This window comes from Amphibalanus amphitrite, unplaced genomic scaffold, assembly GCF_019059575.1.
Source record: "Amphibalanus amphitrite isolate SeventyFive unplaced genomic scaffold, NRLGWU_Aamphi_draft 000872F_arrow, whole genome shotgun sequence".
Classification (NCBI taxonomy): domain Eukaryota; kingdom Metazoa; phylum Arthropoda; class Thecostraca; order Balanomorpha; family Balanidae; genus Amphibalanus; species Amphibalanus amphitrite.
Window position 1 is genome coordinate 77,909 of NW_024882366.1, and position 115,429 is coordinate 193,337.

The 115,429-nt window shown below is 49.7% G+C and overlaps 5 protein-coding genes and 1 long non-coding RNA gene across 13 annotated transcripts; 3 read left to right on the forward strand and 3 right to left on the reverse strand.

Moving 5' to 3' along the window:
* The first annotated feature begins 11,134 nt into the window (after positions 1–11,134).
* On the forward strand, positions 11,135–20,132 carry LOC122367475 (RUN domain-containing protein 1-like). Of its 6 annotated transcripts, none has more exons than XM_043340576.1 (15): positions 11,138–11,477; positions 11,813–12,241; positions 12,536–12,726; positions 13,128–13,236; positions 13,973–14,116; positions 14,741–14,906; positions 15,139–15,233; positions 15,568–15,658; positions 16,466–16,632; positions 17,079–17,224; positions 17,609–17,819; positions 18,212–18,415; positions 18,712–18,809; positions 19,103–19,197; positions 19,613–20,132. In XM_043340576.1, exons 1-15 carry the CDS (start codon positions 11,403–11,405, stop codon positions 19,717–19,719), a joined length of 2,328 nt encoding a protein of 775 aa, XP_043196511.1. In that variant the 5' UTR covers positions 11,138–11,402; the 3' UTR covers positions 19,720–20,132. The 6 variants fall into 6 exon arrangements, with proteins under 6 accessions (XP_043196514.1, XP_043196511.1, XP_043196509.1 ...); XM_043340578.1 differs by having other exon boundaries at positions 11,140–11,477; positions 13,131–13,236; XM_043340579.1 differs by lacking the exon at positions 11,813–12,241 and having other exon boundaries at positions 11,135–11,477.
* On the reverse strand, positions 20,065–26,393 carry LOC122367476 (peptidyl-prolyl cis-trans isomerase FKBP4-like). 2 transcript variants are annotated; one of them, XM_043340582.1, is made up of 8 exons: positions 26,135–26,393; positions 24,766–25,045; positions 24,147–24,410; positions 22,682–22,929; positions 21,857–22,007; positions 21,310–21,479; positions 20,848–21,036; positions 20,065–20,579 (listed from the first exon to the last, which is right to left on the reverse strand). In XM_043340582.1, exons 2-8 carry the CDS (start codon positions 25,013–25,015, stop codon positions 20,442–20,444), a joined length of 1,410 nt encoding a protein of 469 aa, XP_043196517.1. In that variant the 5' UTR covers positions 25,016–25,045; positions 26,135–26,393; the 3' UTR covers positions 20,065–20,441. The 2 variants fall into 2 exon arrangements, with proteins under 2 accessions (XP_043196517.1, XP_043196516.1); XM_043340581.1 differs by having other exon boundaries at positions 26,147–26,177.
* Positions 26,394–27,744: 1,351 nt separating this feature from the next.
* Positions 27,745–29,253, reverse strand: LOC122367480 (potassium/sodium hyperpolarization-activated cyclic nucleotide-gated channel 4-like). The gene is made up of 3 exons (XM_043340588.1): positions 28,521–29,253; positions 28,052–28,107; positions 27,745–27,939 (listed from the first exon to the last, which is right to left on the reverse strand). Exons 1-3 carry the CDS (start codon positions 29,002–29,004, stop codon positions 27,811–27,813), a joined length of 669 nt encoding a protein of 222 aa, XP_043196523.1. The 5' UTR covers positions 29,005–29,253; the 3' UTR covers positions 27,745–27,810.
* Positions 29,254–29,871: 618 nt separating this feature from the next.
* On the reverse strand, positions 29,872–33,347 carry LOC122367481. Of its 2 annotated transcripts, XR_006254066.1 has the most exons (5): positions 33,166–33,347; positions 32,517–32,674; positions 30,866–31,165; positions 30,371–30,510; positions 29,872–30,022 (listed from the first exon to the last, which is right to left on the reverse strand). It is a non-coding gene; the product is annotated as an uncharacterized LOC122367481 (long non-coding RNA). The 2 variants fall into 2 exon arrangements; XR_006254067.1 differs by lacking the exons at positions 32,517–32,674; positions 33,166–33,347 and adding an exon at positions 31,863–31,899.
* Positions 33,348–34,384: 1,037 nt separating this feature from the next.
* LOC122367486 lies at positions 34,385–97,016 on the forward strand. Its single transcript, XM_043340595.1, has 20 exons — positions 34,385–34,422; positions 36,602–36,894; positions 39,961–40,072; positions 40,367–40,489; positions 40,799–40,987; positions 41,463–41,621; positions 42,035–42,203; positions 42,567–42,761; positions 43,131–43,295; positions 43,700–43,804; positions 44,333–44,495; positions 45,510–45,708; positions 46,197–46,254; positions 48,318–48,390; positions 51,217–51,266; positions 56,848–56,917; positions 77,453–77,544; positions 81,435–81,543; positions 93,090–93,123; positions 96,911–97,016. The coding sequence occupies exons 2-18, from the start codon at positions 36,615–36,617 to the stop codon at positions 81,501–81,503; spliced, it is 2,271 nt and encodes a 756-aa protein (XP_043196530.1). The 5' UTR covers positions 34,385–34,422; positions 36,602–36,614; the 3' UTR covers positions 81,504–81,543; positions 93,090–93,123; positions 96,911–97,016.
* Positions 97,017–104,431: 7,415 nt separating this feature from the next.
* Positions 104,432–113,847, forward strand: LOC122367477 (electron transfer flavoprotein-ubiquinone oxidoreductase, mitochondrial-like). Its single transcript, XM_043340583.1, has 11 exons — positions 104,432–104,676; positions 105,139–105,249; positions 106,099–106,251; positions 106,545–106,900; positions 107,224–107,439; positions 107,756–107,931; positions 108,341–108,546; positions 110,211–110,393; positions 110,712–110,819; positions 112,391–112,504; positions 112,860–113,847. Exons 1-11 carry the CDS (start codon positions 104,643–104,645, stop codon positions 113,021–113,023), a joined length of 1,821 nt encoding a protein of 606 aa, XP_043196518.1. The 5' UTR covers positions 104,432–104,642; the 3' UTR covers positions 113,024–113,847.
* The last annotated feature ends 1,582 nt before the right edge of the window (positions 113,848–115,429 follow it).

Here is a 115,429-nt window from a genome sequence, read left to right on the forward strand (position 1 = left end):
TCTCCTGTATTGTAAGACGGCGCACGGAGACGTCTGATAGGTATATGCAAAAAGCCGTAAACGTCGCCATTGGTCACAAACAACTGAAATAAGCGAACCGTATACTGCGAAGGCAGCAGCTTAATAGCAGCTAATAGTTAATCATCTCTCCTGTCGACCCACATAGCCCTATAATTATCTGCAAAGTGCCCATCACGAAACGGGAGGTAAACAGTAGCGATGAGAGGCGCAGACCTGTCGACCTTCGTCAAAGCACACCAAGCCTCTGTCTCACAAGCATTCAAAGTGAGTGAGTGAGAGGAGAGAGAGAGAGAGAGAGAGAGAGAGAGAGAGAGAGAGAGAGAGAGAGAGAGAGAGAGAGAGAGAGAGAGAGAGACGTGCCATGCCCTCCACCCATCCATCGCCTCGCCACCGTATACCGCCCTATCGCAACAGCCACCGCCGCTACCACCGGCGTCACAACCACAGAGTTCACAGAGGATGGGCGGGGATGCCTTGAATGACGTCGTAATTTGTATGAACGGCTTGAATGGAAGTGACGGCAGCTGCGGGCTGCGGCGGCGGTTGTGGTATAGCTTTGACGGTGGGCGGCGGCGCAGACGGGTGAACGCAATGGTGGGAATGTGTCTGCCCGCGGCGTTAGCCCCGTTATAATGGCAGGTCGCACCGTGCGAAGGTCAGAGGTCAAGAGATGTAGCTCAGCCGAGTTCGTGACAGTTGGCCCACTGAGAGCGGCAGGGCACACGCCGCGGCGCCGGGCGTGCTTCGTCACCGGCCGTCTCGTAACTGCGCCATTGCAGGCCGGCCAGGGACGTCTAATTGCGTACAGAAACGCGTCTCGCAATGGCTGTTATGGCCGGGCCGGAATGTGCATCGGATCGTTCGCAGGACCTTTACATTTAATTTGACTTTTGTGGAACCACACCTGATGTGCGTAAAATGAATAAAGATTCATGCCTGATCCGATGAAATTATATAGATGTGGTCGAATTATTGCAACTGCCTTTTTTAAATGGCTAAAGTGAGTATAACCTTAATTAGGTATATCATTATTTGATAATGTAGCGTAGCAATTCATTGAATCGAAAGTTTAGAAATATTTAATTCCTGACGTTTTATTTGATAATGATTAGCTCATATTCGGGCATTGAGACGGTCTTTTATGTTTGGACCATTGGGTATTTAATTAATAATTGCCAGCTCTTTTGCCGGCTGAGCTGCGATATTATTTAAGCGTTGATGCACACACAACACACCTATGTATGGACATAGATCTTTGGTGCATGCATATATACCTACTTAGGTATATGTGCACATGAGTGCTTCCATGCACTAATGTAGGTATCTATGCATATTGCATGCATGTCTTATGTTCCTGTCATAAACGGGTTCTATATCTCGGACAATTATATTTGCAGGGCGTTATATAAATGTTGCTTGTAATTGATTACTTCTAGCATTCGTAATTCGTATAATGCTCAAAAACTATAAACGATGTTCTAGACATGCTATTACAAAATGATACATATGCAAAGCTTCACTCACCTATAACTTCTCCCAGCTTGAACCGCAGTCCTGAGACGAAGCAGACGCTGAGCTCATTCGGGTTCTGTCCCAGAGCCTGGAAACTTCTGAAGTCCTCTTCTGCTTTCTTGTCTTCAATACGGCGGCCCGGTCGACGCAAATTTCTCTCGGTCTTCTTCGCACCGATTCCTCGGTACTCACCGAGCCGGTTTCGACTCGACTTCAGGTCGTCTTCGCGATTTAGATCGGGATCACGATGGTCTCGGGAGTGAGGATGGGAACGATGATGTCCGTGATGTCCGTGATCGTGCCTCTCGTCGCCAGGGAGGAGTGAGCGTCGAAGACGGTTAGCTCGCCAGTTCTCTCCTTCTTCAGCTTGTTCATCTCGCTCGATTCGTCTTCCTCTACATTTCGCCCCAGACCCACCGGTGTCTCTTCTCTCTTGTTCGACGTCTTTTTGCGAATCTGATTTTGACGTTTCGCGCCTCAGGCGGCGACCAAACTCCGGAAACTCGTACTCTGTGAGGTCGATACTGTCGTCCTCCAGATCGTAGTCAAAGCTGACCACAGGAGCCGCCAGGGGTACCGCTGCTGGCACCGCGAGGAGCGGAGGCCCTTGCTCGAGTGGAGTAGCACTGTCGGACGTACTAGCGCTGGCTTCTTGGAATGTAGGGAAACTGGAGCGATCTGTGTTGCCTAGACTGGAGGGGGAGATGACGTCAAAGTTAGAAGGGGAGAAAGAGGAAAGACGACCTTGCGGAGATGTCGAGGGAAATCGAGAGCGGGGTCGAGGGATGGGGCTCGAGGAACTGAGAGACTGGAAGGCGGATAGCGGTCTCACCCGTCGTCGAAAAGAGGAGAACGTGGAAGCCTCCGGCTTGATTGTCGTGAGGTCGGGTTCACGCGAGCGCAGATCTTCGGAGCTTCTACCGGTGTCCGGTCTGACCGTAGACGGGAACAGCCTCTGCAGGCGATGTCTTGTAGTGGACAGGGTCTTCAGCTGTCGACGACTGGGACGAGATCCTAGTCTGCGAGGATCGGTGACGGGGACTGAGACCGTCTCCGGCTCGGCCGTGGTTTGCACCAGTTTGCTGGGCTCGGCGAGGGACAGAGGACGGATGCGGGGTCTCAGGATGGGGTGGTGGGTGGTTCGGAGAGGCTCAGAGTCAGGCTGATGGAACGAAGGCCGGGTGGTTTCCTCATCGTCATCTTCCTCCGATCGTAGCCTCTCCCGGACAGCCAAGAGCAAATTCGGCCGCTTCGGGAACCGGAGCCGAGGCTTTGAATTCGGTCTAGCTGAACCCTTCTCTCGGAATAACGAAGAACTGCGCACGGTCGTTTGTGATGTGGTCCATGGCCTGGTTCGCGGTGTTGTTCGCGTTGTCCAGGTAGTGTCCCTTGATGATGTACTCGACTGGGTTCTTCCCAACGCCTTTGTGGAGGTCCAACGGTCTGTACGTTGCGTGGCCTGCGTTTCCTCTCGCTCGGCTGGTGAAACTGTGTGTGGCCTGGAAATTCGGAACGGCCTCCGCGACCCCGGACGATAGCTCGTTCTTCCGAATGTCCTCTGCGTGTTCCGGACTGTACTCCTCTCAGACGTTCTTTCTGAAGTCTCTTCATCGGACAGTCCTTCCCAGGGCTTGGGAGAGCTGAAGTGAAGTCGGTCGTCCTCTGCTGAATCTCCTTGTCGCTCTGGCTGACGACTCGGTGAGCGTGGACCCTCACCGCGGCTCAACGCAGCGCTGAAGTTCATCGGCGCCGACGAAAACTCGTTGAAGTAGGTGGGTCCCGTGCCTGGCTCATCCGTCTCGGACTGACGCCCCTCCGGTGAGGGCGAGAGAGACGGCAGAGGTGGCGGCAGCAGGGAGAACTGCGTTGTCAGAGGCGAGTCCGAGGACGGCGTAGACGAGGTTAGAGCTGGAAAGTACGGACCGAGGGTGGTCGATGACGTGGAACTCTCAGAAGAACTGGATGAGCTTGTGTTGTCGTTATCTTCGGGCAGGGCTGAAAGAACATGATGTCTTACTACAAAGAATGCAACTGATAAGTAAGTGTCACTTTAAAGTAGCATCGTCTTGCTTTTGCATGCGAGCTTGCTATTGAGCTTCCATGACATACATTGCAAAACCCCGCCAGGTCCAATTGAACCCTCAGAATGAAGCACGTGTATAATTTACAGATAATAAATAGCACCATTAACTTTGCTGACGATTACCATAAGCGATTACCAAACACACGGACTATAAATCATCCCGGGAGCGTCTCAGCTGACTTACGACACACGTAGACGGTCTGGTTGCACGCGTTGTCCGTCTCCAGGGTGCGGCAGCCGGGCGGCGGAGGGCCGCAGTGCTTCCACACGCACTCCAGCCGGCCGCCGTGACAGTGGCACAGGTGACAGGGGTCCGATTTGGCCATCCGCGCCCCGTCCGGGACGGAGCGACCCTCGAACATGCAGCTGCCCGGCAGGTGGTCTGAGGGATGGCAGAGGCTTGAAGTCGGATGGCGGGGAGATTTTTGTAGATCCTTGTGATTCCAATTAACAATAAGGTATGTCTGATCCTTCAAAGTTGTCACATTTTATTGAAGCATACATAGGCATTATAATTGTGACTGCAGACCTACGTATTAAAAAAGCAATCAACTTAAAATTGGCAAAAATAAGCCACAGATAAAAATATCATAATTATTTCCAGCTTCCATGCGCACCGAACAATTAGCAGTAGCACGAAACAATGCAACATCACTTGCTAAATGAAAATAAGTCACAACGCATGCTGCAGCCGTTTCTCTCACCCTGTGAAGCCAGTGTGGCGACCGACAGCAGGGTCGCCAGTCTGGTGACGGTCCACATCGCTTCACCTTCCGGCGGCTCCCCGGTGTAACGCACCAGGCACAGGCCAGCCGAGTCTACACACTGTGTATGACTGGCGATCCGACCGCTCCTCTCACTGAAGAGGCTGGCACAAGACTGGCGGAACGTGCCCGCCCCGGGCTCCACGGAGAGGGGCTGTGAAGAGGAGAGGAGGGGCGGGGCTGACACGAGGGGGAGAGGCTCCCAGGCTCTGCACCAGATTCAACCGTCGGGGTCGTCCCGCCCACGGCCCTGGTGCAATCGGTCACACCGCGAATGTTGCACCCCTGAACGGGAGCCGAACGGTGGGAAAAACAGCGGCGATGTTCCTGATGCATGTACCCGTGCGGTGAAAGGATGGGCAGATTGCAAGCTAAGCTAATAAGATAAGTTTAAAGGTAGTGTGCCAGCTTTCCTGGACCGTATGGAGTTAATGGCCCAGATAAGGAGAACCGGATTTTTAGAACTTATCCATACCTTTAAAACTCATGGAAACGTCTTAAATTCTTCAAATTTTGAGTACCCCAGTGCGAAATTCGCCCCGACGGGTTGTCGGTCGTACCCCAACCACATTTCACACCACTATGAACAATAAATGCACACACTGAAATCGCTATTACCGATATGCTCATCCAATCAAGTTTCGATAAACCCGTTCATCATCAGCTCCTGCGGTTTCGAACACGCCTGTTAGGTGGTGCGGTAGACCACGCCCGAAGCCAGGGCCCCGGTAACGTGAGGTAGCCGAGTCAGGGCAGCGTGCGCTGACCCAAGCCGGAGCCGCGCGTCCTCCCGGTGTCATGTGATAGCCCGGGGCTGCCCGCGGGGATGCGGTAGACCGCGCCCAAAGCTGCGGCCCCGGCTTGGGTCAGCGCACGCTGCCCCAATATACCCTGCGCTGCCCCGACTCGGCTACCTCACGTTACCGGGGCCTTGGCTTTGGGCGCGGCTTCTGCTCATACTTTGTGGTGCAGCCTCTGACTTCGGCCAAGAAAAATGCGTCAGCTGATCATTGTCATTTCTGCCACTTGCGTGTGGTGAAATGGGGTCATAACTTATAAGACGGCTTTTTCATATCAATTATTTTACATAAAATCATATTTCAAACCATAAATAATGTTCGACAGCCAAATAAAAGAAACAATACCAATTCGGGCTTACAGTTTAAGGCTCGACATTGTGTTGTCTACGATTAGACAGCTGATAACTCATTCCCGTACGTCGTATGGTCGTAACACTATAATGACCTTTGCTTATTGTCACAAGTGCGCCGCATTCGCGATTGTTGCCCGACGCCTGTTTGCAGGTGAGCCCACTACAGTTGTTATACATATCTAAAAACCGATAAACTTTTAGGCGAAAAAGGCACTATTCCAGGCCCATTTTTGATTTTTTTGCGATATTAGGTAAAAACAGAAGCTTCTTATCCTAGGAAAAATAAAATGGGAAATCTTTCAAAGGTGGCACACTACCTTTAAATGAGCCGGACTGCCTATGGTATATAGCCTCTACCTAATGAACGTTTCGTTATATGAGGGCGTTCGTAAGATTCAATGTATGACGTAGGTAGTTCGTATGGTACCTACAGCTAGAAAAATACACGCAATGAATTTTCAGAACGGCTCCACGCCCTCATAACCACGGGTCAATCACCAGCCAAAAAATAGGTAAACAGGTTTGGAACAGCACCTTACCTAGACTTACAGATGACACATGTGTGTAGACCAATCTATGTAGGCATGCACCTAATAATTAGACCTCTTCATATAAATGAAAGATATGTATGTGGAACAATGCATTCTGATATTGCTGAGTTACAACGAACATCGAATTTTTATTTTCATGGCGTCATTCGTCTTGGAGTATAGTTATTACGAATGTGAACCATTGCCGAACCTATTCGTTTTTCGTATTTGTAGGTACCCACAAGCGCCCTTGCCAAGGAAAGGGGGGAAGTGCGGGCGGGTACGACCCCTTTGCCGTTTCGCCCCCTAATCAATCTTGTCTCTAGAGCCTCGCGATTCGCAAAAAAACGAGTGTGTGCGTGCGCCTTTACAAGACGCAGCGACTGGTATCTGATTTCAAGATCTCATATCATTTGGTGACCTCTGAGGTCAGGTCAAGTGCTTCGAGGTGCAAGCTCGGTTTTTGGTAAATAATTTCGCCAACATTGCAGCAGAGCCCGGATATTTTGGCATCGTTGTGTTCGTCGCGCTCAGGCGTGTTGAATGACATGCATTTTGTTCTGGTTATAACCCAAGGTGCGTTAAGGTTAAGGTCAGGTGAGTAGGTCACGGAAGGTCAGGTCACCTTGCGTTAAGTTCAGGTCACGGAGCTGGTCAAAGGAGGTCAAATCGTATATACCTATCATTCGATTTGGCATGTACCTATCCAGTCTTGCCAAGTCCAATGGTGGCTTTCCCGATTCGCGAGCTCAATTTATCGATGGATATAGCCGAACAACTCCCATGACCTAGGTGCCGTCATAAATGACGTCACCCAAGGTCAAAGATGCAAAAGTTAGCCCTCGAGTCGGAACTTGCAAAGAATGCATTAAATCGTTAGTCCATGTACGGAACCCTAATTTGAGGTATTTTTAGATCATTTCCAGTGTCAAAACATTCCGTGCATATTTCCCCTTTGACTTAGGCACTAGGTATAAGGTTGGGGTGAGCGTGAGGTCACGTGACCTACTTGACCTCAGGTGACCCTTAGGAAAAATTCGAGATATAGATACACAAGCAGTGAGACCTCGATAGGTTACTAAGGAGTCCTGTAAGTTTCATTACCTTGTGAAAGCTCGACTCTGGCACTGAGGGTGTTGCAAAGTTGCGATCTTTTTGAGCGTGCAATGGTTCACTTAGGTATAACGTCATCGGTCATAGCCTCATAGGTCAGTGACCCGACCTGACCTGGAAATACAATCGGTATTCGGTGTCACTCAAAAGATCCGGCTTGAATCAAAGGTCATTTGTGTCAGCTTTCAGTGCTCTCTATCGCCAGCGTGTTCCGAACAATCGCGAAAAACCGTCAAGGGGGGGGGATGGCGTCATCTCTACCTACTCTCTTGGACGGTCGGCGAGGTCAGCTGGAGCCTGGATTCAAACGAATCCAAAAAGCCAAGTAGAAAGCTATCTGAAGATTAAATGAAGATGGCGTGACAGTTTTCCAGTTGCAAGCTATTCAGCTGATCAGATCGAAAAGCAGCCCCTTAACCCGCGCGGGGCTGGGGTCTCCAGCCGAACGCGCGGGGCTGGGGGGGGGGGGTAAATTTTACCCCCCTGTTATCTCCCGAACTAACGGTCCGATTTGGAAAATTCAAACGCCAATCGAAAGCTCTCATCACGAACTACTAAAAACATGTACTTAACTTAAAGTTTGAGGTCAAGGTCAAGGTCAGGTCAAGGGTACAAATTGCAAGTTCCTACAGTATCGGCCTTGCACCGTAGTTGCCGAAGAATGGAGTCATGGACTGAGACTGATCGCCCAAAACGTGTTCTTAGGCTACCAAGACAATATTCGTTGCATACAATATCATTCAGAGGTCAAGGTCAAGGTCAGGTCAGGTCAGGTCAGGTCACCAAAAAACAAAATATAGAAAAGGGCATGTGCGACACATGTTTTATGGGTCACTTTACTCATAGAATTCAATAGGCACACTCAATAAGTGATATGGACCACCTCTGGATGAATTTCAGGTCGAGGTCAGGTCAAGGTCACGTCAAGTGAGGTCAAATTTTGAAGTTGGTTGTTAAGGCCTAAAAAGGTGTCTATCTGATGCAGTTTTTCATGGCGAATCGAATGGTGCTATTTTTGTTTCCGTACGAGGTCTAGAACTTCCAAAAAAGTCATTTTTCAAAAATTTTGTGTGTCGTGACGTCATAAAATTTTGAATAACTCCCACATTTTTGAACCGATTCTTCTAAAATTTGGTATGTAGGTGCACATAGACCACTTCTCTGACATATATTCCGGTTTTTTCGATAGACTCAAAATTTTGGATTTTATAATGATTTTCCCAAAAAAGTAAGTTTTTTGAAAAAAATTAGGCCAAAATCCAAAATTTTCAAAAACCGAGATAGCCATTTGATAGACAAAGTAAAATTACGTATAACCTTTTTGTTACGTCTTGATTCCTTTAAAAATGAAGATGTTAGCAGCGTTTGAACTTTTGCCGTTTTTGAGGCGAAAATGACGAACATGACGTCACTAAAACGTCAATTTCTCAAAAATTTTCCGACGGATTTCGCTCAAATTTTCAGGGAACGTGTCAAATTGATGTAAGAAAAGGTACTGAAAGTTTGGCGGCGCTGCGCGCCGCCGTTTTTGAGATATCGCAAAAATTCGCGAGGGGGGGGTAAAATTTACCCCCCCCAGCCCCGCGCGGGTTAATAAGTCGGGCAAAGAAAATAGGACCAATAGATGGTTGCGTTGGTCTCCGACCAACGAGGGCCCGTGGCCCTGTGACCGGGTCAAGCCCCTAGGAGCTGCTCCTAACTTCCGCTGTCTCGACGGCCTATGACATCTTCCTCTTCAGTCTTCCGTTGTCCCTCACCGACTGACTACACCTTTTTACGGCCAAATATAGAAATAGTGCACACAGTTCAGAAATAGTGCAACCATTTCGACAGTTCGGCATAGTGCACCGCTTCTTAGGCCGAGTGCATGAAATTCAGTAATAGTGCACACGGCTCCGAAACAGTGCAAGCAATTTAAAAGAGAATGCATTCATTTTCAGTAGTTGCGATTTCAGTTTCGCCAGAGTGCATTGCTTCGTCATATACATTGGTATTCGGCGTACCGCAAAGCAATTTAGTTAACCTTCAAGCGAATTCGGTGCCCCATCTAGAAAATATTTTTGACAACGCTCTTGCTGTTCATCAAGTGTAGCGTGGTGCCGTTCAAACAAGCTGCTAATGAAATTTTACTAAATTATTGAAATTTTACTGCTAATAAAAATTAACGAGATTTTAATGAATGTAATGAAAAGGCCCAATTTAGGCGGCAGTGCACACATTTCAAAAATAGTGCAGGCGATTTCGACAGCACGGCATAGTGCATTGATATATTGAATCGCGGCACGATATTCGCCATATTGCAGCCATTTCGTCATAATGCAGGTTTAAAGTGACCCAGGTTCAGGCATATTAGACATATCGCACATTATTCGTCAGATCGTTTCAATTTCGGGGTCCCGCATGTAATTTAGGCACTGTTCAGTAACACGGCATTGCATAAATAAGTAATAACAATTTTTATTTGACATTTCACGCTACCTGAGCCTCCAATGACACTCGTAGTCAGTCAGCAACGCAAAAAATTCAAGTAGCCAGCTGCACTGCTCTGGATGCAAAAGGTAGAGGGTATTTAATGTTTCATCTGGGTGCCTTAGCTTCAATCATATAAGACATAGTGCACATAATTCGTCGGGTGCTTATATATTCGGCATGAGCAATATTTTTTCGGCTTTGTTCAATCAAATTCGCCATGATGCTGAAAGGCGATAACAAGAATCCATAGCATTTCTGATCTTTTTGAACCAGCAACGAAGTTATATGCACCCGATTCAGAAGCCCTGAATGCCACATGACCGCCACTCGACCGTGTCACCGAGTTCTTAGAGCGAGACTAATGATAAGTTAATTCCTGAGAGCTGAAACTGCATTTGAGCAGGTTTTTGACCAAGATTCACGCTACTCTTGACAGGCAGATAGGGGCTTTCAAAAATATTTTCCCAATCCAGCAGCGAATTCATTTGAGCATCGCCTAAATCGTTTTGCTGGACGCCGACTATCAGGCCACATGACAAAACCGTGCACTATGACGAAATTGAACCTACGGCTCATTGAATTTGAACGCACCATCTTCTAAATTGATTGCTCTTCATTTGAAACGTGTGCACTATTACCGAATATCATGCACTTGGCCGAACTAGAGGTGCACTATGCCGAACTGTCGAAATCGGTTGCACTATTATACTGAACTGTGTGCACTATTTCTATATTTGGCCGTAAAAAGGTGTAGCGCATTTCACGTTCACGTGACATCCCACATTCTTCATTAGCTCCAGAGCTTTGCTGAGGGCTTAAGTTGCGTAGGAAGTTGAGATTTGTTTACATAATCGCTTATTTATACCGTGCTGGATTTATTTGAACGTTGCCGTAAGCACATGCCGTATGTCGAAATTGAATTAACCTGACGAATTATTATTTGCACTAAGTCCAATATGTCTGAACCTGGGCCACTTTTAACTGCACTATGACGGAGTGTGGTGCACAATGACGAATATCGTGCCGCAATTCAATATATGAAGGCACTATGCCGAACCATCGAAATCACCTGCACTATTAATGAAATGTGTGCACTTCCGCCTAAATTGGGCGTAAAAAGGTGTAGACCTGTGCGAACTTGACTGGGCCTATACAATTGTATTGTAGGTACTTGTCATAAAAAGAACGAAGGACATTTTTAGTGATAACTCATAGCTTTGGTGTAAAATATGTTTATCTGCATGTTAGACGCGTTTACATAGGGTTTGTTGCAAGCCTATTTCTCCGTCCGTGATGTTGCAAAAGATGCCAATGGTGCTTAACAATTTACAAAATGATCCCCTCTAAATATTTGAAGATCACTGCATCGAAATTATCGCCAAATTAACAAGCTAGAGCCTCGTCAAAAATGCTATGTAAACCGGGTTCTTATCGTTCTTGAATGCCATACATTTGCTGCGCAGCTGCGGCGCCTTCGGCGCATGCAACTTTGCGTGGGAGTTTGCGTGGGAGTTGTGGGTCTGCGCATGTGTGGGGTGGGTCTCCTACATCAATACAAATTAAATTGGAATAGGTTCAGAAGGCTGATCATTTTTACTTATTCTTCGTATCAGTATTGGGGCAATCTCGATGCCCGCATCCATATTGTTTTGAACTGAAGTGCAACAGGAACCTTTCGATCGTGTCTTGTGACGATCATTGTCATTGTCGAAGGTCGAAGGGACAAGGGCGTGTAAATTTCCATTTTCCAGCATATGGCTGCAAATTCCGAGCTCAACGACAATGAAGGATGGGCGTTCAAGACGGAGGACCATGTTCCAACATCAGGGGTGAGCCTTGGAGCTCTATGGATGCATTTGTTCATGTAAACAAAGCCATCATATAAGTTGTAGCCTTTGTGACTGGACTGTGAACCCTTATAAATGTTTTGGGTGTTTTTATGTAGTCCAAGTTAATTGACATTTACATAGCATGATAGCCAAGCACATGTCTGATGGTAAATTTGAAATCCTTTGGCTACCCTCAGAGCGTTATTTCAGGCTACAGTGATGTAAAAAGTAAAAGTGATGTAAAGGCAAAACACAGATTCAAACTTTCCTGTCTTATGCTTCCCATAATCTGTGCTTTTGGTGAAATTCACAACTGGATGATTTATTCCTCACAGGAATCAGCTGAAACAGCTTGTGAACCCAACAGTCAGCTTGACTCCAGACCAGCTGGAAATCGCAGCTCTCCAAGGGCACGGGTCAACCCCTTCCTGGCACGACAGCACTCCGGGGACATCCAGCAAGGAATGGCCACATCACAAGGATTCTGTATGCCTGGTATACAGCCTGAGGTGGTCAGCACACAGCAGGTGACTGGAGATCAGCAGCAGCTCGCCCATACTGTAAATAACAAGCCGGTGATGCCTGCAATGCAGTCTGCTATGGGGCCAGTCTCCAAGTCCAGTGGCCAAGATTCCACCCTTGATTGTTCTGCAGTGGACTCAACATCCACAGACACACAGCAACCAGTCAGCTCAGTTCATCTTTCCACCATAGCTGGAACTGCGGGCGAAGAGCCCAGCACTGTTGAAGCTATATCTGACTTGGTCAGTATTTCCCTTTCATCTTCTGCTGCTACTACCTCTGTGGCCTCATCTTCCACTCCAGCTGCAGCCTCCTCAACATCTACCTCTGCTCTGATCCTCTCTACCGCCGCTGACACGGCTCAGTCCGCTGACCCATACAGCCCTCATTCCTCCGTCAACACCAGTGCCATTCCGGCCATTCCCCCACCTCCCACCACAACTGCCGCCTTCAGCCTATCCTCGCCGCCCACCCCGTCCTCTCCGTCCTCCTACGCTCGGCCGTCCTCCCCTCATTACTCGTCCTCTCCTCACCAGCTGTCGGCGCTGCACTCGGAGCTCGGTGCGGACGGCGGCTGGCCGCACGGAGCCGTCTCCTCGGGAGACGAGGACTGGGAGCGCCGACCCCCCGCCGAGCGCTGGGCGCCGCTCGGGGAGCGCTGGGCGCCGCTCGGGGCCAACGACGCAGACGACGAGCAGGACGACAGGGACTTCTGTCTGGAGGACAGGTGGGTGGACGCTTCTGTGAGAGGAAGGGTTTTGTATCGATGGCTTGGGAAGAGAATGTGTTTTTTTTTCTGGAGTAATGAACCCCAGTAAACAAAAATAAATTATTTTGCCTTATTCTTCATTCAATACATTTTCAGCTTATACTACATTTTATGTCGTATTTGTAATTATTGTACTTATTAATACTTATTAATTGGTAATGGGTTGATGCTTATTTTGATTTATTGATATCGAATGCATCTAAGGCCTAAGCCATCAAAGTCTACCGATTTGAAAGTCAAAGTCTACCGATCTGAGCTTCAAATAATGAACGTTTCAATTTAGCTGCTAAAATTGTGCAATGCCCAACACTAGCTGATTATCGCCGTTGTCCATCCGCTGATCGTCCGCCCGTCCTCAGCAGGCGGTCCTCCCTCGGCTCGGCGGACCTCGGCCGGCTCCGGAAACTGGAGGAGGAACAGGAGCACCTCAACAACTCGCTGATGGCACTCACCACACACTTTGCCCAGGTAGGCGGCTCATCGTCGCTAGGAAGTTTCGGATTTATGATTTTATGAACTGTGAAGTTAGACAGTCAAGACCGTGAAAAGGGTCCATGAAGTCATGACCGTTCACCCCATTATTTGCCAGCTACTTCCGGTTATGGTGTATAAGATATCACGTATGTTTATCTGCCACCGTTCTAGTTTCTTCGCATTTCCCTTTCGTAGCCGATTTTTAGGGGAGGGCAGTCTATGCCGATGTAACTGCGCGAGTTTGCTACTAGCGTCATCTATACCCGATGCTCGATAGAGTAGTGCGGTACAGCATACCTTCAGGCGTAGACCACTGGCGCCATCTATTGTCAGTAATATAAGCTAACCATTAGCGCCAGATATGTAGTAAACGGTACGAAGCAACAGCTCTTCCCGAGTAATGAACGTTTTATGGGTGTTCAGAATTAATCACCGTACGTTTTTTTTTTTTTTAGCGAAGGCATTGTTTTTTTTTGTGACGTCGATATGGGTCAGTTTGACGAATGCTAAAATGCGCGTGTGTCAATGCTCATGCGATCTCGAAATCCTCTTATTCCGAGGAGTCATTCCGACGTTCCGCATATTTTGAGCCATCAAATGGTTTGTTTGTTAAATGTTTTACATTTTCCACTATCACATGACCATCATGGTTCAGTTTTACTTCTCTGATATGTTATCCAATGTGTTCTGTGCACACGTTCACACTCTCGTTTCCCCACTTCTACCGCAGGTCCAGTTTCGGCTGCGTCAGATCGTGGAGGCGCCCGGCGAGGAAAAGGAGCAGCTGCTGCGCGAGCTCGAGACGTTCGCCTTCCGCGGCATCCCGGACGTGCGTCAGTACAAGCTGGACGAGGATGACGAACAGGAACTGACTGTGAGTGACCAGGGCTGGGAGGACGGGACTGCCCGGGGCTGAATGTAACTTTTTTTGCTATGTTCTGTGATAAGTCTTGGATGGTATCCAAGGTTGGCTTGGTTTGTTGGCCCTTATCTTTGGTCTAATAAAATCGGGGGAGGGTTTCATTGGGGATCATTGGGGAGGGTTTCTTAGATGGGATAAAAGGATAAGGACGAGACTAGGGGAGACGGTCGTCAGTGATGCACTGTGACGATTCAGTTCGTTCGACCGGAAATCCAGTTTGTACTGCTTGGTAGTCATAATTTGGCGACCTGGCTAATTGATTATTATCATCTATTAGCACTAGAGATGTCAATCGGATACAAACCTTTTGGTATACCGATACCAAACCGATACCAACTTGGTATTTGGTATTTCAGTCCTAATATATTTGGTATTTTGTTGGTATTATGAACCCTCACTTATGTATAAGAGGCTGAAAAATTGGTATAAATTTGGTATTTGCCTCATGTTCCAAGGTTGGTTCGGTTTCGGTATTTCCTCACGGTTTTGGTTGGTATTTGGTTTGGTATAGGTATTCCAATTTTCTGTAATTGACATCACTAATTAGCACTGTGTCATTACGCTGTTGGCCCCCAGAACGAATGGAAGCATCAGGAGCTGGTGGAGACGCAGCGGATCAAGCAGCGGGATCTGATGCAGCAGCTGAAGACACAGCTGGAGGACCTCGAACACTACGCCTACGAGACTGGCGAGGCCGGACTGCCATCTAGCGTCGTACTCGAGAAACAGCGCGTCATCATTGGTATGTCCCGACAGTTTGAGCCATCTTGCTAACAGCTAAGGACGTTGTGTATAATGATTCGTCTGGTCATCTAGTGTGTTGTAGGCATCACATGAAAGATATGTTTATATTCATTCATATCTCTACTCTGAAAAACTTAATATTGCCCATCCAGCCTCCCGTGTGACGATTTTTCATGCATTTCGATGAACGGTTGTCAACTTGTCACTGATGGTTTGGCGACTATTTGCAGACGAGCTGAAGGGGAAGCTGAACATCGACCTGAACAACCTGGACCGTATGACCTCCGAGGACCTGAAGAGCCTGGTGGACTGCGCCGTGGGACAGGTGTGTGGAAAGCATCAATGGGTAATCAGGAGTATACTATCCATTTTCTAATGCGATCAACGATCACTGACTTCTTCGAATCCGGACCCTCGCTTTTAACTGACGTTTATCGTAACTTACTGTACATTTGGTGTGTCTCAGTGATGAAAAACACTTCACGATGCTACTGAGAATCATGTGACTAACATTTCTAACTAACACGACCCAAAGCCCAAATCCCTTCTTAATAAATTAACACGTCCGTAACACATCTGGTATGGTGATGTAGGTTTACTTGCTCGCTCTGCTCTGGTTCTTAACCCACTAACCCACTCAAATGCCTCGCGCCGTTCAGCTGATCAATCCGCTCAAAATGAAGGAGCAGCTGGTGAATCAGCTGAAAACACAGGTTCAGGATCTGGAGAGGTTCATATCGTTTCTGCAAGGTAACGCTGTTGAATGCTGTTCCCGTTTGCCGTTCCATTTTTGCAGCTTTTGGCGTTGTCACTAGCCCAAGTTTCATGGCTAGAGCGTTTCCTGCTTTTGTTTCGTTGTTTGTGACTATTGGCAGGCATGGAAATTCCAAAGATGATTTCGTGCGTTTTGTTGCTTTTTAGTGGGCCAGCAATGACTTTTGCTATTTTTTGTTTAAGTTGTGACACTGCTTGGTAAGTTGGTTGTCTGCTGTTGGCTTTGTGCATGTGTGATTCTGCCGCAGATATATTAAAGATGGGCGTTTCAAGTCGTTTTCTTCTTTTTGCTGTTTTTTTATCGTTAGCTACCTTCAGTGGCTATCGTATTTGGTTGCGCCACATCGACTATACGTAAACGTTTCGCGTGATGCGTCTTTCTATTCGATGATTTGTGTCTGGCTTTGAGGTGAGCTGCATCACTGATTTTGAGTCTTTCTCAGTGGTGTGATGAATTTTCTCTTTTATACTTTTTATCACGGCCTTGGCATGTCTACTTTAAATAGCTCTTTGCAACTGACCAATTTTGTCAGGATGCCGCTATGTGCACTGTGCAGCCTGTTTCGGTTTTCCAACTTGGCTCGTATGAAATACTTTTCACGAAGTTGTACACATTTTCGTTCTCCATTTGCTGCTGTTTGGCTCATAACGTTTTCTGCGTTGATGATGGTACCTACCTATTTGGTTTGTATACCCTACTTTTTGTAGTATTACCTCATCAATTTCCTAAATTCCCTATTTATCGGGACATAAACCATCTAACAGTAACCATCTTTTCTCCAGGCGAGACTGAGGATGGCGGCTGTGACGGCAGCTGTCGGCGCAGCGTCGGCGTTGGCGGCGCAGTGTCCACCTCTGGAGACGATAGTGGCGCGGCAGGAGACTCGTCCAGTCAGCGCCCCCGGCTGAGGAGGCGCTCGTCTCGACACCACAGGAGCGGAAAATTCCAGGTCAGAGGCGAGGAAGACCTATCAAATACCACGACAAATACGGGACATTGGCGAATACTTGCAGGTCGGAGACGGGACACTGGCAAACACCGCACTGGTTAGAGACGGTACCTTGTCAAACATTAGGTCAGACTAGGACGTGAGGTACTGTCAAATATTAGGTCAGAGGTGGGACTTGGCGAAGCGAGAACAGAGAGACTGCGAAACACTGACGGGACTCTTGCTTGTTTACAAAGCGGTCTAAATGACCAGTAATGTTCATTATGTCATATGTGCCTATGTGATGTAAAACATATTGTACCTTTAATCGTGTAATGCTCGTGATCGTGGTAATATTTGTAATGACACTGCTTCCCGAAACTCACACATGCGTCCTTTGGCATAAGTTTTTGTTCGCCCCTGTGTAACCGACCTCTGGACCTCATCCTGAGCGTGTCTCCCCTCAGAGCGTTCACGAGGAGACGAGCTCGATGATGAGGCGGGCGCTGACGCTGCTGCAGCTGATGACGCTGACGCAGTTTGGCTGCGGTGGACACTCGCACCGCTTCTCCAGCAACGAGCTCAAGAAGACGCCGCGAGGCAACCACTGGGGGTGCGTGTTTACAGGACTGACGGGATCGTGTATTCACCGGTATCCTCATTGGATCAACCAAAGGAATTATGGCCCTGCATTTTGTATGACAAAGAACATCAGTGGTCACTTGCTTGTTGAACATTTGATTTTTAGCAAGCTGTCAAAGTATTTCTTCGAATATTGAGGCGTTTTTTCGCGGTTGTCTGCGCTCTTTATACATGGTGTGTCGTATTAGTAGTTCTCTTCTGTCGAATATTTTATATCGCAATCAGCAATCGCTACCAACTGAGTCCCGGTCTTTACTCTGCCCAACCCCTAACCCGCTCTCTAACCGCCGTCTGATCCACACCCTGCCTTCCAACTCTGATGTGCTGTAACCTGCTCCTACCCCGCCCCCACCAGTGACTTGCGGGCGCGCCTGGAGCTGGCCGTGTCGGCCGTCTCGGAGCTGGCGCGCGAGTCCCTCCGTCAGCAGCAGGAGATATCGGACAGAGGCACAGACGACTCGGACGCCGCGGGACCTCCGGCCGCCTCCGGGGACCGTCTGACCCTGGCCGTGAGGAGAGAGCTGGCCATGGCACTCCGGGATCTGATGCAGCACGGACTCCTTCAGGTAAGTACGGAGGGTCAGGGAAGAGAGGGAGAGAGTCTGAGAGATACGATGGGCTTACGATGAGATAGAGCGAAGATGGACTGGTGTTACGTCGCACGGTAATACTTGATTGAATAGGGCACGAATAGGGGTTCTGTCAATTGTTGACTGAGGATAAATAATTTCGGGTCACATATTTCGAGGCATTGATACGAGTCTTGAGCATGATGTGTTCATTCCGACGATTCCACGCTCAGCTTGATGCTATGCTCACTGCTCACCTGAATACCTAAGCCTCGACTGTGTTGCATCAACCTTGCAAGCTGATCAATAGCCAGCAGCAGGCAGCAGCGGTAACACCTTGCTATCTTGTGCTGCCACGTCATTTACCCCATCTCCTCCCACCACTTCAGCTGAGCAAGAGCCGTTCGGTGGTTCCGTTCGCCGGCTGCCTGCCGTCCCGTCAGTCGGCACCGCGTCTGCTGCACGCCTGGGACCTGATACTGGTCTACTACCGCCTCAAACGGGGTCACCAGTACAACGCCACGCCGCAGCGTCGGCTCTCTGAGAGCTTCGGCCTGTCGGTGGTCGGCGGCACGGCCATCACCAGCAAACACGTACGTACAAAACGGGTAGAGGACGGTTTTCACGCTCAAATGAGACTCAATTATGGCCGATACGAAATATGATTACTTTGTTCGCAGACGACTTGTGGAGCCCTTGATTCTTCGGTGTTCTCCCTACGCCTTGGCAGCCAACCCTTTGTAGTCGTCTCTGACGTAGATGTTAATTTTTTCCAGACATGATACCAAATTGCTATCTCTTATAGTTCTTCTTTTTCTATCTGTTGTCCGTGCTCAGAGGTGTTGTATGATACATATATGCTCCGACCTGGTATGCGCCACTCTTTCAGACGCTGCTGAGCGCCATTGGTAACATTATCGCCAGTCACACGCCGCTCAAAAGGTCGGCTGACGCCCACTTCAAGGCCTTCGTCTGCGCCGGGCTCAAGTTAGTGTCGCTAGGAGACATATTATGTCGTGACTTATCGTGGTGTGGATAGCACTGGTCTCGAATATTCAATGGTCTCGAATACTCGTAATAGCTATTCTCGTAATGAAATTCAATGGTTTCGAATACTCGTAATAGCTATCGCCATATGCCAACGTGCCATGGCTAGAATGTGAAAAAAAACGTAACCACCAACTGTTTCTTACGTGGCGAACGGCAAACGTCTTCTCGCTCTGTGACAGCACGTGTCCGAACACCCGGTAAGCACTGACGCCCTCCTGCTTCCCCTGCAGCGCCCGTAAGCTGAGCTCGTGGCTGCGTCTGATCCTGACCACACAGGCCATCACGGAGGAGTACTACCAGCCCTGGAGCTACGTCGTCAGCACAGGTGAGGTCGGCTAGCCGTACAAAGTGTAGTTCGGGTGGCTCGATGATTTGTAAACTAGCACAGTTTCACAATCGTAGTTGATTTATTCTCAGTAGTAGTTCGGAAACCAGTTAGAACCATAGTTCGGAAATGCTGCTTTTCTGTCGTTAGGTGACAGGAGTGATAATTGCTAACGAAGAGCATCTTGCAGACTTGCAAGCTTTCAGCATTCACAGACGAGGAATCTGTGGATCCCTCGCTACATTTCAACAGCTTTACTGGATCAGATGACAATACCCGTAGTTCACTGTTCTGCTACCCTTCTGCCTAGGTAAATCGGGAGCTACCCAGGGCCAGAACCCGGCCACTGTAGCCGTTTTGTAGTTTTGGCGCATGCCTGCCCCTATAATATCTTATGCACTCCCGTCTGCCACAGGCTTTGACGACGGGCTGCAGTGCCTGGCCCGGTTGGAGAAGTTGCGGTTCGCGCTGCCGGAGGACCTGGCCGTACGGCAACTGAAGAACATCAGAGACGCATTCTGAGGACACTTCTCCGAAAGAGAGTGGGAACTGAGCACACCCGGGGAGACTGGGATTACATATCGCTGTCGTCCGGGTGGTGCGCTGGAATGATCTACTTCTATAACCTGTCGTTCAAGCCACAGATGTTTATCCTTATCGTTGTTGGTGGTCGAGCTTGTGACGCGGCGAAGTCTCCGAGCTTTCTGTCATGAATCACGATCTATTTACTGGCGCGACGGACGGGGTTTCGTCCGATGAAAGTGACTGAGGCGACGAGGGAATGCGCCGGGCGATTCGGGGTTGGACAATAACCGGAGGTGACGGGCGGATTGGTCAATTGTATCTCAGTCACAATCGGACACGGGCCATGCGAACCGGAATGTATTTATTTAATCGTACGCTTCACACACATGGACAAGAAACAAAAGGCCGACTCCGAGTCTTTCTGCCTCACTATGAGTGATTTGCCGAGACCGCCGCCGCGCCGGCGGCGTTAGTCGATCTGCGCAACCAACGGGCAAGACGAGAGCAAGCGGAAGGCGGAACAGGGGCGGCAGCTGGGGCGGGCGGGGAGGGGAGGCGCGCCGCCGGCCGGAGCGGGTCAGACGCGGGGCTGGAGCAGCCCGGCGGCGGGCCGGGTCCCGGCCGCCGGATGGTCCGCCGCCCTGGCAGGCGGGCGGGCGGCGGCGGCGGCCGGCGCGCGGCGACTAGTGGTAGGGCGGGGACGGCCGCGCAGGGCGAGATCACGAGGCGGGGGCCTCCTCCGTGTCGGCCGGCGGTGCCGCGGGCGCCGCGTCTCCGGCGTCACCGGCCGGCGCCGACTCGCCGCTCTTCTCAAAGTGGCCGATCTGGAAGTCCTCGTTCTTTTTGGCGGGCGACTCCTGTGACGGAAACCGGTTGGAGTTAGCGCGAGGGAAACAACTCACAAATATACCTACCAGATTACCAGATTGATGAGCAGGATGAGGAGAGGGAGGACAAATGTTGAGGCGAACGAATATTGGGTATTCGGGAGCCTCAGCGTCATCATTCTAAGTTTTAAGTACTAGCATATTCACATCAAGCGCCACCGGAACCCATTAAATCGATTTGCCTATCCTATGAGCGTACAATCCAGTCACCTCAATTTACCCTTCCCGGTCCACTCACACGCTCCTCCATTTTCGAGAGCCGCTCGAACATGTTTGCATAGATTTTCTTCTCGTGTGCCTTAGCGGCGCGGATCTGCTGTGCGCAGATCTGCGCCTGGTGGGCGGCCGCCTTGTTCTGCGGGTCCAGCTGTATCACGCGCTGGAAGTCGGCCCGTGCCAGCTCCGGCTCGTTCATCTTAGCCAGCGCCTGGGGAGCGGGACACGGTGTCGGTTAAACTTCTCAGGCACAAGGGCGAGAGAAAGTGAAAAAAACACCGATAGGGCCGAGCATGTCGCAGAATTAAAGTATGTAGCCGTTGTTTGACCGGCGGTGACAGACAATCCATTTTTGAATCATTAACTGTTCCATCGATTGGCAGGCTCGGCGTTCAACTGGACAAGAAAGATAACACATTACACAATTACTGAATAAACCAATACTCCTTTACTTTCGCCGAAGCACATCTTTCCCTGAACCCACCTGTCCCCTCCTGAAGAGTCCCTTGACGTTGTTGGCGTCGATCTCCAGCGCCTTGTCGCAGTGAGCGCGCGCCTGGACGTAGTCGGTCAGCTTGATGTAGCACATGGCCAGGTTGAGGTGGCCGGCCAGTTCCACCTCCTTGGCCAACGGCTTCTCCTCCTCCGACCAGCCTGGCGGGACGCGCACGGACGGGTTGGGTGAGCGATGGGTGGCGGTGGGGAGTAGGAAAGTAATTTTGGTGGGTAGCTCCGAGCGGAGGTCGGACTTCAGTGGAGCTGGGTCACACTGCTTGAAGTTGAACGCCAATATCTCTCTGACAGTGTTATCCAAAGTTTTCGATACATACGGAACGAAAGAGGGTGATGAGTATAATGGATAAGACACGGTTCTGTCCCAGGAACACCAAAACATAAGTTGCTTGATTTTGAACATGCAAAGCGTCCCTGTCAGATCTCCCAAACCCGACAAACGTCCTGATTCCTGCTCCCACTACCTACTCGCCCCCAAACTCAAACATTCCTGGTGACCGTCGCGACATTTTACTCACTGGTCTCGAACTCGAGGAACTCGACGCAGCGTTTGTAGTTTTTCTCGGCCAGCTGGAACTTGCCGGCCTTGAAATAGTTGGTGCCCTTCTCTTTGTACAGCTTGGCCTGTTCCAGCTTGCCAGCGGCGTCAAACTCCCAGCGCTCCTTGGCCTGGGGACATCCGGGGAACGGCAGAGAGTCAACAGAGTTCATGTAGATTGGCACTGGAGCTGCTCCCGACATTGAGCACGATATGTCGACAACTTTCACTGCGGAGGGAAGCGAATCGAAGGACGGGTTTCCATTCTATCGACGATCTATCAGCGGATCCTTTGGTTCGGCGCCCAAAAACCATATCATGATCTTAGCACTGTCTGAATTTAAGACTGCAAACGGATTGCGCAGCAGAAACCCCACAGGCACGTTTAGCGGTCCTCGCCCGGTCGTTGGTCCATCATCACGTCTGAATCGGTGATGAATATGGATGAGATGACCGGTTATCGGAGGGTCCGTCAGGACGGCACCAGCTCACCAGTCAGAGCCGGTTAGCAAACAAGGGTGAACCAGTTTACAAACAAACAGACGGCTTCTGAGAAAGGTCGGCTACGGGGAATAACCAGAGTGACGCCCTTTGTATTGGATATCAGAGCAGAGACTTGAGCAGATCGATGAAATTTCACTTATTGTGCATGGCGAGAAGACGTGCCGCACCATATTGAGAATGTAGCATGCATAACCAGTGTATCCAGTGTAGTGTAGCTGTGTAATTACGAACGGAACCATCAACGATGGATGATCAGTGCCATCACTCTTTCGCTCCAGCGTGAGCTCTGCTGCAGTCTCACCTTTTCAAAGCTCTTCAGTTTGACCTCGTACTGAACAGTGGCACCGGGCAGCACGCCGTACTCTGTATGACCGTCGTCGCCGAACGCATACGGGGCAGTCAGTGTCAGACGCGAGCGCTCTCCCGTCTTGAACTTCTCGAGCGCCTCCTCGACGCCGGGGCAGATGCCGTGTTCACTGCCCTCGCCCAGAACGAACGTCACCTCACGCTCGTCGAACACGCGGCCGTCTAGGCTGCCGCTCAGCGACACTGAAAACGGTGGAAGGCAGAGACATCAGCTCGGCTGAATTCACAAACGCAAAACAAATGTGTAAAACGCACAGGATACGACATTAAAAGCGATGTTTATAAGATAAGTTAAAATAATGTTAAACATTCCTAAGCAGTGGAGGTGATGCACTTTGTGGAGGAGGTGAGGGAATATCGCCTGTAAACTTGTCACAATTGACGGCCGCGTACAGTGACTAGCATGCTGCTCATTATTTAAGTTATCGCCATGCCCCTGGAGGGAAAGGAAAAAGTGCGGTGCTGAGGTTCACGCACGGGCAATACAGGCCGTTGCTATTCGACGACTGAGCCGGATATGGTGGCCGGAAGGCAGAATCAGTTGTGGGAGCGGAGTGATGATTATTTTATTTCCGCATCCACATCCTCCAAGAAAGGAAAGGGAGGTGAGGTGATTGAAAAGCGACGCCCCTAATACTATCTACACCGACAGTGGTTTGCAGAAGGCGAGCACGGAGTGTCAAAACGATTTCGCCCTGCTAGACTGTCAGCACAGGGGGAGTATCAAGTCCACCGGTGTCATCATCCAGCGAACTCGCCGGGAATTACCGAAAACAGCCCGCGTGTTGTGGCAAAAGCAAATGCATTATCGCAATGTCCCAAAATTTGTCGATTTGGGTGGGAAACGACATCCAAATGAAATTCATTTTCCACTCTTACCACCAATTTTTAAGAACAATTTTCCACTCCCAACCAAGAAAACCTATATTTTTACCTAAAGAAAGAGCAATTGTGTGGATGCCCGGTTTAGCATCAAGCATCCTACACCTTAGAATAAAATGCATGTTTTTTGTCGTTTTTCACTCTTGTTTGGATCTAATCGAATCAGCAGTTTTTCACTCTCTCCCCTCTTTTTGATGGGTAATTTTCCCCTCTGACACCCAAGACAAAACTCAATTTTGGGACACTGCATTATCGCATTCTCATGCAAGGTTGCAGTTAATAGCAAAACGGCAATGACCATCATGTTCTAGACATGGCGACCCAATCTGAGATAGTAAAAGCGGTTTAGGGGAAAAACGAATAATGTTTCTTTTCCATTTTGCTCATGCCTTGTCCTATAACAAACTACTTTCTTCCGAAAGTCTGAAAGAGAGTCCCTGCGGCATTTCAAATCTCCGTCTACTGTCCACTGCCTCACACCACGGTCCTCCAACGCCCCTCTCTCCCCAGCCACTCACCCTCGACTGTGGCGCCGTCGTTGGGCGTGTCGAAGCCGGCGCCCTTCTCCACCTGTCTGCGCACGATGCCGCCGTCCTTCTTGCGGCTGAGGTCCTCTCCGCGCCAATCGAACAGCTCCACCTCGAAGCAGAGGGTGGCGTTGGGCGGGATGCGCGGCGGACTGCCGCTGGCGCCGTACGCGTACTCGGCCTGGCAGGTCAGCATCGCCAGCTCGCCCCGACGCATCGTGGCCACGCCCAGGTCCCAGGCCTTGATCACCTGGCCTGTTGAACAAGAAGACGTAAAAATTAGACGGGGCTACAGGAGTACGTGGACAAGAGTCTAATCATGCTATATTTAAAGGTCGTAAAATGATAAAAAGAAAACCGTTAAGTTATGCAATAAACTTAATGAGGGCATATATTATCAACCACGCATTTAATTTAGTCAGTTTATTAAATTGGTACATGGCAAAACATTTGCTGGACTCTGTAGACGTACATTTTGTAGGATCAAAGTTATGAAGACTGTTAACTCGCTTTTCCTAGATGATTTCAAGCCCATGACAGTTATAACAACAAAACGATTGTTACATGCGACTATTATTGCAAAACAACACAACACCCACAATCTACATACCTTCGCCGAGTGTGAAGTCAAACTTGTCGCCGCGGTCTCGGCTAGAGTCGAACTTTGATCCGTCGCTGGCCAGGGTGCCCACATAGTGTACGAACACCTTGTCTCCAGACTGGGGCTGGTCGTCGCCGGTGCCGGCGCGCAGAACCTCCTTCATGACACCGCCATCTCCGGAGATGTCGATGGCATTGGGGCCGGGCACGTAGCCGGCCGCGGCCGGAGCCGGAGCTTCGCTGTCTGTCTGCTCACCCATTGTGAGATGATGCGAGGTCTGAGGCTGCTTCTGCGGGGAGAGTGGTGATATGGTTCATGGTAACACCAGCACAGATAGCAAAAGCACATTGGATATAACTGTAGAAAAAAATGGGCTTTTATCAGGATTGCAGAGTTAGAGCCAGGGTTAGTCAGAGACCAGTTAGAGTTGGAATCAATTTTGGAGACCAGAGTCAGAGTCTGGGATGGAATTACCAAAAAATCCATTGAACCTGCAGACCTGGCGGCTGGCACTCAAAGCCTGAACATTTTACTGAGACTTCAGAGATAGACAAAAGGTCAGTGCAGAAACCTTTAACTTAACTACTTTAATCTACCCAACCTAAGCCTCATTATTAAAAAAATGGAGCAGTAAGTAGAAAGGTTTCAGTTGATAGTTGACTCAATGTACCTATGATGCAGAGACATGATTAAAGGAAATAGTTCACTTTTAACATAGGAAATTTAACTGGAATAGCAGTTTTGTAGCTTGAGCTGAGACTAGCACAAGTCAGAAGCTTTTATGGCCCAACAATCACCCTAGATGAAGATATTCCATTTCTTGTTCTGAAAAGGGCGCCTTGCAGAGGAATGCGTGCCTTACTGAGGAATGCAGCCACATTGTTGTCAGCCAATCAGCATGCTGCTTACAAAGCCAATGCCCAATGGGTTTATACAATGCAACATGATTGGTCAACACGTAATAAGCTGCCGTGTCAAACAATATTCTATAAGGAGTATAGTTCTCCCTATGTTAAGATAAAGAGAATATTTCTTTGCTGATCATTTTTGGAATAAAAAATCATAAATCCAATGCAAAAACTAATTTCAGGAAAGTGAACAACTTCCTTTAATGTCCCCAAATTTTACATAGCGATTTAAAGGTTTAAATGGAAGTATTAAATATCATATAATCAATAATACCATACTGAATAGACAAAAGTCTCACGATGGGGACCAAAGTTCTAAGTTCCGGCTCCAGCCAAGGGTGTTGGAATACGGAACTTATGACTCCACACTCCTGCACTGCACCAATGTATCGCGGATAATGATAATGAGTTTAAGGATGCCATATAGCTTTTACACCTTCAATAAAAAATTTCAAAGTTATTGCCTTGACCTAGGAAAATACTCGACCCGGCGACCACGCTGCACGGCGACGACAAACTTGCGACAAACTGGCCGACTTCCGACAGAAGCGAAATAAATTACTCTATGCGTGTTCGAAAACAGACACAGTACCAGAGCAAATGTAAAAAACACTACCAGTTGCTGGGATACGTGACTGCAAATGGAAACTTTAAGTAGGTTGCTGGGCAACTAGGGTTGAGACGAATAAAATTGAAAGCATACGACCGGTTTCTTTGCTTATCGTCACAGAAGCGCCATCTACGCTTCTAGCAATTTCGATGTTTCTTTCCCCTTAAAGGGATTATCAGGGTTTAAAAATTGAAAGGAATCGGAATGTATTGCCTACCAGTTAAGTCTCCAGACTCTGCCGATTTCAACGATATACATAAAATGCCTATTGATGCTATACTTTGCAAGTTATAGCCGTTTGAAAAACGACAAAAATGTACTTACTCCCGCAAAACAAGTACTTGAGCGGTCAGATTGGCCCATCACTATAATGTAAACAAAGAGCGGCCTTGCGAAATTTTGCGGGATTGAGGATTTCTACAAGATTTCGGTGATAGGCATTGGTTGTCGATATACGATGGATTTTTGGTGAAGAACTCGACTGAAATTGAAACAAATTGAAGATTTGCTTGTCTAAGGCAGCAAGATTTATAAACATCGCCAAATTTATCATAGGTATGCAATTGGAGCTTGTTTCAGTTTTTTTATAGCAGGGTCATGATACAATTTTCTTTCAATGGTAGATTCGTCATGGTACAGTACAATCTAAATGGTAATTTCGAGTAATTTATGTCATTGAATTGAAACTGCAAGTACATCCCACAAAAGAGCTTATCCTCTTCAATTTTCAGTCTTGATCTGACTGATTAGTGATTTGTCAAGAGTGCGAAAAGTGAGGTGACAAGAGAGCTACAGGTTTTTCAAGATTTAAGTGTTCTTGAATAGCAGGTTGTACAACATTGTGCTGTGACATAACCACTGGGCCTTGTGCCCCCTGTGACAGAGCCCCTGCATCAGCTGGTCTGACACGGCTGGGCTCGCAAGTCGCAAAGAACGTCTTGGTGCTCTTAATTATGATTGATGATTGTGATGTGAAAGGAGGGTACCTACATGGCAAAATACATTTGTATGTAATTTCTTGCCACAGTACCCACCTCCATGTACATTTTTGTTGTCTTTGTGTGAAAAATGAATATATTTTAAGGAAAATTAAGGCATTTCTGTTTGAAGCATGCAGAAATTCATGTGTGATGCTGTCCCGGCAACTCATGTTGAACAGAACAGACTGCAGAGTGCCAGATCGTGCTTGAACAGAGAGAATCATCAGCTATCTACATATGCGCATGCTTTGAAGTTCCCTGCCTTTTCCCACATTCTACTTGCTAGTTGTGAAAAGGATCGGACAAGGCGAGGTACTCATGCTCATGGTGCCACCATGTGCAATTACTGACTGGTGAATTCGGTGGCTAAAATCCTTAACGCTCTATGGATAATTATTCTGCTCTTATGTTCAGTATGTTGATATCAGAAACTCACCAAGGTAACCTGCCCTGTGGCATTTCTTAGTTCAAAAATGTAAGCATTACACTCATCAGTCATGTAACTTGTATTTACATCCATGAACAAACAATGTGCAAAGGGGCTACCCAACAAGCATTACTGTCTACAGCGTAGCGCGTACCGCCTCCGCAAGGGGCGCGCCCCTCTACAATGGGCATGCGCGAACCCCTTCTCTGCAATGGGCGCGCCGGCGAACGTACGCGAGCGATCACGGGTCGCCACCACCAGCTGGCGACTGACGGCGCAAGGCCATAAAACTACGACGGCGGGCCCGGCAGCAGCGCGCGGTGTGGGGGGGGGGCGTTGGACACGGGATGGACGCACAGTCGCGCACCACGACCGACGGCGACATCACCTGCTGCGTCTGGCTCGGCGAGCGCAGCTGGGAGCCGGCTGGAACAGACAGAGCGGAGTCAGCCGGCGGAGAGACCCGGGGGACAGGAGAGAGACACGGGCCAACAAACTGGGAGAGATTCGAACGCCCGCACGACAGCAAGGAGCAAACATGCCCGTTATATTCACGTGTCGATTGTCATGACGTCAGTCTTGAGCACAAGCTGACTTCATCCCTACATCCCGTTTTACTTATAATCATAATTGAGGTCCTGGATCGGTACACCGGCTCAGTCACCTGTTGACGGCGGCGCACAGCGTGACCTACCCGCCCTACAGCCGGCCCCAGCAGGGTGAGTAGTGAGTACCAATACCCGCCCCCATGCCAATGCCAAAATCACTAGCACTGAGATTTATGGAAAAGCCCTCCTCAGTGGCCGGTATGAGCTGGCCGTGCGGCGGCCGCGACTGACCTGCGGCCGCTGAAGGTCTGGTGAGTCGGACGGGCACCTCCGGCACTGTCGGCAGGGCGGCCGATTTGAGCGCAGCGCTGTCCAGTCGGACTGACGGCAGCACAGAGACCAGCTGTCCGTGCAGGCAGTACCGGTGGCCCGAGTCGCTGCTGCTGCGGACCCGGCCCGGTACCGGCGCCGGGTGGTGGCCGGCCGCGGCCGGGAGCGGGTCCGCCGTCCGCTCCGCGTCCCCGGCCGCCCCGCCGCCGCTCTCTGGACCGGCCGGAACGGTGACGGTGACCGCGCTGATCTGAAGGCGCACCTCCAGACGCTCCAGGGCCGGCAGCCAGGCCAAAGTCGGAGCGGCGGGCGGCGCCGGCGGAGTGGGGGAGACGGCCGCCGCAGCGGAGGTGTTGGGTGACACTGCGGGTAGGTTCCTCTCCGTGGTGTGGCTCCGTGCCGATCGCGAGGTACCCGAGTGTCCTTGCGGCCGGGGCACATCCATGGCGGCGGCGGCGGCGGCTCGGGCGGCTGGGGTAGTGGCGGCGGCGCCGGGCCACTCAGCTGCTGGCCAGCTGAGTGGCCAGGGACAGCCAGAGCAGCAGTGCCGGCTGCCAGCAGAGCAGGGCCGGCTCGGAGACGACCACCAGCAGCGGGCAGCTGTCCGCGGCGGCGGCAGCTGTCGGCAGCTGCAGCAGCGCCCGTACCGCCCGCTCGCCGCCGCCGCCGGGAGCCGGCGCGTCGGCCGCCTGGGGCGCGGCCAGCACGGGCCGGCCGTCGCCCGTCCAGCTGACAGCGCACCGGGCGGCGCCGGCCCAGCACCAGCCGGTCTGACACAGCCGCACGTCCAGGTCGCACAGGTCCGTCTCTAGTGGCAGGTCCAGCTGCGAGCCGGCCGGCTCAGCGCCGGCGGTCCCCCGGTCGTCGGCGCAGTGCAGCCAGTCGGCGTGGCACACCTGCTCTGTGAGCGGGTGCTGGGAGCCGGCCCACAGGGCCGGCGCCAGCAGCGCCTTCCAGTAGACCGAGGCTGAGGAGGGCGAGGCGACCTGGTGCTCCTGGGCGGGCTGGCCGTCGGCCGCGGTCGAGACCAGCACCGCCTGGTCAGCCGTCACCTGCGATAGGGCGCACGGGGAAAAGGGATACAGTCAGGAGCCGCGGCTGTAGTTTTTCATTTCCAATCGACAATAGGGCATTGGGGCAGTGTTCCCGCCACTTCTAATGAGTAGTAATGTCGAGCCTACCACAGTGTACTTCACAACTAGAAAACGCACTCAACAATAATCACACAACAAAGGCACACTCTCAGGGCCATTCTAACAAAACACCCGCGGTTATAATTAGCATTACTCGGTATAATGACTGACCGTGCATCATGTGTGGACGTGGCAGTTGTAGAGCAGCGCAGCGGTCGGCCGGCGCCGCTCAAGCTGGGAGACACACCGGCACAGCCGGGACGGGTACATGGGCTGCTGCTCGTTCCACTGGATCGTCTGACAGCGCAGCTGGAGACGCACCTCACCGGCCTGAGGACGGGGGAAGACTGGGTGATACAACCGGGACAGACGAATAACACAGCTGCTGTAGACGTATATACCTCCCCGGCCTGGTGACCGCGGGCGGGTAATACGACCTCATAGAACAGCGATCAGCCGGATCATCGGAGCAAAAAAAAAAAGCACGCATCTCAGGAGCCCATCTCCTTGCAAGTCTGCGATCATATCTCAACGCCCAACTGCAGCAGCTCTTCAAACAATGCAGCTGATGCTGTCCTTTCGAACATCCCCGCTATGCATGGACCCACGCCGCCCAGCTCCCCGTTGGCGGCCACCACTGTCAGCCGCCGCCCCTTCCTCCGCTGCGCGGAGACCCACCTTTTCCAAGTCTCCATGGCCAGCCAACACGGTGACTCGCGGCTCCAGCACCGTCAGCTACAGGTCGCGAGCCGGGGTGTTGGCCTCCAGCGCCACCGCCTCTCCGTGCGGCACTGGGCCCGGGCGGGCCTCTCCGTCCGCTGCGGGAGAGGGCAGAGGGTAGAAAAGAAGGTCAGGGCGGGCCTCCCCGCCTGCAGCAGAACAGGGGGAAGGAGCGGTCAGGTGGGTCTCCCCGTCCGCTGCAGGAGAGGGCAGAGGGGCGTTAGTGGTAGTGGGCAGATGAAATGGAATGTTTATTTCAACGATATACACTTTTTCACTAGTACGGCAACTATACTTCTCAGAGGTGAAAATCGCTGCTGGGACGCACTGCCGAAAAAGAAGGAACTTGCAAGTCACAAGCAGCGATGGGGACGACTCATGAAGAACAGTGCATCATGTTAAACAACTTCAAGCTAACTCTGAGCGCTACTCAGTACTCAGTTCACTACTCACCCTGCTGGGCCGGCTGTAGGGCGGGTAGGTCACGCTGTGCGCCGCCGTCATCAGGTGACTGAGCCGGCGTACCGATCCAGGACCAGGAGCCCAAGCAGGCCCTTGTCCAGTTTCTGCAGCAGCAGCGTGTGCCGTCACCGGCAGAGCTGTCGCTGCCAGACGACTGCCGTCAGCGCCCGGCGCACGCGCTATAAACACTGCGCCGCGGCGAGCGAGCACGGCGCGCTGCATCAGCTGGTAGCTGCTGAGCGCCGCCAACCCCAGCACAGCAGCTGGCGGAGCGCCGCGCTACACGACGACCTGTCGGGGCGCGCGGGCGGGTCAGAGGGTGGGGGAGGGGGGGGCCAACAGGGTCAATCACATCACCTCTCTCTGCAATGGGCGCGCGCGTGCGCGCCGGCGATGGGCGCGCGCCGGCCGCCGCTGCCGATGGACGCGCGCCCGCCGCCGGTGCCCGATGGGCACGCGCTGGCCGCCGGTGCCGATGTGCGCGCGCCCGCCGCCGGTGCCGATGGGATGGGCACGCACCGGCCGCCGGTGCCGATGGGTGCGCGCCCGCCGCCGGTGCCGATGGGATGGGCGCACGCTCGCCGCCGGTGCCGATGGGATGGTCGCGCGCCTGCCGCCGGTGCCGATGGGCGCGCGCCGGCGCCGGTGCCGATGGGATGGGCGCGCACCGGCCGCCGGTGCCGATGGGCGCGCGCCCGCCGCCGGTGCTGATGGGATGGGCGCGCTGGCCGCCGGTGCCGATGGACGCGCGCCCGCCGACGGTGCCCGATGTGCGCGCGCCGGCCGCCGGTGCCGATGGGCGCGCGCCCGCCGCCGGTGCTGATGGGATGGGCGCGCTGGCCGCCGGTGCCGATGGACGCGCGCCCGCCGACGGTGCCCGATGGGCGCGCGCTGGCCGCCGGTGCCGATGGGATGGGCGCGCGCTCGCCGCCGGTGCCGATGGGATGGTCGCGCGCCGGCCGCCGGTGCCGATGGGATGGGCGCGCACCGGCCGCCGGTGCCGATGGGCGCGCGCCCGCCGCCGGTGCCGATGGGATGGTCGCGCGCCGGCCGCCGGTGCCGATGGGCGCGCGCCGGCCGCCGGTGCCGATGGGCGCGCGCCGGCCGCCTATCAAGTTTACCTGTCCAGATGTACAGAAAGAATGTTTAGTCTGTCAAATACATGTACAGCTGGTATACCTACCCTGTAGCTGCAACTGTTTTGACCATGTGGCCCAGCAAGGTTATCTGGCCTAGGTAATGATTGTGATTCAGGGATGAATCCCTGGGAAGAAAATATAGATGATGGTGCTTCAGGAGACTGGAGATTGTCGTGAAGAAGCATTCCTTAATTAGTGGTAGTCACCATCCAAGCCATATGACCAAAACACACCACATCAATATTATCCCAAAATTATATTTAAAAACTTTATGGTTGGTTACACACAAGTTTTTTAGGTGACCACACTCAAACACGAGACTACTAGGGTGCCAACGTCACTTGTCAGGCTCAATGCACCAGCTGCTGTTCATACAATTTGCAAGACTCAACATCAGCTATCAGGTTCTACATCACATCAAGTGTTCAATGTAACAATGTTCGTGCCACTTTTACAAGTTGTGCTAAAAACCAGTTCAATTACAAAGGAAATGCCAAACCCACCTTCCACGACTGCTATTGACGGTACGGCATGTGGTGACGTTCTAGCCCTTTCTCCAAGCAAAAGATCTTGAGGGTTGAAGTGGCAGCTACACACAAGTGCTTCGTCAACCTGCTTGTCCGCCAAGCCATCTTCTAGGACAGCCACCCAACCAAGTCTCCTAAAAACAGCATGACTTTGTGATCAAAGGTCTGGGAAAATTGCAAGGCTTGCCATTCCAGTACAAGTAACAGATAACAAGTAACCACAGCTAGTACATTGAGTACTTAAGTTATATGTGTAGATGAACTCCGAGTTGTAGGTTGTAGGTTGTAAGCTGAAGCATGTAGGTTGTAGGTTCGTGGGAGGCTGTAGTTTAGTAGGTTATTAGGTAATAGGTAATATTAGGACTTAGGTCAAGTTCGCTTGAATTTTTTTCCTCGGACCACTCAGACTTCATCCACACAATTTACTCGTACGCCTTACTGTTTGATGTATGAGTAACACTTCAAACATTTGTGTGTTCAAACACTTCAAACACTTCAAACATTTGATCATTACATTTGTGCATGTTTGACATAAAAACATATATTAATACAATTTCGTAAAATATGCAACTGTTTTTCACTTAGTGCCTGCCCCGCAATCTCCAGCATTTCAAATTGGACTTACTTGACACGGTTTTTCGGAACATGGAAGAAGTTGAGATCGGGACAAATGACAATCAGCCTTTGTTTTTCCACAACCCTTCAAACTACACCGCCGATTTCGCACTTGGCGGGATGGCGCCATTCCGTCCAACTCATACAGCCTCAGAAATTACAACAACACACTCAACTAACGGAATATCCGTCAAACAACTCTTATTTACGACGACACGAGCCAATGCTAACAACGCTTGCCAGTTGCGGAGTGGAGACGTCAGAGAGAAAAAAGTCTTTAGATTTCTCCAATTTCCCCACGTAACGTTGAACGGCCATTGCGGCCTTATCTGGTATGCGACGGCCTTATCTGGCATACAAAATATCTCTAGAAGTCTCTAGCTAGTGTTAAGCCTATGGACTTATAGGGAAATGTATCCGAGTACTTGGTACTGCCTCCTCCAGGTACTGGCTGGCAGACGCAGGGTATATAGAACAACGGGTACACCAACGACGCGGAAAGCGCCCATTTTATCTGGATGAGTTACATGGAAGGTGATATATTTTTTGAATATGGAATAAATAGAGTATTCCATTCTGACGAGTAAAGCCAAATTAATAAAGCAGTTATTTTTAAATTATATGAACCAGAAATAACATACTAACCATAGTTTAAAACTTAGCATAAAGTTAGTTGAAAAGCCTATAGTTGATACTAAGATGGAAGGAATCTACGGAAGGCGGAAATGGCGCAGCTGTTTCATTCTTAAAATGTGTTCGCAAGCAGGATTTACGTAATGCTAGCGACATCTATTAATGTATTCGGGGACGTCCATTGGCTGATCGAGTCCGTGAGCAGTATCGCTAACTTACGCTAGTACAGGGTTGAGGCAATGTGCGCATGCGCAGGAACTAGTGCTCTCATGGAGGGGCTTTTGGTACCTCGGGCAGCGCCCAATGCTTTTTGGACCTGTTATGGCCTCCGCATCGAAAAACGCTAGATAAAAAGGTTGTAGAGGAAGCTTGAGGCTACCTTTCCCCACAATAATATTGGCACTTTATCTTTTAGCTTACGTGTGAGGCTCGCTTGAAAAAGGTCCATTTAACATGGAAACCCTATGGGGTAGTAGTTTTTGAGCGCCCATTTGGCCTAATGCTACCAACTGTTACTGGCTACCCCTGGGCAGACGGATCAACTTTGGAGGCCCACCATTAGGAAATTAGGCAATTTTGAGACGAATGACTTCGGATCGGGGCCTCAGCCACCTTCATCTACACGTTTCACTGAGTAACTCCGAAATTTCGGAAAAAACCCTGATAATACCTTTAAGTATAAGTGACGTACTATTATTTTATGTCATGCTGATCACGCTTACTACTATTTTTTTTATACAAGCTTTTTAACAATAGTTTTTATTGAAATTGAAGTCTTATTGACATTTCAATTGTTTTACTGTAATTTCAAAGAAAAAATGAAGAAAATACGTCATCAGTGGCCGAAATTTGAGTGTCACCGGTAGATGTATTTTCTCCCTGCTTGAAGTAGCGGAATATTTGACGAAGGTCAAGGTCGTTGTTGTCATTTTGATTTGTTGGAGGAGTGGGACTTTTTTACATGTCAGTGTATGTAGGAGACAGTAAAGCCAATTTTCATCAACTATTATAACCAGTAAAACGCCTTTTGGGCGAAGAACAAGCGAGTGAGATAGTGAGCCCTGCACGTGCGGAACAGAAGGGTGAGAGGGTACTTATGAACGGGCTTGTGCAAAGCACCCTTCTAACCGGTCACTATAGTCTGTTCTATACCAAGCTTGCAGTTGGAGTTTCTTCGGCAGATCACTCCTCCGTTAAAGAATTTGCGTCTTAAAATGTAAGAGCTGTATATACAGAAATCATGCACTGCTTTCAGCAGGGCACTTCGGCTGCAAGCTTGAAACGGAACAGAGTATCAGTATAGCGCCTAGCGGTTTGCCAAATTTGAACGCAATCGGCCCAGTCGTTCCTGAGATCTGAAAATGACATTCTGCACGTGCGCATGTGCAAATGGGATCAAAACGGACTTTTGCACGGTACCCTACTAACCGGTGCGCAACAGTATACCTACCAAATTTGAGTGCAATTGGCCCAGCCATTCTCAAGATCTGGAGGCAACCCTTGCATGTATGCACATGCAGTAGCACCCTAACTGCAACAAATGGGATTTGGGAATGCATTGCCTGATGGGTGCCTACCTGTAACTGTATGCCAAGTTTCAGCGAAGCCGCCCCAGTATTTACCAAGTTATTGAAATGGGAACAAATTTGGCACCTCTTTTTTGCATTTTGCACATGCAATGGGGGTCAGGCATATAGATGAAAAGCATCCAGTATTTGGTAGAAGGGATGCAGCTACCCTACAAAAATTACAGCAGGACAATCGCCCAAGCGGCTGCTGAGATATGAGCCACCCAAAATCACTATTTTGCAAAACAGCTTGAGCCTTGAACACCCTTGACTTTTCAATGGCACGTGCCATGACAACCCCTGAAATGTATCAGAAGAAGCCAATTGCAGGGTAGAAGGAATATGACTACCCAACTAAAGGAATCTGAGAGCACAAGCTCAAAGCCAGTTGTGACCTCCAACCTCACTGAGTACCCTTTTATGTTTCCCAGCCAATAATGACATGGACAACAAATAGCATTCTGCTACGCTACCCGAAATCCATTATCTATATACTTATACCTATACCTATATCTGGATTTAGGATGCCAAAATGTGGAAGAATGTGTAAAATTTACCTTTGAAAAGTGTGTCAGTCCTAAAGTTAATATTTACCAAAATGGATGAGCGGTAAGGCTCTTCATGCGCAAGCATTAACAATCAAATTTTTAAATTGGTATCCTTATAGCAATGTTTCACATCCTGCCACCCATTTGTGAAAGACTGCTAGACTCTCCACTTGCCAGTTCTTAAGATGTTTACTGTTTACATGAATTTTGCTTATAAAAGTCTCTAATCAAAGACTCTTGCAGAACAAAACAATCTTACCTGACCTAACCTTACCTGTTAACCTACAAACTACAAACTGCAAACCTATAACCTACCAATGTGCAGCATACAGTGAGATTTGTGTAAATATCTCAAGAACTGGAGTCTAGCGACTTTACAAACGGGTGGCAGCATGTGAGACGCATGCAATACAAAAGCACTTAAATCTCTCCATAAATATTAAATAGCATGGTTCTTTCTAAATCCCAGTTGCAAGCACTGAATGAGCATTTTCTTCCAATTCAGATCTATATTCTGAAACAATATTACAGGATATGTTTTTGTCAAACTAAAACTTTTTGTCTGCTCTGGCAAAAGAGGTGTTCAGATGTTTTACAAGAAATACTTTGGCATAGTGAATGATGAACATATTGCTTATTTATGGTCACCACAGAATGCAAACCGTAGAGTGACCTCACACAGCCCTTTCTACTCCAGGATCGCACATCCAATGGATTCGCAAGCACACAGCAGCTCTCCTGATGTCAAAGTCAGTTGGGGCACGTCAATCCACCATGAACTATCTCCCATACCGTCTCGAGACCAGTCTTCTGTGGAGGCAGAGGCATCAGAGACGTCAGATGCATCGGAGGGCGTCCGCTGGTCTCCTGCGGAGCCTGGCCAGTGGCGCGGCGTCGGCAGTTCCGCTGGAGTGGTCACCCCGGAGGACGGGGGCAGATGTCGGCACGGGGTCACCGTCACCGCTCCCTCGCCGTGTCACACCGTACCAGGTCAGTTATAGAGATGCTGCACACAGTGTGTGGTCTGATCGGTCGAACTTGTTCAGTTGAATGAAAACACATTTGTCAAAATGAACAATATACAACGGTTGAACTTGGCCTTGCCGTTGAGGTTCGTTACTTTCGCATCATTGGTGATCGGCATTGTATGTTGCGCTTGTCGCCAGACCTTGCGAGACCGAGGCGACAGTGCTGAAAAGACGCATCTTGCGATGATCTGGGCTGTTGCACTGGCATACAGGACAGTGTTGAGACACTCATGTTTTATGCATGCATAAAGCGGCAACAATGTCCCAAAATTTGTCTATTTGGGTGGGAAACGACATCCAAATGAAATTCATTTTCCACTCTCACCACCATTTTTAAGAACAATTTTCCACTCCCAAGTCCCAACCAAGAAAACATAGATTTTTTACCTATAGAAAGACAGTTGTGTGGATGCCCAGTTAGCACCAAACATTCTACACCCTAGAATAAAATGCATGCTTTTTGTCATTTCTCACTCCTTTTTGGTCTAATCGAATCAGCAGTTTTCCACTCTCTCCCCTCTTTTTGGTGGGTAATTTTCCCCTCTGACACCCAAGACAAAACTCAATTTTGGGACACTGAGCGGCAAACTGCCATTGTTGTATCGAAATTCGCTAGCGTAAACCTAATTCATGGGCTGATTTCTGTTAAACATTCAATAGCAATTTTTAGCATCGGATGTGCTTATCTTATAATTCGGACAGAGTATATTACGCTAATGTTTATGTTGTTTTGAAATATATACCGTCCATATTTACGTTGATGTTAAATTAACTAGTTAAAGGAAAAGTGCCACCTTCGTGAAATATGAAGATATCGTTGCTTTTCATTTTGACATTATTATTTTTCATGTTCTTTTTAAATCTGGTGCCAGAAGTGCATAATTTGCAAAAAAGTATGTCAAACTATTTAACATATTGGTACTATGTTTGTACTCTCTACCGCACCTTCTGTATGATGTCATAGCGATGACATCACACTCAAGCCAATCAGCCTTCAGAAGACAGACTCGTCGGCTTGTGTCAGATTAGCTGATTGGTTAAAGCTGAGCTGATTGGAGCTGATTGGTTAAAAACCAAAGCCTCGCCGCGGGTGGCTGTATTACAGGATAAGAACGCATTCCTGGGATAAGGACGCATTCCTGGCATATTTTCTTTTAAAATTGCCGATACCTACGAATGGAGGCCGAAATCGGCCGTAAGGTGGGACACTCTCGGGGTTTTCGGACACGGGCTACAAGATGGCCATCTCAGTTTCAAACCCTACAGGGTTGGGCAGATAAATTGGGACAAATTTTAGCTTCCTCTAAAACGACTATTTTTTGAGTGATAAAGATAATTTTTGAACATAAATATAGGCTAATGAATACGTTTCCATGTTATGCAGGTTGCGTTGCAATTTTGAGTCGGCTGGTTACAGAACGTGGGCTTAAGCAAGCCACTATCAACTTAGTCCGCGCGCACATGCGTGCCAATACTCTAATTATGCTCCATCAAATGGCTGAAAGTAGTGTGTATCGAACAGACGTAAACGTTGGAGGAAGAGATGATATTGACTCATCCTTACATACCAATTGCATTGACACCGGCCGCTCCCCCGGTTCTCCAGAGGGGCTGAAAGGCAAAATTCAGTTAAATCAGAGGATCCTCGCGAAAACAGTGGCGCGAGCTTACAACGAAGGTAGCCGCGCCATGAGAAAGCGATATACCTAATACCAGCACCTCAAACATGTACTCTTATGCATTGATGCATATCAACCTGTCAACATAGATGTTGAAGCAGCTGTGACGTTAAAAAAAATTGTTTCCTCTTGAAGGGCTTGGAGAAGCGAGCAAGCACGTGCAGGTCTTTTTCGACGACGGTATCCCCATAACCGAACATATGAACAACCGCAAACACCATGTAACATCGCAACCAGCCCAGAAGACGTGATCTTAGTTCCAAAAAGAATGCAGCAGACATCGGTGATGGTATTCCACTCGGTGACTTCCATGACGGTCACGTGGGGCCCCTTATTTTACGGAACCGGGAGGGGGTTCGCCATTACAGGGTACCTAACCATTATTCCGGCAGTTCGAATCAACAAGATGAAAGAAGGCAACATCCTGCATGGAGTGATGCTCTTCGAGGAGTCAGCTCCCCGGCATACAGTAAATTAAATACAAAATCTCCTGAAACGGAGGATCCCGCAAACTGTACCCAAGGGAAAATGCCCCCTTCCTCATTAAACCTCAGCCCACACAAGTTCTGGTTGCTGGGGCGTTTTTGCGGGTGAGCCTAACGAACGTCCCCATATGACTGTGGTGAGCCTCAGCAGTGCCAGTTGGCTACAATTACGAGCCATTTCAGACGGGAGATCTCGGCGCGCGTGCGGCCATTCCAGGCACCGATAAGGACTGATGCAGGTGGACCACGGTGACCATATTTGGTGAAAATGTGTAAAATTGGTGTGACAATATGTGATCCAAATTTGAAATGCCTATGTTAACAAATTTCCAAGCTACGGCGTTCTAAATGCAAATATGTATTTTGTCCCAATTTATCTGCCCAACCCTGTATGTTAAAGGTGACCCTTTTCCTTTAACAAAGATTTTGCTGCGTTTCGGGAGTGTAGAGTTGTGTCGCTATTTTCGTCCGACCGTTCGTTTCAATGTGCGTTGACCGCGCTGACTGCTGAGGGCACTGCGTCTCTGCTGCCAGAGACGGCAATTTTCACGTCCAATATGACATTCCATCGATCAGTATAGCGCGCTAGCGTATGCTGACGCCTGATTTCTGCCTGACGGATATGTTACGCGTGAATGGAGATGCAAAATTCGACGCAATAGGGTGCACGATGACTGCGTTATATGCGTCTAGCACTGACATATGTGAAATGATTTATGTTTATACTTTGCCGTTGTGTGATGTTTGGGGAGTTAGCTCATTAAAGAAGTGAAACATAATTTTTCTCATAACTCGATTCTGTCGCCGATTTTCACCTCTCTACTGACGCAGCGTATGCGTGCGTGCGTGATTGTTCGTCGGCAGACCGGGCAGCAGCGGCGGCACTATTCGAAGCGTGCGATGAGTCGGGAGCCGGCGAGCTGCCGGCTGGACGGCTGCTGCGCCTCGTGCGGGAACAGCTACCCGACGTCTGCCGGTGAGAGGTGGCGTGGGTTTCACAGGGTTTGGGATATGTTTAGGGTGTTTGAAAGAGTCTACCGCGGGCTAAAAGTGTCATTGAAAGCTTGGCTGTTGGGCGTAGTGCTCCGACTTCGAGTCATTTTTCACGTGATATTATGACGCAATGTAATCGTCGTTGAATGATACCTGGAAAATCTCTGGGATGTATTCCAAACAGCATACATCAGTGCAGGCAGTGTGCCGATGCTATTCTGTGATCCACACCAGGCTCTGAGAGCTCTGACCATCTCGTCTGTCTCACCCCCGTCAGAGAGTGGCTGCAGGCAGTGGCCCAGTCGCTGACAGCGGACGGCGAGGACGGCCCCGTCACCGCCGACATGTTCAGGGACGCCGTCAGCACCGCCAACAGCACGCTCGCCCAGCTGATGCAGCCGTGAGTTGACGAGACGATGTTGGATCAAACTGCCGCCGTCTTTTCGGGAGTTGGTATAGTTCAATGCGTTGTTACGTAGCGTAAGATATGATGGTATCATGATATGCTATGATAGGTATATCATGTGGCTCATTTTGTGAGAATCGATGCACGGTCGTAACTTCGGTGTCGGAAATGGCCAGAATAATGTCACACTTTCCTATAAAGTCACTTCTACCCGATCATGGGCCATCATTCTTACAAACCACGCTCAGCTTCTCGCCCAAGGTACCAGTTAGTTTATTCTAACCGCCCCCTCTCCCTCGCTAGCGGCGCAGTTCCGGACACCACCCCGCCGTCTCCATCCCCCCAGTCGGGAGCCGGCGGCCGGCTGCACGCTGCGGGACGGTTCAGTTTGGGGAGCCGCGCCTCCTCCCTGGGGATCCTCCACAGCTCCCAGGTGCTGGACACCAGCAGCTGCAGCAGCTACGAGGGAGTCGGCCAGCAGATGTCACCAGTGTGAGTGTTGGGTGTGGTTTGCTGTAATAGTTATGGTGAGGCAGGAAGGGTAGAGGCTAGACTTTAACGTTAGGCGATGATGGTTTCTGAAGTTTGGACGCGCATAAAACCATATGATCATCAGCAACTTGTAGCTGGAGTCGTTACACACAGGGCACATTACATTACTCACCTGAGCACAAATGTTGACATAAAAACAGGTACCTTTATATCTCGATGATCGATGGACATTCCAAATGTTAACAGCACCACTTAAGATTCCGGAAGCATGTGTTGAATCTGACCAGCATCGTAGCATATAAGCATTTGAAATGAGGGCGTTTTGTTTTGTCGGATCGGTGTACGAGTATTACTACACGGCTCACATGCAAACTTCGCTTATGATCCCTCCAGTCCTTGCACATGGGCTTAATATACTCACGGCTAGTATCTCGGCTGGTGTGTGCCTGACCACCCCTCTCTCCGCTGTGTCCAGGGACGTGCCGGCGCTGGAGGGAACCATCGCGCAGCTGCAGCACTCGAGTCGCGCCCTGCAGGAGGAGCGGGACCAGCTGCAGCAGCAGCTGCAGCAGCTGGAGGAGACCAACCAGCAGCTGGCTGCCGAGCTGGCACGGATGGCTGACAAAAACGACAGGTGGGGCGTGCGAATGGGAGACAAGAATGACTGACGGACAGGAATAATAAACGGCAAACAGACACTGTTCCAAAAGGTTGTGAGGTAGCCCGGGGAGGGGTCTAAGAGGAAAAGCTTACTGGATTCAAGTGTGTATCATGTTGAGAGAATCGGGACGCGTGTGTGACGCTTCTGATTGCCAGAGATAGTTTTGCATGGCAGTGTGGTTTCGTTGTCGATACCTAGTTTGGCATAGTCACCATGCTGTCAAGCCAATTCAACCATATTTCGGGAAGTGCTGTCGATTTCAACTACCACCCGCCTGAAAAAGCACCGTCGTAGGCCGTGGTTATCTGTACCCAGCCCGTCTGGCACGGTAATAAGCTGTCTTGCTATATCCGGTGTGACAGCTCCTGTCTCTTCGTCTTCGTCAGTATGTCGGCCGAGCTACGCCGGATCCCTTCACTCCGTCAGGAGACAGAGCGACTCCAGGCAGCGCTGGAGGCGGAGCTCCGCCAGCGAGCGATCCAGCGCGATCAGGCGGCGCACCAGGAGCGCCTGATCGCCGCCCAGCAGGAGGAGATGGAACTGCTGGCCACCAGGGTAGGTATTGGATGAGAGAGGGGCGGTGAGAGACCTAGTATTAGACCCCTTGGGCACTTGTGTGCGTGGCTTTGGGTATGAAAGGGGGTTGCTAACCTTCACGGTAATCGTAGATATCAATTATGGCCATGGCCTTGGATATAAAATAGTATGGATTTTCCGAATAGTTATCTCGAAGCAACACAAAGTCTACGCAGTCACTTCAGCGGCTGCAAATTTACCTCCATAATCGTCAGAATAATATTTAATCTTCAGCTTTTCCAGCCACATAGCCAACCCTGTCTCGCCCGAAAGCCACTGTTCACCATGCCCCGGGCAGCAAACCGTGCCTGACAGACCAGTACCTCTCCCACCCCTCCTCAGCTGAGCACTGCTGAACTAGAGGCGGTGCGGGCCGCCGGCCGCGAGGATGAGCTTCACACCAGCCTGGGAGACGCCCTGCGGGAGACCGACGCCCTGCGACATGATCTGAGGGACAGGGATGAGCGGAACGCCGCCTCCCAGGCCACCATAGCGGCCCTGCACTCGACCATCAGAGAGATGAGGGATACCTCGCTGGTGAGAAATGGCGGACAGAAAGTAGGGAAGACGAGGGAAGGCGGTGGGGAGTGAGGGAGGGAGTTGGTGAGGTGCTCTGTGATATTTTGTGTTGTGGGCTTGGACTGGATAATGACGTAAGGTGGATGGTGAACAGAAACGGGTAACGCTGATGACTTTATTAAGTTTGAATTGTGAATGAGTTAGTTTTTAAAGTCGATTTATCGTAGGCCACTGCAATTATTGGGCGTGCCCTAAAGCTCAAATAGGATACTGTTTGACTTTGTACTGTGTTGACTTTCCTTTATTTCCTTACAAGTCCCGTACACCATTTGATAACACGAAGCCGATGATGCTGACAGTTTGCTGCCCTTTTCTTCTGTCCCACAGGCTCTTCAGGACGAGAAGTCGCGCACTTCCCACGAGCTCAGTAAGGTGCGGAAACAGCTGCAGACTCTGCGGCTGAACTCACCGGCCGGCGGAGACGCGTCCCACTCGGGCCCCGCATCGCTGGCCGTCAACAACGGCTCCATACACGATGAAATTATCAACACGGTCAGTGAAGGGCAGAGGGAGAGGGGTCGACACAAAGGAGGTTTGGGTATTGGCTGTGTTGGCGGAACGACAGCAATGAGTCTGGTGTCTGGATGTGGAGTTTGTTTGGTTCATGTCAGTGTTACTGAAGTGCTATTCATATTTTTCCCCGGGATATTCATTAATTATGGAGGCATACACAGCGAGAGAAGCTACTTTGCTTCTGGTACATTGACTGATGCTGGTTGTACACTGTGAGGTTTGACACTGATATTGGGAGCGTATGTAGTTACTGATTTTTGTTGGCGACGCAGAGAAAACACGGAACGACTCTGTTTACGGCGCTGAGGATGTCCTGCTTACGTTGCTGGTAACGGTGTTCATGACCGTCGTACTGACTGTCTCGCTTTGTGTGTCCTCTGCAGATTCAGACCACCGGTGACGGCGACCCCATCCTGCCACTGTCCGGCATCGCTTCTCCCGAGCTGGTGCACGCCATTTTCGCCAGTCCGCTCAACCTGCACTTCAAGGTCAGCTCCAGAACGGACATCACCGGGTTGTCTAACCATTCTCAGGTGTTGGGTTCGGTGAATAGGCAAGTTTCTGGCCTCGCACGACATTGTTGTGAGACTAGCGCGCTGTGCTAACCTGTCAAGGGTTTATTGTCCGCGTTTTACGTGTTTACGCATCTTACGGCTCTCGTGAGATCAAGCGGTAGGTTTTGTACTTTTACATTTCCGGTTATATCTTAGAAACTAATCGATCTACGATGAAGCCATTTTACACGATTATGGCCGGTTTGTGAACCAACAAGTCGATCGCATCTTCCACACTTAAAAGCTTAAGACGGAGAAGATATAGCCTGAAGTACACTAAATTTTCTAGGTGCAAAGCCTACCGCTAAAATCCGCGAGACCCGTACGTTTTTTATCATTCTGTATTCAACGTAAGTGAGGATGACACGTGATCCATATTGTGATAACAGTGTTTTGTCGTGCTGTCTGCGACTTCTGTCAGGTAGCTTGCACTTACGACTCCCGTCCTCTGTTTCCCTTCAGTCGGTTCCGCGCCGCCTGCGGATGGCCAGCACGCCTCAGTCGGGCCACCGGCGGGCAGAGAGCGAGCTGAGAGAGAGTGAGGAGGAGCGATCCCCTCTGACCGGGGTGGACGAGTCGGCGGAGCTGGACGACCAGTTCTCTTCGGCTGCGTCAGAATCGAACGGTGAGCGTGCTAAATGGGGCGGTGGGTTGGTGTGGTGCGTAACTCGTGCCTTTTGAGCAGGGCTGCGGAGTCGATGGATTTTCGGCGACTCCGACTCCGACTCCGACTCCGACTCCGGCTTTCAAAAACCAGCTCCGACTCCGACTCCGACTCCGGGCAAAATTGTCGACTCCGACCGACTCCAACTCCCGACTCCGACTCCGACTCCGGGCAAAATTGTCGACTCCGACCGACTCCAACTCCCGACTCCGACTCCGCAGACCTAGCAGGGCTGCGGAGTCGACAGATTTTCGGTGACTCCGACTCCGACTCCGGCTCGGGGTTTCTAAAATCGACTCCGACTCCGACTCCGACTCCGGTCACAACTGTCGACTCCGACCGACTCCGACTCCGACTCCGACTCCGACTCCGCAGCCCTGCTTTTGAGGAACGGGGTGGGGGGGGGGGGGGGCGGCGAGGGTGGAGACTACAGCGCGTGGCCGGCGCCTTGGTGAGCAGACCTAAATACTCGGCCTGAACAGTCAGTTTTAGGCCGGGCTTGAATATAGCAGCTTCGATGGATGCTTCCTACGATGGTCATTTTGTCGGGATATGCCACCAAAACTGACGGAATGCTGGAAGACACGTAGAATGGAGACGCATGGGTAGACATCAGCTGTGATGACTGCGCTTGGCCTAGCTGTTGGAAGCCTGATTTAGCGCCTCGTGCATGCATGTATTTAGCTGTAAGGTCGGTGGCAGCCTGCTATTCTGATGAACCTTGTTGCTATCTCAGATCGCACCCATCATCCCAGCTACATCTTCGTGTCATCGGGTTAAGAGCCACGATGTCCTGCAGGGCCCGTTTTCTCATTTCGTAAACTTTAAATCTGTACTCAGCCGGCAGCAGGAGTACAGTACCAGATCGACTCCCAGTACGCATCTAACCTGTTTTTAAGACATTGACTGTATGGTGAATGTACTCTTTTGTCACGATAAGGCCATTCGCTGACCACTCGTCGTGCTCCGTTCCAGACTCTTCAGCGGTGTATCGCAGCCGGCCGACCTCTGTCTTAGAAGCGGCCGTCCAGACTGAACCCGAGACACTGGAGGACAAACCCTCTGAGGATCCACCGAGCCCCATCCGAGAGGAGGCGGGCACTCAGACGGAGGCGGAGCCCGAGTCCTCACCTGAGGAGAAGGCGCGATCTGTGAGACTCTGGAGCACACAGAGGTGAGTGTGGGGTGCGGAGGAACACCTGGAGGCTGGTCTGGCACATGCTGCTGGGTGAGGTGCCACTTGTGTTGTTACATGGTCCGAGTAAAGGAATGAGAAGGGGGAGGCATGATGGAATTCGTCACAGCTGTTATACTGTAAAGATTGACTGAAATATCGGTGCAAGCGGAGCTGTTGGTGTAGGACACGAAATGATGAGCACGCTTTGTTGCCGGATACACACTGCTTGCTTGCACATTAACTGCTATGCCCTTGTATTTGTGCTTTCAATGTCTCGTGGCGTTTGGTGCTGGTTGAAATGTTCACTGACTGCACGTGTGTATGTTGGCGTCCGACCATGCATTCGTCCCTTGTCTAAAACCCTTGTCTTGTCCGTTATGGTGGTTGAATTCCCCTGCCCCACCCTCAGTCACTGCATGTTGCATGACCCAGCGCACATATGTCCTGCCAAGCTGCACCTCTGACCGCTTTGCCCGGCACTCCAGGGTTCCCAGCTGGCCGTGCACCGACACCACCTGTGCTGCCACCTCTGGAGCAAACCAGGTACTAACGCTACAGCCTTCTGCCGCCGGGGCGCTGGAGTCGATGGCTCGGGATGGGGCGTTTGGACCGGTTTGGTCGCGGTCTGGGCGAGGCAGGGATTATGAACCGGTATCGGTGATGCAATGGATTCACTGGAATAGCCTCCATCGAAACAATCACGGATGGGCTCGCGAGCCGCTCCCGGCGGCTGAAAAGGAGATACTGTGTGCTACGGCCCGAATAAGCACTTATTTGTGCGGCTTTGATACTTTCTAGCCTTCATGGTCACACGAGAACGCATTTTTTTTCTTCAATTAAATCCAGTTGTTTATGGTGAGGAATTAGGTGCTAGCGACTTAACCCGGACTTGTGGCGTGACTGGCCCAAGATGTTTGGCTGTGGTGAGCTGAGGAGAGGTTTTGGGTGTGGGTCGCCACAATCCCGGAGTCGCCGCTGGATTCCCGTCGGCCTCTTCCGAGAATGGGGAGCGGTTTGACCGGAAAATACTGAGCCATGTGGTCTCATAGGGCAGTTACTCATTATCCGGCTTAGTGCAGCTTGAGGAAGGTGTTTTGGTTTGGTTGGCTCTTGGCGCTAGGTATTTGACGTTGGGATAGCGACATTAAACAAAACGCGGCGACTTAAAAAGAACCTCATTTTTACGAGTACAATCTAACACAAATGTTTGCATTTTAATGATTGAATATCAGTATTGATGTTTTTATTGAAACCTTATCTCGTTTCTTTATGGTCGACAATCTCTTTAGAAACACCGTGTTTTCTTTTCCCCGAGATACCCGTATTCCGTCTATTAACCGAACAGCCATCCCAAAACCGCACATAACCGCTAGATTTTGCCATATTACCCTTGTTCTGTGATGCACTTGTTCCGACTCTGACCGACCCGACCACATATCCTATCAGTCTTCCGGTCGGCGAGTGTGACAGCCGACAGCTGTCCGGGCCATCAGTCTCGCCGCGCGCGTGTTTGGTTAGACGTGGCTACGGAGCTACGCTGGCATCCGATGGTGCTGTTAGTTTTAGGCACTCACACTGCCCGGGATGGTGTCTGAATTTTAGATCGATATTCGCGGAACCAGAAAATGTTCAGGAACAGGCTTAGTGAGTGTTCTAGTGCGACAAGTCCTGAAGAGTTGCAACCGTGCTGAGGTCGTCTGATAGACGGTGTTGAGCGAACATCCGCTAGAAGTTGCATAACATCACTGGAAGTTAATTCGTCTCCTACGGATGCGTTCGTACTGTGGAAGGGGCACCTACCATTCGTACTGCCTGGATACCAGTGGTATAATAACTCAGTGTGCGTGGCGTGCATAACACGCCGTATCCGTGCGGTGCGTGTGTTATAAGATACCGCTATCAGTGCAGTGCGTGTATTATAGATACCGTTATCAGTGCAGTGTGTCGGCATTGCTAACTGTGAATACCCGCACTGCTACCGTGTCTGAGCACTGCTACGCAAGCTTTGCACTGTCTCCTTAGATTTAAAGGGACTATCCCACCTTTAACATGGGGTTTGAGTTGAGATAGCCAAGTTTGCGGCGAGGTTCAGAAACCACTATCTATCTAGGTTGCAACCCCCGCGGCCTCTTGGTGTTGAAGAAATTCGTTCCCTTCATTTGAAAATGGGCCTTGCGCAAGGCCCTATCTTCAACATGGAGCAACCGTTAGTGTGACGTCACCTCGTTTAGTCATTCTGATTTAAATGGGTTTGTTCGTTGAAAAATCGCTTAAAACTTGGTCTGAACTTTGTTGTGGTGCCTACAGAGTAAAAAGAATCAGCTTTATGACAGTAATGTGGCCTGGGGAAGGAGGTAATTTTGGGCTGTGACGTCACATATTTGAAAGTTTGTGTTTGGAATATGGGAAGCCTAAGATGTTTAATGAAAAATAAATGCCAGAACCGTGTTCCTGGTCATCCAATCTATAAAGTCGGGCACAATTTAACTGGTTTTAACAACATTTTAGAAGGTGGGATAGTTCCTTTAACTGTGTCTCAGTCTAGCCATGTCTTAGCAGCGTTGCATGGCAAGTCGTCTCTGACAAGTCGTCTCTGACATCGTCAGGCCGGCGAGGACTCAAAGTCGCCGTCGGCCGAGGAGCGCCGCTCGCTGTGGGCCTCGCCACAGAAGATCGACGGTGAGTGTTGAGCCCGATATTAGGCCGCCATAGATTGAGTGTGTCGACTACCCTTCCCCATCCCCCTGTCCATCATCAGCCCTTCCTCGGTTGTCGTTACGGAATGTTGGGGCCGCCCGAATCTTTCCCTTCCCGTTTCCAGCTGCTCCTCTAACAACCTCTTACGCCGCATTCCACAACAGGTACGGCTAGGGACGCCCACACAGTCATGAGGCATGCCAGGATTTTGTTATCTTCTGCTATTGTCTTTGTTTCTGCATTTATCTGTCTCTACCCTTATCCATGGTTTGACGTTTCCTGGATTTATTGTCAGGCATTAAACATTCTCCTGCGCTTCCTCAAAACAAAGCTGACCGAGCGAAGCTGCACAAATACCGTTAATCTCATCTGTCGACTCAAGCCGTGAGCTTGATAAGTTACAGTATAAAATAATATTGTTAGCTCTAATTGTGCTTACGAGTATGTTGCTTCATATCTAATATCCTTTTCATCAGCTGCGCTGCTTTTTTCTTCTCCACATGACCATGTGCTGTCATCTTGAAAATGCCTTCTAGGGCGCTGTCATATCCACCCATATATAAATTGAATAGCCATACGGGTTTGTCTGTCAGACATATCCTGGTTTGCCCAGTGTCGTGACGGATGATTATGTCTTTCGTTAATTCTGACGGACAGACGGCTGAACAATGTGAGATATTCCTCTAATATGGTTCCGTTTCCAGTGCTTAATGAACCACTGATTTATTGCGCTTTAATGTAAAGGGATCCCTGCAGTTATTCCCCATTGCGTCAAGGACATTCAGTGAAGTCTGTGTCCAAGCAAGTCCTGTCTTGAAGAAAACCGTTAAGGTCATTTTTAAATGCACGTCGTGTGCGAAATGGAATCCAATTTTGCTATATTTTATTATCGGCGCTGTATGAAGTATTTCAGTCAAGCTCGCTCATCCGTACAAGGAAAGATTAGTTTTTAGCGAATTACCTCTAGCCATTTTAGGTGGAAGCAACAGACGCTCCTGTTTGCCATTTTTGATGAATTTGCTCGTAGTACGGTCCCATTTTTATCGAGTTAATTTCTTTGCTTGTATTGTGGACGATTGAATCCACGCATTTTTTCCCTAAACGGATCTTCGGCTGTTCATTTCTAAAGAAACCCGAACTGGTATTGCGTGTGGACTCTTTCGATGACGGACTGACTGCCATTACCGGGAAAATTTAGCTTAACATGCGACATATGTGCTCGCTAGGAGTCAAATAGCGAATAGTCGAATAGTTCTCAGTATGATAGCTGGAGGCTGTTCTACGCTTCTCGTAATCCTCTCATTTTTTGTTTTGTTTTCTCACCGTGATTTCGTCTAATAACATCGATGAATGTGTGCTTTACACTTTTTATCAATTGCGGCACATTGCAATAAACGCAACAAACCACGATTTTGTGTAGGTCGATTTCTAGTTTTTTTTTTTTGGAATACGATTATGTCGTTCATGCTTCACTATATAACTTCTACATAACTGCCGAATTTTTTATGCTTTCCCTTGTAACGAAGCTATTGTTATTTTGCCGCCTAAAATACCAGTGCAAAACAACTAAATTGGAACACCTGTCAAGTCCGGGAGGACTAGCATTTTCCTGAATATGTTTGTGAAGAGGAAATACGCGACGAGTCACAAAATTCAAGCGGCCAATGATGGTACGACCTCAGTCAGATCAACAACAAGCAATCGGGGAGGGGAACACTGGACAGATTAGTTGATGGTTCGGTATTTCCTTCTCATTATAGTATGTACATAATCAGAAGTTTGTAGTTTGGTCGGATATGTGATCTGTAGTCTGTTGTCACTTGTCTGGTCTTTGTTTCAATCGTCGAAGTTCTAAAGCGTTTAACGCTACGCTTTCATGTCTAATATAGCTTGTTACACGATCTTTTCTTAGAATTGCTCTGTACTTCTCGGTCAATTGTTCGTTCTTTGCTTTTCATCAGATTTGTCTCATTTATTTCCTTCTCTACGGTTCCCGTTCAACACATTTTTACACCGTGCTTCTGCCAGCCCACGGGCAGGTCGAGTCACCGACTCCCTAGCTCAATCCCCGCTCCCCCCCCCCCCCACCCTCCACCCCCCACCCCTGTCTACACGGTGCCATCCTCACCCTGGGGGAGGTCCGGCCGGGGCGGGCGGGCGGCGCTGCCGTGCTGCCGCCGATGTTCACTGCCCACTCCCACCAGCCAACCGGTTCTGAGGGCTGTACGGGGACGTGCCGCCGCCAGCCCCGCCGCCACGGCCGGCCGGCAGTGGTCCGCCGCCGACGCCGCTGTCAGCTGACCACCTCCGGTCGCCGCGCCGCTGTCACCACCGTGTCATATCGACGGCGCTGGTCGCTGGTCGCTGGTCGCTGGTCGGGGTCGGTGTTGGTGGTCCGTGGTCGCAGCTGGTCGGTGGTCGGTGTCGCTGTGCGAGACCGTGCTGGAAAAGTGCCTTGTGGAATTGATCCTTTCAGCTGTGTTCTCGAAGTCGGAATCTTTCCTATTTGGTGAGAAACGAGCGATCGCGACCTTGTCCGTCTACGTTTCAATATCAAATCCTTCCTCATCGTGATCTATCCCAGTGCTCTGTGGTGTCCAGTGTTTGGCGGTAATCTCTGTTACCCTGTGCCCTCGAAGGACAACAGTGATTCCGTGCAATTGCACGGATATCAGTGCTGTGAGCGCACAGTTGTGAGTGTCCGAAGTGTGCGCTGAGTAAACGCTGTGAGTGCAGGAGTGTGTACGCGAAATTATCGCCGAGTGACCAGACTAACTCTCTTCTGTTCTTCCGTGGTGGCTCCGGCAGGTTCTCAGCCGCCGCTGCTGCACCAACTCGCGGACTTGTACCCGAAACAGGTGAGGAAGAGTCGGAGCTGAGGGAAGTGTCGGGAGGAGTGGGGTTCGTTTGGAAGGGTGGGTGGGATTGTATAATGAAATGTGGTTGTTTGAGATAAGATCAATTTGTTTCAGTAGCGGGTGTAATTTATTACCGGAGGAAAGTAGGTAGTCGGAAAAGAGCGTGTTTAGTTGGTATGTCTGTGTGTATGGGGGGGGGGGAGGGGGCTCATGCAATAGCGCCAAATGGTTGTGTTGGTACTGGTGATTTTGAATGGGAATGAAACCCCGAAAACATGTGAGGAGCCGGGGCGATAAGCTCGTATAAAATATGCGCGTAATAGCTTCGCTATTGACACGGCCGAAAACCCCAACAAACAACAAAGTTATAACGACGCCACTGCAAAACGCTTCCTGCTTCGTGTCGGCTTATTAGGTGTCTTACATGAAGCATTCAAGCACGACTCTGTCGTGCCACAGTGCCCTGCTCTCGTCTCATCACATCCCATCCCTTCCCATCACTCTCCCGACGTCTTTATCCTCATCTCCCGCCCAGTCACCATGACTTAGTTTCCCGTCGGCGGCGCCTCAGTTTGTTATCCACCCCGCCCCCGCCGATCAGGCCCAGATACATTAGCGGTTGCTGGACCCGGTAGCTGATCTATCATCCAGCCCCGGGCGGCGGCACGCCGGCAGCAGACTAGCCGCCGCGCCTTGCCGGTCGGCCCCGACCAGCGGCGTGCCATGTAATGTATGCCGGTGATTTCCCTCCTGCTGGGCTGACCGGGGCGGACGGTGGGCTGGCGGCGGCGGCGCAGCATCAGACAGCTCCGCGCTGTGTCCCGACCAGCCACCGGACAGGCGGGGACGGACCGGGACAGGTTTGCGCGGTGACCGTTGCCTGCACTTTGCAGGAGCGACTGATGCTCATCTGATGATGTCTATCACCCCGGCCATCTGTGCTCCTGTAGTTCGCCGGGGCTGTTCCGCCTTGTCGGTGCAGCGACAATGGAGGCATCAGTTAAGGCTGTCGTTTGGGCTGTCATAGCTACTGTGCTGCGGGGCTATTGCGCTCGCAGTTATTTACTTCAATCGGTGTCGTGGACTATCGCTATCATTTATTGCGACGTGGCTCTTCTGCTGCTGCAAGCGAAACCGCACTAGCGACTGTGACATGAACTTCGCTGTGGCTGCGGCCGTGGCTTGGGCTGAGTCGGCTGCCGCAGCGACTTCGTGCCTTCATGTTGCATCACCCTGTGACCCAAGCCGTGACCGCATGACTACCGGTCACGTGACCAAACAGAGGCCGTCTTCCGCTGTGGTCAGCGATTTTTGTTTCCGCCGGGAACTGAGGAGGATTGTTGACCGGTCACAGTGGTCAGATTAGAGTGGAGGAGAGGGGAGAGAGAGAGAGAGGGTCAGTGTACCGGACGCCGGTTACGTCAGGTTTGTTGTGCTTCGGACAGCGGGGCGGATGCTTGGCCAACTGCAGTCAGTGCTTGAGAACCTGACGTCCGGGCGAGGCGGTGTGGAGTGTTTTCGTGGCGGCTTCCTTTGTGATGCAACGTTATCTAAATCTCGCTAAATCCAAGCGAGGTCTAAAAAACGAACGACGGAGCGCTTATGGCTTCAAATTGATTCGAGCGATTTATACGGTCGTGCTTAATTTTGACAAGGTCATGAGTCGGATCAGTGTGAATTGAGCTCATCCTTGTCATTGACGCAGTGGACAATCCGTCTGCCTCCGAATTTCTCGGAAGGCGTGAACATGATTGATTACTCCCTTGTCACCCAATCTCGTGATTTATGCCTCATGTGCTGATGTTCTGGCCATAGTGGTCACCTGATCCGCCGCGTTCCGTATGAACTAACCGCGGCTTTGGCAGTGGAGTGGAGACGATGCTGCAAATGCTCATCTCTTCCTTTATTGCACGTTTGTATTTGCAATGATGTCTCATTGTCTCTGAGACACTGCCTCATCGTCTCTTCTATAAAGTTTCATCGTCTCGCCTATGCAAGAATACTGTATCGTACAGACAATTATCCCTACATCATCTGTGCTATAATGTCTCATCATATCTGCAATAATTTCTCATCGTCCTTGCTGTGTAGCTTTCGTTCTACCCACTGCATTCGTTCGACCGCGTTTGATGTCTTTCTAAACCGTAACTGTAACGGAAACATGAGGTTGCCGGGTCTAACCATGAGCGGATCGGATATTTTTCAAGCCAGTCAACAGATTTACGCCGAAGCGGATTACTCTAATCGAGGGGTGTTGGCAGGAATGTAACGGTGAGCTTATCTGCGACATGAGACTACACGTTACTTGGAGTTGTTTGTTTAGGTTGTTTGAATGGGGAAGGATAGCCGGCTTGTGTGTGTCCTAATTGCTTAGCTTTTGAGTTCTTGCGAGGGAGAAGATGTAGTCTAAGAACAACAAGGCTGGTTTTATCTATTTTTAGCTTTGTGTGGAAAGACCGTACATGATTAAGAGCCGAAAAGTGAATCAAGAAGAGAAACGAGCCAATCGAAAGGTAGAAATCCAGAGACTTCGCAGTAAGGACGTTTTTATTACTTGCGCAACCGACCAGTCGGCTGCAAGACCGTGCACCCTCGTTACCGCTCGTCTTCAAGTGTCATCGAATCTCCGAATCTCGTCTGCTCCTTTGTCCACTGTTGCGGTGGGCGGTCTCCGCCGACAGCCGCCTGAATAGCGCCTGGTCATTCCTGCACTCTCCCGTGCTGCAGCACCAATCCCCCTCCCCTGCGGTTTGTGGTGGTCACACCGCACCAAGCCGGCGACACGGCCGCGACCGGCCTGGCACGAGCGCACACCGCATGCAGAGGCTTGGCAGGGTCACCGCGGCTGGCGGATCGGTGACGGAGCGGCCCTGGCGGCGGCGGAGTGGGAACTGCAACCGACAGACGGATCGTCACGCCAATAGAGGAGGCCGTGAGGGTGAGAAGCATGGTAGAGAGACGGCCGAGACACTAGAGATGACGATGCAGTGCGACATTGAGATGATGCAGTGAGACAACGAGACAGCTGACAGGCGGTGAGACAATGAGGCAGACGACGAGACGGCCTTGCTGGCAAGACGTCGACACAGCGTGGAACGGTGCGTGACCTGCACGTTTGAACGTCGTGAGATTGACCTCGGTCCGGCCTCTCGCTTCTGTGATCATCCATGCCAGCTGTTCAAGTGTCTACGTTTTTATCGGCGACTGCTCTCTGTCAACTTGCAAGGAGACCGCCGCCTCTCGAGTTAGTTCTATTCTATCTGTCCGCCTCTTGGCTTTGTCCCGTTTACTGAGTAAGCAGGTCGTCGGAGGCTTTGACTCCGCGATGATGTATGAACGTGTCGACATGTGCCGTTGCCGGCGCCGATCAGACGTGGAGGGCCGAGTTCTTTTGTGGTGTGTCGCGGCTGGCCTCATCAGTATGCGGCTCGCTACCCTTTCTGAGCTGTGTTTCGCCGCGGCCGCCGTGCGCCAGCGATGTCTTCATTGTGGCTCGCTTTGCGGAGCGGTGGTTATGATGTTGCCGTGTCTTCAGACGGGAAATGGTCATGTAGTCTGTTGGATTATTACAAGCCGCTACCCGCGGTGTTTGTATCTTAATCCGGCTCGTTGGCTTGCAGCGGGATTTGCCTTGGGGGATTTTAAACGGTTGAATAGTGGAGAGTTCAAGGAGGAATGGTCAAACCTGCGCGGCCGTTGAGGCTTGACAGTCGGGACACTGGATAGTGGACAGGTCCTGTGCAGTTTCCACGTTATTGTGACTGACGTTACGTCACGCTATGTCACGTGAAGTGACGCGGCATGGAGCGACGTGGCGTGAAGTGACGCGACGTGACATGTGACAAACATCAGAATGCGGCCCGCTGCTGTGTGATGGAATGGATAAGGGCGTGATGCTTATGACAGGGGACTCAGAACTACCGGACCATGCACAGATTCTGATTTATCTACGGAGGGCGGGGTTTCCCTGGGCCTGTGTGTTCGGCCATGCCGCTTGCAATGCCTCTGATCGAAAGTCAAAACGCTGTTATGAATAGTAGGGAAGTCTGGAATTTTAGGATTTAGACCCTAGGACCAGGTGGTCCTCAATTTGTTGGACTGAAATCCAGCGTTAGTCTTCGGAATGTTATCGTTGTCCGTTAAGTCACACTTTTAGGTAGAGCGTTGTCCTTGGTTTTGAATTCGGCTAAGGCTTATCATATGCTGTGCTTTCCATAATCTCTTGTTTATTCCAAGCAACATTGCGATTAGATATAGCATATTGTCGGGAATTCCCACTGCATGGAAAATAAGTGAGGATGTGTACTCGGCTCTGAGACCTTTGCCAACTCTCGTTCTGATCAGACTGCGTGTCGTGCTCAAGGCCATATATAGGTCGTGCTATTCTCGGACTCGAGCCAGATCAGGGCTCCACTGTGAATCCCCGACTGTAGACAGTGGCTAAGACGCCAAACGAGCGTACACTGTTCGGCCGTGCACTTCAGTCGCGCCGCAGCGCAGGCCGCTGTCCAGCGCTGCTTTACGGCACATAAACTGCAAACTCTTGCATGCAAAATTCCAGTCTCGAAGGCGAGTTTCCGGATCAAATTTGCTCTGTGTATTGGGCATTTTCGGCCTGTTGAGCGCGGCGAGGCGTGTTTAAACCCGCTATTTGGTTTCAAATCACAGCGTAATGTTTCTATCGATAGGATGGGATCTGCTTTGAATACCGATGTGCATTACGATGCTGTTCAGATCGGTGATAAGTTATAGTGATGACAGGTAACGCCTCCGCTTTAGCGGCGCGTTATCTCCTGTCATCCATCATGCTCGCAATGTGGCGTGCTCTTCCACATACTTTGCATCAGTTGGGTATCGGATTTATCGGTGATCAATGTCCTAAAGGATGTTGATGTTTAGACATTCATGAGAAGATTGCACGCTACCAGACTGCGTTTTATTGCACAGGCTGCATTCTTTCTCCATGCAGCTCAATCGCCATGCAGCACGAGCTTATTGCGTCTCTTGCCTCCATGAACCTTGCCTCACCACTCTCCTGCCGTTGACCCTCTGAGCATAGTGTCACTGCCCGACACACCCGTTCACCGCCGCAGTATCTGCGCGGTGGATCTCCCGGAGCGCTGCCCGGCCGCGCTTCATTTCACAGTCACCAGCTTTAGCCAGTCTGTGCCGCCGCTAGTCGTGCCATGGCAAGGACACCTGTGACTCATCGCTCCCTTCTCAGAGATGTCGTCACCGCCACGGACAGACTGTTGAGCGCCGCCCACGCAGTAGCCCAGCCGTCGGACCGGCTCGGCACGCTGTCGGCGGCTGACCGTCCTTCCCAGTAGCGTCCCTGTCCAGCTGAGTCGATGGCTCTGAGCGGAGTGGGTCGCCGCGGCCGGGGCGGTGTATAGTGCTGGCAGTGCGCTGAAAAGACTCGGTTAGGACAGTCTGCTAAGAAGCGCTCAGCTCAGTTTGGCTCCTGTGTGAGGCTCTCCTGTGTGTGTATGTGTGTGCGCCGGCGCGGGCTGAACGGCTCCTGTTCGCCTGTTTATCCGCCGGCCCGCAGTGAGACGCCCGGTGGTCTGTTTGTTCGCAGGAGGCCATGTTCAACGGTGGGGGCAGCTTCACTGGAGCTAACAGCGCCGGGATGAAACGCACCCACTCAGGTCAGTCCGCTGGTCTGTGTATTGTGTATAGCGTACAATATCCACTCCTGGTAAGTCCACTGGTCTGTGTACAGCGCCCACCCACTGGTCTGTGTGTACAGTGTACAGTATCTACCTGCTCAGGTGAGTCCACTGGTCTGTGTACAGTGCAAAGTATCTACTCAGGTAAGTCCCCTGGTCTGTGTATAGTGTCCACTAAGTCCATTGGCCTGTGTACAGTTTCCACTGAGGTAAGTCCACTGAGGTAAGTCCACTGGTATGTGTACAGTATCCTACTCAGGTAAGTCCACTGGTCTGTGTACAGTGTACAATATCTACTCAGGTAAATCCACTGATCTCTGTACAGTATCCACTCAGGTAAGTCCACTGGTTTGTGTACAGTATCCACTCAGGTAAGTTCACTGGTCTGTGGAATGTGCAGTATCCACTCAGGTAAGTCCACTGGTCTGTGTACAGTGTACAGTATCCACTCAGGTAAGTCCACTGGTCTGTGTACAGTATCCACTCAGGTAAGTTCACTGGTCTGTGTACAGTGTACAGTATCCTCTCAGCTAAGTCCACTAGTCCGTGTACAGTATCCACCATCCACTCAGGTAAGTTCACTGGTCTGTGGAATGTGCAGTATCCACTCAGGTAAGTTCACTGGTCTGTGTACAGTGTACAGTATCCTCTCAGGTAAGTCCACTGGTCTGTATACAGTATCCACTCAAATAAGTTCACTGATCTGTGTACACTCATACAGTGTACAGTATCCACTCAAGTAAGTCCACTGGTCCGTGTACAGTATCCTACTCAGGTAAGTCGTCTCTGTACAGTGTACGGACAACATTTCACGAGATAATGGCGCTTTTGTTCTCTGTACATATTTCAGAAAGCGCTGTTACCGTGACGCTGTCAGCTGTGAGACGCGTCACGGTAATGAATCTAGCCCCGTCTTATATTCTAGTGCTTAGTGCATAGTTGACATCTTTTCAGTGTGCGAAACTTGTAAAATGTCACGAGGAACACAGCTCAACATGCGGGTAAATCACCCTGAAATGGGTGTACCTACGACTATCTTTATGACATCAACTCTAAGCACAGCGGTAAATGCCACCGGCTGCTGTCCCCGCTCAACACTTCGTGATACCTCTGACGGGTTTTCATCGGCGGTCTCTTTGTAAAGCTGCAGCCATTGTTGGCTCCTGTTCCAAACGTCATCTCGTAATCATAACGGACTAATGGGCCGGTTGATAATGCACGAATAATTGGTGGGCGCTGCTCTGGCGGGAAGGTACCCTCGGGTATGGACAACTGCTAATGGACAAATGAGTGGCCACTGGCCGGTGAAAGGGTGACCACTGACCACTGACCACTGATCAGTCGGGCCAACGGTGAGCCGTGGATGTCAGCTCATCTGTTAGTTCTGGAAAATCTGTGAGTTTAAGTTCAAGGCCAGTTGCTGGTAATAGGTTGGACTAGGTAAATTTGCGATTTTTTCGGTTTTCGGTTTTCTTTTTTTATTACACCGTTACGATGATAAAGTTTCACTAAGCAATACATTATTTGCTGTCCAAATCATCACACAAAATACAATTGTATAGACCCTAAATTGACACAGACACCACATTGCTAGATTTTCGACCATCCCGTCTGATACCGTCACCGGTACTTATTCCACGAATGTTTGACAAACACAGCCCACAACACCATATCTCGTGACCCGTTAACGTCATCCGTTACAGCAATCGACAGATGCTCACCAGATGCTGTTTGTCCGCTGACCCTGTCTGGATACTGACCGGTTTGTGATGACCTCGTCAGTCAATGCACCCGTAACTCGAATTGCCGCCATGAAGCGACCGCAGCGCACACCGCCGTTGCGGCTCCCCCTGAAAGACTTACCGTCGTGCGACCACGGCCGGTCGTGAGCGTTCTCTGCTCGTAGCTTTGTATGTGTTCACACAAATCAAACTTGGTTGTTAGTATGAAACGCTATGAAAGCGGCTCGGCAGGTCGACCCGGGGTCAATTTGGGTTAGTTCTAGGTTGGGGTGATGAAAGGCTTGTTGAGGTCATAGACTCCAGACCTCATTTCTGTATTGTGTGCTGGGTGCCTTTACCGGGTAATAAGTTTGCCCCAGACCGGCGTTTATTGCCGATGTGTTTAGTTTTCCCTCACCGGTCCAGACCCGCCCACGCTAGCCGTGCCAACGAGTGGGCGGAGGCGACATAATCCGAGACCGGGGACCGCTCCTTTCACGGTCGTGGCGGACTTATTCCTGCTAATGCCGCCGATGGAGCAGCATTTCCTGGACGCTGGGAAAAACCGGTGGCACGGACGCCTGAGGCTATACCGTGGTTTCCTCACTTATGTGAGCTGAGGCCACTGGTGCTGCCTCATTGAAGACCACCTGTCGATAAAACTACACTGGAAAGCACTGCAACTGTAATGACTTTTGCGACGAACCCTTTTATGATGCAATCGACCTGCTTGGTTAAATGAGTTAATCTTTCATGTCTTCTGCAACATTTTGTCGTGATAAAAGCATTTATAGCGTAGACCACATCAAACTATGCACCTGATTTAGTGCACCACTGACCCACCTTTGCTGACCCTGCCGACTTTCTAATACAGCGAGACTGCGAACCTAGTTATCTTGCACTATAAATAAACTCCATCCCCCGCCGACATTCCTTTCTCAACATCATCAATTAATGGCGCGCGGGACATCCAGTCCTGACCTTCGGTGCATTCCCCGTCGGCCGGCAGCGTTGCAAGGTTGCTGTGATAGCTGGCACGGTGACCTTTCCTGGGCGCCATGCACAGAGGCTGGGAGGCGCCCCGGGCACCCAGTTTCCTACATCATAATGCGGAAACACTGTGCTAGTGAAGGGAGCCGGGAATGAATCATACGCAGAAAATGGATGTTGGGACAGTAGTCAGGTGTGCGTTACGTCCTGTCCTGATGCTAAGACCTTACCTTGTTTTGTGAGACAACCCATTGACTGCGTCGTTGCATCGTTTATTTGTATAGACCTCTGCTGCATTGTATGTTTTTCAACAGTAGGTACACTGCTTATTTGAGTATTAGGTCATGACAAGGGCGGACCATATTACGCTTATTTCGCCGCATTTGTAGCGATGTCACCATGGCCAGCGGCACCAATGCCAGTGAACTCGTTGCCTGATGTGCTGTCAGTGTGGACCGCGGCTTTCCGGCAGTCGGCTGCCGCCGGTGGTTCCCGGTGCTGTGGTGAGGCCGGTCTGTTATGTCCTGTTGGACCGGGTCCGGCACCAGGCGCGGCCCAGCTGTGTCCGCCTCGCACCCCGGCTGGCCGGCTGGCCCTGCTGACTTATACGGCAACGCTGACGGAAACGGGCCCGGCAGGGTTCGTCGGTCGACCAGCGCGCTTCTTGCCGCTTCGGAACACATTCGGCGGGCCGTATTTGGTGCTGGAAGAGCGACAGCGGTGGCTTGTCTGTCGCCGCCGCCGCCTCCGCCGCTGCCTCTGTCCCCTACCTCGGGTGGGGTAGTTGGTTATCTGGCCGCTAGGTGACTCCAGGTCGCCGTGAGGTGCTCTGAACAGACCGGTTAGGTGCTGAGGGTCATGGTCTTTCGGGTCACGATCCGGGAATGTCACATCGCTGGGGAATACACTGAGGCTAGCTAATAGTTGGTGCCATGACTTGCGGTCTTGTGCTGTTCTCAGATCCACGAGCCTCTATGACGCCATTGTTAAACAAAGCCTGTCGAGTGCTGATGCTCATTTGAGTCTTTTCAGCATAATTCCCTCGTTCACACACAGCACGCTCGCTTCGAGAGGCGTGGTTTCTGTCGAATGGCACGGCTGCATCCCGACCACCCAGAATCCCTGTCCCGTACTGCGCGCCCGCGCTGCGCCGGTGGAAATTTGCATGATGATAAGCGGTGCTGCAGCGGGAATCACCCGCGGCCCCACTCGGGATGGATCAAATAATGAGCGCCGCCTAATTGCTCCGGCTAGAATACGAATGGAAAGCGCGCTGAGGCGGCGCTCAGTTGGGATATCAGCGCGCTGGTAGAAGGATAATTATCCGTGCGTCTGCGATTTATAATTGAGCGACGCGTCTCGCAATGATTCTGTAAAGCGCTGGTGGTCTGCCGTTCAGGGGTCAGCAGAGTCGGGTTGGGGACATTCATCATATGCCGGCTCGGCTGACTGGTAGACTGCGTCTGTGCGACGCGATGGTGGATTTATAGTGACATGTGATAGCTATGTATAGTTCACAGGTCACTCTTTCGAAAGACGGCGAATTTGGGATTAAATGCTGTGGCGCACAGTTGATAGTCAGGTCATTGTTGCGTGACTTATGGGTTGGAATTGCGCTTTCCGAATCGAATGTGGTGCCATTCACAATGTAATTGGCTGACATCATGAGATACGAGGCCCATCCGAAATGTCTCGAGACCAATGTGTCTTCTTTAATAAATTTTGCATCTCAGTTTCAGCATCAAATTTAACGCCATTTACATGACATGCTGCTTCGAAGCCCAAGCAGCTGGATGGTCTTTTCCCTGCGTGGGGCACCTCACGCTAATCTCGGCTGGAACGGTTTACCATGGTATAAACTCAGCCGGGCGGAAAATAGCCCCACCACTCTGTTTGCATTACCTCAACACTGAGCGGTTTGAGCTGTTGAAGGCGGCTTTATGCCCTGGCGATGAGTGACGGATGAAAAGGTGCTGTCGGCGCTGACACTGACGGTGACGCGGTGTTTTGACACGGACACGGTGTCATGTCAGCGCTGACACACTGTAGTGACACTGTCGCGTCACTGACACCATGTCTAGCCGACGCTAACACCAGACGCTGGCTCCTGACCCGACGGTGTCATGATACTGTGTTGTATATGCGCTGACACTGACGCTGACACAGTGTCGTGCCCTGGGTGTCACTATACCTCTGACACTCTGATCTAGCACCGTGGATCGGCACTGCAACTGACACTGACACGGTGTTGTGCCCGGGATGTCACCACACCCCTGACACTCTGGCACAGTGCCGTGGGCCAGCGTTCGGCCGCCATCTGGTCGGCTCGTTTGTTCCACCGGCAGGGGTCGATGGTAAACCCGGGCATAAATCGTGCGCCGCCGCACAGATCAGACTGTAATGAATGGAGTCATACCTGGTCGCGCCGCGGCTCACTCGATGGGAATATTACGCGATGGAACAGTGGTGCCGGCGTTCGATCATCGCCAGTGACTCTGCAGGAAGGACCGTCGTGACGTCTCCCGCTGGGTGAAGTGTAGCAACCGACTGCTGCTGCTTTGTAGAACACGGTTGTTATTTACTGTTAGCTCTGATGGTGTTCTTTGTCGGACGTATAGTCTTACTTCTCGTACTATTTATTTTCTTTCGAAGCTGCTGTGACAGGTTAATCAGTAAACCCATTGTAATTATAGGTGACTGGCCGTTTACGATGATTGCGGTAATATGAATATTCATCTCGTGCTGCATTAAATGCCGGCTATCAAACTGTGCGTTCAATTATCTCTGCACGGCGTACCGCGATCGGCCGGGCAGGGACGACCCGTTAGCGTCGTCTGCACTCTGAACATTATGCCCATGCCACAGGGCGCTGCCGATACCCATTGTTCGCCTTCGGTGCCACAAGGTGAAAGTGTAAAAAATGGCGTGTCCTGTCGCGCCGGCCATGAAACAAATCACGAAAAAGACATAAAATAGCGCCACTAGACGCGATAGCGAACAGCGGCTGCCTTGATCGGGGCGTTGGCCGGCGTGTAGCCGACAGTACACCGACGGTACTGCACACTGCATGCAGGCTTGTCGGGCCGGCCGGCATCCCGCAAACATCCACCCGGGGCTGGTCAGTGTGGGAGCTGCCAGTTTAGGGGCGCGTAACTGGCCGCCACCGGGCGAATCCCACCGTTAGCTCTGCTGATGGTTTCAGACGAGACGCCCTGCATGGGAATGGCTCTGATTAGGTGCTGTGGCTACGCCCCGATCGCGTTTGAGGCGCGGTGCTCTATCCGTTCACGGTTCGCCGTTTACATGGCTGAGCTGCTTTCTTCGCTCAAATCACGTTGCAATTTCAAGCTTCTTTGATCTCAAGTTTCGGCGGCATGGATCATCCCACATCCGACTACCGATTGGGTCTCACGACCTCATAGTCTTTCAACATCTACCGTCGCACACTCGTGTATTACCTGACGTCTCCCATCCGCCACCTTCCGGGTGCCGGAGGCCGCCCGACCCCCAGTCGCCTCCCACCGTGACCGCACCGTGACCTCGCGCGCCGGCATCGGGGTCAAAATGTCATCATCCGCCGCGCTGCAATGGCTGGCTGGCCGCTCGCCGGCGGCCGGCGCGGGCCGCCTCAGTGATCGCGGAGCTGTCTGCGGCAGCGGCGGCGGCCGCTCCCCTTTTCTCTCCACTCTCTCGACCTGTGGTGTTGCAGCTCGCCCGGCGAGTCGCGGCTGTGTGGCGGTGGACCTTGGCGTCTCTCCCTCCAGCCGGCAGAGCCCGGTGTCGCGCCGTGTCAGTGTCAGACACCCCGAGTGTCGTGCGTGTCAGTGTCGGTGTCGCGCCGCGCCGCGCCGTGGATGTCGAGGATGCGTTCCAGCGCGATCGGCGTGGCTGGAATGTCGCGAGCGCGCCGGAAGACGGGCCTGACAGGCCCGCCGCCAGTCATCCCTCTTCAGCTCGTAGGTAGGTGATGGCGAGGGCGATGAGCGATTGGGGCGATGGCGATGGTCGATTGTGGGCGATGGCGGGGGATGATGGTAGCCGATGGCAGCTGGAGATGGGCACCTGTGGGCGTTGGCGCCTGGCGGTTGGAGATGAACGATTTCAGAAGATGGGCGCTGGACGATCCTAGACGATTGACGATAAGCGATGCACGACGCACGTCCACGGCCTGGACACTGGTAGACGACGGACGACGGAGCCCTGTAAAAGATGTGCAGTTTTAACGCGATTGACGATGGGTGCAGTGGTGGCCTGATGTTTGTGAAGGTGACAGATGGCAACGGATGGTGATAGTGGTCTGTTGCAGAATAACTATGGGTGATGCCGTCGATGCTGATGTGAATTGACGATGTCTGCAAGAGACAGCGGCAACAGGGAACGGCTAACGCTGATACAAGCCCCAGGATGCAAAAGTCGTGTTGGCCGTGGCATGGCTGATTTTACGATGAGCTGGTGGATTTTGATTCCATCTCCGATATGCTGCATTCAGTCAGTAATCCTTTTGAACATTGTGGAATAACTGATACGATAGGCATTGGTAATGTTTTGCATTCTCATTTACCTTGACCAGCTACCATCTGGAAGGGTAATGATTCTCAGGATACCGGTGTGGTTTTATGGTACTGTAACCTTTTCATGAGTCATTTTTTCGGGATGTCGGAAAATTAAGGAGTCCCCTTCTGCCGTTGCAGCTGTAAGGTTGATGTTCTCCGTATCTATGGAGATTGCGTTAGCATAAACAGTGCTATTGTTATTTTCCCATCTTTTGCGGTGGAAACATCTGGTATGCTGCAGATAGACACTAGGCAACCAATGCTGCATAACAATTGATCATGGACTCCAAGTGGACGACACGAAAAATAGACGACATAGGTGCTTCATAAGGCCCATGCAGCAGCTCACCTCCTTACCGTAGCGAGCCTGGGAGAATCGACAGCCTGTCTCTGTGTAATCCAACACGTCTGTCCGTGTGTGTCTGCGCCCCATGACCGTTATACGGCACAAATCATCATCTTCTGCTGAGGCCCGGCCGGTAAGGTGCAGGTCGTGATCAGGGGTGAGCTGCGCGTGATCTCTACTCCAATTAAGGCGGCCGCACATGAGCCTAGACCGATTATTTTATGTTGTCTTAATTTGTACTATATCATGAGGGTGGGATTTATATTTAGGCTAATGGTCTGTTGAGTGGTGTAGTGCCCTGGCCGCGCTTCTCTTGTTGACTATGTTTTAACAGTTTTAGTGAGAGTTCGTGCTCGGCCTGCCCAACGAATCTCATCAATATTCTGATGCATCGAGCTGTTCTGCAACTTTTCCCTAGCCTATATATTTTATTTTTCATTTTTAGCATTTTAGAAAGAATACATGGCCATGATCATTTCGGCTTAGATCGACTGCAACGAGGCTAATTTTGCTAAGATTTTTTTTCAGGCCAGCTTTATTGTCATTTTAAGCAGTTTGATGAATGAGACCTAGCACGATGATGATGTGGTGTCAGCCTGCAATATCTTTCTTTACTACCTTGATTAGAATAGGCGGCGTTGCGGTCGTGTATGACTGCAACCTCGCCTAAGATATGCCTCACTATCCCTCCGGATTTTTTCTGTAGGTACTCCATGCCTTGGTGCGCTTTTTTGGTAAATTTATTTTTGTAGAAGCAGTAGATTTATTGGTTCCCATGGCCTCGAATCATATAATTTGTATGAGCTAAGGAGATCATTATTGCACAATAAAATAGCCAAAACACTATTATGAAATTGGTCGTGAATGCTGATGTCTATAGGTACAATTTCCATTCCTGGCAACTTTATCGTATCCAATCTTACGAGAAAGCTAAGCTGACTTTTTTAAAGTTAAATCGGTTTTTACGAGCGAGTGCTGCTCCACTTTTGTAAGTTGCGTTGTTTACGAAGGGCCTTGACGCTATCTCGTTGGTTAAGTGAATGGGCTTATTCTTAAATGGGTGTCATTATTTTATGTTGACGTTTATCTCTCATGCTATCCATGTGTACAGCTCGGATCCAATTTAACCGAGGGCATAGCACTCGTGATGTAAGAGTTGTGTAATCTGGTGGACCAACTCACTGCTCAGGAAGTTCAGGATCTCGTTTCATTCACAGCGTGGTCAAGGGATTTTACTCATAGTATGCACATTCTTATATAATTTATACTACAATGTTCCTGTCTGAAAACTGCAAGCTGCGAAGCCCTGCTGTCCTTCGTTTAAGCTCCCAAGAGGACTTGTCATGTCGTCGACGACTGACCGTATCCAACCTCACCAATCTGTTCAGATCCCTTTCGTCTTATGAAGCTCTGAATGATCGCAATATTTACGCTCTGAATGATCGCAATATTTACGTACTGGTGCAGACGTTAGACAGTTATTAACCGGCACGCTCCTTAGTTGGGCCGTGAATAGCCGCAGAGTGATCATCTACTGCCGGGTTATGGTGGTAGATAGAAATCAGGGCTTCCAGCGGCCCCTGCACAATCTCTCTCTGAGCGCAGCGGTTACATAGAGTTGGAAAGTGATAAATGAATATCATCGGCAGACGGCGATTTTCCAAGCTGATTTGAACTGAGCAAGTTATTTGGCCGAGATAGCAGGTGATACGGGACCAATCGGACTGCTGGAGTGTAGCTCCACCCTGGCTCTGGTGCTTCGAACGGTTGACCTGGCTATGCTATCGCACCATAGCTGAAACGTATTCGACCACAATTATTGATGACGTCTGCAAGTGGTTAAGATGTCTGCAGCCAAACGACTTTATCGGGTTTCGAAATGAGGTCTTCATTCGATCTGCGCTGGGAAAGCGGGTCTTACGTCTGAGAGCTGACGTTTTAGAGCGACGTGCTGCGTCGATTGTCGGGGGGTCAGTAGACTCGTAAAGAAAGGTTCCGTTATGATATCCCCTTTCATCATGGTGTGAGCACATGTGCTAAATTATAATCAATTGCACTGCGGTGATCAGGTAACATGTTCACGAATAATGCCTGATTACAGTGGTATGTGTCTATCAATTACCATCGTGTAATTTCTTGTTAGTTATTGAATAGACCACACTTCCGCCCACCGTACTGGCTTTCATGGCACAAAACAGGTAGTCACAGAGGGCAAGGCGCTATGATCTACTTCTTTATCACTTCACGTCGCTGTTTTTACGCCATGATCACAACGTGACTGATTAGAAGCACTGTTCACTATAAGTGCACAGAGTGCGGGGCCGCCATTTCTCTCACCCGTCATCCGTGTGGTATCAAGTTGCACGTTCATGCAGAGGCCGCGGCAGATGTGCCCCGTTGACACCATTCACGCTGCCGTCGTAGATCATCGCTGACCGCCGGCCCCCGCTGGCTGCTGCCGGCTATTGAGGTGTCGGTGTGGCGACTTATCTTGTTCGCACACATGCTAGAATTAGGCAGGTGTTTTCTTCAATGCACATTCTTATTAGTCTTCGAACCGGTGTTCGGATAAGTGACGAAGTCAATGGGCTCAAGTCGCCAAAGCTTTCGTCCATCGGCTTCCTAGTCTCAGTGGTATGCTTCTTTTTGATATCTACCCTAATTATTGCCTTGCGGCGAAATCATTGCAAACTTGGTAGCCACTTTTATTTCTGTCTGTTTCCTTTCATTATTCTGCCGCAAATCTCGGTCATTATCAAGCCCCCGACATGAAGCTCCTCCCTGGCCCGAGCCTCGGACTGCACGCCGCACGGGTCAGCAGTCACCATGCGCTCCTCCCTGGCTGCCTGGCTGCCATGTGCCGGACGAGGTGGACGGTAACCGCTGACCTTGACAGCAGGGCTGCACGGGCGGCCCGGCCGACCAGACGGGCGGTGGACACGCTGCCAGTTTTCCTCCTCCACCTGAGGCCGCCGTGGAGGACGGGTCCTAGATGGTAGCGTCCTGGGCTGGTGTGACCATGTGGTCGGCGATCCTTTGGCAGCCCGCAGGTCATGTTCTAAAACTCAACAGTCAACGACCTTCCGCTTCCAATGAAAACACAATAGTGTCTCCTGTAGTTGCAGGATTCGATAGATGGTCAATATTAACAGCTTTCTTGCAGGCTTTAGCTTTAAAAAATGAGCTGATTTGGGGATGTTTTATCGCGGTAGCGAACGTCGCGGAGGATTATGATTAGTCACTTGTTCTTGTGAACCACCCACTAGCTGTTCAACCTGCTCGTACGGAAACCTGAATGCAGCTGCGTCTCGTGTCGTGGTACTCAGTCCTGCTCCTGCTAATTGCCAAGATCACTCTCAGTGCCTTGGCAACACGGCAGTAGCATTCAATCCGTCCCTTCGTCGACACGCACCTCCGGGACTGGCGTGGGATTTCCCCGAGCTTTTCTGGCTGTCGGTCGTTTCTCTTAGGTGCTGTAGTCTGGCGAAGCGGTATAAGGGGCAGGTAAAGTGATGACATCCTCCGGCCGTGACCACTGGTATATACTGAGTTGTCGTTTGGGGCACTATTTTGTTGCGCTGGCCCGGACCGCTGGCACTTTTGTGGCCAAGTCGAAGTGTCTTCTGAAGAGGACACGCAGTCGTGGACCACGATGGCGACTGTCGCCGGTTTTTGCCTCGTTTCGGGGTCGCATTCATGGTGTTCGTTTAGGTGTTAGAGATACAGTTACGACCTCCGGCAGCGGCGATAAAGTAGTTCATATTACAGTTTATGAGCAAATGATGTCAGCCTGTGTCGTTTTGTCATTGGATTGTTGGTTTGGTCGGAAAATGGTTCGAACGAGGCGAGGAATGCTTTTTGGAAGTACGACGGTGAAAATATCCGAAACATTGGTCAAGGGCGACGGGCGCGCTGACTGTCAGGTAAGGATGACATTGACAGCATATCGCTCGTGGTGTCGGCTGTGTTGACGTGTAGCATATTAAACGGGAATAAACAAGGGAGAAGTGAAAGGCTACATTGAAGATGACCGGCCTTGTAGCTAGAGGTTGAACTATTACGGTAAATCATGGCATTGTCAATAAGCTTTCAAGAAACCGCTCTCGTGTTGAGGCGCGGACGGGGACTTCAATTTCTTTGACTCTGATGGTATAGCTTAGGGTGTAACTGCTTTACGAGTATAAAACGATATTGCTGTGATCTGTCTCGTTCCGTACCGTTGTTTATCCCTCGCCTGTTCCCATTTCCGTCTCCTCTCGTCGGCTTGTTCCCGGCGGCTGATGGGGTCGGCTGAACCACTTTGAGACGGCCGGCCGTGGCGAAACTGGCGCGCCTAATTGGCTAGGTGTGCGCCGTTATGGCCACTGCCGCTTTGTGCTATCGATTGGCGCGGCGGCGCGGCCTGATGTGGCGCGCGTGAGACGTTAGCGGCCGGCGCCGCGGCGCGCCGCCAATTTGGCCTCGCGGCGTGTGACCTCGACTGGTGTCGGTACCCAACTCGGCAAACGTGCCTCACTGAGAGGGGAGACCGTGGTCGCACCATGCCGGAACCAATGCGGTGCTTCGTCGAGCTCGGTTGGGACTGTAAGCGATTGGCTTTGCAATGACCGTGTGTTTTATGCGCCGGTTTGGACGGCGCTAGGCGGGTCAAATGTGGCTGGTGACGTTCTCTGAGTGGTAATTGAGAAGGGCTTAGAAGGAGTCGTGCACAATACACATGGAATCGCTCACGGTCATGCGCGACTGATGGGACTGGGAAGCGGGCATATGGACATGGTATTGCGGTCAGCCAATGGTCTCTTGTGTGGTCTGAAGACAAGCCACCGCTCTCGTGCGGTACGGCCGCGGACCAAATGTGACGGCCGTGTGTCCAGCGACATAGGGTGTCGTTGTTATGCATGGGTTGGCGCCCTTCGTCTTTGATGTCCTCCAAGTGTTATGTGACCGGACATGGTATACACCTTTTTTCATTGCGAGTCGGCATAGATTCAATTGACCGTAACTATAGGCGGCCCAGTTCGGTAAATGAGCATTGTGTTAGACTTACTTTGGACTGTTCGACAGTTTTCATTTCGTTAGTTTATCGGCTGTTCATTTTCGAACGATGTCACAGTATATCGACAAGGGCATTTGATATCGTTGCTGACGATAGATTTAGTCTTAGGTCACTTAATTTAGTCGCTTTGCGATTGAATTAGGCAATACAAAATGGATTTCGTTAACGTATAATTTGATTTTTATATTTGTATTTTTCATCAGACGATGAAAATATTAGGCATGTGTTTTTGTGTTGATAAACTCATGAAGTATGTAGCAAACTGACCACGTGGCGTCATAGATACATCCTTTACACTTGAACTTCTACTGGTTCCCGGTAGGCTAGGTGACCTCAAGCCAGGTCAGTGTGCTTGTGTCATTTGTTATCAAGATGCCGAGCCGCCGCCATACAGTTTGTGCCGCGGACTGCGAGAGAATAATTCAAGCGGTGGTAACGATAACGTTGCTGTGGCCCGTCAGTTGAGCGTAGGGGAGAGTGGGGCACATTCGTGCATGGGGCACATTCGTTTTCAGCAGTTTATGGGAACACGAGTGACTGCACGAGCTCAAGGTAAATTATGGAAATATGTCTATCATTGCCGCCCTTCGTTCACCGTAGAAGACAACACTGTACCTGCTGTCATGCTTGATAAAAACGCAAATTTGTAATATTCGTGAGCTTTCCAAACTTTTCTCATATCATCCATTTTCGTGATCCTGACTCGGAAATGTGGTTCAGCTTTTCAAAATTGGGGTTGAAGAAACCCACTCTATTCACGGAACTGCTGCAAACTTGTTTGTTGAAAAAGTGTCATTTTTTCAAAAAGAAATTTTGAAATATATTACTAATAACGTTGTGGGGCAGGTTCGTGTACGCACTGCCTGGGGGCACATTCGTGCATATTTTTTTCAGTTTTTGCGATTTATGACTTTATCTGTAGTAGGTTTCTCTAATGACGCTCGCCTGACTCAGTCTCGACTGCTTGCGACGTCGTGACGAGCAATTCACGCGAACTTGGCGAGGTCACGGAGGCCGGCAGTTGGCACATTCTTGTTGGCCAGCCCATTCTTTCTACATTTGTTGTGCAATGCATTCTTGTCGAAAGGAATCAAGTGAAATGACCCCCTGCCAATTTCCTTTGGTAAATTTCTGGTAATGCCCGGTAATTTCTCGAATTTTGCCGGGTGAACGGAAGTGCCCCATCTCTTGAACGAATGTGCCCCATAGCACGGTCTTGCCGAATACCAGATTAGCGCGAATTTAATCAAAAACCCGACTTTCGATAAGCTGTTATTTATACCTCTCAATGGGTAGGAAATTGTCCGAAGTTATCGGATAGAACCTTATTTTTAAGCCACTTTATCATTTGAGGACTTATATCCCTGCCGAAAGTAGACCCACGCTCCGGTTCCTGAAATCGGGCTATGGTACTGAGAAATATGTCCAGTTTTCAATGTAAATTTTACGGAAGCTTCGAGAAGATATATGAGAAAATAGCATATCACCGGATAGCACAATTCATGATGAAGCTGTTTCTGCTATCATGGTAGCTTTTCAATGAATGGTTTCTGAGTTTAATGAGTTAGAACAGGAGCCCTGCATTTGTATCGTTCTCACAATAGTATTTCATAAAGAAGTTGGAAAATGTCAAAATGGATAAAAATGGATATGACGAATAGGGCATGGCTGAACTCTCCGCACATTTCTGAACATAAGCGAGCAAGTTTCAGCTGCCACTTTTTGCCTATTTGCCGTCAATTCAGCTTTGAACATGTCTAGTCGGCCGCCCGGCGTGACCTGACCAAGGTGGGGGGCGGCGCGGCCGAACAGGCTCCAGCCTAATTAACTATCTCAAGCACACGGAATCGTGATTTCATGCACTCCTTGCAAGGTTCGATGCTTCACTTTTGCATTATTGGCCTTACGTGACGTCATTTATGACGTCACTAGGATAATAAGAGTTTTTCGTCAATAACTCCTGATCAAATTGAGCTAGCGAGTCGGAAAAGCCACCAATGGACTCAGGAAGACCTGCCGAATCGAATGATATGCAACATGACCTCCTTCGACCAACTTCGTGATCTGGGGGGCTCTAACCTGACCTTGACCCGAGGTCAACACCTTAAGTGGACTTCAGCCGAACAAAAAGTATACCATTCGACGCACCTGAGCGAGGTGAACACGATGATGCCAAAATTGCGACTCTGTGGCATTTTTTCGCGAAGTTATTAATAAAAAACGAATCCGTGCCTTGGGCCACTTGACCTGAACCCAGAGGTCACAGGTTAACCTGAGACCTTAAAATCGGATACCAGTTGCTGCGTCTTGTAACGGCACACACGCTCGTTTTTTTCCGCGAGGTTCTAGCTTCATCAGGGGCGAAACAGCGACGGGGGGGGTCGTACCCCCCCCCCTTCGGCCAGCGAAGGGGGGGGGGTATTTTGAAAACCAATAGGTCCGGTGAGGGGTAAACGTCAGTTTTGGAACCAGAGAACCATTTTCAGTGGATCCGAGCGGCGCTGGGATTAAATTCGCGCTAAACTGGTCTTCGGCCACACTGTGCATAGGTGGGGCAGTTTCGTGCAAATGTTCAGAGTTAATAAAAGTCATTTTTTCTAGTGGAAGCAATAATTTTATAGGATAACTTTTAAAGAGGAAAACTATCTGCAATAGTTCCTTTCCATACTACAATCAACAATTTTGCCATTGCACTAACCAAAGAACAGATATATGGGTTTATCCATTTTTTGCACGAATGTGCCCCACTCTCCCCTAAAGAGGACGACCGGCTGGTCCATCGTGGCAAAGTGGATGCGTACCGGGAAGTTTGCTGCACGGAGGAGAGGGGGCAACCGACCGAGGAAGCTGAATGACATGATCGACTTCTACCTGATGCTGATTGACGACGACCCGAACAACCGGCGCCTGTCTGGCCAGAGAGGACATCTGGGCCCAGTGATCGCACCGGCGCGGCGACCGTTGACCGCTGTGGAGCGTTCAGTTGTGTGCATTTATTTTGCTGCTTGTGTTCATTGTTATTGCAGTGTTACGTTATGTTTTTTTTATGTGGCATGGCCATTGGCCATACACAAATGAAATTTTGTTTATCATGTTGCATTTTTTTTTACCAGAGGCATTTCAAGCCGATGAGCCATTACTGTGGATTGAAATGATTCGTTAGCTGCATATATTTATTTGTTTAATAAAATATACTTGTATTAAAACCAAATTGTGTTGTATCGTGCAGTGGGACTAAAAAATAATTCTATGGTGTTTTACGCACGTGTTACCAATTCATTATCTGCGAATATTTGTAGAGACAGGCCGCAAGTTCAATCAAATCAAATACAGTTATGGGTATGTCGATTATGAATGCTCAGCTCATACATATTGATTATGTATACGATGAAGTTGGATAAAATCGTAAACGAAATTAAAATATCTTGGTCAAAATTGATTCACGCCCGTCTATATCAGATGGACGTTGACATATTCAGTGCACTATGTCTAAATCCACTGAACAGTGTCGAAGTTGCGCACACTGCCTATTTTCAATGCCCCTTATCGTGAAGGCGCGTTGTGTCGATGGGAGGCGCACAATGTCGAAAGAGCACGCCTGTTGCCGGCTTAAATGAAATAAGTCTATATGACCTGCACAGATGCCGACTCGCAATGAAAAAAGGTGTATTGGGACCACTTACTGGGCCGTTACCTTTTAACGGCGCCACGTTCTAAAAAGATAATTGAGGGTGGTGTGTTGCCGCTAAGTGCGCCACCATTCAGTCAGCGGCAAAAGTCCTTATTACTTAATTGGTACCGGTAATTAAATTAAAGTGAGCGTGCAATTAAGGTGCCTTGCACGTTGAACATATGAATGTATCCCAGTACCAAGAAAATGTTGGATTTCTTGGCTCATTTTCTGCAAAGTGCGATCCCCAAATGACAGTGCATCTCACTTATGGTTAAAATGGTCCGGCCAAGGCTCTAAAAGTATCGGCATACATGGCCACGCTTAGACATTTCCTGACGTATTTCATGTTGCTATATTTATGACACGGGGTACACATGTCTCGACTTTCTCCAACTAAAATGACCGTCGCATTTTTTTTTTTTTTTAATGTCAGCTGTTAGAACCTTTCGGATCATAAGAACTGACAGGCATTGAAGATTGTGGCAATACCGTAGTCGCGTCGCGCCCAAAGCCCCTGCTCGTAGTTGTTCCGTGGCGGACATTTAGTTCCAGTAACTCTTTGATCTTCGCCAGCTAATAGACCAGCCATCAAAGAACAGGATGCAATGAAACCGAAACCCGACTAATCCCTATATGAACATAAACTCCTGTGAAAGTGCAGCGCAAATAAAAGTTGTTGCAATGATACGGCATATCTCACGGCATGGGTCTTTAAGTGCCTGTCATCTGTTCGTAATCTTGCATTGTCTATCTGCTTACTGGTCATGGCAGCCAGATCCGAGGCGGGCACGTGGTCTTTGCACAGCGTGTAACCACTGCTCAGATACACGTGGTCAAGCCCAGACCCGTTGGCCGTTCATCCGACCCCTGAGCAAATCATATACGGCCGGCTCGTTAAATTTACGCGTACCTTTATTTATACAGCGCGGGACAGCACGTAAAAGTTGGTTTTATGACTGCATGGACCACGGCTCGTGACGTCGGACCCGTTGCCTGCCTGTGTGCAACACACCGTCGCTCTCTCGTCTGTAACTGCAGAGCAGACCTCTCACCAGCCCTTGGGTGACGACGGGCGGGGCGGGTGCGACAAACGCCTATTGACACAGCGGCTGGCGGTGGATGCTATCGGGCCAGCGGTGTCTGCCCGGCCGCCGCGCCGCTCCGCAGTGCTCTGCGCGACACGGCCCGGTTCTCATGGCCCGGTGGTAGCGGTGGGACGGACAGCACTGGGATAGCAGCCGAGGTGTGGGTGTGACCGAGAGGTGACGAGTGTTTCCGAGACGGAGAGTGGCAGAGAAGTGCAGAGAGTAGACAGGAGTGGTTTGAATTGGTTCTGGTCTGGACTTCTGGTGGATCCGGCATCGAATTCGCAGATTGCTGTTAATTTGGTAAGCATCTGAACCAACATCTGCACGCAATGATGGGATATGTGCTTAGGATGATTGATGATGGGATTTGGCTAATGACAGTTACCTATACTAGTTTTGAGAATTGTTGTGCATCATTGTTGAGCTCCAGGGCAGTTCCTCTTTGCTAGTTACTTGACTTGCATGTTCCGGGTTTACCTTAATTGAAACTGCTGAGTGCTTTGCATTGTTAGACTCGCGGAAACGGCTCACCCTTAAGTGTTTTCCCGTGCATAGGTAGCTTAACAAATGAGAACCGGCATCCCTGTTCGTTTCTCGATATTCTCTCGACCGGTGTAACATTTCCCCTTCGCCAGCTGTCTGTTACACCGTTTCTTGATGTAGCATTCCCGCGACTCCTGCTGTCTCGTTACACCGTTCTTCCGTGTAGCATTCCCGCGACGCTAGCTGTCTGTTACACCATTTCTCGATGTAACATTTCCGCGACTCCTACTGTCTCGTTACACCGTTCTTCCGTGTAGTATTCCCGTGGCGCTAGCTGTCTGTTACACCATTTCTCGATGTAACATTCCCGCGACTCCTACTGTCGTTACACCGTTTCTCGGGGTAACATTCCCGCGACTCCTGCTGTCTGTTACACCGTTCTTCTGTGTAGCATGCCCGCGACTCCTGCTGTCTCGTTACACCGTTTTTCTGTGTAGCATTCCCGCGACGCTAGCTGTCTCGTTACACCGTTCATCCGCTGCTCCGTTCGTGTTTTCTCGGGAGCTGCGTGTCGGACAGTTCATTCAGCCACCAATCAGGTGGTTTTGTCCGACTCCCGGGGGCCAGTTTTTCACCCAGTCCCCGTTTTTATCGATGAGGATGTAATTACTATCGATTAGGATTATGGTACTTTGGCTGGTCTTCAGTAGATTGATTAAGAGGTTTGTTAATAGGGCGCCGCCCATACACGATGCGAGGGCCAAGTCACGCCATGAAGTAGTATAATGAGGAATTTGATTTGCGTGTAATACATGCAAATCGATGTTGAACCATCCGGACACTTCGCGCCCAACATGAAATTTAGTAATTAAGCCACGATTCTCCAAGGACGAAAGCTTAAATCTCCATTTAAGTGCCCACCAAATACGCTCTTGACAATTTTTTATGGACAATACAACATAACCAAGGTTCGACAACAATTCAGTCGCTGTTTTTGCGTCTTATTCCCGTCTGTTAGCTGTCTGATTAATTGTCGGATTGACAACTTGTTTGACGAGCTGCCATTCCACTGTCGACTATGTGGCTGTCTCCCAGCTCAACAAGACGGCAACCATCCGGAACGAAACCCCCAGCTCACTCATAAACGGGCTGATGATTGATAACTCAACCCTCAACGCCACCGCTACCCATACTATGTCGTTTCCACCATTCTTTCCACAGTATCCGTCACTACCAGCAACTCTGCCATCACTTCCATCCCGTTCACCCACATCGCTCTGTCCGTCTGCTCTCGTCTGACCTCAGCTGAGTCGCCGAGGACAGTGCCGGTCTCTTTGTCACGTGGGTCGTGTCACTGGCGCCCCTCTGGGCAGCCGCCTATTGTGTGCTAATCGAGAGACGAAGGGCGACTATAAGACATGGATACTGGACCAGATATCGAACGGGATACTGATAGTCGGCTGGAAGAGGTCAGCAGCTGCCGCGTTGTCGGAGGAACACATGGGCGTGACTGGTTCCGGGCTTGGCTCTTTGTAGTTCACGCTTGTTCACATGCCGAGGACAAGATAAGAGCCATTGGCTGCCACTTGGTGCCTCACGCGAAGACCAAAGTTCAGGGTGTCCGTCGATTATGCTCGAACACTGATAAGCTAGTCCGCATCACTTGACACTGCTGTTTTAGTTCAGTCACGTTTTCCGGTCACGGAAAAGTGGTCGAGGAAGATGCGTTACTTTTAGGCCTGCGCTATCTCCCTGTTATTTGTGATTGATGTTGCCGGAAGCTAGCCGCTCAAATTATTTCCAATTTCATTATCATTTCTGCCCGACCTACTCAGTGCCATAGCTATGCGCGCCTGTGTGCAGTCCTCGATCCTGAGTGGCTCTCCATATTGATAGTTAAAATTAGCTGCTTCAAACGCGTCTCCCATATTCTCCTCTACCACCCCTCGCCAAACCGGGCGGGGCCGGTCGCAGCGCAATCGGACCTTTCCACTCGAGCGGAGCGGCGTCTTACCGGGATTTAACGGCTGCCATTTGCATAATCCGACTGGTGTCTGTGCAGTCGGAGGCCGGTGACTTCGCTGGGTGCTGTACGATACGTGGTGTGGCCTCGCCCCGACTCGGGTTGATTATGGTGACCGTGCTTGTTGAATGTCGTCAAACGCACATGTGTTCCGAGGTTGCGTGCGCTTTGTGGCCCTCCATATGACTTTGATTATGCAAGCAAGGCCGAGGGGCAAACTTGTAGGCATGACAGGCTTAGCACTTTGGTTATCACATATCTGAGAAAGTGAGTGAACATTTGCCAACTCCACGTTATCGAGTAATCCCGCCGCTGTGTGTTTGTCTTGCGTTATATGCCATATACTTTCTGGCAAGAAACGTTGTCTGGCGCGTGTAAAATAGCTTGTGACTTGTGAGCTTCATAACTTGTGGGAGGTTCGGTGTGTCCAATAGAATAGGGTAATGGGATGTTTGTAACATAATATTGAGCATACTGTACTGCGCTACGTTGCCGCACTATAACACGTGCATCAGATGCACTGTATCTTCAACCCGATCTCCGTGCCACCCGCTGACCCGTGCCGTGTCTGTGTGTTTCAGATGGCGCTCTGAGCGCCCCCCTGCGGACCCGTTTCTGCAGTATGCCGACCGTGGAGGAAGTGCCCGACGACCCCGACGCAGACATACCGCAGGTCAGTACCATAGAGCCACCAAAGGACAGACCCTTGAAGCTCCCAACCGGATATACCGCAGGTCAGTCCCATAGAGATGCCGAGCATAGAGCTTTCACAGGTCATTTTCCCAGAGGCGCCACAGCCAGTGTCACAAAGCTGCCAGACACGGAGGTACCTCGGATCGTCTGTCAAAAAGACCATGGGCCGGGCCCAAGTGTTTTAGGTCGGCCCGTTCAAGCTTGCAAATATCGAGGGGCAGTGTAGGAAGGTGACAACATATGGTACCGGGCTCGTCAGACAAGCAGTCAGTCGGTCAGTCGGCCAGTTAGTCATTCATTCAATTTCTTTTCCGCCTTTCAATGACTCACAGTAACCACATAAGTTCCGGTTCCAAAGTTCAACCCACGTTCCATGTGATAGTTACGAACAAAATGGTCAACGAACTTGACACATGGTAGCTAGATCGGCCTGGCACAACGTCACACGCATATCCGCTCTCATCCTCACACCCAGCTGTGAAATGCATAAATTTCACCGAGCGTGCGAATGTTTGCAAGTAACGCGAAACTCGCGCTTTAGCTAACACTATTCGACGAGCACACCAATCGTGCCTTGCTGTCAGAGTCCATGAACTGTCCGGTCTTCTAACGGGTCGTGCCAGCTTCTTCCAGCGGTTGGCTGTCAGGGATGCGACCCAGACTTTGTTCGTGCACCTCGGTGCCATCCCGTGAACTGTTTGCTCGCTTTTCCTGCAAGTGACAGGAAAGATGGAAAATTTTACGTGTGTATGAGTCAGCGAGCGGCAGCGACCAGCCTTTCGGTGTCCTCTGATGGATGCTCCATAAGTGGCTTGTTGTGATGTAGATTGTTCATTTTCCTTCTTCACACCCTGGTGACAAACAAGGATTAAGTGACGGTGCTTGATGCTTTGCAGGACTAGGCTATACTATGATTGAAGGTGTCGGATTCTGATACCTAACGGCGTATGAAACATGTTTTCGTATTTAATGAAAAAAAAATGTGAAAATGGGCGCTTTGATAATGGGGTGGAGGCACCACATACCTAGTATGGTCAGCAGAAAATCATCGTTGCTCTACACGTTTCAAAACAATATCAGAATATTGTCAGCAATTCCGATCAAAACTTACTAACCATTCTAGCTACCTCGTGTCGGCATGGCTACATTATTGACTTACAGTTTTTTAATATTCGAAATGCATGAAAATTGGCAAGACTTATGTAGCGGCACGTTTTGTTGTAGAACGGTGACCTTTTTGCCAAGCGGGGAATGACTCCAATTTATTCAATCGTGCACACCGCGTCAATGCTGACAGCTGAATGCAATGTCAATTAATTTGTCAGACGCAGTGGCGCTACCTATGTCATCAACATACTCGAGCGTTTCTTGTGGCGGCCGTGACACCATTCTTCAGGACTCCGCACCCAGCCCATGATTATAGCACACTAATTCTCAACCGTGTGGCCTGCATTGCATCCAGTTATCGCTAAAAAAAAAAAAAACAGGTGTGCCGTGTTCGTTAGTGTCGCGTCACAAGCAGGAGCAATGTCCAATCAGACTGAGGAACGTTACAAGTTAATTCAAAGCATAGGCTGGTGATTGCGAGCCCGGGATCTCTGGCGTTTTTATTTTTCTTTCGTTAGTTAGGCCTTTTCGGTCAATTGAGACCTTTCAGAGCCGTGGGATCTCGATATGGATGAGTTGATCTTGACGATAAAAAGGCGTATCAGTCCTGCATTTTCTGTCGTGCCCAGACTGAGCAGGGAGCAGTACCCTGGCCCTGACGTGCCAGAACAGCCCCCTGTCGACCTGCGCGACGTCTGGCGGTGATGCGGCGTACCTGACGCGGCACCTCTCGCCACTGAGCGCCGCCGCGGGCTGCGCCGATTGATTCAGACGGCGCTGGTTTACGCGCCGTAAACGTCACCATACGCGCAGCGCCGGCTTGTACGGGCGGTGCTCTGCGCCGTATTTGCCGCGAACGGGTACTGATCTCACCTCGAGGGGTAATTTCAGCGGATGAAATGGTACCCCTTCGGATGGCGTATGTTCTTTCCGTTGGTTATCGCGTTATATACGCTCGCCTCCTGACATTCAGGGCAGATGAAATCGTTGATGAGAATTTGTGACATGATCAGGAAATAATTGAGTGATTTCTTCAGGCATGACCAACATACCGGGCTCTTTCTTTATAACTGACTGAATTAACGAAGGCGCCCTTTTCACAATTTGAAGTTAATAAAATTCAGCGATTATAAACCGCCATGCCTGCTAACGCTTATAATACGTGAGGACGGAGAGCAGACTTTTTTTTGCACGGGTCACGGTCTACAAATGCGGCACGCGGGGGTCGTCCCACTGCCTCCAGCCGAGGTCACCTGTCGCTGGTAACGCGGAGGAGTTATGTCCGTCTGCGGTCTGACCCTCGCCGAGTCGGTGCTTTATGATAAGGCATGATTTACGGGTCAGCGTTCTGACCCTGGTTGGGTAATTTGAAGGCGCGCCGACGTACTGACTGATGCCACTGTCAGAGGAATTTTCTCGTTTTGCTGTATCGGATGCTTCCATGTGAAGCTACGAGAAAAGGAGTGTTGTGTTTTATCGCGCGGCAATGGTCATTAGTCAGCATGACTATGAGTAATTGTTCATTTCATATTTGTCATGCTGTTTTATTTCGCATCGTTCTGTGTTTGGTTTGCTTATCTAGGGACGCTGGCTCCTGAGCATGTTTTCCGATGCTTAGAGAAGTAGGGTAGTTTCTTGACATACGAGTACGGCACCACTTGTCGAAATCAAAGAGCTCCGGTCACCTTATCAGAAACTCCGCTGAAATCTTGAGATCCTTTAGGACACTGATATTGCGAGTTGTTGTGCCAACTGCTGTCGTATCAAATGACTGACATCGGCTGGCATTCCCGTGCGAATTATCTTGGTTAATTCATTGTTTGATAAGTAATCGGTGCGGCTGTGGGCGTTGTCCGGTCGAATTGATTTTTTTTTGCTTCTGTGTTTCATCAGGATTGTAGGCACTTCAGTCGTTTAAATTTATACACACACCGAGTAAGTTTCACGCCACGGCTCACCACATTTCTTTATTGTAGTAAACACCAGCACCATGTTATCTTATCCCTCATTCCTTCCTCTCAGTCCCTCTGACTCTCCTAATCTATTTATTCATTCGTCCGCCTATGATCTATTCCATTGTCCTTCCGTCCTTTATCCCTCCATTTCTCATTCTTCTCTGCTTCCCTTTCTTCATGGCTCGGATCTTTTGATCGCTCCGATGACCGTGGCTGCACGTGGGACACTTCACCTACATCATCCACTATCTCCCGTCACCCTCGGTCGGCCGGTCTCCGAGCCAGGACCCACCGGTCAGCGCCATCGTAGAGCGGAGGTCACACACGTCACGTGCCCTATGTTCTGTGGCCGCGGCAGTGTCACGTGGCTTGTCTGTCCCGTGACCGAGCGATGGTGCCACAGAAAGTGGGCTTGATAGCGATCGGAGGGCAGCAGGCACGTGTCTGGGACGCGGGTATCGCTCCTGAGAGCGGTCTTTCGCTCCGTTTGGAGGACGGTCTGGGTGGCTGAGGTCCACGGAGGGCAGTTGAGAACGTGGGGAGATCGGTGGTAGCAGGCTTGAGGAACAGTGTGGTGTGGGCTGAGCGCTTAGACAGCGTGGACAGGTACGAGGCTGAAAGGTAAGAGTTGTCCTGGCGTGTTGTTGCTGGTCCTATTTTGTGTTCATACCCTGTCATCGATGTGAATCTTGGGTGGATGATTTTTTTTACGTGTGTCTCCTCTCACAAGTTACAAGTTACAACCAGCAGCTTGTTCTCCATCATGAGCGTTTCCAGACCAAAACTGACCAGCGTTTCTTCGTTTCAGCATCTGCCGTTGCGAGCGTCCTTCAGTCTGCCGTGCGACCGAACGAAGTGGGCATCTTCCCGTCTCTGACCGAGCACATGCTGGCCGACCTGCACTTTCACGCCGACGAGTGAGTACAACTGATGGGACTACTCATAGACCTCTGGGCTACTGTGGCTGGTCTGGATGGTCTGTTGCTTGTGCGGAGGGAGGGAGAGAGAGAGGAGAGAGGAGAGAGAGAGAGAGGAGAGAGAGAGGAGAGAGGGAGAGGATGGGAGATGAGAGAGGAGGGGGGGAGAGAGAGGGGAGAGAAGGGAGGAGAGGAGAGGAGGAGAGAGAGACGAGGAGAGAGACGAGGGATGGAGAGGAGGAAGAGGGGAGGGGAGAGACGGCGAGGGAGAGAGAGAGAGAGAGTGAGGAGAGAGAGAAGGGATAGTGAGGAGAGAGAGAGAGGGAGGAGAGAGAGAGGAGAGAGGAGAGAGAGGAAGAGAGAGAGAGAGGGAGAGAGAGAGAGAGAGAGAGAGAGGAGAGAGAAGAGAGAGAGAGAGAGAGAGGAGAGAGAGAGGAGGAGAGAGAAGAGGAGAGAGAGAGAGATTTTCCGCGGCGTGGTTAACTAATAACTATACCCATGACATTATGTCAAAAGGTCCTGGGTCTGAAATACGGGATCGTTTCTGGATTTCAAGTGAGTGGTTTCCTGTATCCCTCATCACTTATCTTTTTACTCACGATACCGAGTCGTGAAGACCTGTGTGTACGAGCTGTTCCACTATGCATATTTGTGATGCAATTGTCACTAAGGCGAACTATTTATGGGGCCCTCGTCCACCTGAATTCAAGTTATAAACGCTTGGGAAGTGAAAATAGCCCTGTCTGGTAATTCAGGTGACGTCAGATATCGTCAGTAATTCTGAAAATAAATCTGTGAATACGGAACAGCTCGAAATGCTCCAACACCTGCACACAGCTGTTACCGAGCGCCTCGAGCTATTATGTCTGATATGACCGCTGAGGCGCTGAGCAGCTGACAGTCGGCCTTACCGGGCTAGGCGTCTGTCTGTGAGTGACCATGAGGCGGTCCGTGGCCGGCCTATTGTGCGAGCACCGACGGACGTGTCAGAGGTGCACACAATAGCTCTGTGATGACAGCTGGAGGGGGTGTCTCGAGGCGTCGGTCCTCTGCTATGTAGCCGCCCTGGGAGATAGTCCCTAGAAGCCTAGATTCCGCGCTCAGACGCGCCCGAACCTGATCAGGATGTTTGTCTCGCGACGCGTTCCAGCCGCGTTTGGCTCCCGTCTGACGCCGTGTCAGACAGACAGAGTGTTTCGGCGATTTGAACACAATGCAGGCTCTGTCCGCATTCGGCCGGTGTTATGCGGAGTTTATATGTATGTGGAAGGTGGATGGGATGCCATGGAGGTCGGAGGTTCTGTTCCGAGATGGAAACTGGTGGTGCCAGGAAATGGCTTGCCAGTCGTTTGTCAGAGCCGCCAGCGTGGCTCGCTCACCACTTTCGGGTCTTTCAATCTCATCCTATGCATACAGAGTTTCGCTGAGTTCTTCAGATACTAAAATGCGCCGAGACAAGGAAAATTTTGTCCTGCGCATATCGAAAATCCATTAGAGCAACAACCATCAACACGCTTTTCGTATTCGCCGTTTTCACCTCTAGCACGGTATTACTGTGGACGTCAAACCGCGTGGGACGCGACTTTTTCGCAATAACTTTTGAATACGTTGCCTCTCAAGAACGAAACTTCGGCAATGGACATTTCAGACCCCGGCCTAATTTTTATTATTAAGGTTTTCTAATGTCAAATAAATATTTAGGGCAAGGATTTAGGGTACTTCCCGCTCACTCGTAAGGCTAAGTGAAATATCAGCCCGGGTGGCGGCTATCGCCATGCTGCTGGCGAAGCCCCGCCTACTAACTACGAATTCCATGCCATCTACCGTTCAGACACGACTGCCATCTGTCGGTCGATCCTCACTCAGAACCGGTTCTGCATGCTGTGTGCGTCGGGTCTCAGATGGGCGGACATCTCGAAGCCGAGATTGTTCAGTATGGCCTTTTACCAGGTTTTTTAATCCGAGAAAAAAAAAACGAGATTGTTCAGTATGGCTCTTTACCAAATTAACTATACGAATTATTGACTTAGCAGCAGGGATGCAGAGCCTTGAACATTTGAGTCAGCTCCAGCTCCGGCTCCGGCTCCGAGTAAAATGGCAATACGGCTCCGGCTCCGGCTCCCACTCAGGGCAAAATATGACGGATCCGGCGGATCCGGCTCCCCTCCGGCTATGCATACCGGTGCATTACGGAAACATTTAAGTTGGGGCATATTGGGGCTTGGCAGGATAACGCGAAGTGTACTAACGTTCCTGGCGGTTTGATATCTACAAGAACCTAAAATTAAAATGTTAATTAAAAAAAATTAACTTCACTGTGTTAATATATATATATTATGTATCTCATTTACGTAATTACGTTGACAAACTTATTAAATAATCATTTAATTATTTTTGTTATTCTTAAATCATCGTAATAATTGTCGTACGCGTATAGTCTTCCTATCTGGGTGACATTCTTAGCGAGTCGAAGAAAATATACATTCTTGCAGCCCTTAGGGCAAGCATGAATAACGTACGCCATGCGGCTGGGTGTGTTGGCAGGAAGCACCGCGTACCAACCCCTACGGACCGCGACTGACCGGTCTCGGGTCAGGTAGCGCCTCAGGCAACGGCCAGCCGAGGCGGAGCTTAGCTCCAACGTCACACTATGGCTCCGCCCCTTGTGGAGTAGCCTCTGCTCACCGAGAGAGTTTCAGGAGCAAAATTTAACATTACGAGTGATCGGGAAGTGCCCTAAATATTGATCGGACATTGAAAAACCTTAGTAATAAAAATTAGGCCGGGGTCTGAAACGTCCATTGCCGAAGTTTCGTTCTTGAGAGGCAACGCATTCAAAAGTTATTGCGAAAAAGTCGCGTCCCACGCGGTTTGACGTCCACAGTAGTTCTGTGATAGATAATAGAACATGCCTGCTTTCCTGATCATAATTCGTTTACCAAATGTCTCCGAGGCACCTAACACAAAATGATCTAAACCTCGCCTTGTGTGATTTAATTGCCTTTTATTTACCACTCGCCCTCGGTCCTGTCTGTCCCATTCTGCGGCGGCGGCGGCGGCGGCTCCAAATTAGCCCGGTTAATTACCCCATTACTGTGTGGTGTTCACCGCCCGGTGCTTGGCCGACGTAGGACCGCTTTGATGACGAGGCGAACTGGTCCCGAGCGATGCCGTCGGCTCTCACCAGATGTGTGAACCATGATGGATGACGCTGATGAGAATGTGATGAGATTACGGCGAGCGGTGAGGGAAGTCGCTGACAGACGAAACACGCGAGTAATTAAATGGGATTGGGAGTAAAGGAGATGTAAAATACCGTCTGCTCGCTATTACAATGACTTTTGTAGTTCCTACAGTGTATAGAGGTTGGGTTTGGTTTAGTTGGCACGCCGCGGTGGCCCCGGGAGCTCAGTTTGCCCGTGTTTGCTGGTCGCCGGTGGGTGCCGACGCCACGTTTACCCCTGGCGTCAACATTAGGCCGGGTCCTCACACGGGCAGGCGCTGGTGGGACCAGCCGAATCTTCCACGGTGGGCCCGGGTCCCGTCACTGACGGACCCGAGACGACCTTCAGACAGGTCTGTCAGGAGGTTCGAGTTGTGCTTTTGATCCGCTATCGGAGTCAACAGGTATGGCCCGGGATGAACATCTCAATGGTAGTGAAATATCATTTGGAATACGTTTATTCACCGTCGCTGCTTAATGCACTCTTAAATCTTTCAATAACCTTTATACGATGCTCACAAGTCACGAGTTAGTGGGCGGGAGTTAGTGAACAGTGAGCGAACATTTTCTGGCCCTTATTTCTTAATTTTCCCGGCGACAAACATGATGCTTCATGCTACGATTATTTATGCATTGTTTGGGAAGGAATTGCCTGCCATTTAGTACGCTTCGTTTTTATGATACATCTTGTTGTTTATACTCGTAACAGTGCATAATCCAATTTGTGTTTCGTCTACTACTGGCTGAAAAGTTATGATAATTTAACAAATAAATGGCTTTTTATTATACGAGCATGATTAACTTAAAAGAGACTTATGATATTGGAAATACTGGATATTAAACTAACCGTTTTATATTCTTGTTAGCGTCTGTTCCACATTGCATCATGCGATCACGGCACCCCTGCTTCATCTATCTCCACACCCAAGCTGTTGAACCCGCTTACACCAATCTTCTTGGATATTAGATCGGAGCATAAACCGAATCACCCCATACGCTATGACTTACGCGATGATTGTGACTATTTCATCCGGGCTAGCGTGCAGTGCCACAGTGCATTTCAGCTGTCGGTGTGAACTTAAAGCTAACGAAGCCACGATTTTCCCATTAGCTCGGTATTCCAATAGCCACAGGCGTAAGTCGAGGGTGCTGCTAGTGAAATGAAGATATCAAACATGATGTGCCGACCGGCGCGATAGTCGCAGACGCACCTTTTTATGGGTTATACTGGCTCCAGCTGATTGGTCTTTAATATCAGCTTTCTCGGGGTAACACCTGTGTAATCCCGGCCCGCTCTCTGTCGTTTCTTCGAACACGGTTCTACAAATAGCTCGGAGGTATGCAGGCCAGGTCATGGAGGGTTCGTTAGGTTTTTACGGCCTGGATTGTGGCACGCGGCTCATGTCTGGGACTGTCATGGCTTCACGGGCATTGAACGTATACACCGCTGTCGTGTCGACGCATGCTTTACTGTAAGAGAGCTGGAGTAAGCTGTGTAAACTTTCTTTCTTTGGCACATCAGGTATGCAGCGGGTTTACGGTCGCCCGTCTTCACCGGAGGGGCGGCGGGGTAAGGGTGGAGTGGGGCGACCCCTGGCGGCCGGGGACCGGTCAGAGGGCGCCACTGTCACCGTACCGACCTGTCCACCAAAGGGTCCGTCGGCGACCGACGCGGGCGGGCGGCACTGCAGTGACCGAGCGCGTGGCGACGGGAGGGGCGGCGCGGGCTCCGACTGTCGGTGGGGTCAGGACAAAGGTGGGAGCGACGACCTCCCCACACTGCGTTCGGAGCGGTGAGGTGACTTGGTGGACACTGGACAGATACCGCACGGAAGCTTTGCTGACGGTGAACTACTCTACACGAGCGTGGATGTGGTGGTGCGGTGGCGTGACATCCGCTGCAACATCCGTAACAAATAGCTAATGGTGCTCTGGCATCCTGTTTGGGCGTCCTCGTCGAGCTGTGTCGGCACAGCAATCAGCTGAGACCCCTCACAGCGCCGTCTATCGCCGCCTCAGTCCCGCGCCGTCGCCTCTGACCGCCCGCCGCTGATCGCTCACACGCCGCCACCTGTGCTCATTACCTCGCGTCGCGCGTGTGCCGCCGACTGCGGGCCGATTACGGCAGCTGATGTCTGATTACGCACCGGGAGATTACTGGCGGTGACCGTGGCACGGTGTTATCGTCCGGCGGTGAGGAACAGAACTGAGATTCGCGCAGGAATTGTCAGAGGTGGTGTGGTATGGTGGTCAGTGTCGGCCTTCAGAGGTTATCAGTGGATTGCCGAGGAGTTCACTTTGAGTAAGGTGGGTTTTGAGGACTGTGACAGACTTGAGTGTGTGTTGGGCGTTTTGATGGTGTAGTGGAGAGCCAAGAGAACTGAACATTGGAACCGACAACAACAAGAAGCACTGGAGATTTGAAGAGGGGGACACAATCGTGGACTGACTGAATTGGAGGTGGCTTGCAATCGTCCCCTGATCACTTAGCAGGGTGTTGACAGAATTCGCAACGCTTGCACTCACAAGCATTAGACACTCATTACTACATACCTTTCGTGACTGCCATACGCCGGTGGCTCCGGTAAGCCATCCCAGCATGCAGCGTCTGCTATCGACCTCGGAGTCTCCGGGGGTGAGCCGAGCGCCGCCGAGTCTCTGGAGCGTCTGCGACATCTGCATCAGGTGGTGGAGTTGCTCACCAGCCGCTGCGGCGAGGACAGGTACTGCTTCCTCAGAGGATCTCCTAGTTACCTGCTCTCTCATTTGTAGAGTTATTTCACGTTCCACGGGACGTGTCACGTGAAGGATGTGTGAAGTGTGAACTGTGCTTTTCTGGTTGAGTAATAACTATCCGCAAATCGGGGTTCCATATAAGCATCTTCGGGTCATTTAAGCGATCAATGGATATTCATACAATGCTTGCTATTATTTTCCTATCTGTTTTTTTTTTGGGGGGGGTCCTTGAAGAAGGACCCCCAAAAATAAGGTTTTTCAGTAGGGGACAGGTGCCAATATTGACATCTACCGGGCCGTGTTTGCTATCACGATTTCAATCACGAAACCAGTGCTAAATATTTCCCTGAGGCGAAGCCAGGATTTCGTTGAGCAGATTGTTGCTACCCGAGTCAACACAGGTGCGTTAGTTTAACTTTACCCAAACATAATGGCTGCCTGTACCATCGTTTGCTAGTTCAGCTATTGCATACATCCTTACGAAGTGACCGTCTTCATAGTATACTGGCTTAAAAACAGTAGCACTCCGCGAGATTGGTAGGCTGCTATCAACCTTGGTAAAAGTAACCAAAATCATTTTCTTAGAATAGCGTGCCCTTAGACTAATCTCTTACGCCAAACTCTCGCTGATAATAATTGAAGATAATGTATCGTCTTGGCCAGCTTCGACAAATGCGGGCTGACGGGCTCCTACTCTTGAGTTTCAACTTCAACTTACAATGAACACTTGTCATTGAGCGATGTGAAGTAGCATGAGCCTGTCCATGAGCCTGTCTCAAGGCTATCTTTTCTATTTTTCAGTTGGTCTTTCGATGAACTCAAGGTCCAATGTCTCTGTGCGATGAACCTCTACCGCTCACGTGTTGTTACAAAGCTGGCATATATGAGCCGGCCATCGCCCTTCACCGTCTGCCCGTCTTTGAAAGTGGTTTCACAATGGTTTCTCCCTACATTAGCTGTATTTTGGAGCTGCGATGACCTTTTTTGTTGTGGTCTTTGTGTTTGTGAGAAGTGGCTCTGACAGTTCGGATACACTTTTTTGACGATTTCAAACGCGTGGCTCTCTTTAGGTGGCACGTCGCTTTCACAACTAGCCCTCTCGATTCCGGTAGATATTTCTATCGAGGGAGATCATCAAAGGACGACTGCTTTTGTGTTTAGGTTATGCCACGTCCCTTTCGCTCACCTGTGTCGAGCTCTGAAGCTTCATTCATTTTCAGTAGCATAACAAACCGGCCGTTACGCAAATGTTGTGCCAAATGCAAATAAACCGAACCGGTGAAGTTTGTCGGCCGTTTCCGCTTCGAGTAACGTCGCTTACTTTGTATTGAAATTCCGGGACCGGTCGGCGCACTGAAGCTTTGGATTACACCAAGGCCAGCTATTTCTGCCGTCTGTTTGATAACAGTGTTAGTGTGTCAACTTTGACCGACCTTACGGGAAAAGAGTCGATTCTGATCCGGTCCATGGGCTGGTGTAAAGTGAAGCACGTAAATCAATGACTTATTCCTGCCCTGAAATTTTCCTTGTCAAAGCGCTGTCTGCTTTCTGTGTTGTGGGGCATACTTTTGCGCGAAATGTGGTCAAATGCATCCGATAATCGTCATGAAAAGAGACACACAATATACATTAGCTTCTATTCATCAGTCCGTGCGCCCATCCCGAACGTCAACACGAGAGGAGCGTCTACAGAAGGCGCCCATTGTGACCCAGACAGCCACTCAGCCGCCGCCCTGTGCTGACCTCACGGGTATACCGGACGGGGCGGGGCAGGGGAGGATGGAGTGGAGGGGGGGGGAAGGGGAAGGGCGGGCCATTTGAGCTGCGTGCTTGGCGTAGGCTAGAGAGGGAGGAGCTGAATTTTGTGAGCCAGGAGCTGCGTGGTGTGGGCGAGACTGACGAACTCTGGGCCTTCTGTCGGGTTGAGTGGGTGTGGTGACTCCAGCGAGCATTCTCCCCGTCCCACACGCACTCATCTCAAAGGCTCTCCATCCCTCCTACACACATCTACATTCTACACCCAGCGCTTCTATCACCCCATAACTTATCTCCCTTAGAGGCGGATGTCTCTCCCACATACATCCAACGAACGGTGTATGACGCGCGGGGGCGGTGTCCGCTTTCCGTTCATTGGTTCAATAGTCATGTGACGACCTCTTCCTATAATGACCACCTCGATTCGATTGGTGCTCAGCTCAGGTGTCATGTAGCTTCACCCGTGAAACCGACGAACCGTGGTGTTTTGTATCCATTAGATAGTTAGTGACCGGTCCGGTCAGGATGAGCAGCAGGATGGAGTTTTTGTCACCGGCTGACGGGTTACCTATCCTGTTTCGGTATGATCTGATCTGATGTGGGCTGTCTCATCTGGTCTGCGTAATCAGATATTTCGGGCTCCGGCGCCGCCCGTGTGTAGTGCGACTGCGGTCTGTCAGTCATGCAGTTACAGAACTTGCATACCTTACAGAAGGTCACGTAATTACAATCAGCTGTGCAATTACAATTTAATTGATTCATGTTTCTTTTCTTTACTCCCAACCTACCTGTTTAGGGCGATTAAGATGACTCGGCATTCGTTTCTTCAATTGCCAGGATAAAATTGATTTCCTGAGATTGAGATGCAGCTACCCAATTAGTTCAATTATGCAGTATGCTGAACCAAAATGTAATATCATTGCCGTATTGCCCTTCAGACATGTGCATGGATCCGAGAGCTGGATCTATGATCTCAGTGGATCTCTCGGCAAAATAGAGGGGTTGGATCTATGATCTGAGTGGATCTCTCGACAAAATTCAGGGGTCGGATCTATGATCTGAATGGATCTCTCGACAAAATTTAGGGGTCGGATCTATGATCTCTGTGGATCCAGCGGGCAAAAATTTGTGGAGGGCCTATGATCTGTATGGATCTCACGACAAGATGTAGCCAATGAAACCTTATCCTACATAATTTTACACCTTACAATGCAATACAATTGAGAATTGTCACTTGTGGACATGGTTAGGACCAGTTGCAATCATTAAGTATCATCTAAATTTGACTTTAAATAAAGAACATTTGTACTACATTTAAAATAAACCAAGAACATGCACATCGCTACTTTTTGTGACCAGTTGTAACTTTTTCATGACAGCACTGATGACAATCATATCAACAAGCTACAGCCACTTTAATTCAATGAACAAACAGTACAGACAGATGCAGTGGCGGCGGGGCACTGCAGACTTTTGGTCCCATTCTTTCCATGCAACGCCAGTAGGGCTAATGTTAAAATGCAAAAATCTATGGGGGGCACGGTGCCCTGGTGCCACCCCCCTCCCGTTCCGCCGCCTATGGACAGATGTTGGGAAATCAAACCTGGAAGCCAAGTAGGTTAGTCTTGCTCAAAATAATCCAGCAATCCACTTATTCTACCAGGTATGAAAACCCAATTTCGATTTAGTAAGAAAAAGAGTAGCAACCAACCTCTAATACTTTCCTAATAAAATTCCAAGTTCAAAAGAGGCATTAACTTCTTCAGATTACCTACTTTGGCACCGTGCCAAATGCGGTGCCATGCTGCTGTCGTAATGAGAGCCTCCCAAAAACGACAAACGAAATTCACAGCTCACGTTTTGGTAATACTGTTTTATTACGTCATTAACGTTTGACCAATGAGAAATCTTAATCTGACTAAAACCGTAATGATTCCAAAAGGTTCCCCGTTATAGGCCCTTTGGACTAATGACGTAAGATATTGTGATTTTTTTGAAAAGTGAATAAAAAAGATGCAAGGCGCACTTGTAGCACTCGCGCAATGAATGTCTCCCGCTCAAGGGCTATGTAATACCATTTCAGCTTACGTGTACGTCATTAAATTCAACGCTACAAAGATGATATTCACGAACAATCATAACGTAAAATTATGTGAGGCAGAAAAAAATGAACATTGTTTTGAAGAAAAAAACAGACTTTTGAATTTCCAGTTTGATTTTTTATTTATTATTATTATACTCAAAAGTAGAACACTTAGCTCATTTGTTATTTGAAATGACGTCACCAATTCTATTTAGAGACTGAATAGTCATTTTACGGTGTATATATCCAAGGCCATTACAATTGATATTTCGCTTCCCCAGCGTGTTCCCCAGGCTGTTGAATATTTTTATACTTTTGTTGATATCTCAGTTTATTTTATCAAATATTAGTTTCAATAGATTGAAATACCTTTACCTAGCCAAGCCACAGGTGTCAATATCATCTTTTATTGTTTATCAATTAATTGTGTTAGCTGGAAAGCCTCATGGTTGTCTAATGCAAGATTGTCTTATCAGTATGTAGATTCTAACATTAATTGTGATGTACCTAGTAATGTATTCTTCATTAGTCATTACTTACCTGTATCTTAATTGTTAATGCAAACTTTTCTGTTGGTATGTGAATAATCTTCATGTTACTCAATTCACTCAAGTTGTGACCATCATGAGCCTCCTTTATTTTATATTCTGTATAATGTAAATGGATGCCCTTTACTAATATGGCCTTTGTATAAGATTGTTTGTTTCTAACCATACTTTGGTATTTATAACTTCTTTATACAAGAAAGTTTAAACATTTTGTGCACCTTTGAGCTATGATCCCAGTGGATCTCACGACAAAATTGGGGAGCCAGATCTATGATCCGAGTGGATCTATCGACAAAATTGAAGGGTCAGATCTATGATCCCAGTAGATCTCTCGACAAAATTGAGGGGTTGGATCTATGATCTGAATGGATCTCGGATCGGGATCCATGGGATCGGATCTCAGATCCATTTTCCCGGATCCAAGCACATGTCTGTTGCCCTTCCCTTCATCCGTTTTCAAATGCGTCTAACGTTAACAGGTAAATCGATCTTTACGTCATCAATCGTGGGCGTTTGTGCTGTGCGGCACAGCATTACTTCAGGGGCTCACTACTAGTGCCATCTAGCGATGGAAATCTAAAATTATATGCGCTCCGTCAGATGCCGCATATAATAGCAAAGCCGTTACACACCAAGGCTCAGCTTAGACGGAGTAAAATGACGAATCGTTTATTTTGGATTTTGCCGTGATTTGCTCAGGCGGAGAGAAGTCCCGTATTTGAGGGCCGCTTACCCATTTCAGCTCACTTCGACTCATGTTGACGAGTTTTCGTCGAGCGATGTGTTCGAATGTCTCCTATCCTACTGCTGAGGTAGCTTGAGCAGCTCCGAAATGGTGTCTCGTGTAGCCATGGGCCGTGCTAGGTCATGTATGAACATAATAGCCATTGTGTCGCAATGTGTAAAACGTTTGGTTGCAGGTAGTGATTAATGAGCATTTAAATGCGGCATGCCGTGTAACTGATTACAGCGCGGCCAGACGCGAGAATGGCTAGCCTTTGTCCTCTTATCTGCATGGAACGGCCAGTAATGCCAATTTATAATGCATTTATTATCAACGACAAATTGCATCGGCTTTAAGTACCTACCATTCATAGCCACGGCGAGTGATGTATTTCATTCACACTATTAAATTGTGAATATGAAGTATAAAAGTCGTGATTTATGACGCTGATTAACATACTTTTTTCTTTTGTTGCAGGAATGCTAACACCACGAACGAAAAGGACTTGGAGGTAAGTCACCGTAAGAGGCTTTCGACTTTGTAATTATCAATGGGATTGATCTAGGTTCTAGATATTAGGAGGTCATTTCGACGTGCCGAGACCCAGTGTCAATGCAGGGCGAGAGGATGTGGGAAAATATAGGACGAGGTCGTCAACAATGTTTCTTTGTTGCCGGTGCTTGGGTCAGAATATGGCTCTCAGGATAAAATGGATATAAGTTCAAGACAAAGACAACTCTCGTTTCACTGTGTAGCGACAATTTTGCTAGCCATTTTCCCTTATTTCAGTGAAATAAGTGACAGAACCATGAACAAATGTGGAGAGTTACATAGAACACCCTGCAGCATATTCAGTATATTCGTAAATCGTAAGTCGTTCTTAGAATATCCGGGGTCAGAAAATAGAATGACACAAGGAACGTTGTGGAAAAGTGCCGAAAAATATTTGGCCAAAGAGCCTATCATCTTCATCCACGAGCAAAACATTCTAGTTCTGCTTGGAGCTCATTTAGGAGCTGATTACCTATCGCATCCCCCGATTTAATTGCGGGCCTAAACAATCCTTGTTCGCGAGCTTACAAAAATACGGCTCAGTTACCGTACAACCACTGTCATCTTCTTCCCGTTTTACCAAAGAATATTCTCCGCAGACAGTCTCCGATCTGTCGTTTGTTCTGCAGACATGGGTGGGGCTGAGTTACTCTCCCGTCTTCCAGTAGACCTCTACTGATGTAACTTACTGACGTGATATTTACCGTCATCCTTGAGCCGGTGCCGTAACCATCGGTCAGTCCAGCTTATCGCTGTTCTGTTCCGACCAACCGATCGCCATCGCAGAGCTATGGTCTGCTCGCCGTCCCCGTTCAGCCCTGCGCCGATGGGCTGCGGCGGGGCGATCGGTGCAGTCCAGCCGATTGATGGGCGCGCCACAATGGTACCGCAGCGCCGTACCTGTCGCCGTGCTGTGTTCGCGGCTCGGTGTCACAGCAGTTTGGTGCCTTACGATGGCGGCTTTACGGCGACGAAACGTGACAGGGACGTGATTAGCATGGCGTGCTGTATCTCCCGGCTGGATCTCCGGCTGGTCGGTCTCCTCTCTGGTAGCCAGAGTCCTGAATCGTGTGCTGCTGCGACGCCCTTAAACCCGAACAGTGCCGATGGGTGCAGGTCGCCATTCAGTAAGTCCGTTTGTACGTCGCGCCCGTCCGTCGAGCCTGTCTGTATCGCTTTTGTCTGGCTGGCTGGTCGTATGTCTGTCAACATCACTTGCAAGTCGACCGTCAATGGCCTAACCTGTAAGTCTGGGTTGAGCGCTGGCTTGCTAAGTTCTACTCAGCTGTCGCCATATCCACTCAGCTTTTGGTCCTACAGCTTCGTAGGTCCCTCGGCGCACACAGTCTAAGTTGCCGACGGGTACAAGTTGCCCGTTCTCCGGGATATATCCGGGCAGTGATCGCTCCCATTGGTCCGCCTACCGTCGCTGTAAGCCGTGTCATTGCCGCCCAGAACAGATGTCACGACACCACCTAACGGCCGTCTAACGCCCTAGCTACCTCAGTCGGTCGCGGCTGCTAAACAGATGAACATCATGTCGGCACAGCCGTCTGACCCTGTTCATTGCTGCCGAAAATGGCCCCATGTCGTGCAGAGGTGACCCAGTCTATCACGTCGGTGACGTCATTGGAGATCTATGACGTCAGTGGTGCAGACGGGTGTGGACTGTGCCACCCCCGCTGAGCTACTGGAGATTAACATGTTGACTGCTAGCAGCGTAACGGGCACACAAGATGGGTTGCATTGTATCCCAGCATGACATACAAGCAGTTGCAATTACATATTTAACATCGTGGCTTTGATCATGGAACGTATTTTCCAATTGATGTCACTTGCATCGCGATAGGATAAATCCGTTAGCTTTCACAGACGAAATGGTCTTGATTTGCGGCGTAGTTACGCTTGAGAAGAAACTCGGTCGCCAATACACAGCCGGGTTGATAGACTGTTCCCATGTAACCCGTTTGACACACCCAGCCTGTACAGAGCCGTAAAGGTTGTAACGGACGTGGTCCTGGGTATCCTGTTCCATTGTTACCTCGCCCGTGTGACGTCACGGGTCACAGGGGGTCACGATCGGCCTCTGCAGGTCACAGGGTCAGCTGACTCCTGCTGGGCGGGTCAGACACCCGTCCTGCTCCCCGTTGTCAGCTGATCAACGGTCAGCGATTGTGTGGACTGCGACAGGGCTGCTGGTATGGCGGCCCAATCTCTTCCCCCACTGTCAGGGAGCGATGGAAAGGTGGAGCTGGTGTTGTCCGGTGATGAACAATGCACAATATGCTGTGCAACGGCCAACGTGTTACGTCCTTGTAGCTCGGCGGAGCTCATGACCGCTAGTTGGTGCTTACCACACGCTCACAGCGGGTGAAGCTGAACGTTATAAACGGGCGGTGGTAGCTGGCTGCCCCCTTAATACCGAGTTTCGTTGCAACTTGCAGATGTGCAGTTGTGAAGATCTTTGTATTTATTACGAGCAAATATCTTCGTGCGGGCTCTGGTGGTCCCTTTAAATACCCGCCAACAATTTTTCATCCTGTGCTCGTGATGTCACTTCAGCTAGAGCAAATCCCTAAACGCACCGTTTGTCTCAAGGCGATATGTTGGTCTGCTGAATGCTGAAGCTGTCGCTGAACTTCTGCTAAATGCTGTCAGCTTGCGACCTTGCCTGCCATCGGCAGCAGTGTTAAAAGCGAGTTGCCGCCAGCTTTGCGCCACTTGAAACAACATGTGCTGTAATTTTGGCGGAGCTCATGGAGCTTAGAGGAAGGGCTCTCAGCTCCATGATTACGATAGGACGTCTCCAAGCTCCGTACTTGCCTACCACCTTTGCTCTTGTTCCCGATGTGATCCTGGGGCTTTGCAAAGCACGACGCTTAGTTGCACGACATTGAACAGCAGGGGTCGTTACACATGTCCCGTACTAAAATACAGCAGTCACTGTGGCTCATTCCAACCGGGCGAGTACAAGTCGTATACTGGTTACACTCGACGCTTATCTTGACAGTGCGGCTATCTGGACACCCTGATCAGGACACCCATTCAGGGTTTTGACCGGTGGGACAAGTCTGTGTGCCCCCAGCCGGCCATCTAGCTCGTTGGGCCGCATTAAACCTGACATAGTGCTGCATTGCATGCTGGCTAAATTATCTCTTTGCGCCTGTCATGGCTACCTGGTCGCGATAAAGCCAATGAAAATTAAAGCTATGACCTGTAATGATATGCCAAGGCAATAGGCATGTGTCGGGTTACCGTATATGCTATGAGGCCTAGCCTTTTGTTGTGGTAATGACCGTATTAATCTTGCGTAGTATCGCTGATAAGAATATGGGCCCATATCGAGTGTGATGTCGACCACATGTGCCCTTGTTTAAGATGATTGGTCATGTCGGCTTTCTTTGACTCCTGCAGTACAATTTTGCGCCATTGATCACAAGGCTCTAGTGGCTATCTTTTGTACCTCGCAGATAGGATTGTTTGTTTTTCTGTTGGTTATTCTTCACCCTGTCTGTTGGAGAGAGCAAGCTCAGTTCGTTGGCGCCGCTCTAATTTCCCTTCTTCGTCTTTTCTACTGAGCATGCTCAGCTCGTTGTCTTTTGATTTAATTCTCATATCCCGTCTGTTTCACAGAGCAAATTCAGCTCATTGACTTGGCTTTGGCTTAATTTCCCTCTCGTCCGTTTCACAGTCCGTCATCAGCGCTCTGGCACCGGTCTAACCCCACTCCCCCGTCTGCCTTACAGAGCAAGTTCAGTTCTCTGGCGCTGGCGTTCAAGACGGACCGGCTAACAGTGCACGAGAGACTGGACGTGCAGCGACGCCACCGGGACCAGGCCGAACAGAACCTCGACATGGAGGCGCAGCGCTTCCGCGAGCAGCTCATGGTCAGAGTCCGATGAATGGCTGCCGGTGGACGGAAGGGATGGATAGTGGGCTGTTGTAGGGATGATTAGTTTTATTACTGTTATAGCTTATTTCGTCCAAAAATATATCGCTTATTCGTAAACGTGTTCATTGAATTTATTAGTTATTCATTCGCGAATTTTCAGTTCGCTGTTTAAACTGAATTATTCGTAATTCATTAATTGATTCATTCATTCATTCATTCGGTTGTGCGTTTATTCGTCCACCCGATCATTTCATTTCGGCTCTCAGCTTCCACTAAAGTGCATCGACCATATCGCGATTTAGTGTACCGTAAGGTGGGGCTATTTGAGACAGTTTTTAAAATTGCTATAAAATAAAAACCGTTTGAAATTTATGATTAATTTTTGCTCAGACGATTTACTGCTCGGTTCCATACCTCCCTGAACAAAAATATCACAAATAAATCAAACGATCTTCATTTTATAGCGATTTTAAATAGGGTAGTGTGGGGTAATTTGAACATATTTTTACGTCTTCTCCATTGTACCAAAGTCCAGTTCAACCCTGGATGAAGAAAAACTGCTTCAGTAGCGCAAGTGTCACTTGCTTTCACCATGCAAGCCTCATTTTTGGACGAGCCGAGCATACCTTGAATAGCATAGCCTCACTTCTCCACCAAGTCACGGTGTGTTCAAATTGCCCCACCGTGGGGTAATTTGAACATACTGCCTTTACCTGTCATAAAAACGATAGTCTCGCCAGCACCGATGTTGTTTGACCCATAAACAAATAGGCAGAACAATTCTAAACATACCTTCACTTGAAAAATCAGCACAACAGCAAAAATAACAGTTGCAGAGTATCAATATCTGCACGCTGCACACCGGTCAGTTGACAGAATACGCCCCTTTTCAATTAACAGAACGTCTATCATTTTTGTTCGATAAAAACTCTCCCAACCGTACTACATCTGTTAAAGTGGTGCCAATCGAAACCTGGACATTTGGAGTTCTGATTTTGTCCAATGGCCAATTCGGAATTGGTTGGACAAAGGTAGCAGACTGGACAACATTGGACGATGGCTTGCTACACTTCAGCGCTTTTTATAAAGTAATCGTGCATAGCATTAATTGGCGAATGGAAAGCTTGTTAAGCTGTCAATATAATGAAAACTTTTCGGCTGGTAAAATTACATGATAAGCAATATAAATGACGGTTTTGAGTGTTGATAGCTGCATAAATTTTCGGACATATTTGGACAAATAGTTGACTTTAACATTTTTGGACGGAAAATCAACCAAAATGCCGGACATTAGACGGATATTAGACGTAAATTTTCTAAAACTGGCATCACTTATCTGCTACTGCCTTGGGTCGAAAATATTGGCAAAAAAAAACTGGGAGCGTTGTTTTTTCGGAGCTATCCCTGTCTTCATTCAAATTCTCACACTATGTTCAAATTACCCCACGCCAAAAGTTATTTTGCCATTTTAAAAAACAGGGTTCAAAAGCAAATTTCTTGGATTGAAGGCACTGATTAGGTCATTATACAACAAAAGCCGTTGCGTATTAGGCGCTAGCAATGCAAGATTTTGCGCTGCAATGAAGTTGCAATGACGTGTTGTTAGGCGTTTTTCCTTGCGAAATTGATTTTTTTACACTGTGCGTCAACATCTTCATTCCCTGAAACTTTAAACCCCGTTCATATGATAGCCCTTTTAGTTACGATAATTTCTCTCATTGGTCTTATTGTCATGCGACTTATTGATTTTCCGTAATTTTGTGTTATTCACACTATGTTCAAATTGCCCCACATGTTCAAATTACCCCACCCTACCCTACTGTTTCAAATAGCCCCACTGTCTCAAATAGCCCCATTTTACGGTATCGAAAGTCGCATATCATGACCAGGCGTGTTACATTCCCAATCGTGTCCGTCTGCAGATGCTGAGTCAGTCGGACGCCGACCGCTCGGAGCAGATGAAGTCACTACAGCGGCAGCTCGACATCATAAAACAAATATCGCAGAGGCTCTCCCGTACAGCCGAGGTATGAGAACACGACACGCTGCCGGACAGATCCGGTGGCTACGTCTGAAAGAATGACTCATACCGACAAGAGAAGACACACTTCGGAGGGTCAAATCAAACATGCATTTAAAATTTTAACCCGCGCCGGGCCGGTGCTCTGAAATTCCGCGCCGGGCCGCGGGGGGGTGTTTGAACACCCCCCCCCCTTCTAACTCGGCTCCTGGGCCACGTAGCGACACGCGGTAAGCGGCAATCGAAAGAACGTCAAAAATAAGGACGAAAACACTTCGGTCATTTTTTGGGTCAGGTCAAAGGTCAGGTCACCAGAGGTCACCAAAGGTAAAATGTTGACTATTTCAACATTTTGGAAACTGCCAACGGCTATCTCGGGAACCGATAGAGCTACAGCGCCGCAAAAAAGCGCATTCGATAGCCCTTTTACAGACCTTTCTGAGTAATGTTCTCAGATTTGACCTCAGGTCAACGGTTTAGCCTCCAGAGGGCAAAAACTCCAAAAATAGCCGTTTTTACGAAAAACGTTTTTTCGGCAATAACTTTTGACTCAAAAGAGCTATGACATTACTTTTGCCAGCATCGTGTTTCTCTCGTCGAGACGCGTCGAACGAACTATAATTTGACCTTGAAAGGTCAACTGGAAAATTTGACCTCAGGTCAAGGTCATGACCTGACCGGAAAAGGTCATGTTGCATATCAGTCGATCCGCAACGTCGAGCCGAACACATCTAAGGCGTTTTCAGCGCTCTAGCACGCCTCTATCAGAAGTTATTAGCGAAAAACTGTTAGATTCTGTTCGTGACCTGAGATGACCTCGGGGACATAACGAGGGGTCACAGTTGCCATTTTCTGGCTCAGTGTGTCTATTTTACCTACATCTCGATGTTTGAGAGTGTCTAGAATAGCGTTCGTGCAAAACAGGCGCTTTTCAATTTTCTCCCATTGACTTATAATGGAGAGGCCGCAAAATTGACCTGACCTTAGGTCACCGATATCAAAATTCCGAGATATACATTTTATAGATAGTGTTGCTCTAATCAATCGCTGAAAGTTTCAAGGCAATCGTTCAGTCGGTGTAGCTATGACGAGCATTCTTATTTTTTCTGAGGTGAGGTCACTTGGCGTGACCTGGTGACCTGACCTAAGGTGACCTGGTTCTGAAATTTTTCACAACATGTGCGGAAAAGATGCACGAACAGGTGTGCCAAAAACGGCGGCGCTCCGCGCCGCCGTTTTTGAGATATCTGCGAAAAACCGCAAGGGGGGGTGTTCAAACACCCCCCCCCCGGCCCGGCGCGGGTTAAATCATCAGTGTTTTTTATTGACAAATTAAAAAAAAACGAAATGGTGCGAGTTGATCGGTCTTTACTGAACATGCTTTCTGTTAGCATTGGGCTAAGGTTTTAATTGTTCGCAGGTCAACAAATAAACAGTGCCAGTGCACACTGTCGTTGTGTTTCCCACCTGTCATCCTCCGTTCTGTGATACTCGCCGCTGACCGTCCCTCCGTTCCGTCTCGTCAGGTGCTGGGCGCCGCCCAGCAGGAGCTGCGTGTCTCGCGCGCCGTCGAGGTCATGACACAGCACGTGGAGAGCCTGCGCCACCTCTACGAGCGCGAGCACGCTGAGCTGGAGGAGGCGCGGCGCGTGCTCGCCACCAACAACATCGCCCTACACGAGCCGGTGCAGAAGGCGGTGCCGGGCGGCCGGCGGCGCGCCTCCATCGCCGTGTTCGCGCCGCGCCCGGCCGGCCAGCCGCTGGCGGGCGGTCTGGGCGGGGGCGGCGGCGGCCTGGGCGGCCTGGGCAGTCCCCTGGGCGGTCACTCGGGACAGCTGAGCCCGTCGGCCGGCAGCCCTGTAACACCGACGACCGGGCTGAGGCGGAGGAGGAATTCACTCGGAGCCGGCGACGCCGACGGGTGAGAGAGCTAGAGATGTGTCGGACATGTGTGGAGCGAGAGGTTTTGCGACGCTGTGTGTGGTAGGAGCCTTAGGGACTAGTGTGGTAGTTGATTGGATTAAGATGGTTTGTGGCATTGTGGAGTATCACCGCAGATAGATGGTAGGGACTGAGCAGGGGATGCTTCTGCGGATATTTTTAGGTTGGGATGAGCTTTGTGGTTGCTGTGGTATCCGAACCAAGTCAATGTACTGCTGGCTTACATGGAAAACTGTCAGGTGTGGTTCGCTTGATAGGTGGCGATGGGGTATGATTTTCATATTGGTTACAAACTACAGGCTCTAATCTTGTTAGGATTTATGAAATTGACGACACCCATAGCAACCCATCATTTTATGATTGTATTTTCACTGAGGCTTATAAAGTTGCCATTAATTGTGATTAGCGGGCAGTTTTTTAACCTTTTCTGTGGTATGTCAGCGCTGTAATATGACGAATGCGGCCCTGCGATTTTTCGCACTGTACTTCTCTAATTTTGTGAAAGCATTGTAAGGATGTTGTTTTTCTCATTGAAGCACTGTCCTCAACAGTCAGTTACCAATTTAAGACACCGTTCGTTTTCAGCTGTGTTCATTGTCGGTGCATGATAAATATGTCATACGCCCTCCCGCTGTGTCCCCAGTTTCGGCGCGATCAAGGAGGAGAAGGAGGAGGACCGGTCCGAGTCGGAGCACCACCGCCACTCCCCGGAGCACCACACGCCGTCCGCAGCGGACCGGCAGCAGCCCAGCTCCCACTCCAACTCCCCCGAGCGAGACGAGCCCGACCAGAAGCCGGACGACGGCTCGGCGGAGGGTGACCAGGACCTGCGGACGCACATGGAGGAGACGGTGTCAGACGAGCTGGCGACCCTGAGGTCCGAGCAGGAGCAGCTGGCCAACGACCTGAAGACGCTGCTGTCCCGGCAGAGGGACGCCGTGCTGCAGCAGACCACCACCGTGGGGTGAGATATGATGGTGGTGGTTGTGGGGTGGGGGGCTGGTAATAGGCTCGTTGGTCTTGTGGCGGAAAGCGGTAGCCTAATCCCTACCGGGTAGAGTGGGAGCTGACCCTAGAGCTAAGTGGATCAGCCGGCTTTTACAGTTTGCGGTTTCATTCAACAATGCATTTCCAGATCTGGCTTAACTCGGACTTAACTTTGCTTTTGTCGCAAACGAACGGGAACCGGAAGCTAGCAGACCATGGTCGCTGCTTTTGGTATACGTTTAGTGACCACCCATGCATGTAATTCGTGAATTCATTAAGTTATGTAAGCAATAAGCATCCTTAGTTAATCCAGAACTTAGCCTGTGCTCCGCGGACGCTACCGCTTTGTTCCGCGTAATATTACCGTATATCCCTCGCATTCGTCACTGTCCGTTCCCCTGGCCGTTACAGTCTTTGTCCCATGTGCCGTTGCCGTTTTCCCCCTCAATCGTTGCCCGCGTCCGTTCCCGTATGCTTTCCGCGTCCGTTATCGTTTGTTTCCCGTGTGCCGTTACCGTCTTTGTTCCGACGTGTGCCGTTACCGTTCGTTACCGTCCGTTTCTCGCCGCAGGAAGCTGCTTTGGGACGTGGCGCACGCGTGGCCGTACTCGCGGGAGCAGACGGTGGTGCGGGCCCGCTACTGCGTGGGCGGCCTGTTCCTGCTACTGGCCGTCATGGTACTGCTGGTGCCCCCGGCGCATACTAGCTGCAACGCGCCGCCACACGCCTTCTACTCATGGTCAGAGGTGAGTGTTAGAGGCAGAGCCTTCTACTCCTGGTCAGAGGTGAGTGCCTTCTACTCCTGGTCAGAGGTGAGTGTTAGCTCCTTCAACTCCTGGCCAGAGGTGTCAGTGCCTTCTACTCCTGGCCAGAGTGTCAGTGCCTTCTACTCCTAGTCATAGGTGATTGTATGGGGGAAATACAGCGTAGAGCAGTTGTGTGAGCCACACAGGTAGAAACACTACACAGAGTGAGCGCAAATACGAAGGTACCGGAGCTTCGTCTGCTGCCCGTTCGCATTTACAATGCGGTTATATTGCCCACTCGTTGGTCCTGATAAAGGAATCTTGGGTCATATAGGGTCATATGACCTTGCTCACATTTATATGACCATGTCTGTCTTAGCGTGTCTTATTCATCGGAATCCCTCAATAGGCGTTGTTCACAAATCACTGCAACACCGAGCTTGGCGCACCGTTATATCGGCAGATGAGGATTGGAGGCAGGGAAGCAGTGCAAGTGATAAAGGTGCTCACTATTGCTAGTGGTTTATTATTGTTGTGTGATAACACCTCATCTATTAGGTTCCGGCTCTCAATAAAATCCGATAACGCAGCGTTAGTCTTGGACGGCAGTCAAATGATGCGCTCTTTGTCCCGTTTAATCTGAGTTGGACTGTGATCTGACCGGGGATTTGTGCCATGATATGAAACGCTATCGTGTATGTTTGATTCTGCCAGCTCTTCCGAGTACGTACATACCTCATAATGCGATTTATCTAACCACTCTGTCCCTCTGTCTTTGTGTTTCAGCTGCTGTCGCCGCACCTGAGTCTGCGGCACGTGCACCGACCGCCGCTGTGATACCGCCCCCGCCCCCGCCCCCGCCGGGCGCGGCCTGCCGCCCTCTGAGCCCGGCCGCAGCCGTCCGGGCGGCTGGACGGACGGCCCCGCCGCCCAGAGCTGCCGCCCCGCTGCCTTCTGCGTTGTGTTGTTTTATGTGGTTGTTCGCGATACATGAATAAATATATGATTGGTGGTTTGTGTTTATAGGTGTTTTTTCTCGTTTGATGCTGTTTGCCGAATGATGCGTGAATGCTAAGGTCTGAGAAGGATATGTACAAGAGCTAACTCGCAATCTTTGCTCTCAACTAAGGCTATATGAAGCTGGGGATCGAAGGACGGCCGAGTGATTGGGCACACCATGAGTTGGCGTGACACTGCCCTTCGCATAACTTGAACTTGCGAACAAATTATAAAAAGGTAGCAAGCGTGTGCAGCAGTCTTACACATCGAGGCAAAACGAAATGAATAATAAAACAACAATAATGTCTTGCTCATAGACCGGATCGCCATTAAACCATAATGGTCTCGGACTCTCGAAAATCGTGAGCAATTTCAGTTGAAGCATAGCGGATAAAGCTTTTGTTTTACTAAAGTGGAATAGGTACTGAAACTCCGGCTGGCTGTACCCAGGGCCCAGGTCATGGATCTTCGTGGGAAATACGTCTTTTCCTGATGTCGAAAGGTTTGGTTGAGGATCTGAAACGATCGGCTTCATTAATCTAAATCATCCTTAAAACAAAACAAAAAAGAAGTTATATGTATTTTGCCCGAATTGTGCTGAGGCGATCAGTAACGGTTACAGCGTTTGGTGCGCTGCAAACAATTTGCTTGCGCGCTCTCTTCTGCTTTATGTTTACATAATAGTGACCTCGATTCATTTATGGCGCAAAGGATACATTACCACTTTGCAAGCTCTGTGAATGCGGATAAGACACTTTACGGAAGATTTTGAGTTTTTTTTTTAGCGAGTTCCTGCTACTCATCGGCTGTGATATTTCCTTTTGAAGTTGGAAGATCAGCAGATCATATATTTTTGCAATTGCATGCATTGTGCTTGAGAAAAGGTTGAAATCATGTACGGACTAGTAAAGAGCTCTGCTCGGGCAGGTGGGTAGTACAAGTTTGAGTCATGTTTTTGGTTCACAAATTAGAAAATACATGTGTTTTTAAGTGATTTTAATGGGCCATTGTATTGGCTATAAACTTTGCCTACCTTTTTCTCTTCTGGGTGCTACAGTTGTGGCATTTTCTATGTCTATTATGCTTACTGCAAATGATGTTCTTTTATTAGATTTATTGTTGATATAGGATCAAATGTGCCTTAATTTTTAGGGTAGACAAGAAATTGTTTCATTAAAGTCTAATTGAAATGGTTATCATGGCAATGCTCACAATAAACTCCCAAGAAACAGGGTAACAAACATGCCTGCGAAGGACCTATGAAGTGTTATGTAATGGCAGTGCTTAGGATGATTGACAAAGTAGAACAGCCAGTATCCCCTGGCCCCTTATATATAAACCAAATTGAGTTATTATGCTTAATTATCTTTGTAAACTCTTGGTTTTCAGGTAGATTGATTCGTCAAGTTGGATACAGGCTCCAGCACAGTGCAGAAAGTTTTCCAAAGATCACAACTCACTACACCATATGCCCCAGAGACCAAGATCCAAGATGGAAAGGTACGTAACCTGCATGGTGAGCATTGTTTTTTGTGATTTTATGCAAACCTTTGCCCCATTTTTGTGTCCTTTTAATGTTCACGCTATGCAGGTAGGTAGTTTCATGGTTGTATTTGTATGGAATTAGCCTTGTTTCCTATCTGGTTGGAAGAGAGAGTGTAATGCCTATCAAGTAGAGAGTGGTGGAAGTGGCAAGGTATTCTGACTTTAATTGATAGTCAGATAGCCTCAGCTAAGTGATAATGACAATCTGTGGACCAGGACCTTTCAGCACTGCTGGTATTTGTAAATCAGGCTGCATGGAATTCAAATCATTGTCAATATCAAATATGGACTTATTTTAATCATTGTATCACAGGCAAGTTTTGTCTTCATAAAATGCTGTGTTCGTTGTTGACAAGCTATCAATCAAAGACAATAGATAGATTCTTTCTAAGAAGGAAGTGAGTGAAGTAGGTAGGTAGTATCAAAGAGTTACCAGTGTGCTGCAAGAATCCTTGTTTTGAGCAGCTTTGGCTCCATTTGCATATTTGTATTTCAAAGTGAAAAGTGATAAGTGAAGAACATACTTGCCTCAATGCAATGAAGTAGTGCAATATGCTGTCACTATCCATTTTCAATCAATCTCACCTCAATCCTTGTGTCATCACTTCACATACAGTAAAGCATCTCTGACCCTATTTATCCACTGTTGTCATGACTGTGCCACCTAGATATGAAGATTGAGTGGGCATGGTCAAATTCACTCCTTTTCCTCACTGCTTCCTTGACTGTCACTCAGAATATGTGGACATGGCATGGGTATCATCGAGCTCACTCCTTTTCTCCACTCTTTCCATGACCACTCAGACGTGGACATGGAGCGGGTGTCGGACGAGACGGACGTTCTGATCGTGGGCGGCGGGCCGGCCGGCCTCTCCGCCGCCATCCGACTGAAGCAACTCGCCGCCGAGAAGGGACAGGAGCTCAGCGTCACCGTCGTCGAAAAGGCCTCGGAGCTCGGTAAGAAACAACGTGCAGCTGTTGAGTGTTGAAGAGTGCTGTGAATCAGGAATGACCAAGCAAACTGCATGTTTGTTGATGACTGAAGCTTATTTGTATCTAGGTAGCTTCTCGTTCTCCTGAATAACAACAGGTGAATGAAAAATATCTTAAGTTGACCATTGTTTTCTGGACTGTCGATCAATCTCTGTGACCTGTGTTGAGCATCCTCTGGACTGTGGTCATTTCCCCGCCACTCCACTATCGCTCTCCACCCTGAGCAGTGAGCTGATGTCAGGCTCTTCACCCACCAGGCGGCCACACACTCTCCGGCGCGTGTATCGAGCCACAGCCGCTCAACGAGCTGATCCCCGACTGGAAGGAGCGCGGCGCGCCGCTCAACACGCCCGTCACGGCCGACAAGTTCGCCTTCCTCACCGAGCGGCGGCGCATCCCGATCCCCATCCTGCCCGGATTCCCGATGCACAACGATGGTAACTACGTGGTGCGTCTGGGCCACGTGGTGCGCTGGCTGGGTGAGCAGGCCGAGGAGCTCGGTGTGGATGTCTACCCCGGCACGGCGGCGGCCGAGGTGGTCTATAATGAGGACGGCTCGGTCAAAGGAGTGGCCACCGGCGATCTGGGCATCGCCAAGGATGGATCGCCGAAGGTTAGCGGATGTGTGTACCGGGGAGTGAGGAGAGTGAAACTACCACGATGTTTGGTAGCATGACGGGAGGATGGCGTGATCAGATTGAAGGAAAAACGGCTGGCTGCTATAATTAAGCTGAACATCTATGTAAAATTTGTAAAGCCTAATTTATTGGCATCGATATTATATGACACTCAACTAAGCCAAATAAGTGCTGTTCATGTCTTGTTTGCTGCAATGTGCCCAACCTGAAATATACCTACGCCCGCCTTCAAGGTCATGTCACTTTAACACAATATCCATCCATTGTCTGATACCTGTTTTCTGTTATTCTATCTCAGGACTCGTTTGAGCGTGGTATGGAGCTGCACGCCAAGTGTACGATTTTCGCCGAGGGCTGTCATGGCCATCTGGCCAAGGAGCTGATCACCAAGTTTAACCTGCGCGACAACAGCTCTCAGCCGCAGACGTACGGTATCGGTCTGAAGGAGCTGTGGGAGGTATCGCCGGACGTGCATCAGCCCGGAAGAGTGGAGCACACCGTCGGGTGGCCGCTGGTGAATGCCGGGGAGATGAAGCGTTGTGGGACGGGTCACGGGTCGCGATGGGAATTGACCTAAAGGGTGCGGCATTGTTTTAGGGAGGTCGGTAGTGGCAGGATTGAGTCATGCATAATTAATGTGGAGTAGGCCAGACGTCTGATGGTGAGCAATGGTAACATTATATGTTGTGTTACGGAATCAGACCTTGGTGAATGTCAAATCTGTTTGTCTACAGGTATTATCGCACAACACATAACCTTTCGTGCCTGTTCATCACTGTGTCGCTGAATCTGCCCCCTATAACCGATTTTCCACTCCCTCTCACTCACAGGACAAGGACACGTACGGCGGCTCGTTCCTGTACCACCTGAACGACGAGACCCCGCTGGTGGCTGTCGGCTTCGTCATCGGACTCGACTACACCAACCCCTACCTCAGCCCGTTCAAGGAGTTCCAGCGTTTCAAGCACCACCCGTCCGTCGCCAAGACGTTTGAGGGAGGCACCAGGTATGGTTACGAGAATGGTCGAGGGTCACAAAAGACATACCGAAACACCCTAGAGGGAGGCCGCAGACAGTCTGCATGCCTATATGTACCTATTTATTGTCTAGTCGCAAGAATATTTAAGGGTGACATCAGGTGAAGGCATGATAGCTGATGTTTCTGTGGCACGGTCGGACTTGCTTGATGGTGCTTTGGTACTTTGATGTCCCCGCATATTCAAAATCTAATTCGACATAAAAATATTGGTATTTTTCATCGGGAAACTACCCCTGACTTAACCTGTTGTGGATAATTTCTCTTTTGGGGATAATGGCAAACAACCAAATGAATGAAACCATTCACCCCGTCCCCTTGCTCTCACCATACCCCTCCACCTCCTCCGATATATTTATTAACCATTCTCCCCTGCCAGGATCGGGTACGGCGCTCGCGCCCTGAACGAGGGCGGCCTGCAGAGCTTACCGCGGCTCACCTTCCCCGGCGGGTGCCTGATCGGCTGCAGCGCCGGCTTCATGAATGTGCCAAAGATCAAGGGCACGCACAACGCCATGAAGAGCGCCATGATTGCCGCCGAGAGCGTATATGACGCCATCGAGAAGGGAGACACAGAAACTTTGGGTGAGATGCAGGGGGGAGGGCAGGGGTAAATTGGAAATTGGAACTGTAAAGTGCTGATTTTTAATGTCTTGCGATATTATTGGTGGCTGTTGATGTCTTGCCAGATTATTGGTGGCTGATGATATTACTGCTACTCAGATTCTTGCTATTTAACCCGCGACCTGGTGGGGGGGGGGCTATTTTTTGCCCCCCCCCCTTCAGACTTTTCGATATATCTCCAGAACCGCTGCGCCGATCGTCACCAAACTTTCAGTACCCTCCCGGACATCGATTTTACATATTGTGACCAAAACTTTTTCCAAAGCCTATGATAGGTTGGCCGGAAATGACGTCAGAGTGACGTCATGTTCTGCCGTTTTCGACCCAAAAAAGGGCTTCGCGGGAAGAGCTGTCAGGCCTATAGCTTTGCAAATACAGAAAAATGATAAAGACATAAAAGCTGTAGATTGGACAGGGCTACAAAACTGCCATCTCGGATTTTTGAAATTTTTGAATTTTGACCCCTAAAAATCAAAAAATATATTTTTTGGATATAATAATCGAAAAATCCAAAGTTTTTTGAATTTCGCAAAAACCGGAATATATGTGATAGTCCTTACCGCCTTCCATCCACATACCAAATTTGAGATTGATACCTCTTTTTTGGCGAAGTTATAGCGAAAAAACTGTTCAAAATTGATGACGTCAAATTTTCAAACTCAATTTTTAGCAATTCTAGACCCCGTAGCGCAAAACAAAGGCCACCATTAGACTCCCCGTGACGAGCTGCATCGAATCAATACCCATTTTATGCAAAACTATCAACTTTAAAATTTGACCTTTTTTGGCCTGACCTTGACCTGACCTTGACCTGAACTTCACCAGAAAGTGACCTAAGCCGTACCTAATAGTCTTATAACCAACACCATTGAGTTGGAAATGAAAAATTGGCCATAAAACATGTATCACACAACCTTAGTAAAGTTTGGCTCATGTGACCTGACCTGTGACCCTTGGTGACCTGACCTGTGACCTGACCTGGTATTGCCAGTGACCTCTAATAGCAATATATCTACTAGGCAACTGACGCCCTATCGCTGATTCTCGACAAAATGCGTTTTCCTCGGTGTTATAGCGCATTCCCTAGAAGACCTGTGAACGGTGAAACATTTCATCTTTGACCTGACCTGTGACGTCATCGGTGACCCCGAGGTCAATGAAATTTGGTTTCCTTCGACAAATTTGACAGGCCTTTCGAACGCCATTTGAATTTTGCGGATCCGTCCAGTAGTTTCGGAGATACGAGGGGGGGGGCAAAAAATAGCCCCCCCCCCCCCACCACCAGGTCGCGTTATAAACAGACCCCACCAGGGCGCGGGTTAAGCCAAACTATTCTTCCATTTCAGTCAGACAATCAATGAGAAAGGAATTCTTGTGTCTCAGTCCCACTCCCAAATGATTTTTTGGGGAAGTCTACGTTCATATTTTTCAGCTTGTTTTGACATTTACTTTCATGGAATTCATCCATCAAGCAGCAGATGCTAATCCTCTAAGCAGAAGCATCTCCCCAATAAGTCCTATTGAACTCAAGTATGCGATAGCATTTACCGCCAGCTCACTCTCCGCTCTCCCGTTGTTGCCACCTTCGCTTCATCCTCCTGGCACCTCCCTCTCTCATTGAACAGGCGTGAACCCGGTCAGCTACGAGGAGCGTATCCGCAGCTCCAGCGTCTGGAAGGAGCTGACGGCTGTGCGGAACGTCCGCCCCTCGTTCCATTCTCGGCTGGGACTGTACGGAGGGCTGGCCTACACCGGGCTGTTCTATGTGCTGGGACGCGGCAAGGAGCCGTGGACTCTCAAACACCCCGGTTAGTGTTGGAATGGTGATTGGCGGGGGTTTGAAGATGTGTTACCATAACCGCAGTGGTATTGTCTAAAGCAGAGGCAAATCACATCATTTAGGGATTGATCCTTATCATGCTAATCGTCGAGTAATATTGCGTAATCTGTTCGAGATCTGGCCCTAATGATTTGTGTCTTCGCCCCATGGTATTGTTTCCCTGACACTTAAACGGCACGTCTCGTATTTTTTTATGTCATCTCCTAATGCGTTTATAGTTACGCTTACGTCCCTTTCTCACAACCCATGTCTATTCCATCGCTCACACTGGTTTATTGTCCGCCAGGACCCGACTACCTGCGTCTGAAGCCGTCCCGTGAGTGTCAGCCCATCGAGTACCCCAAGCCGGACGGCAAGCTCAGTTTCGACCTGCTCGGATCGGTGGCGCTCACAGGTGGGTGCCAGTGGGATCCTGATCTAACCCGCGCCCGGCTGGGGGTCCTGGATTTCCACGCCCTGCTGGGGGGGGGGGGGGGGTGTTTGAACACCCTCCCCCCCTTGTAACTCGGCTCCTGGGCCACGTAGCGATACGCGGAAGGCGGCGTTCGAAAGAGCGTCAAAAATAATGACGAAATCTTTTCGGTCAATTTTTTTTGGTCAGGTCAAAGGTCAGGTCACCAGAGGTCATTGAAGGCAAAATTTCGCCGATTTCCAGGTCAAATATCGAAAATTTCCAAGAAGCCAACGCATAACTCGGGAACCAATAGAGCTACGGCGCCGCGGAAAAGCGCATTCGATAGCCCTATTAATGCCCTTTCTGAGTAATTCTCTCAGATTTGACCTAACGTCAACGGTTTTGCCTGCAGGGGGCAAAAACTGCAAAAAAGACGATTTTTTCGGAAACAGTTTTTTTCTGCAATAACTTTTGACCCAAGCCTTGTACGAGCTTACTTTTACCGGCATCGTGTTCCTCTCGTCAAGACGCATCGAATGAACTATAACTTGACCTTGAAAGGTCAACTTGAAAATTTGACCTCAGGTCAAGGTCATGACCTGACCGGAAAGGGTCATGTTGCATATCAGTCGATCCGTATCGTCGAGCTGAATACATCTAAGGCGTTTTCATCGCTCTAGCATGCCTCTATCAAAAGTTATTTGCGAAAAACTGTTAGATACCATTCGTGACCTAAGATGACCTCAGGGCATAAACAAGGGTCACGGACACCATTTTCATGTTCAGTGTGTCTAAACCACTTGTAGTTCGGTGTTTGGGAGTGTTTATAATGTCTTTCGTCCAAAAGAGGCGCATTTCAATTTTCTCTCATTGACTTATAATGGGGAGGTCGCAAAATTGACCTGACCTTAGGTCATCGATATCAAAATTCTGAGATAAAAATTTTGTACATGCTGTTGCTCTTAGCAATCGCTGAAAGTTTCAAAGCGATCGGTCTCTCGGTGTAGCTATGACAGACATTGAAACTTTTTATGAGGTGAGGTCACTTCAAGTGACCTGGTGACCTGACCTTGAATGACCTTGGTCTGAAATTTTCACAACATGTGTAGAATTGATTATGATAAGGTGTACCAAAAACGGCGGCCTCCGCGCCGCCGTTTTTGAGATATTCGCGAAAAACCACAAGGGGGGGGTGTTCAAACACCCCCCCCCCCCCCCAGCAGGGCGCGGGTTAAGGACGAATTTGGCACTCTCACGAGTCGTTGCCCGCCATGGTTGTATGTGTTAATGAACTGCAACGTCATCTACATAGTTGCTCGCTATGGTAACGTGAGCAATGGCGTCGATATTGATGTAAGTTGGTGCACTTCGCCTCGGTCATCCTCCTTGAACTTCCCATAGCTTCGAAAGGTTGGCTCTATGTTGTTAACCATGTCTGAATTCTTTTTTTGCATATGGCGGCACTCCGAAAGTCCGTGTTTTATATGGTGTGCATGTGTCGCAGTTGGCACAGCCAACCTTGGGACTGTCCCCAGGCACGACCTATGACTGACTGTCCTCGTTACCGGCAGGTACAAACCACGAGGGTGATCAGCCGCCGCACCTGACTCTGAGGGACGACACCTCCCCGGTCAAACAGAACCTGGGCGTGTTCGACGGACCCGAGGCGCGCTTCTGTCCGGCAGGTCAGTGCACACGGCGCTACTGAAAGACGTACTGTGATATGAGTTCACTTTTATTTCATTTGTAATGTGACGTGTCGCATGGTGTAGTAATGCTCTGAAGTAACCAAGACATGTTTAAATATTTAGTTAGTGTCCCATGACCCATGTTTCTTCATATTTTACCTCTCGCAGTTATTTATTGGCCTCGATTTATAAGAGCGATACGTTCGTAGTTTGTCTCTAATATAATGATCCTGGCTCTTGTACGCGTGTTCGTCCGTCATTGTTCATACGGCTGAATGTAGTTGTTGTGTACCACGGCCGAGCTGTCTGGAGTGTTTTACCCGAGCCCGCCTGACGTCTATTCCATCGACAGGCGTGTACGAGTACGTGCCCACGGAGGACGACCAGGGCCAGCGACTGCAGATCAACGCCCAGAACTGCATCCACTGCAAGACGTGCGACATCAAGGACCCCAGCCAGAACATCAACTGGGTGACGCCCGAGAGTGGCGGCGGACCCTCCTACAACGGCATGTGAGCTGGGCCGCGTTAAGATGTCGTCTAATGTCTTGCCGAATGATGTTCGCCGAAAGAAAAGCTTGGGTTTGTGAGAAGGGAAGGTAGCGCCTGGGAGAGCACCAAAGCTTGTTTGGACTTTGGAGTGTTGTGACTAGTGCGGAAGTGTAGTCCAGGCGAGGGTCCCAAAAGATGGGTGCTTTTGGGCTCGAAAGTTGCCATTGTGCGTACCGGGTGCATTGGTATACCACTATTGGTTGTACTTAGCCTGCAGACAGTGCACAGCCTTGCTGGTTCTAGTTCAAAGACCACCACAAATGTGTTGGCTATGTCACAGCGGTCGATACCGATGTATGTGGGAATAATGCAGCGACTGACTAGGATTTCATGGGTCAGCCGGTATTATTTGATCGACCAGTTGTGTGTTGCACAACGGGATCCTCAGCTCAACCCATAGCGTTCCATAGTCTATATGTCTGTGTGCTGACCGGTGGTCGGATGTAACTCACTGATAGTGCTAGTGTCTGTGTCTGTCTAACGATTTGCTTCAGTTTATCTCAACTGGGTCCATTCAACTGGGTTGCTTTGCTTTGGCATCTCTTCTATGATCTATCTTCTATTTTAATCTCCTGTCATCCATTTTATGTTTGTGACCCCTCTGTCTTAGCCATTTCCGTAACACCGTGGTCTTCCTTTTCACCTATCTGATCCCCGCCCCTTGGCAGTTTGTGAAGCCGTATCAATGCAATACGCGAGCGAGAGAGCGTCGCTTAGTAGCGTAACAGGCGGGTGCGCCTGCAGTGATATGATGAAGAGTTCTTGGTGAATATATGCTTGAGAAATATTTCCAATGTTAAGTTGCGGCTGCTTGCGACATAATGTGTTTGAATCGTGTTCGGAGAAAAGTGTCCAACATTGGGGACTGGGGACTGGGCTGCCGCGGTTCTCGACTGGTATTCAAATCAGACCAGCGGATTCGCCAGCGTTTAAGTGGGCGCTTAATCAAAGATAAAAGACTAGATTCTGACGGTCCGTGGAGGTGGGGGCTGGAGTGGAAGGGTGGTAGGGCATCAGTCTGCAGACTGGGCGAGCCGAGTTCGAAACCGGGTGGGCGTGGCAGTGCTTGGTCATGTCTGGTGGTAGGGCATCAGTCTGCAGACTGGGCGAGCCGAGTTCGAAACCGGGTGGGCGTGGCAGTGCTTGGTCATGTCTTGTGGGATGGGTCAGGGTAGGTGAGGCGGTGTCTGGTCAATGGTCCGGGTAGCTCCGAGTGGGTGAAGCAATGTGGCTGTGTGCTGACCGTGTAAAGAAAGCGGTCGGAGGATCGAGGAATGTGACGAATCAATCAAGGTGGTAGAGGTTGTATGTAGTATGTTTGGTTGTTAGAGGTTGTAGGTAGTATGTTTGGTTGTTAGGAAACTACGGTTGACTATTAAGTAATGGAAGTGCCTTAACCCGCGCCCTGGTGGGGTCTGTTTATAACGCGACCTGGTGGGGGGGGGGCTATTTTTTGCCCCCCCTCGTATCTCCGAAACTACTGGACGGATCCGAAAAATTCAAACGGCGTTCGAAAGGCCTGTCAAATTTGTTTAGGGAAACCAAATTTTATTGACCTCAGGGTCACCGATGACGTCACAGGTCAGGTCAAAGATGAAATGTTTCACCGTTCACGGGTCTTCTAGGGAATGCGCTATAACACCGAGGAAAACGCATTTTGTCGGGAATCAGCGATAAGGCGTCAGTTGCCTAGTAGATATGTTGCTGTTAGAGGTCACTGGTCATACCAGGTCAGGTCACAGGTCAGGTCACCAAAGGTCACCAAGGGTCACCACATGAACCCAACTTTACTAAGGTTATGCGATGCATGTTTTATGGCCAGTTTTTCATTTCCAACTCAATGGTGTTGGTTATAAGACCATCAGGTACGGTTTAGGTCACTTTCTGGTGGAGGTCAGGTCAAGGTCAGGTCAAAAAAGGTCAAATTTCAAAGTTGATATTTTTGCATAAAATGGGTATTGATTCGATGCAGCTCCTCACGGGGAGTCTAATGGTGGTCTTTGTTTTGCGCTACGAGGTCTAGAATTGCTGAAAATTGGGTTTGAAAATTTGACGTCATCAATTTTGAACAGTTTTTTTCGCTATAACTTGGCCAAAAAAAGAGGTATCGATCTCAAATTTGGTATGTAGATAGAAGGCGGTAAGCATTATCACATATATTCCGGTTTTTTCGAAATTCAAAAAACTTTTTGGATTTTTTGGCTATTTTATTCAAAAAATCTATTTTTTGATTTTTGGGGGTCCAAATCCAAAAATTTCAAAAATCCGAGATAGCAGTTTTGTAGCCCTGTCCATTCTACAGCTTTTATGTCTGTATCATTTTTCTGTATTTGCAAAGCTATAGGCCTGACAGCTCTTCCCGCGAAACCCT

Coding starts and splice junctions, on each gene's coding strand:
- LOC122367475 (XM_043340574.1), top strand. CDS start 11,403: ATGGCTGCAAATTCCGAGCTCAACGACAATGAAGGATGGGCGTTCAAG. Junction 11,478..11,812: donor ACCATGTTCCAACATCAGGG/GTGAGCCTTGGA, acceptor TATTCCTCACAG/GAATCAGCTGAAACAGCTTG. Junction 18,810..19,102: donor TTCGTCTGCGCCGGGCTCAA/GTTAGTGTCGCT, acceptor CTTCCCCTGCAG/CGCCCGTAAGCTGAGCTCGT.
- LOC122367476 (XM_043340582.1), bottom strand. CDS start 25,015: ATGGGTGAGCAGACAGACAGCGAAGCTCCGGCTCCGGCCGCGGCCGGC. Junction 22,008..22,681: donor AACTGAAGAGCTTTGAAAAG/GTGAGACTGCAG, acceptor GGATGTCCCCAG/GCCAAGGAGCGCTGGGAGTT. Junction 21,037..21,309: donor GACTCTTCAGGAGGGGACAG/GTGGGTTCAGGG, acceptor CCCGCTCCCCAG/GCGCTGGCTAAGATGAACGA.
- LOC122367480 (XM_043340588.1), bottom strand. CDS start 29,004: ATGGATGTGCCCCGGCCGCAAGGACACTCGGGTACCTCGCGATCGGCA. Junction 28,108..28,520: donor CAGACCTTCAGCGGCCGCAG/GTCAGTCGCGGC, acceptor TGTCTGTTCCAG/CCGGCTCCCAGCTGCGCTCG. Junction 27,940..28,051: donor AGGTGATGTCGCCGTCGGTC/GTGGTGCGCGAC, acceptor AGTCGCCAGCTG/GTGGTGGCGACCCGTGATCG.
- LOC122367486 (XM_043340595.1), top strand. CDS start 36,615: ATGGATTCGCAAGCACACAGCAGCTCTCCTGATGTCAAAGTCAGTTGG. Junction 42,204..42,566: donor TGGAACTGCTGGCCACCAGG/GTAGGTATTGGA, acceptor ACCCCTCCTCAG/CTGAGCACTGCTGAACTAGA. Junction 45,709..46,196: donor AGACTCTGGAGCACACAGAG/GTGAGTGTGGGG, acceptor CCGGCACTCCAG/GGTTCCCAGCTGGCCGTGCA.
- LOC122367477 (XM_043340583.1), top strand. CDS start 104,643: ATGTACGGACTAGTAAAGAGCTCTGCTCGGGCAG. Junction 104,677..105,138: donor AAAGAGCTCTGCTCGGGCAG/GTGGGTAGTACA, acceptor CTTGGTTTTCAG/GTAGATTGATTCGTCAAGTT. Junction 108,547..110,210: donor GGGAGACACAGAAACTTTGG/GTGAGATGCAGG, acceptor CTCATTGAACAG/GCGTGAACCCGGTCAGCTAC.